The sequence below is a fragment of the Sebastes fasciatus genome, chromosome 7, assembly GCF_043250625.1.
Source record: "Sebastes fasciatus isolate fSebFas1 chromosome 7, fSebFas1.pri, whole genome shotgun sequence".
In the NCBI taxonomy this organism is placed as follows: Eukaryota; Metazoa; Chordata; class Actinopteri; order Perciformes; family Sebastidae; genus Sebastes; species Sebastes fasciatus.
Genome location: NC_133801.1, coordinates 29,463,788 through 29,601,279, shown reverse-complemented (window position 1 = coordinate 29,601,279; position 137,492 = coordinate 29,463,788). Strand labels below are relative to the sequence as shown.

Below are 137,492 nucleotides of genomic sequence, written 5' to 3'. Positions count from 1 at the left end.
ATATTTATTATTGGAAATCAATTAACAACACAAAACAATTATAAATATTGTCCAGAAACCCTCACAGGTACTGCATTTAGCATAAAAAATGTGCTCAAATCATAACATGGCAAACTGCAGCCCAACAGGCAACAACAGCTGTCAGTGTGTCAGAGTGCTGACTTGACTATGACTTGCGCCAAACTGCATGGGATGAGCATTAAGTCTGTAAAGGGGAGACTAGTGGGTACCCATAGAACCCATTTTCATTCACATATCTAGAGGTCAGAGGTCAAGGGACCCCTTTGAAAATGGCCATGCCAGTTTTTCCTCGCCAAAATTTTGCTTAAGTTTGGAGCGTTATTTAGCCTCCTTTGCGACAAGCTAGTATGACATGGTTGGTACCAATGGATTTAGGTTTTTTAGTTTCATATGATACCAGTATCTTCACTCTAGCCAGCTACAACCTTAAATATCTCAAGTTGCGTTAATGCGTTAAAGAAATTAGTGGCCTTATATCTAGTTTGCATTAATCACGTTATTATCGTGTTAACTTCGACAGCCCTAAAAGAAAAACATAACACCCAGAATCATGGACAAGGACGACATAATCATAATCTGATTCAGTTTGTAGTGTCAATAGAGATAATTCATGTCTCAATCTCCACATCAGCTTGTTTCACATCACCAATCCAAACACACTTAACCTTTTTCCTTCCTTCCCCCGATCCCTCCGTCTCTCTCTCTGGTCTCTATCTGTAGCTCTTTCACTCTGTATCATTATCTCTCCATCCCCTCGCTCTAATGGTATTTTGTTAAGATAAGGACTGGTCAAGAGGTGAAATCTGATTTTGTACACAAGCAATGCAGTGGTGAATAGCTCCTGTTAGTGACCATAATGTGGCAAACAGGTAGATACACTTTTAATACAGAAAACCATTATAATGCAATTTCCACATAGGCTGTATGTTCATATATATCAGTTTGATACTACTACTACTATTAGACCACAAATAGAGTGTAAAGGCTTCTAGAGGACGTTTCAGGTTTACCTTCCACTGTTTATCCTATAGATGTACTCTTTACATGTTTTCTATTATCTTCTATTCTATTCTATTGTAGTTGTGTGCTTGATGGCAGGACGAGACGGACACACAGACAGACGAGCTGGCTGCTGAGGACCACCACCCTCCCCCTTGTAACTGGACCCCAACAGAGCAAACATTCAACACTAGATAGCAATTGTGTGTGTGTCTGTGTGTGTGTGTGTGTGTGTGTGTGTGTGTGTGTGTGTGCAACAGACAGACTCATGCAAATACTTCGACATTCCACCCTCCTGCTTACTGTCAAGTGTGTGTGTGTGTGTGTGTGTGTTAAGGAGTGTGTGTGAGAGCGTTGGGAGATGAGGAGGGGGCTTGATGAGGTGATTTACCAGAAGATTGTCCCCCCACTGCTTGGTCTCGCTCTATCTCTCTCACACACACACACACACACACACACACACTTACACATACTCAACACCCCCTCAGGGTTTTTATGTGAGTCTGCTGGGGGCAGTACAAGACACAGGCGGCAACAAACCACTGTAGAGGTCAAAGGTCACGGGTATAAGTTTCATCAGCAGTCTGAGGTTTTTAAAAACAGACATTGCTGTTGTATCTTATTATGTCAACTTTAAGTTAAAGTTTCCTTTGTTGACGCTGTTTTCCATCCTTGAAAGTTGAGCTTTTTGAAAAGCTGTTTTCAACCTTTCACAGGCATGTTTCTGTGTAGCAGCAACATTTCAAAGCCAACTTGCTGTTGCCTCCAAAATTATTATTTTTTTATATCAATAGCGTCAATCACAGTCACACCTGCACAGATGCTACAATAGGGATCTTTTGATCCAGTGCAGCAGCAGTTGGCTTTGGTTGACAGGTAGAATTTATGACCTGTAATTAAATTTAATTTGAATATATTAGTGCAGTCATTTACCGGCAAAAACATCAAGACATGCCAATGAGAACACCTGTACTGGGTGATTCTCCATGTAGAAATATAGCCGTACCAGGAGAGTCATGTGTGAATCAACTCGGTCTCACAGGAAGGCGTATAAATACCATGACATTAGACACACATTCTGCGTGTCATGAGTACACATTTGAGTCTTTTTGCGTGTCATTTGTATGTAGTTAGGTTTAGGCAAGAAAACCACTTAGTTAGGGTTAGGAAAAACGTCATGGTTGGGTTTAAAATAAGTACGGAAACTAAGTAAAACACGTACGGAAACAACACAACACAACCAGACAACAAACAGCACTACCAACTCTAGTTTTAAGCTTGATTACAGTGAAATGAAAATAACCTTTATTTTGCTTAAGGCACCCTGAAAGTCCCCGTAGACCCCAGTTTTATGAAACACTGCTTTCCAGTAACAATGAGTCAGCAGGTAACGTGGTATGACCCGCATGAATCAGTGTGGTATGAAATGAAAAACCAGCTGTCATCACAACAATAGGTCTCTTACTCTTTCCCTGAACGGCCTCCCACAATCCTGGTTTTCATTGTTTTCATAATGACTGGATATGTTTTACTTCTGTGACGCTGGCTCCCTCTGTGCAGGGCTGACGTTGTAAACGTCCAATGTGATTATTGAGGAGGAGAGGTCACATACTTTGTCTTCTCATCTGGTCTTCAACCAGTAATACTATTTGTTGATATTGCACAGACATTTGCAAACACACTTCTTCCTCTGTGTTGGATGATTAAGTGTGGATTAGGTCACGTATAGTACAGGCTGGAAGACATCTAGGGTTCACACTTTTGGACAAAAATATATCGCAGTTGTCAAGAGCCAAATATCTGCAAAACGTAAAGAAAGCCATTGTTGTTTCCTCACTTGTGCCTTTATATAACATCCTAACAGATCTGGGGAAAACTCTAAGCAGACTGTGAGCAGAAAATCCCAATGTAAATCCCAAAACCAGCAGGGGAAATGTGAATACACAAGTAAAGAAAGGATGCTCTGCCATGCCTTAAAAAGTACTGTGCTCTAGTACTGGCTCAGTTTTATTGACTCTTGTCTTGCTTTCATGGGAAAGTAAAAATGATAAAACTCCCTAATCAGCTTTAAGTTTAAAGCTGCACTAATCAGTATATTATATATTAACAATGGAATAAATGTGTAACATGAAAGAGGCTGCTTGTAGCAACAAAGCCACAAAGAACTATCACCCAACTCTGCAAATGCCCTCAGCTTAAACAGAGCGTTTTACATCTTTCAGCTCTTTGTTTTGGTTTTACGGCCTTCAACTTTACCTTTTCAGTTCAGTTTCACCGCTCTCACAAACCTCGTTTCCAGCAGCAGTAGGCAGCTGTTTACAGTGAGAAAAAAAGTCTATGAACCCACCATAGAGTGGTGCAGGGATGACGTATTTTTATAGGCCAACCCGGAAGTTAGAATTTCCCTGGGTTCCCACAACAAAAAGCCAATGTGATTTTTCCATTGGGTTTTGGATTATTGTAGAAAATAAACTCTGTGGCAAACAAACGATTACAGTTTACAAGTTTTGTTCCGTGAATCAGAAATGTGGAACAGAGGCGGCAGATTATGACAACATTTCCCAAATAATGCAAAACATTCATCATCAAGGTTTTAGTCAATAAAGGCAGAATGAGAGGAATGAAGCTACACGCCTATAGAGTGCTGCAGGGATGACGTATTTTTATAGGTCAACCAGGAAGTTAGCATCGCCCTGGGTTCCCTCGACAAAAAGCCAATGGGATTTTTCCATTGGGTTTTGGATTATTGCAGAAAATAAGCTCTGTGGTGAACGCACTTATGCACTCAATATAGCATGCATCAACAACGGTCATTTTGAAAATATGAAGCGTGTTACTTTCCAAAACAAACTGGCATCCAGTAGCTACAGCACTTGTTATTGAAAGCTGTAACCTTTGTGATTTTTAGAAAGTTTAGTCATGATTCATGTGTTTGTTAGCATACAAAGAGTCAAGACACAAAATATTTAAAGACCAAAACCAGCCTTAGGACATTTGTAATTGTAGTATTTGAAAGTTTGTGCCACAGAATGTCTATAAGCCTCCAGTGTGCAGGCTTTCTGGACAGTGTTTGGAGGTGTGATCTAAAAATCATGCCACACTCGTCATGAGAGACATTTCATCTGCTTGTCATTACATCTGATTACAAGAGTGAAACAAAACTGAACTCAGATCTAATCAGTCCAAACACAGATCCCTGATGCATTCAGGTGCACGAAATGTTGCACAACAAGTCAAAACAAGAACGGACAAACACGGGTTGGATGGATGACACATTCTGATGTAATGAAGGTTCTCACACTGTTCTCTCTGTGGCTTTTACAGGAAACATGATGACAGCACGATGCAGTTCAGAAAATGTCAACATATGAAGACAAAACAAACCCAATGCACCTATTAGTATTCACAGGAAATGGTATTATAGAATATACGTAAGGGATAATGTACAGCAAGCCAGTCATTGACCCGCTAGCTGTACATTATCCCGCTTATTACACGGCTACTTACTGAAGAAATCAATATTTTGACACAAAAACGGTCCATCAGAGTCCAACATCAGAGCTGCCCATAGCAACGGTCTGCTATACATAGCAACGGTCTGCTATACATAGCAACGGTCTGTCATAGAGAAATTACAGACCGCAGTACGTTGTGATTAACCAATCAGAATCGAGTATTCAACACAGCCGTGTAATAAATCTATTTATGATTCAACATCAACACAAACTATCCTCTGATCAAGTTAAAGAACTATTGTCTTGTATTTAAAAAAACATCCATATTCTTGTGTCAACAGTAGTGTGTACATTTGGAACATTTCGAGTTGTCATTGAACTGAACTGGCTGCTTTGGGTGTCATATTAGATTTTAAAATTTACATCCTGTCAGGAAGCATGGAAATGCCAGATGTAAATCTTATTCAAATCAGTTTTTTTTAGCCAGAAGGAAGAACTATTCCCTCTGTCTCTTCTGGACTCTGTTTCTTCAGTGTCACCAATGGTTTTATTTCAACACATCTTTTGGCATCAGTTCACAGCTGGCAACATGAAAGCAGGGTTCAGCACTGTATTTAAGTGAATAGTGTTTGATAGAGGGTCAATGGGGGAATTAGTTGTTTATAATTAAGTTGTTAATTATAGGTATATCATAGGGAAACTGTACAGCTAAAGAAGCCAAACTCAACCACATTCTGCCTCCATCCTCTCTAATTTCCCCTACGTCATTATCCACATCCCCCTTATACAGAATCTCTTAAAGGGGGTTAGGGTACACACATTAAACACACACACATATTCAAACACTTATAATACCCTCTCTGCGTCAGCGATATCCTCATATCACCAAAATCCATCTAATTCACACAGCCACACACACGCACGCACGCACGCACGCACGCACGCGCGCACGCACGCACGCACGCACGCACGCACGCACACACACACACACACACACACACACACACACACACACACACACACACACACACACACACATTCTGACTGCCGGTTACAGACTGTAAACATTAACAAGAGGGCCATGAGTTCGCCCACAGAGAACAGTGTACGTCACCGCCACTTTAAACAGAACACAAACATGTCCACGCTCCCTCAAACTCCCATAAACACGCACACACACACACACACACACACACACACACACACACACACACACACACACACACACACACACACACACACACACGCAGATGCAAACATTGCCTGGAGAAAGCAGAACTGTTTGAGAGCAAACTGCCAAACTGATCCAAACATGAAAACGAGTCAGGCTTCATGTTAACCTGAAACAATACTGCTACTGATAATCAACACATATTAAAGCGGCAGTAGGCAGTATATTTTTGGCGTCATTGGGCAAAAATTCCATAATAACCTTTCAGCATATTGTAATTCAAGTGTTCTGCAAGAAAACTAGACTTCTACACCTCCTCAGGGCTCTGTTTTCATGCAGGCTTTAAAAAATCTAGCCTGTGACGAGAGACTTTGACCAATCACAGGTCATTTCAGAGAGAGAGAGAGCGTTCCTATTGGCTGTGCTCCAGTCATGTGAGCGGTACTTGGCGTTCCTTCAAGCCATCTCAACCTGATCTCAACATGTCGGGTCACAATTTTTCTCATTTTACAGCTAAACAGTACACTACAAGATGATTCTGAAAACCTTTGAGACGAGAAATAGGCATTACAGTAACAGAATATTGATTCATATTTGATCATCGCTGCCTAGTTTGACCGTTTGGTCGGAGTTCACGAGTGATTGACAGCTGGCTCTCATAGACAGCAGTTGGATAGCAGATCAGCTCTGACTGCTTGTTTTCCTCCGGTCTGTGAAATCTTGCAGATGCCGTCAGGAGCACCGGAGGACACAGAGGCACATGATTTTTTTCAGGTTACCTGTTTCATGCACTCCTATCAGGATATAGTTACCGTTTTATAAAAATAACTTTTTAAAATCATATTTGCTCCAATCTCGCCTATCTCAGCTTTAAGTAGTTTCATTCTTAGACATGGCCTGTCCATTCAGTTGATCAGACTAGTGAACTTGATCATGCTTTATACATTACAGATGATTTCAAAGTTTTGATGGAACTTCTGAATGCTCAATTACTCAAGGATTGTACTTAAATATGTTTTAGGTACTACTTGAGTATTTCAATTTTATTGTACTTTATAACTCTTCTCCACATTACATGGTTGTGTCGGTTGCAGCGTGGGAGAGATCACATAAAGTCGTAGGCTATTATCTATTTATTTTAGGGCTGTCAAAGTTAACACGATAATAACGCATTAATGCAAATTTGTTTTAATGCCACTAATTTCTTTAACGCATTAACGCAACTTCAAGGTTGTAGTGGGCTCAGTAAGCTAGAGCGAAGATACTGGCATCATATGAAACTAGAAAAACCTAAGGAATCCATTGGTACCAACCATGTCATACCAACTTGTCAAGAAGGAGGCTGAATAACGCTCCAAACTTAGGCTAAATTTTGGCGAGGAAAAGCTGGCATGGCCATTTTCAAAAGGGGTTCCTTGACCTCTGACCTCTAGATATATGAATGAAAATGGGTTCTATGGGTACCCACGAGTCTCGAGGAATCCAGCTCTTTACATCAGTCTTTAACTCACATTCACAATTCAGGACAGCTTGGCTCTGACATCTCTGCCTGGAAACCAACAGTGAGACACAATAACACACATCAGATCGTGCCAGGCAGCCCGTTCTATGAGTCTCCAGACTGACAGACAGGCTACCTGCTGGCTTTGATCCCAGTCTGACACACAGCGCTGTTCCTGCCAGTCTGTGTGTTAACAGACATCACATTTCACCCGAAAACAGGCCTAAAAAAAAATCATCCTCTGCAACTCGCCTCGCCTCGACCCCCCCGCATGACATCAGAGTTTCCATGGGAACCTGTCAGGCCTAAACATGGCCATGGGGATGGCAGCCAAGTCATGATGTCATTGACACTTCAAAGAATGACTTTAATGAACTGCACATGGAGCTGAGAGAGGGAGAGCGAAAGAGAAAGAAATCCATTGAGTGCAATTAGTACATATTTGCTATTATTGTGTCATGTTTACACTGAATCTTATCAAGTTCCACAAGTGTTTTGACAAAGTAGACTCAGTGTCAATAAGGCCACCCATAAAGAGGAAGATAATATCATTAATAAGTCTGAATAAAATTAGATTTTAAAGGGACGCTGCTGCGAGAGTGCTCATTCGCTAAACCCCGCTCTCGAACAGAAATTGTTCGAAACCGTAATTTTCTCCAAATTCACAAATCAGTGTGCACGGGGTTGTGGTGAGAGTGTCTCTTTTGGTATCTAAAGAGTCTGAAGAGAAGTATCTTCTTTTAATTGCCTTTCCGAAAACAAAAAAACACATCAGCACAAGTTTAAGTGTTTATCTGACGTAAGCTGCAAACGTTAGCACGCCTGGCTAACTATCTTACTGGCATTGTGTCCAAACGCAAAGGACCTGTCATTAGCTAACCATATTATTATGTGGGATTACAGGTTAGGTTAGACAAATAGCCAAAGTATTATATCAGACTTTAGAGGGCTCTTTTTTTGGTTTTCAAGTCATCTCTAGCCAAACTTGCATTAACATTTACCAAACTCATTGGTTACTCCTCCTCCTCAAATCCCTTGGAAAAGTGCATTAAAGCATAAATATAACTGTGTTGCTAGTTAAAGTACGTTTTTTTTAAAGTAAACTTTCAAACCATGCCAGGATTATGTTCAAACGAAACATTTTTAGTTAAAATACTGGGCTAAATCTTCAAAAAAAAACAATGCTGCTCCATATTTTCATGTCTACTAAATAAATCAAGTGGTAAGGATGCTGAATTTTAGCTTGGAACATGCAGCTTCAGCCTCACTTTTTTTCAGCATAACCATCATGTGTATCGTGTACATAGTTAGTTTTTTTTTTATTTGTGTGTCCACCACAACAAAGGATCCTATTAACTTTCAAATGGCATGGATTCCGTGGTGCCAGCACATCATGTTAACACATTACGTACCACCACCACCACGTAATACGCTTTTAACTTAAGAGGTCGTGGCCATTTCACATATGTTTGTGAGATCAGGCTAAGCAGCTACAGCTGCTAAAATGTCATAGCGACGGTTGTCATTGGAGCCAACAAAGTCCGTGGTTGTCTTCCTCATCCTCGCAATGAATCTGCCACCGTCATTGTAAACTGCATATGTGCAAGAATGAAAAACATAAGGGTGCAGGGCTTAGCGACAGGTCAACTGACTCTTCCCATGGATAAATAAAGGTTCCATTATTAAATGGCAGGTGAATAGGTAGATGGAGGAGGATAATGTGAAGAAAGGCGAGCGATGTACTGTGAGAGTCTCTGGTAAACTTCGGAAAAGGAGGAGGATGGTTGACGGAGCGCAGACGAAGGGAGGAGGTGGAGTGATGACACTTGAGATTTGAACTGATCCAGGCAGAGAGCAGGGGATGAGAAGGTGTGTCTAATATACATTTTTGGGAGGGTTAAAGACAGCAAGAGGAATATCAAACGGTCACGCGGGATCACTTTCTGTGTTTATTTTAACATCATCATCGTTCATCGTTGCCTTCAGAAGGACAAAGAAGTCTCTGCTCTCTGCTAATGTCTGCAAACATTAATCAGCCTGCTGTTCATTTATTATCTTAATACGAAATGTTTGTTGAAATTGCTGAACATGAGCTATGTAGTTTTTCCATCTCCACTGTGTGGATCATACTGTAAATGTATAACTGAAGCCAGCAATAACATGTTTTATGCTACAAATGCTTCCAAGGACCTTGGTTTTTTTTTCTTATCAGATTGCAAGTGGTCCCTGAGCCAGACTTTGAGTATTACTAGTGTACAAAATGTAATGGGGAAGACAAGGGGGGAGTGATGGTGTGAAGAGGTGAGGGGGGGAGAGATGGACAGAAAAGGGGTCCACATTCTGCAAACTCAGGAAAACCTCCTGAGATCACTAGCTTCACATAATTACAACCCACGCTGTCTGCTGCCCTCCAACACATCCAACACATACTGTACACACGAACACATACATTTTCCTGTTCTCCTTTTTATTATTTTTTTTATTGCGTTATAAAGTGATTACAAAACAATTGAAGACATATATAAAAAAGACAAAAATATATTATACAGAGAAAGACAAATAACAAAGTACAAAAACAAAACAAAACAAAAACAACACAAGGGTATAAAAGCAGGTTGAAGAATGTGTGTGTGTGTGTGTGTGTGGATAATGGGTGTGTGTTTGGCATTGAATGAGGCTTTATGGTCATATATGACATATATCTACTCTTAAACACATATACTGTACACATGCACACATTTCTACACACACACATACAGATATCCTTCCTTTTATGTGTAGAGCATAGGGGTAACAAAAACAAAACAAAAACAAAATAAATGAGTAAAATATATATATAATACAGTATATACATATACACATATATATTAATAATATAAATAATAATAAAGATGATTATGATGATGAGGTCATGATAATAAAATCAATAATAATACCAACACTTACAATAATAAGTGAGATAAATAAATAAATAATAATAATATAATAATTAATCATTTTCCTGTGCTCCTGATGAGCTTTATTTTCTATAACTAGATACATGAGTATTTGTACATAATTGCAAAAAAGAAAACCTATTTATCTCCATAGAGAGGCAAAGTCCCGCCCCTTCCGGCGGAACACCATGGGACAAAAAATATGTACGGTAGTCAACGGTGAGAGACATTTTAATCACACATATGATGTTTTGTCAATTTAAAACATCATTTTGCAAGTCAAGAATGACGCAGTTCAACTCCAAACTTTTTTTCTGAAGTAAAATGAACTATTTATAGTAAAGCTATTAATACCGCACAGTAAAAGTCCTGGATTCATATTTTTACTTCAAGTGAAGTGTGAAAGAGAGGTATTATCAGCACAATGTACTTAAATGTGCTGTTCAAGCTGGAGCTTTCAATTACAATATGATGCTGGATAGTTTAATGAAGAATAAGGCATCTTATTTTAATTTTCATATTTTGTGAGTGAAATCCAAATTTGCAACTAACCAGTAACATTTCTCTGTCAGGTAAATGTAGTACTACAATGTTTTCCTCTGAAGTAGAAGTACATAGTAAGTAGTATACAGTTAAGTTGCTTTGTGGGCCTTTGGTAAGTCATTTTGGGGTACAGTGAGTTAGAATAGTAACATAATTCTATATTTTTCATATCTAAACATCATAATAAATGTATAGCTGTTAGGGGCCCTTTTACTTGGGGCCCCAGTCAGTTACCTACTTTGCCTAATGGTGTTTTTCCCCGTGAACCAGAGTGTATTTCACATGTGTTTCTAATGTGAATTGCTGCGATTTGGGTGTGTGACGCAACTATGTCATGGCAGGTGTATTGCTCAAGACCAAAGGAAGCGCAGTGTTGAGTGTTGAAGTTGTTTGTATGAGCGGTTCTTGAGAAAGCTGCAAGCGGCAACACCACAGGCCAAGAATTCTGAAGACAGCTGCTATTTTCATAGCAACAGAAGAAAGATATACCAAGATTATCCTCTGTAGTTAATCATGTAAAGCACGAGCATATGGAGGAACCAGTGTGCAACGTTTAAAGTATGAATGGATAAAGTGCAGCTGACTTTCATTTAGTGGAATCGAGTCTAAATCATGAAAGCTAACCTTTCAACCCAGACTGCTCACACCGGCTGGCTGATGCACTCTGCAGAGAGGAGAGCGATATCAGTGAGACAGTGAGCAGACTGAGGGAGACACACAGTGAATGAATGTGGACTGGGTGTCCTCTGTGGGACGGCATCAGGATTAGATAGGTGTGGAAGTGGACAGGCCCCTAATGTCAACAGTACAGAGGATACTGGAGACCGCTGTGAGGATGTGACCTCAAGAACTGGATGGACTTCGGGAAGTAAAGTGCATGTGGATAAACAAGGAGAGACGCTAAAACACACACTTAGGTTGGATATTTTAGCAGTATTTCTTTGGATTGTCACTGCCAACATTTTTTGCTAGTATGTGACAGCCTTACATGGGAAAACCAAAAAAGTTTTTCTCACATAGCTGCTACCATAAACGTATATACTGTACATAGATACCGCATAGACCACTTCAGCGTCGCTGCCATATTGGGGAGGTCAGGACTGGCCTGTAAACACATACAAAGAACGGGGGAGCTGCCACTTTTCTGGATTAAAAGCACTATAACTTTTACATTTCTCAACCGCTTTCAATGAATAATTTTTATATTCAAGGATTTCTGATCTACGAGGAGTAGAAAATAAACTTTTGTCTCCAGTTACTTAAAATCTAACTAGGCTATAATCGCTGCTAGACGCTCAAAAGAGTGTCTATCAACGTTAACTAAGCTTAACGTTACATGAACTGAATTACATACGTGGTGGAAAATAATTCATTTTACTGAGAGTTAACATTACTGTTCCAAAACCCAAGACATGACATCAGCTTTATTGTAAATTTCAAGTTTTAAACACATTGTGTTAGACATAAAGATAAGCTAACATTTGCCTTGGTCGAAGATTAGCTAACAATAACAAACACTAGCTAGCTCTTATCTGATGACTTACAGAAGTAAACGTTTTGTAAAGATGTATCTTAAACTGTAATGTTGATGATGTGAAAAATTCCTAAAGGAAAAAAATGTGTAATGAGTACGACGTCTTTTAATACCATATCAGCAGACAGACTGACCGCTGATCTATGAACCAGAAACAGTAACGTAACGTTACTGGACCGTTTTCACTCCATGTAAATTATAAATACTTGAATATAAAAATGACTCACTGAAATCGGTTGATAAATGTAAACGTTACAGTGCTTTTTATCTGGTAAAACGGCAGCTCCCCCGTTCACTTGTGTGTGTTTACAGGCCAGTCTTGCCCTGTCCAATATGGCGTCGACGTTGACGTACATTCAAAAGGCCAATGCGGCATCTACGTATATATATATATATATAGCTGCTAACATATAGTTACTGACTAATGTAAGAATAATAGGAACACACACACAAACACACATTACACACAGTGTGAGAATGCCTTTAACGTTTTCCCAGGACCCGGTGAACAACTTTACTGATAAACGATGACTAATTCTTAAACAAGTGTGTGTGAATGTGTAAATGCAAGATGATGTCATTCACGCACACTGAGCCAAAATACATCTCAGTCATATCCATCAATTGTTCTTTCTCTGCTATCTGCACACTCACACACACACACACGTACACACACGTACGTTGCTCTGCTGTATCAAAACCCCCGTTACCAGATCAGCGAGGCCCTGATTCAGCATTACGTCACCCTTTCCTCGTCCAGACCCTGGAGCCGAACACAATCAACCACACACACTTGACGCATGAAAAAGAGCAATTAGAAGGGTTGTTAGAGAACATCCATCACGCCGAGCCATTTTTCCTCGAAGCTAAAGTTTGCAAAGACAACATCATTAGGTGCGGCCAGCAGCAGAGAAACATGTAATCTGTGCGCACTTCTGAAAACACAGGAGGAGATTTGTCAAAGCTGCTGATTTCAAATGACGTCAAACACTGCAGCGCCACTCATGCTGCAGTAAGAACCGAGGCCGATGTTTTGGAACAGAGCTGAGGACATTGGTCCTCATAATATGGGAATATGAAAAGAGAATAATGAATAGCTTCATGTAATGAAAACAGGTGAAACCAAAACATACACGTGATGTCAGAGTGCAGTTTGGGAAAAAAAGCTCTCATATGAAAAACAACACGTTTGTCTTTTATTGACTGAAAATTAGGGCTGTCAAAGTTAATGCGATAATAATGCGTCAACGCAAATTTGTTTTAACGCCACTAATCTCTTTAACGCATTAACTCAACTTTAACTGAAGCTCGGTGAAAGTTCAATCAAGACTTTTCATATGCTTACTATCTCTTATTTACAGAAGTCCGGGGGCCCCAGAAGCTCCAGGCTTGTTATGGAGGTACATTTATTTGAAAATGTTGTTTGGGATTATGCACCCATAAAACAATTAGTGAGCAATTAGTTTATTTTTATGTAATATCAGCTGTTTGTCATAACTCTTTTATTTGTGGACAAATATAATTATTGAAACATTATTTCAAAGTTTTCTGAATCTGCTTTTTCAGGGCAAACATTTCCAGAAGAATTAAATGTTGAGACGAAGGCTGTGACACGTGTAGATAATAAAATAATAATTATTATATTATTTATTTATTACTAGTCATAATAATGGTCCAAAATGATGTAAAATAGCATAGTTTTAAGATAAAAAGAACTTCAAATCTTCTAGGGGGAGGAGCCCAAACCCAATATCTCCTAGAATCTTTTATTCATTGTAGAAATTCAGAACGTGTCTCTTTATCCTGCTGCATAATATGTAGGAGCATCCTGACTGGGACCTGAATGATACCCTACAATAGGCTACAAATTACCTAGGAAACCCCTTTAACTATTAACACTAAACACACCACCTTAACCCTATAATGTTCTAGTTGGCATATTATTGGACTATTATAGGCCTACTATAGAACATGCATAGCCCAAGTATAATAATAGCAATAAAACCACAGCTTTATTACCTGATCCTGAGGCCGTGTCTTGAAGACCTCTCATTATCTTTGTTGATTATATGTATTATATATTACACATTCATTTGTATTTAATCAAATTATTCTCCGCCCATGTGTAGAGCCACTAAGGAACACAGATCACCTCATCTCTGAACAGTCTGATGTTTAGCTGCTGCTGCTCTTTATCTCTCTCTCTATCTGTACATTTTATTTACATCCTCACATAAACTCCTGAGTCTCAAGCTGTAAAACACAGTGTCTCTCAGAAACGCCCCTCCGCTGTCCACTACCTGCTTATTACCTTCATTTCACTCAAACAGAATATATCTTCCCCAGTTGAGAGGCTGAACATGTGAGGTACACACCTGCAAGTAACTGATGTGTAACACTTGTTTTCTGCAGTATATCTATTTTAATATATATTTCATGACAGTTGCCATGGTAGCATCTTAAACTAACATATACATACACATGTACAACCACGCCACAATTCCTCTGCAGCACACGGCATCACAAAATATATTTATTCAGACTCTTACAGTTCATCTCAATGTTGTGTCAGGCTTGAACGTAAAACTTTGTACGTGTTTTCATGAGCTTGTAAATCCAGCTGAATCCCACACTCGCTCAGACAAGACGATAAGTAGCGTTGCGTCACATCACTTTGTATATCTCTGTGAGGAGTCATGTAATCCAGTGACTCATGGTGGGATCTGCAAACACCGAAGGTTGGAATACTTCTGGATCAACCCTTCACTGACCCTTCGTCCTCTGCAGGCTGCTGCTGCTCTCTGATTTATATCTTAATGTAATGGGAAAGAGGAGAGGAAGTGTGGGGGGGGCGGGGAGTTATATAAGTGGAAACATATAAATGTGAAAAAGGTCAGAATCTATGTTATGTTGTAGAAATTATTTTGTGGGGCCATTTGGCACTGTCTGCTAGTGCTTTTTGGCCTCGCATCAATTCATTGTACAAAGTTGCTAAAAAACACTTCACATCCAAAATGGATCAGCCCAACTTTAGGAGTGGAAACTATTCAAATTCAGACCTGTAATTGCTTTGCTCCTCTTGGGCTGCTCAGTGTAATTTTGTTAAAAAAACACAATACAGTGATCAACCGCGTATATGGATCAAAAAGCTTGGGACAGAATCATTCCTATACAAACGCTGTTTAAATTATTCACCTATAGTAATCAAGTAGTCCGCTTACCGTGTTCATTTTGGGTCTTTTCATACATGCCAACATATGGAAAAACATTTTAAAACTACGTTAGACTAACGTTAGTTGAATATTTTTACCCCGGCAACAACGCAATCCAGGGTGCCTGAAATTGTTGACATTTTTCCGAAAGGGCAAAGCCTTTGGCCCTACTTTAGCAGGGGTCAAGCAGTGAGCGGGGGTATGTGAGCCATGCTCACTTTTGCCTTGTTGTTTTGTTTTTTTACTTTACTTCCTTGATGCTTTGCCTCGCAGACCATCTGCTCTCTGGCTGGATACCTGTGACTGGCGCTGCGTGCACATTGATATAATAACGGAAAAAAATAAAGTAATTTTCTCTGAATGAAAAACGACCGTTCTGCATGCACGCTCGTGCTGCAGAGCCGGCCAAAAACGGCAATGCCTCACCCTTGGTGAGGGAAAAGGCAGAATGATTGACGGCGAGCCAGTAAACAGCAAAGCGGTCCGTTTCATTACTTTGTATTGATGTAAGAAATATACAAATGTCAATTAGATGGTAATTTGCATGGGAGATGATGCACAACAACAAAAGTTCAGTTATAATAATCATCCGCTTATAGTGATCAATGTTTCCAGGTGCAAAAACAGTCCTGTTTTTTTTTTTTTTAAATGTAACTTGGTAGAGGCGTGTACCGTTAACGTAGCGGTAAGACAGGCCATTCTCATTCCAAGGGCGTCAAATACCGATGCTTTGTCACGGCTGTCGGCATGAAGTACCCTTTAGAGATGAGATGCACCAGGCTTGCCATTAACTACAATGTAAACCCATTGCAGGAACAGTAAACACTCGGGGAAAGAGCACTGGGAGTGTGGTGACGTATGAAAAGACACACTAAGTGCGGGCGGGAGGGGAGTTGAGTGGGTCCAACAAACACAAGGCTTGCGAGAGACATGCTTTTTTAGAATTGCTTTCTCTTCCACCAGAGAGTAAGAAGCTTATCTCCAAAATTGTGAATTATTTCTCTAAAGATTCTGAATCTGCTAACTGTATTAAGAAGGCTTGGGAAAGGGAAATCAATGCTGTGTTGCCTGACAAACTATGGAAGACTGCACTCTCCTGTATTCATAGTTGTTCAATAAATAGCAGACATAGGTTAATTCAGTTTAAAGTGATTCACCGTTTTCATTATTCTAAAGTCATGTTACATACATTTTACCCCTCTGTGTCTCCAATTTGTGATAAATGTAAATCAAATGATGGTACATTGCTGCATTTATTTTGGGACTGTCCATTAATTTATCAGTTTTGATCAAGATTTTTTTTCTTTTTTTCTGCAGTTTACCAAAGGACTCTCTCTCCTGACAGAGACTTGGCTCTTTTTGGATCCTCAAAGGACTCCTCAACTCTCCCTTTACATATTCAAACAGCTCTATTGATGGGCATGATATTAGCAAAAAAACTGATTCTCAAAGACTGGAAGACACCAACTCCACCATGCTTCAGAAACTGCTTGCATGAACTAGTCTCAGTTATCCACATGGAGAAATTGCGAGCCAATAATTTAAAATGTCAACATAAATGGGAAGAATCTTGGGGCCCCTTTTTGCAATATTTGGACTCAGTTTGACAATATTTTCTATTTGTATATTGATTGTTCTGTTTTTCCTTTTCTCTGTTCTGTTGTTGAATACTCCCATTATGGACGGCTTGCATTTAACTATCACGTGGATGATACTGTTTACTGTAACGATATGTATGTTTTGTTCTTAACATGCCGTTTAGATAATTCTCTCTTAGTTATTTGTATCACTCCTCCCCAGGTGTAAATGTGTGCGGGTGTGTGTATGAGTGTGCGAGTGCAGGTGCGTGAACTTTTGGGTTGGGTTACGGGTTTTCATTTTTGTTTGATATATGTGTTGTCATTAAAATGACAACACATTTACTTTCACGTTACAATCAGCTGTTCATTCGTGTCTCGTGTTCACAACGTTCAGTTTCATTTTCACTTTACAAACGTAGTAGTTTTAAGCCCAACCATGTAGTTTTTTCCTAAACCTAACTAAGCGGTTTTGTTGCCTAAAACTAAAGTAACGCAAAGGGGTGTGATAAAGCGGCAGTATTTGACGAGTTGGGATGACAACGTGTTGGGTGATGTGGGTGATGAAATAAGACAAGGAGGTCAAATTCCAGTAATAGCCAAACATTGCACAGCGGTTGGTCATTTGACTGGCAGCACCTTGCTGGGAGCAATAGAGGGAGCAGGGCTGCAAGGATGACATAATTTAGTAAGCCAACAAGGAAGTTAGCATCACCCCGGGTTCCCTCGACAAAAAGTCAATGGGGTTTTGGATTACTGCAGAAAATAAGATCTGTGGCAAACAAAGGTTTATGATACGTACGCGTTTTGTTCAGACATCAATCGTAAAAATAAAAAGCTAACGTTAGGCTATAGAATAATTACACCACAGTCTCTTAAACGCGAGTATACACAACAAGACTGTAAAGGCGGATAAATCAGGATGATGATGTTTTGTAGTCTCATTTAGCCACTACATGCAATGCCAATGTTTGAAAACAGGGTTATTGTTAAATATTCTTACAGAGGACATCAGGGTGGATGGAGGGGGGTACAAAGTGTGTAATCACAGTTTGCATGCTGTCCTGCTGCTGTACTGTGTACTTTAGGTATGAGGACATACTGTATTGTAAATTACATAGCTATTGCCACAATGGGCTGGTACAGTAGTAGCATTTTGAAAATGGCTGAACTTGATATTTTGTCACAAACAGATATTTGAGATAAACAAAGTAACATGGCTAAACCTGTTTTACCCAGCTGGGCTCTATTACCCTTCTCCTGGTTTAAGTGGGGATACAGACTGAAAACAGCCCTGAGTTAAAGCAAAACCAGGGGGCTGCGCTGGAGTTGGAGTAACAGATGTATGTGTTTAAAGGCTTAACAGATGCCACAGACAGGATTTTACAACTCTTTCGTCATGAGAATCGCAAGGTTAACAGTAGAAGTTTGGTGTTTGTGTTCCACGAACCATTAATGTGTACTTGCATGCATTTGATTGGCCAATGCAGCATCTTGCCAGATGATGAGAAATGAGCCTGGTTCATGTTTTTTTTGGTTTCTTTTAACCTTTCTGTAATCTCAACCAAACAGTTTTAGTTGCCTAAAATTAGCCAAACCTTAACCATAGCTGTGACAGATCAGACAATTATCATAAAGGGCTGTTGTGAAATGTACTTTGGGTATAAGGACTGACTGTAAATCATTAGTAGCTATTACCATCCCATGTCATTTGTGAAATTTAAGTGTGAAAACGATACCCATTTCAGCAGATAGCATGAAATACCAACTCTTTGTCACAGCTGTCGTGCCGTGTTCGATATCGTCGCACAAGGCACCCTTTAGCACCGGTTTGCGATGCACTGGGCTTTCCATTAACTACATTACAAACCCATCCACAGCAATAGTTAACGCAAAGGGAAAGTGTGCCGGCAGCGTGGTGACATAGTTTAAAGAGCGAAAGAAACACACAGGGCTGGTGGATGGGTCCAACAAACATGAGGCTTTCATCCAGGAGACCGCTGTTCACGTCCCATGCATTATGCTTCACTGTCAATTTACAATCAGCTGATCGTTCATGTCCCATGGTCACAACATCAAGTCACGTTTTCACAGTACAAATGGCTCGGAAGTCCATCCTGGCCGCACTGATTTCATATTGTAAATATTAATCTTGTTCAATATTTACGATGGGATATCCTGTTGTGTGTGGGGAACCCCGAGGACAGCCGATGACGCCGTCACGTGGGAAAGAACGATAGCCAATTGAGAACTAAGCTGAAGCGGAAGGACAATCACCACCATCATGGCGGCCGCGGCTAATGCATGAGCTAATGCAAAAAGTGTGAACGTGTCTCCATGACATCATCCATCCATCCTTCGTGAATTTTCAGTACAAAATAGTGCAAAACTCACCGCCAACTCTTCCTGCCCGTCGTTCGCCATGTTTGTTTACACTAAAGTCACGTTTGATCGCGAGAGATTTTGCGATATTTCCGTTTTTTTAGTTGGGACTCTTGTCGTTCATGAATGGAATCTGTTAGTGTGTGGTGTGCTGCTTTTGCCAAATCGTTGCTCTCCACACACTATAGGAACTAAACTGTTAAATTTAACATAACATGTCGTTATGTTTGGGCTCTCTAACATTTTCAAAATCTGTTAATATTTGAAAATATTCTAGTGTGGGCAAGCCTTTAGCCATTTTCGCTTCTGGGGATAGTGACCGCAAAGAACTTAAATTGATTGATTGGTACCTGGGGATTGCTACCGAAAACCAAAGCGCTATCCTCTTCCTGTTTTGGTTGCGCGATAGTTGACACACTTTCTTTGTGCTTTAAATGGAGCCTGACACAATTGCATAGTGAAAGCGAGGCTGATAAGTAACCAATCTAAATGCTGATGGTGTAATTATTCTATAGCCACTTCATAATGATAAGTTAAAGCAAAAAAACATGTCTATTGCCATTTTGACAAATGGAAACCACACTAACCAGAGAGGGGTGAACCGGAAAAAACAGAGGAGAGACAGACGTGAGTGGAAGAGGAGACAAACATATCAGTGGTAGAAAACATGTGTCATGACAATGAGTTGTGTCATTTCTAATTAACCAAAACACAAGTGTTGCAAGAGAAAACTCTCACACACACACACACACACACACACACACACACACACACACACACACACACACACACACACACACACCACACACAGTCGGTGTCTGTCCGTTCCATCTTCTAGCAGTACAAATGAGGTCATTCAGGATGAGTTTTATCAGGGCCCTGGAGAGCCAATAACTCAGGAGTGTGTTGTCTTTTCACCATGCATTCATGTGCGCGTGTGTGTGTGTGTGTGTGTGTGTGTGTGTGTGTGTGTGTGTGTGTGTGCGTGTGCGTGTGCGTGTGCGTGTGCGTGTGCGTGTGTGTGTGTGTGTGTGTGTGTGAGTGTGTGTGAGTGTGAAACAGAGACACACCAAGAGAGACGGACATAATGATTGTAGTTCCCTGAACGTCCTTTCTTGCTGTTTAACAGTCTGGGAATGTGTCTTGCTGACCTTTTCCCGTGTTACGTTGTTAGTTCACTGCTCTGACCGTGACATCCAACCACACACACACACATCTGGCCTCCTCATTACAAATTAGAACTGAGCCTAATCCCGGTGTCAGCAGGATTTACAGTGTGGTTGGTACATACACACTGTATCACCACAACATCTTTTTTTCTGCTCTGAACCTTCAGTTATTTAAATCACCCTATGGATCCATCCTGAATACCACCTACTCATAAAATCAGCAATGGACGTAAGTAGCATTTGGACGTCTGCTTTTAAATTATAGTGTACAACATGTGGAGAGATGCTACTTGGAAAAGAGAAGACCATGTTTCAACCTCATCTTTTTTTTTTTGGGCATCAGTCTTCCTGCTGACGAGGCTTCTTTGATAATTTAATCAGAGAAAAGTTGGATTAAGCGGGTTGGAGTTAGGGAGTCTTGGAAAATGTATACTGTGGATATCTTATGTCAGAGCTCAACTATTCTCATACAGATAGAGGACGTATCCTCGGATAAGCGATGAAGTCTTTTTGTCCATAATTAGAAGAAGCCTGAGATATAGTTGGACAGGAGACAGACCTCATTTGGTATTACTGAGCTGGAAGAGCTGGTACTTATGGAAACTGTTGAATAACTCAGGGAGACATCAACAACTATAGGGTTTGCATTCCTTCATCCAGACATATAGTTTATGTTAGGGCTGTCAAAGTTAATGCTATAATAACGCATTAACGCCAATGCCTTTTAAAACCATTAATTGATTGAAGATACTGAAACTAGAAAACCTAAGGAATCCATTGGTACCAACAATGTGTGGAGGCTAAATAACGTCCCAAACTTCCGCTAAATTATGGCGAGGAAAAATTAGCATGGCCATTTTCAAAGGGGTCCCTTGACCTCTGACCTTAAGATATGTGAATGAAAATGGGTTCTATGGGTACCCACGAGTCTACCCTTTACAGACGTGCCCACTTGGGAAAAATGGGCATTTGATTTTGGGATAACGGTCTGTTGGACAAATTGGCTTTCGGTCCAAAGGGACAGTTTTTTGGACTATTGGGGTTTTGGAATAATGGGCCGTCGGACCAATGGCATGGAACCGTTAGAAGGTGCGTTCAGACAGAACAATAATTGCATATAAAGTCAATGCAAATTTGCAAGCAGTCTTTGCTAGTTGACAATGCATTAACTTATCTCAAGGTTTTATGACTCCAATTCATTAACTTACAGAGACAAGAAGAAGAAGAAGAGAGATTGAAAGAAAATAACATAAAGAGCTACATCAAAAACAGAGCTAAAAGAGAGTGAATATTAAACTCATATTTGGAATTGGGGTATATTGGAACACAAACACATGTGCATGCAAATGTTATTCATTTCCACTTGACATCAAAAGATCTAATGTCCCCTCAGAGCGTAAGAGCTATGTTGAGAGCCAGCTGGCATGACAGGCAGCTCAGAATTCAAATGACCGCCATGAGGACCAACCTGCTACTGCGTTGCCATCAACAAACACAACACTTTACAAAGCAGAGCGCGGTAGCCATGGATCCGCTTCATGGACGCCAGCTTCTTCGCACTGTATACGACACATTGAAACCCTGAGAGTGTTTACACTGTGTGCCCTGCAAGTGTGTGTGTGTGAATGTCATTAACACCCACTCAAACCTCCAGCTGGAAGTAACCATTTCGAAGGTATGACACAGAATGAAGACATTCAAAACTCCACAGAGAAGCATATACAAGGGGCAGCTAGACATTGTTAACAGGCTAACACACTGTCACACCAACACAGTGTCACGGTAGTTTGTGAAATAGTCATGAAATTTAATCTATTTGATTCATGTACATAGACAGGAATTTCCCTTTTTTTTCATGATTCTCAGCACGACTTTCAACAATGTATTTTTCGTGCATTTTCCAACAAATGTCCAGCAACACGTGACACGTGTCAATTTCCACTCCAGTCTTTTCAAAATAAAACTACTTAGTTAGGTTTAGGAATAGATCGACTTGGTTAGGCTAAGGCAATAAACTACTTAGTTAGGTTTAGGAATAGATCGACTTGGTTAGGCTAAGGCAATAAACTACTTAGTTAGGTTTAGGAAAAGATCGACTTGGTTGGACTTAGGCCACAAAACTACTTAATTAGGTTTAGGAAAAGATCGACTTGGTTAGGCTTAGGCAACAAACTACTTAGGTTTAGGAAATATTGACTTGGTTAGGTTTAGGCAACAAAACTATTTAGGAAAAGATTGCGGTTTGGGTTAAAATAACACCGGAAGTGACGTTACTTGATTACGGAAGTTACATGACAAATAATTCAACTGACTTGTGTGTTTGATTTCGTGTTGACTATCATGAAAAAAATGGGAAATTCATGTCTATGTACACAAATCAATAGATTCAATTTTGTGACTATTTCACATGCTGTGCGACTGGGCTGGTCACACACACACACACTTCAGTCTCAGAGGGCCACTATCATTTACAGTCATCCCCCCTTCAGTTTCCATGTAAACACAAACAGAGGGAGAAATAAAAGTTAAAAATACTCTTAGAATCATTAGTGTCAATAGGAAGGAAAATAATTCCTCCTCATTCACATCCCACATCCCAGTGCTCATTTCTACAATGTCACCACATAAATGGAATTGCTTTGTGCTTGCGATAGCACATGCACAATCCTTTTTGGCAACAGTTTCCCACAGGCACGACCAAGAAATTCCCCTGTGAACAGATCCATCTATTTTCTTCGAACATTTTCACGGCGCTCGCTGCATAGCTATGCAATGACACATCATCGGTTTACGATCCGACTTAAATGTTGGTTTGCAACATGCCATATAAATCATCATTTCACTCTCTCTCTCTCGCTCTCTTATGCAACTATGGTGTTTCAAAGCCCAGAGCGCCCATAGCTGCTGGCTGATAGCAGCACGCCATCAGCCAGGCCAGAAACTGCATGCATGAGCTCATCGCCTACAAGCTGCTGCATGTTTTTCTTCTTTTTTTATTACTTGGTGAGACTTAATGCAACCTGACCTCACGATAGAAACTGGCAGTGCAGAGAGTCTGAACATATACTGCATGAGTCAAGGTCTGTCAGCGAGATCAGTGATGGCAATTAGCTGCTTTGCTTTTTCCAAACACCCTTTGTGTTGGAAATCAGTCTGGTGTTATTCCAGATCTGTCACAACAGCTCAGGAGAGGAGAGCCAGACGATCGGACCTTCATTAGTGCTGTTTATTATTCAAAGATCATAGGAGCGCTGCGCTGCGATCTACATGCTGAGGTCGAGAGGCAGAAACTGAGGAATGAACAGCGAGGAAGAAATAAAGCTGGGGTACTTGTGGTGAGGAGGAAAAGGGGAAAAGGAGATGGGGGAGAAAAGAGGAGAGCTGAAGCCACACACAGATTAAAGCTCAGAAAGACCGTCACACACGCTCTCTCAAAACACACTTTTCAACACAACTTTCCACTAGCTCTACATGGATCTTCATTATGCGTGCAGTAGTTAAGTGTGTGGCCAGCGGTTTGGTCACAGGGTCTTGTGAGGTACACACACACACACAGATGGGACCTTCCCGGCTCTTGACATGAAATTTCCACTGAGTTTAGGTTACCAGTTTGTTGCTGGGACACAGCGCGATCAGCGGGTCGGTCTGCAAACCTTAGACACACACTGTGTCATAGCCCCCCTCTCAATAAACTTAGGCAATGCCTTCCATATCAACTGACTGACACACAGACAAGTATGAATATACATGTGGTCACGACATGAGCATGCAAGAGAGAAGAAGAATCTTAACTGATTTTCTTCTCCAGGTTGTGTGCCACTTGCTATACTGTAGTTGGGGCTTATTTTATATATCTCATTTAATATCAGGTATAAATAATAAAAATCAAGGTCAAGTCTCAGAAATGAAATCGTCTACTGTGAGCAGGCATTTGGCCGACAGAATGGCAACATGCAGGAGATGGATGAGTTGTTTGATTCACACAGTACGATACTGTTACAATTGGAAAAAAAGAAAAGAAAAGAAAGAAAGCTGCAAGCAGTGATGAACGGGCCATCGCCCCTTGTGCATGTCGGGGATACTGGCGCCGGTTGACGCGGCTGTGTGTTTCCGTGACCGTCTGACACTGCGCTCACGAGTTTGATGGTATTTCATTTATTATTTATTTTTACTGAAATCAACCAACCTTGAGCACCGGCCCCGGCTTGCCTCCTGTCTTCCAAACAGGCTTATCGTCTCAAGATCTGTGACTGGATGAAGTTACTGTAGTTACACAGAACTGATTAAACATTTGTGTCCCAACTGTCATGTTCATCTGTTTCTCGGGAATAATCATGTGGTCTGTTGTGGTTGTGTCACTCTGACCTGAAACTACATCATATGTTCCATGTCTTTGTAATAGAGTGAAGTTTTCCCAGCAGAGCTTTAAACCTCTGTTCAAATGTCAGGACCAAACCAGCCCTACAGAGGCCTTCCGTGGTTGCTTTTTCAGGACTGATACCAGTATAGATGTTTTTTCCACTGAAGCCGCCACAGCCAAGATTTCTGCCTATTTTCATTATTTCTTTTTTTTTGTTTCCATGCCAAATATAGTATTCAGTATTCTCACAGTAATTTAGTATTGCCAGTGTGGGAAAACCTTTTAAAGTCACATGATCTGTGTAAGGCAATCAGTCTTCTGAAGTATTCTGATTAAACAGTGAACTATTTAAATGTGGTACTGCAGTCTTTAGCCAGGGCACGTTTGCCACATAGACATTTTGCACAGTTGCACAATACAACAGGTGCAGTGGGCAAAGAGGGTCTGACTGTTAAACCACCAAATCAAATTGTGTGGTGTTAATTTGAGACATTAGTACAGTTACTAGCCTACATAATCATGACACCAGTATCAAGGGGATTAGAAGCCTTTTTTGTCCTCTACTTACTTACTACAGTATCTTCAAATTAGGGTTAAGGGAAATTCTGCTGTACTGCTTTCTGGCACAATATATTGCTTTACAGCATAAAACAGAAAGTGGACTGTTTTGTAGTCCCTTGACTTCTCTTTAGCTGATCCATGGATGTATAAAGAGAACTGGATACAGCGTTGTAGGCTCCCGTTCATTCCTATGAGAGCTGCTCAGTGGCGCATGAAGCCAAAATGGCTCGACTGCCGAGTGATAAAGTACCCGGATCATCCGGCGATCTTCTGCATCCATTGGGCGCATATAGCAGGCGCAGTAGCGTTTCCTTTAACTCCGCTTCACAGTCCTCACCCCAGCCTCGGCCTGGGTCTCATTCACATGAACGGAGGAAGGGAAATAACTCTGGATTCAGCTATTAGTGCATTTTACTACTTTTAGGACCTAATGATTTAAATAAGGGCTATTAGAGTGTTCGTACTGGGAAGTTGATTCACTTAAAAAAAAAAAGAATTAAAAAATGATTTACAGACATCTCTTTCCTGATGTAAGTCTATGGAAAAAAAGTGTTTTTTAAATTTCAGTCATATCATATTAATAATCTAAGTGTATCAACTTTATAGTTTTGAATCAAGGCCTTCAGTATTTCGAACAAGTAGCTTGTGAAAAATGAGGTGTGCCAAGTTTAGAAGGCTGCAGCTGTTATTTCAGCGTGTCAGATATATATTTAATCAACATTTATTTATGTTACGAGTAGAATATTAAAGTTGAAGAGATGAAGAGAGCTGGATCAGGATCAGGGTAAACAAAACTTGATCGGGACATCCCTAGAGTATGTCTGTGAATTTTTAGGGCCGACTTCTTGTTCTCTGTTTTGTCATGGCATTACTTTAAAGAATATCAAAGGTCAAATCTGTTTTTTCTTTTCTCCTTCTTGCCCTCCGTGCCTCCCAGACAGATACAGCTGATCTACTCTGTCTTCTCTGAACATTTGTGATCAAACCTGGCCCACACACACACACACTCACCCCTTAGGGCACAGGGCGCTGTCAGCACACACAGACACACACACATCTGGTCTCAGTCTAAGTAAAGCTCTGTTTATCCCTGTAAATGGACTCAGACCTGACTGACCAGTTTAGGTGTCCTCTCTGTGGACTTCATCTTAAAGCTCCTCTTCATCAGTCCACTTCAAAGCTGACGGCTGACATATACGAGCAGTGAGGTTCAGTATGTTTTACAAGCATGGTTTTTGTGAGTGTGTGTTTCTAATGAGAGAGCACAGAGGTAGCATGTAATATACAAACGCCGAGGATTTTTCTGGAAGTTTTACAAGAAGCTTTGATTTTACTTGTGTGTGTGCAGAGTGTGGGTTTAAGAGAAAGCAACATTAGACCGTTATGGTCTGTGATTTATCAAAGTTCCAAGAATTGCACTTAAAGGGATATTTCTGGTGTTTTGAAGTGGGGTTGTATGAGGAACTTATGAGTCAGTGTATTACCTACAGTAGATGACGGTCGGCACGCCCCCAGTTTGGAGAAACAGACAAGTGTACCAGCACAGGAGCAAAGAGATGTACTGCGGTGGACGGGGGCAGCAGCAAAACGGATTTTAGCCACCTAAAAAAATCAATACCAGTTTAAGTGCACGCTATATTTAGAGTCTGCTGGCTTTGAAGAGAGTATAGATAAGTTTCACTTTCACTTACACATATATCGATTTTTTTTTTAGTCAAGCATTTCTTTTAGGCGTCTAAAATATGTTTTGCTGCTGTCCCCATCCACAGCAGTACATTGCTTTGCTCCCATTGCGGTAAATCCAATCTGCTTCTCCAAACTGAAGGCCGCCATCTACTGTACGTAATACACTGACTATGGATAAGTTCCTCACACAACCCCACTTCAAAACACCCGAACTATCCCTTTGAGAATGCTGTCAAGTCTGTCTTACTTACAGTGAAGTGTTTAAAGGAACATTTAAGATCACATGATTAATGACATGTTTAGTCACAGAGGAATAGCTGACACAAGGATTTTTCCCAAGGTATTTAATTATTCAAACTATTGAAATATGAATCTAAATCAATTAATGCAATACCTGGTAGGTGTATTATACTTACAGGGTTAAGGTTATTACTCTTATTATTTCATTGTTCAGCTATAAATCAGCTGGTTTTCTCACATTTTAGGCTCACTGCAGCTACAGCATATTTCATTAAAGGTGCTACATTCGAAATTCAGAGCGTATCTATTGCCTCCACACGGCTCTCAACATGGTGACGGCTGAGCCAGCAGCTAGCAGCTAACAGTGCCAACATCGGCAACAGTGCTGACAGAACAGTGTTAGCCTTCCGCTACGGCGTTGTCAGCTGTAACCGCCGTATGAGAGCAGTGCAGAGCATCGGCCACGAGCTGGCCAGTGAGGCACAGTCACATGCACTAAAAGGCACACACGGACGGCCAGCACAAAACAGAGAAGCTCAGATCTCGACACACACAGAGGGAGAGAGACTTCATTCTCTGCTCAGGTAGACAGAGACTCCTCTATATCTTTACATAGCAAATAGTTTTTTGCTGCTATATTAATGCTCTAGATATTGTATAGAGAACCGTTACAGATACCCTGTTGAGTCTGTTGTCATTGAGGTCTAAAGGTGTTCTGACCAAACACAAAGCGTATTTTCACCTTACAGCTGCTGGAGTGTTTTTTGGAGTATTTTGCAACTTGAGAATATTTGCCCCTATCAGCCAATTTCAGTACTCCTTCCAGAAAAGACAGCCCGTTCTCATTCCCAGGGTGTTAAATAACGAGGCTTTGTCACGGGCGTCAGCGTATGATACCGCCGCACAAGGCACCTTTAGCGGTGGTATGCGGTGTTAGAATCCCCGAGCGGTCATGGAGGAAATGAGGATCAGTCTGGATGGCATTTCAGCATAATAGCATTTATTTTCCTTTTCACACCCGTCACACATGTTGCCTCCACCGTAGTATTCCCCCAAATGGACCCAAACTCATGGTTTTTATACTCCCCTCAATTGGCCCACACCATTTCCAAAACACAACACCACACCAATATACAAAATATCCACATTTATGTACATAAAGACATTTCCCACATATAAATCCTCTTAATAAATACATACACACCTAACTATCTTAAATAAATATCCATAAACATTACCCTTTCACAAATACACACAAAACAGTCCCGCCGAACTCCCCTCCACCCACTTCCCACTGGTTTCGCCCTCCCGGAACTATTAATAGGGCGCGAGTCCCCGGGGATCTCTTTCACCCGCGCACCTTGGGAAACGGAAACCGGAAGTAGTAAGTTGGGCATGTTATTGACTGTTTTAATTAATTAATACCTCTGTGTGTTCATTAAGTGTATTCAATAATCCATACGTCTAGTAATTATAGTTAAACATACACACAAAATACTATATTACTCCCGTAACGGCGAGCCGTCGTTACATGCGGTATGAAAAGACACACACTTGTTGGGCGGAAGGGAAGGTGGATGGGTCCAACAAACACAAGGCTTTGATCCAGGAGACCGCTGTTCGTGTCCCGCGGGTCACGTTACAATCAGCTGTTCGTTCGTGTCCTGTGTTCAAACGTTCGGTTTCATTTTGACTTTACAAACGTCATAGTTTTAAGCCCAAACATGTAGTTTTTTCCTTAACCTAACTAAGTGATTTTGATGCCTAAACATAATGTGAAGGGGCGTGACACCAAGGGGCGTGGCATGTTGAGAACATGTTGGAAATGAAGAGGGGTTTACCTCTATAGATACCACATACCTTAGCAACGTTTATTATTATTAACGTTTATTTCACGTTTGGTCTGAAAACACCTTAACAAATGTGTTGAATGCATTTGCTTCCTCATAAAACATTAGCAAATCCAATTTAAAAAAATATTTATATATACCACCACCTGTAGATCATTGGAATAGTGTGAAACCCGCGGCATGGATGTGTGTGCCATGTCGCCTGTGCACTTGCATGTGTACATGTGCATCATCATCATCATCACGCACACACAACGATAGAAACAAAACAGTGAGCCACTCGTAAACGCATTGCTCCATTACACTAGTACTCTAAATTGTGATTGTTGCATTTTCACCAGTTGAATAATGTGTGGATTGCTGTTCGTCCAGAAGACCAATCATTTACTTACTTCCAGTTTTGTAGCATGAGCAAAGTCAAAGCAAAATCAATGCAACATGAACAACACATTCAGTTTCATAGAAACACAAATTCACCTCAAACAAACAAACAAATATCAAACGTCTGAGACATTCTAAAACAAAAATGAAGGAGTGAGGAGGGCAGTCCGTCTTCACTGGTGTTCTGAGCTGGTCTGCTCAGTCTTCCAAGGCTGCTCAGTATGGTTTGTTCTGCTCAGAACACACACACACACACAGACAAATTAAATATGTTGAAATGATGACAATGGTTAAAAATCAAAACTAGGGCTGTCAATCAATTAAAATATTTAATCGCGATTAATCGCATTATTGTCCATGGTTAATTGTGATTAATCGCAAATTAATCAAATTTTTTATCTGTTGTGTACCTTAAAGGGAGATTTGTCAAGTATTTAATACTCTTATCAACATGGGATTGGACAAATATTTTTGATTTATGCAAATGTATGTATATATTTATTACTAGAAATCAATTAACAACATAAAACAATGACACATATTTTCCAAACCCTCACAGGTACTGCATTTAGTATAAAAAATATGCTCAAATCATAACATGGCAAACTGCAGCCCAACAGGCAACAACAGCTGTCAGTGTGTCAGTGTGCTGACTTGACTATGACTTGCCCCAAACTGCATGTGATTATCATAATGTGGGCATGTCTGTAAAGGGGAGACTCGTGGGTACCTAGAGAACCCATTTTCATTCACATATCTCTAGGTCAGAGGTCAAGGGACCCCTTTGAAAATGGCAATGCCAGTTTTTCCTCGCCAAAATTTTGCTTAAGTTTGGAGCATTATTTTCCAACAAGCTAGTATGACATGGTTGGTACCAATGGATTTATTAGATTTTCTAGCTTCATATGATACCAGTATCTTCACTCTAGCTTTAAAACTGAGCCTAACCACCTAAAAATCACAAGTTATAATTAATGAGTCATCGCGTTAACTTTGACAGCCCTAATCAAAACAGTTTTGTTTTCATATCATCTTACCTTGTTACTTTGTTTTTTTGCTGTGGAGAAAATAAATGATAATTATTATATGAACACAGTGGTTAATGATGATACATTTCCTTTTGAATCTAGTGTGTTTACATCAATCTATTTCTCGTTATGACTGACGCTTGGACTCATTTCAAAGACTCCAGCATCATCATGTTCACATAATCCTATTATCTCGCTCTGCACACTCACCTGAGTACAGGTAACACAGGATGACCACCATGAAGCCAACAGTGAGGTAAATCGTCCAGCTGATTGGCTCTGAGCGGAGAACACAGATAACAAACATGACGTTCCTCTGCTGCTACGGTGTGGTAGCTCACAGTACTACAGTGCAATAAGTGTGACTCGGGGTGTCCTCCACTCACCCTCAACAGTCAGGATGAAGCTCTTCCTGATGGGCATTCTCAGGGACCGATGGGAGACGATGCATGTGAACTGTTTCCCTGAGTCCCTGAGTGAAGCCTTGAGGTGGAAGAAAGACGTCAGCGAGAAGGTCTTGTCCTGGTTGTGTTTGTGGCTGGACAGTTGAACGTTCTGGAGCACCTTGGGGAGAGGAGCGCCCACCGTCTGGCCTGACACCGCTGGGTCCTGCACGTACCAAACTATCTCCACGTCCAGAGGGTAGTAGCTCTCTGCCTCACAAGCAACCTTCTGCTCCCCGCCGTCCTGCAGTGAGAGAGTGGGTCCAACATTGAGGGAGACACGGGGAAGCTCTGGGGAGAAAATAACATTGAATGAATGATGATTTTAAGGAGAAGTGTGTAGGATCTGGCGGTATGTAGCGGTAAGGTTGCAGATTACAACTTCTCCCGTGTGCCAAGCGTGTAGGAGAGCTACGCTGGCTGACTCGAAAACGCCAATGGCCCTCTCTAAAGCCATTTGGAGCAGAGCCAGTGCGTAGAGTGTGTGTGTGTACGTGGGGAGTGAATGGTGAAGCAAGAGAGAGAGAGGGGCGGCGACAGAAGCGAGTATTGACTCCGGCCCAAGCATGAAAAGTTTAAAGTTTAAAGTTAAAGTTTAAGTTAACGAAGTTTTTTTGTAGATATGTAGATATAAACGCACACTTGCCAGCCCTCCTGATTTTACCGGGATTCTCCCGTTGGTTATGGCAATTATTCAAATTTTTTTTTCCTTTTTGTTATCTCTGGCACTGTACAGCATGTATAAGTTACACCAAATGTATTTTCCTGGCGGAGGAGAGCTGCTAGCGACACTGCGGCGGGGTTTGAGCTGCGCTCGCCACACATCACAGCATCACAGCAAAGCCGTCGTGGCGCGGCAAAAGCCAGTGGAAATAATGGGTTTCAGAGCGCAGTGGTGCCGTTGTTGCATTATGTCTGAAAGGACCTTCAGTGACTGAGAGAAGGAGAGGGAAATGGAGAGAAAGAAATACTTAAGCAGAGCGGAAAAGTAATGAATGAATGAAAACTGATGAATATTAGATTATACCAGAGATTCACACCAGAGGGGCAAATTATTCTGTATTCCTTCCTGAGAATTAAAAGTAAAATTAAAAGTAGGCCTATTTAACAAAAAAAAGCTGTTACAGTGTACTTATTATTTTGTTATTTTCATTCTTTAAAAGTCACCATCAGAATGCAGGAAACAACGTCTCTGGAACTAAATTTATTTTTGGGGGAGAACCTCCAGATCCCTGCTTCGATTTTGAAATCCTATATATGTGTATAAACGGCTCATTCTAAGGTAACGAAAACACAACAATTCTTATTTTCAGGTGATTATACACTAAAGAAAACATACTTATTAATATTATATTCCAATTCTGCCAATAGATTCCCCTGATAGTCACACACTGGTCCTTTAAATGATTTTCAAGGCAATTTTGGCAAGAGGTTTCTGTTATGAGTTTTTAAGAGGGAGAGTTACTTCTAATGACTGTTGCTCAGATTAAACAATTCGTAGACATTACTTTGGGTTCTAGGAAACTATGATGGGTGTTTTTCACTATTTTCTGACAGTTTATAGACTAATTGATCAATCAATCGAAAGAATATTGATTGCAGCCTTATACTGTATTTTCATGTCTAGAAGTGTGGCCTAAATGTTAAAATAAAGTTAATTATTAGACAAATGTGGTCAAATTAAAGCTATTTCAAAAGTATGGATCGTTGTTTGTGGGGTTTTATGAGGTACTTATCCATAGTCAGTGTATTAACTTCAGGAGATGACGGTCCGCACGCCCCCAGTTTGGAGGAACACACAGGAGTACCAGCACGGGAGCAAAGCAATATATTGCTGTGGACGGGGGCAGTACACAGCAGTACATTGCTTTGCATCCATGCATTAACTTCTGTCTGTTTCTCCAAACTGGAGGCGTGCCGACCGTCATCTACTGTAGGTAATACACTGACTCTGGATAAGAACCTCACACAACCCCACTTCAAAACACCCGAACTATCCCTTTGACATTTTGGGAAATACGCGTATTCACTTTCTTGTTTCTAGAGTTAGATGAGAAGATTCATACCACTCGTTCAATATAAACTGAAATGTTAGCTTAGGCTATATCCAAGGGTGGATTTTGTAGTTCTTAGTGTCTTTAAAATTGTCAATGGGATTTTGAACGAGGTTTTCTAATTTCTGGAAGTTCTGGTTTCACCTCGGCTCTCCATGGCCCTTCACATGAGGTCCACTTTGTCATGCAAACTCCATCTGCTGATGAAGGCCGTCAGGTGCAATTGAAAGCTATAAAAAAAAGCTAGTAAGTAGAATGGCCTGACTGATACTAGTATTCTCTCCTTGACTCTTCCTCACCTTCGATATGCAGCTCTATATCCAGACTGATGAACAGAGGAAGCACCGACACCGAACAAATGTACGTCCCTTCACTGCTCATCTTGGTGAAGGGGAGGCTGTAGGAAGCATCCCCGCCTGCTAGGCTCCTCAGCCCGACCCCGGTCCCCTGGCTCTCCCCTGTGCGGCTGGTGTGACTAAAGAGTCTGGTTCTCTCTCCATGATGCTGCCTGTGCCACTCCACAGTGACTTTTGGTCCTTTGTGGTCGACGGCAAACTGGCAGTGGAGCTTTTGTTCGGAGCCCAGGCCTGCTCTCACCGATGGAGACTGTGTTTTAATTACCATGGCAACTATGGACACAGATGTGACAAGACAGAAGCACATAGAGATATATTTAGTTCTTAGACATGAAAACGGGCTAGCACTAAACTGAGATATGGGACCGATGTTAAAGCAGCATTTGGTTGGGTTGGAGCAAATAGGAATAAAGAAAAGTTATTTTTATAAAACAGCCACTATATCCTGACAGTAGTACATGAGACAGGTAATCTGAAAGAAATCATGAGCCTCTGGTATCCTCTAGTGTCCTCTGTGTCCTCCGGTGCTCATAATAGCATCTGCAAGATTTCACAGACCGGAGGAAAACAACCAATCAGAGCCGAGCTGGAGCCTTGCCGTCTCTGAGCAGCTGTCAATCACTTGCTAACTCCGATCAAACGGTCAAACTAGGCAGCGCTGATCAAATATGAATTTCACGCATAAAGTGTTTTCAGAAACATCTTGTAGTTTAGCTGTAAAATGAGAAAGTTTGTGACCCGGCTGCCATGTTGAGATCAGTTGGGGAAATACCAAGCACCGCCCACCAGCCGGAGCAAACTTTTTTATTTTACAGCTAAACAGTACACTACAAGATGTTTCTGAAAACATTTCACGTTACAAATAGGCATTACAGTAACTAATATTAATTCATATTTGATCAGCGCTGCCTAGTTTGTCTGTTTGATCTGAGTTTGAGAGTGATTGACAGCTGCCTATGTTGAATGAACAGCCAATAGGTACGCTCTCTCTCTCTGAAATGACCTGTGATTGGTCAAAGTCTCCCCTCACGGGCTAGATCTTCTAAAGCCTGAAAACAGAGCCATGAGGAGGTGCAGAAGTCTAGTTTTCTCTCAGAACACTTGAATTACAATTTGCTGAAAGGTTATTATGGCATTTTTTCCCAATGATGCCAAAAATATTCTGCCTACTGCAGCTTTAACTTTGTAAAGTAAAAAGTGTTATTTTTATTTATCAGACCTGATCAGTATCAGTGTTTCAGTTCATTCTCAAGCCTCACAAGAAAATAGTTTGTAGCAAAACTTTGACAACTTAACTTAGATTTATTGCAAAATGATTCAAATGAGAGGCATTGTGTTGAGTGCTACCTGTTGTTGTGAGTATCTCTATGTCCCCGATGGCAGGCCAGCGGCGGTAGTCCTGCTGTCCAGGGGCGGGTTGGTCAGACGGGTGTCTGAGGAAGCCGGTGACTGTGAACAGGCCCTTGGTGTGTCTGAGGGTGCAGCTGAACCAGTGGTTGTAGTCACGGGCCCCCAGGACTGGCCAGCGGACATAGATGCCCTCTGTGCTGTACCTATGCAGCTCACACTCCAACTGCTCTGCTTCCGCTCCCTCTACGTACCGCCGAAGGTCCAACTTAGACGCTGGAACAGAATAGAAAGCATTAGAATACAATAGATTTCAGTCCGTTCCTCCTGTGAGATGCGTGTCTTACCGGTGATCAGGAAAGTGATGGCATGTGGATTAACAGGAGGGTCTCCTATTAGACCAAACTGCAGCATAGCCTCTCTGAGGATGTGCTGAGTCTCGATGTGACCCTCGTTATTCACAGACACATTTTCATCAGTGAACTGACAGGGCAGCCATGACACCTGGTGGACACACTGCACACCTGACAGAGACACACACAGTGAATCAGTATAGTCAGCTAACATAGAGTACAGTATACTGTAGAGTACATTACAACACAGTACAGTATAGCAGAGTATTAGTACAGTATAGTTTTGTGTGGTATAAATAGGCTACTATTGTAGAGTATATTAGTATAGTATAATACAGTACAGATGTATACTATATCATATAGTATATTACAGTACAGTGTAGTATAGTATAGTGTAGTACACTATACTATACTACAGTATAGAATAGCATAGTATAGAATAGTATACTGGGGGTATAAATAGGCTACTATAGTATAGTATATTATTATAGTATAATACAGTACAGACGAATGCTGTAGTATATAGTATATTACAGTACAGTGTAGTATAGTACAGTATAGTATAGAATAGTATAGTATACTGGTGATATAAATAGACTACTATAGTAGAGTATAATATGGTACAGAGTACAGACGTATGCTGTAGTATATTATTAATTAGTATATTGCAGTACAGTGTTGTATAGTATAGTGTAGTACAGTATAGTATAGAATAGCAAAGTATACTGGTGATATAAATAGACTACTTAAGTAAAGTAAATTATTATAGTATAATATAGTACAGACGTATACTGTAGTACATTATTGTACAGTACAGTGTAGTATAGTATAGAGTAGTATAGTATAGTAAAGTATACTGGTGGTATATGCTATTATAGTATAGTATAGTATAGTATAGTACATACATATACTGTAGTATATATTACATACAGTATAGTATAGTATACTGTAGTAGTCATTTCATTCGTGTCTTATGGGCTCCAAAAACGCCACAATCTGTAACAAAGCTGCAAACAGCAACTTACCTGCACACAGATACAAGTAACTAAGTATCTTTAAGATCAGCCTCATGATGTTTCATCTGTAGAGATCTCTCATTGTTGATCGAGCACCACATCGAGTTGTTCAAACAGTTGAAACGAGACTTTCACTTTCACTTGACAGGAAAAAAAACTTGCTTAGCCTGCCTCTCTCATCACGTGTTAGGCAGATAGAATATCACTGACTGTGTGTGATGCAGTACTGACTCCATCCTGTTTGTCATGCAGTACTTTTTTTTTTTTTTTTTCTTATTTCAAAATGACAGTATACATAGTAACAGCAGAAAACATTAAAAACATTTACATATAAAAGAAGCATAGCAAAAACATAAACAAAGAGCTGTGCCAAACATAAAAGGACAACAGAAATGAAACAGAATCAACATAAAATAATATAAAGGAACACAATAAAAAAAAAAAAAAAAAATAATAATATAAAAGACCACGCGAGAGTATGACAATAATTTCACTTAAAAACTTTAAAGATATTGCATATATTCATTGTTTTCATTGCTTTTTTGTTTTGTGAGGAAGAAATTGTTGACAGATATAATTCCATTTCTTTCATAAATACAAAGAAATTAGGATTGTTTTGGGGGGTAAATTTACACTTGTGAATGTGGAACTTCGCGAGAATTTTAATTAAAGTAATAAGAAAAAAATGCATTACTGTCTTTGTCAGAATCAGAATCAGAATCAAAATCGTGTTTATTGCAAGGTGTAAGAGGTATACATTAGGAATTTGCTTTGGTTTCGTTGGTGCAAGTTAAACAGTATAATAACAAAAGAATAGATAAAAACGTTAGAATAAAATAAGAATAAAATAATTTAAAAAAGAAATTAAAAAAATTAAAAAACTTGTCACGGTAATCATAGCAACCAAACATAATATTTCTATAGTACAGTCAAAATCTGAGAAAATGTTAACAAGTATAAAATTATTGACATCTTTCCACAATTCACATGTATGTTTACAGGAACAGAATATGTCATGCAGTACTGTCTCCATCCTGTATGTGATGCAGTACTGCCTCCATCCTGTATCTGATGCAGTACTGCCTCCATCCTGTATGTGATGCAGTACTGCCTCCATCCTGTACGTGAGAGATCCTTACAGATACCCTGTTGAGTTTTCTTGTAAACAAACAGATGTCTGTTGTCACTGAGGTCTAAAGGTGTGTTCTGACCAAACACAAAGCGTATTTTCACCTTACAGCTGCTGGAGTGTTTTTTGGAGTATTTTGCAACTTGCGAATATTTGCCCTTTTCAGCCAATTTGAGAAAAGACAGCCCTTTCTCATTCCCAGGGCGTTAAATAACGAGGCTTTGTCATGGCCGTCAGCGCGTGATACCGCCGCACATGGCACCTTTAGAGCTGGTATGCGGTATGTCCCGCGGGTCACGTTACAATCACCTGTTCGTTCGTGTCCTGTGTTCAAACGTTCAGTTTCATTTTGACTTTACAAACGTAGTAGATTTAAGCCCAACCATGTAGTTTTTTCCTTAACCTAACTAAGTGATTTTGATGCCTAAACATAATGTGAAGGGGCGTGACACCAAGGGGCGTGGCATGTTGAGAACATGTTGGAAATGAAGAGGGGTTTACCTCTATAGATACCACATACCTTAGCAACGTTTATTATTATTAACGTTTATTTCACGTTTGGTCTGAAAACACCTTAACAAATGTGTTGAATGCATTTGCTTCCTCATAAAACATTAGCAAATCCCATTTAAAAAAATATTTATATATACCACCACCTGTAGATCATTGGAATAGTGTGAAACCCGCGGCAGGGATGTGTGTGCCATGTCGCCTGTGCACTTGCATGTGTGCATGTGCATCATCATCATCATCACGCACACACAACGATAGAAACAAAACAGTGAGCCACTCGAAAACGCATTGCTCCATTACGCTAGTACTCTAAACAGTGATTGTTGCATTTTCACCAGTTTAATAATGTGTGGATTGCTGTTCGTCCAGAAGACCAATCATTTACTTACTTCCAGTTTTGTAGCATGAGCAAAGTCAAAGCAAAATCAATGCAACATGAACAACACATTCAGTTTCATAGAAACACAAATTCACCTCAAACAAACAAACAAAAATCAAATATCTGAGACATTCTAAAACAAAAATGAAGGAGGGAGGAGGGAAGTCCGTCTTCACTGGTGTTCTGAGCTGGTCTGCTCAGTCTTCCAAGGCTGCTCAGTATGGTTTGTTCTGCTCAGAACACACACACACACACAGACAAATTAAATATGTTGAAATGATGACAATGGTTAAAAATCAAAACTAGGGCTGTCAATCAATTAAAATAATGAATCGCGATTAACCGCATTATTGTCCATGGTTAATTGTGATTAATCGCAAATTAATCAAATTTTGTATCTGTTGAAAATGTACCTTAAAGGGAGATTTGTCAAGTATTTAATACTCTTATCAACATGGGATTGGACAAATATTCTTGATCTATGCAAATGTATGTATATATTTATTACTGGAAATTCATTAACAACATAAAACAATGACACATATTGTCCAGAAACCCTCACAGGTACTGCATTTAGCATACAAAATATGCTCAAATCATAACATGGCAAACTGCAGCCCAACAGGCAACAACAGCTGTCAGTGTGTCAGTGTGCTGACTTGACTATGACTTGCCCCAAACTGCATGTGATTATCATAAAGTGGGCATGTCTGTAAAGGGGAGACTCGTGGGTACCTAGAGAACCCATTTTCATTCACATATCTCTAGGTCAGAGGTCAAGGGACCCCTTTGAAAATGGCAATGCCAGTTTTTCCTCGCCAAAATTTAGCATAAGTTTGGAGCATTGTTTCCCGACAAGCTAGTATGACATGGTTGGTACCAATGGATTCATAAGGTTTTCTAACTTCATATGATACCAGTATCTTCACTCTAGCTTTAAAACGGAGCCTAACCACCTAAAAATCACAAGTTGCTTTAAAGCGTTAAAGAAATTAGTGGTGTTAAAACAAATTTGCATTAATGAGTTATCGCGTTAACTTTGACAGCCCTAATCAAAACAGTTTTGTTTTCATATCATCTTACCTTGTTACTTTGTTTTTTTGCTGTGGAGAAAATAAATGATAATTATTATATGAACACAGTGGTTAATGATGATACATTCTTTTTTTCCTTTTGAATCTAGTGTGTTTATATCAATCTATTTCTCGTTATGACTGAAGCTTGGACTCATTTCAAAGACTCCAGCATCATCATGTTCATATAATCCTATTATCTCTCTGTGCACACTCACCTGAGTGCAGGTAACACAGCATCACACACAGGATGACCACCAGTGCCACTACCATGAAGCCAACAGTGAGGTAAAACGTCCAGATGATTGGCTCTGAGCGGAGAACACAGATAACAAACATGACGTTCCTCTGCTGCCACGGTGTGGTAGCTCACAGTACTACAGTGAAATGAGTGTGACTCAGGGTGTCCTCCACTCACCCTCGACAGTCAGGATGAAGCTCTTCCTGATGGGCATTCTCAGGGACTGATGGGAGACGATGCATGTGAACTGTTTCCCTGAGTCCCTGAGTGAAGCCTCAAGGTAGAAGAAAGACGTCAGCGAGAAGGTCTTGTCCTGGTTGTGTTTGTGGCTGGACAGCAGAACGTTCTGGAGCACCTTGGGGAGAGGAGCGCCCACCCTCTGGCCTGACACCGCCGGGTCCTGCACCTTCCAAACTATCTCCACGTCCAGAGGGTAGTAGCTCTCTGCCTCACAAGCAACCTTCTGCTCCCCGCCGTCCTGCAGTGAGAGAGTGGGTCCAACGTTGAGGGAGACACGGGGAGGCTCTGGGGAGAAAATAACATTTAATGAATGATGATTTTAAGGAGAAGTGTGTAGGATCTGGCGGTATGTAGCGGTAAGGTTGCAGATTACAACTTCTCCTGTGTGCCAAGCGTGTAGGAGAGCTACGCTGGCTGACGCGAAAACGCCAATGGCCCTCTCTAAAGCCATTTGGAGCAGAGCCAGTGCGTAGTGTGTGTGTGTGTACGTGGGGAGTGAATGGCGAAGCAAGAGAGAGAGAGAGGCGGCGATGGGAGCTAGTAACGTTATTGACTCCAGCCCAAGCAGGGAAAGTTAAAAGTTTAAAGTTAAAGTTTAAGTGATCTCTGCCAGCGGTGATCTCAAGTGAGAGCCCCACCCCGAGATCCTTCGTCATCAGGACGCAGCGAGGAGCAGAGCTGCGGCAGTCAGAATCAGAACACCACTACCCGGTCAGACTGTGACCAGATCCGGACGGGTGTGCAAGCCAGTCGACAGGCTTGACCTGTTGGCAAATACTCATCATATGGCCTTTGGGGGATGGGAAACAAAAGAATAATGTAATAAAGTGAATTGTAATGAGTGCCTTGGTTGAGTAGGAAGAAGACCATTGTGATTTAAAGTGTATCAACTTGAGTTGTCTTAGTCTTGAGATGTGCCATGATATAAGACATAGTATGGGGGTAATTTCTGTTGAAATGGCATAAAAAAGGGGGGAGGTGTCATATACTATGTTATATACGGTAGTTGAATGCGCTTGCGTATGTACTGTGGGGGTTTACGGAAGTAACTGAAATTATCCACTTGTAACGCAACGGCTGTCTGACGGTGTTCATTAAAAGTCAGGAAAGTTAAATAAAGCTTCCATCGCAATTATTTACACTAACCAAACTTCCAAAGTCATTTTTTTAGTTTCTCCTGTTTAAGAATGTCTCGCTCCTCTCTGTCCTGCTGTTACTACAGACGTGTCTTAGCTAGCTGCGACTCACCATGGAATGGATTCGCCTCTTTTTGTTGACATTTAGCCCACGAACCGCTAGAGCTTATGGGAAATTGTTTGTTAAGGGACACTATGAATATTAAATAAACAAAAATATTACATTGTTGTTGTTTTTTAAATTACCGTCCTTATTTAAACATATGACGCAACCCATAAGACTGTTGAGAAAGGCTATATCCAAGGGTGGATTTTTAGTACTTAGTGTCGTTACAATTGTCAATGGGATTTTGAACGAGGTTTTTCTAATTTCTGGAAGTTCTGGTTTCACTTCGGCTCTCCATGGCCCTTCACATGAGGTCCACTTTGTCATGTAAACTCCATCTGCTGATGAAGGCCGTCAGGTGCAATTGAAAGCTATAAAAAAAACTAGTAAGTAGACTTTTATTTTTTTGTCAATGTAAGACTATTAATAGCCCAAAATATCAGTCTGGCCTGACTGATACTAGTATCCTCGCCTTGACTCTTCCTCACCTTCGATATGCAGCCCTATATCCAGACTGACGAACAGAGGAAGCACCGACACCGAACAAATGTACGTCCCTTCACTGCTCATCTTGGTGAAGGGGAGGCTGTAGGAAGCATCCCCGCCTTCTAGGCTCTTCAGCCTGACCCCGGTCCCCTGGCTCTGCCCTGTGCGGCTGGTGTGACTGAAGAGTCTGGTTCTCTCTCCACGATGCTGCATGTGCCACTCCACAGTGACGTTTGGTCCTTTGTGGTCGACGGCAAACTGGCAGTGGAGCTTTTGTTCGGAGCCCAGGCCTGCTCTCACCGATGGAGACTGTGTTTTAATTACCATGGCAACTATGGACACAGATGTGACAAGACAGAAGCACATAGAGATATATTTAGTTCTTAGACATGAAAACGGGCTAGCACTAAACTGAGATATGGGACTGATGTTAAAGCAGCAGTTGGTAGAAATGGAGCAAATAGGAATAAAAAAAGTTATTTTTATAAAACGGTCACTATATCCTGACAGTAGTGCATGAGACAGGTAATCTGAAAAAAATCATGTGCCTCTGTATCCTCCGGTGCTCCTAATGGCATCTGCAAGATTTCACAGACCGGAGGAAAACAACCAATCAGAGCCGAGCTGGAGCCTGGCCGTCTCTGAGCAGCTGTCAATCACTCGCAAACTCCGATCAAACGGTCAAACTAGTATAATATTAATAATATTATAATATTAATTCATATTTGATCAGCGCTGCCTAGTTTGTCCGTTTGATCTGAGTTTGAGAGTGATTGACAGCTGCCTACGTTGAATGAACAGCCAATAGGAACGCTCTCTCTCTCTCTGAAATGACCTGTGATTGGTCAAAGTCTCCCCTCACGGGCTAGATCTTCTAAAGCCTGAAAACAGAGCCATGAGGAGGTGCAGAAGTCTAATTTTCTCTCAGAACACTTGAATTACAATTTGCTGAAAGGTTATTATGGCATTTTTTCCCAATGATGCCAAAAATATTCTGCCTACTGCAGCTTTAACTTTGTAAAGTAAAAAGTGTTATTTTTATTTATCAGACCTGATCAGTATCAGTGTTTCAGTTCATTCTCAAGCCTCACAAGAAAATAGTTTGTAGCAAAACTTTGACAACTTAACTTAGATTTATTGCAAAATGATTCAAATGAAAAGCCTTGTGTTGAGTGCTACCTGTTGTTGTGAGTATCTCTCTGTCCCCGATTGGAGTCCAGCGGCGGTAGTCCTGCTGTCCAGGGGGGGGTTGGTCAGACGGGTGTCTGAGGAAGCCGGTGACTGTGAACAGGCCCTTGGTGTGTCTGAGGGTGCAGCTGAACCAGTTGTTGTAGTCCAGGGCCCCCTTGACTGGCCAGCGGACATAGATGCCATCTGTGCTGTACCTACGCAGCTCACACTCCAACTGCTCTGCTTCCGCTCCCTCTACGTACCGCCGCAGGTCCAACTTAGACGCTGGAACAGAATAGAAAGCATTAGAATACAATAGATTTCAGTCCGTTCCTCCTGTGAGATGCGTGTCTTACCGGTGATCAGGAAAGTGATGGCATGTGGATTAACAGGAGGGTCTCCTATTTGACCAAACTGCAGCATAGCCTCTCTGAGGATGTGCTGAGTCTCGGTGTGACCCTCGTTATTCACAGACACATGTTCATCAGTGAACTGACAGGGCAGCCATGACACCTGGTGGACACACTGCACACCTGACAGAGACACACACAGTGAATCAGTATAGTCAGCTAACATAGAGTACAGTATACTGTAGAGTACATTACAACACAGTACAGTATAGCAGAGTATTAGTACAGTATAGTTTTGTGTGGTATAAATAGGCTACTATTGTAGAGTATATTAGTATAATATAATACAGATGTATACTGTAGTATATTATTGTATAGTATATTACAGTACAGTGTAGTATAGTATAGTGTAGTACGGTATAGTATAGTATAGTATACTACAGTATAGAATAGCATAGTATAGAATAGTATACATGTGGTATAAATAGGCTACTACAGTAGAGTATATTAGTATAGTATAATACAGTACAGACATATACTGTAGTATATAGTATACTACAGTTCATTGTAGTATAGTATAGTGTAGTACAGTATAGCATAGTATAGTATAGAATTGCATAGTGTAGTATAGTATACTGGTGGTATAAATAGGCTACTATAATAGAGTATATGAGCTGAGTATAATATAGTACAGATGTATGCTGTAGTATATTAATAAGTAGTATATCACAGTACAGTGTAGTATAGTACAGTGTAGTACAGTATACTATAGAATAGCAAAGTATACCGGTGGTATAAATAGGCTATTATAGTAGAGTATATTATTGCAGTATAATATAGTACAGATGTATACTGTAGTACATTATTGTACAGTACAGTGTATATTATAGTATAGTATAGTACAGTATAGAGTAGCATAGTATAGGAAAGTATACTGGTGGTATATGCTACTATAGTATATTAGTATAGTATAATATAGTACAGACATATACTGTAGTATATATTGCATACAGTATAGTATAGTAAAGTATAGCATAGTGTAGTGTAGGCTAGTATACTGCAGTAGTCATTTCATTCTTATCTCCAAAAACGCCACAATCTGTAACAAAGCTGAAAGCAGCAACTTACCTGCACACAGATACAAGTAACTAAGTATCTTTAAGATCAGCCTCATGATGTTTCATCTGTAGAAATTTTCTCCTTGTTGATCGAGCAGCACATCGAGTTGTTCAAACAGTTGAAAGGAGACTTTCACTTTCACTTTACAGGAAAAAAAACTTGCTTAGCCTGCCTCTCTCATCACGTGTTAGGCAGATAGAATATCACTGACTGTGTGTCCTGCAGTACTGACTCCATCCTGTATGTCATGCAGTACTTTTATTTTTTATTTTTTATTATTTCAAAATGACAGTATACATAGTAACAGCAGAAAACATTAAAAACATTTACATATAAAAGAAGCATAGCGAAAACATAAACAAAGAGCTGTGCCATACATAAAAGGACAACAGAAATGAAACAAAACCAACATAAAATTAAAAAAAACAATAAAAAAATAAAATAATAAATACTAATAAAAAAAGACCACGCGAGAGTATGACAATAATTTCACTTAAAAACTTTAAAGATATTGCATATATTCATTGTTTTCATTGCTTTTTTGTTTTGTGAGGAAGAAATTGTTGACAGATATAATTCCAATTTCTTTCATAAATACAAAGAAATTAGGCTTTTTGGGGGGTAAATTTACACTTGTGAATGTGGAACTTCGCGAGAATTAAAATTAAAGTAATAAGAAAAAAATGCATTACTGTCTTTGTCAGAATCAGAATCAGAATCAAAATCGTGTTTATTGCAAGGTGTAAGAGGTATTCACGAGGAATTTGCTTTGGTTTCGTTGGTGCAAGTTAAACAGTATAATAACAAAAGAATAGATAAAAACGTTAGAATAAAATAAGAATACTTTTTTTTTTTTTATTTAAAAAAATAAAAAAACTTGTCACTGTAATCATAGCAACCAAACAAGATAAAATGTCTATAGTACAGTGCATTATTGACATCTTTCTTCAATTCACATGTATATTTACAGGAACAGAATATGTCATGCAGTACTTCTCCGTCATGTATCTGATGCAGTACTGCCTCCATCCTGAATGTGATGCAGCACTGCCTCCATCCTGTATGTTGTGCGGTACTACCTCCATCCTGAATGTGATGCAGTACTGCCTCTATCCTGTATGTCCTACAGTACTACCTCCATCCTGTATGTGATGCAGTACTGCCTCCATCCTGAATGTGATGCAGTACTGCCTCTATCCTGTATGTCCTACAGTACTACCTCCATCCTGTATGTGATGCAGTACTGCCTCCATCCTGAATGTGATGCAGTACTGCCTCCATCCTGAATGTGATGCAGTACTGCCTCTATCCTGTATGTCCTGCAGTACTGCCTCCATCCTGTGGGGGCGCTGTGAACTCTTCCTACCCGCTGAGAGGAGAGCAGCGGGTCTCTCTTGTCTGATGCGGAACAGCGGAAGCGCTCTATGCGAACTTGTTGACATGCTGCTGAAAACGTGTGAAAAGTGAGTTATGTTGACAGACTTCTAGCTGTCTGACAGGCTACAATGCGGTATATGGTGCAGCACTAGTGGTTTAGTGGACTAGACAGACTGTTGTACAGCTCCTGAGAACTGGACAGCAGACTATACCTGCAGTCAGCTCTGAAGCACTGAAGATGGACAAAGGTAATGTTCACTTTCTGTACAATATAGACATCAAACACGCCTCAATGTCTTATATAGAAGACTTGACGCTACATTTAATTCAACATCTTTCATTGTTAAGCTGCCCTCTTTATCTACATTACCGTATATCCCCAAAAATATAATACACATTTGTGTTTATAATCTAGAATCAGCTTTAACAAACAGCTCACACTGTTTATTATGTTTATTTAAGACTGTGAGAATAACAAGAGAAGCTTAATCAAACATGGACATTTTATGAATTAGTTCAATGCTGAATTGAAAAATAGCTTCCAACGATTCCCATAATCTGTACAGGTACACATTAGAATAACAATAAACCCATTATTGTCTGTTTTTAGGGGGGTACATACAGGGGGTCTTCAGGGGGAGATAGCAGGTCAGCAGTAGATGTCACATAGAAGTGGTGAACATCATCTGAAAGCTGGGAACCTGAAGATTATAATGAGATGTATTACTGTGTGTCAAGTTGTTCTAGCCATAAATCAGAAATAAACATGAATGAATGAATTAAATTACATTGTAAATAAGTGTTTAGAACATGGTGGTATATGATGGTCATCCCCATGCTCTGTTATGTCTCATAAGTTGTTGCAGCAATGCTCGGGTTGATACCATTTGTTACACAGATTTGGTGCTAGCTTTAACCATTCTTTACCACTCCAAAATTGATTGAAAATGATCAATAATCCCTCCAAAATCCCACATTAAGACACCAAGACCTTGAGGAACACCATAGAAAAAGCCATGCTGTGATTTGGTTTCAAAGACTTTTGACATTTTCACATTTTTCTGCAGAATTGAATTTTTGGGCGATTAGATGGTGAACACTTGTGTTGTGGAAACGGCTCAGAAACCCCCTTATTGTTAATCTAGCTAAGAAAGCCATCCATCCTCTGAATGCTCTAGGTCTCTAGTTTGTGGCTGTAAAGTTTCACGAGGCTGTGATTATCCTAGAGGTCACCACAGGTCATTTTATACAGTGAGGTCAAGTTTAAAAATAAATAGGTCTCACTATATGAAATGTCTACTATGGGGACTAACACCATCACACATGAATATGATTGAGCTCATTGAATCCATAAGAGTCTCACCTTTACTGTGATACCCAATTTACTTAATTCCAAGACTGTTCAGGGACCCCAGTGTGCAGAAATATTCAGATACACCATTTTAGAAAAGACGAAAATAACACCTTTATACTGCATTCAAAGAAAGTGCATGGTTTTTGCCCAAAACTGCATGTGATTATTATAAAGTGGGCACGTCTGTAGAGGGGAGACTTGTGGGTACCCATAGAACCCATTTTCATTCACATATGTTGAGGTCAGAGGTCAAGGAACTTGAAAATGGCCAATCTACAGCCTCTGAAAGACAGTAAAGTCAGTCGGGATCGCCCGTGATCCCACAGGTTTCAGAGGGTTAAGCCATATTTTACTGTATAGAAAGTCATCTTTAATTGAATCACTACTTGTATACGTGGCTGTCTTCTGACCTGTTTGAGCTAACAGAATTGGATGATTAGTTGTGCATGAATGAATTGGTCTTTTTTTAGTTTTGACGCCTGCTCTCTTGTCCTTTCAGAATCGGCTGTTCTTCAGGGTGCTTTCCTCCTGGCTGATAAACTGTGCCTCCCCTCATCCCTGTCCTCCCTTCAGAAGGCTGACTGGAGCAGGGTGGGACATCCGGTCCTGGAGGCAGTCAGAGAAATCTGTGGACAGGATGAACTCAGTGGTCATCCCCCCACAACGGCCGTCAGCTGGATAAAGAAACTAGTTAGCGCTGTGTGGCTGAAGGTGTTGTCCGGAGAGACTGGAAATGACGTAGAGACGGCCTGGAGGGAGAACCCTTTCTTCCCCCTCCAGAACGGCCTCCCTGAGGTCAACCGTGTTGTCCTGCTGGAAGTGGTGAGGTCGATGGCAGCTGCTCAGACATTTGCCCATTTCCTCTTGCATCTTCCTCAATCTCAGATTTGTAGTGAGCTCGAACGGCTCGTGCAACACGTGAGGAGCGGCCCCACTAGAGAGGATGATGTTCGACTTTTTCTGGATGTGTGGTGGGAACTGTGGAAAGGCAGAGATGAGCAGAAAGCGGGAGGAGAGGACAGCATAGAGACGATGTTCGCCAGACAGTCCGCCCGTCTCTCGTCTAAGTGTTCCAGTCTGTCCCCTCAGGCCGCCAAGAGGTTAAAGCTAGACGCGTCAGATCTACCTGCATCGCCGCCAACCGCTGATGTCCTGCACATTCTCCTTCACGCACTTAAAGACACAAAAGGTGACATATCTACAACCGACCTTTGCCTCCAGGCCTTCTCCATTTCTCTTGATGCTCTTTACACAGCCTTCATGATAGACCAAGAAGTCGCACTTCCCACCGAAGAGAAGATGCACGTCCTGTCCAAAGCCGTCAGCATCAGAGAAAAGAATGATGAGAAACTGAGTCCTGAACTCATTCAGGAGGCTCAGAGAGACCTACGTGCGTCTCACACACCGTCTCAGTTTAAACCCAGCAGGATGAAGCTTGGTGAAGCTTTGAAGATTATAACAGAACTCGCTCAGTTTTGGCAGAACAGCGGGCTCCTGAAAGTATGTAATCCTAGCTACTCCGCATTTAAACTAGAACAAAGTGTCCAGAGAGTCCTGGCAGCTCTACAGAAAGCGGAAGTGCCCGAAACTGTAACTGAAATGGATGATCAAGAGACCGAGAAGAATATACTCAGATGTTTGTTGGAGTCGCTGGCTTTCCCTGCCACAGAGAGCACCCCCGAGGTGAACGCGAGGGTCACCGCCATCATCATCAATCACCGTCTGGCGGACCATCAGAGCTTTGCGGCGTTATTTGCCAGTGAGCAGAGCTGGGCTGCCTCTGGTGAGCTCTGGATGGACTGCCTGGAAAAGAACCAGGCGTCCTTCCAGCAGCACGACACGCTGATCAAACTAACCTCCACCCTCATGAGTAAACTCCACAGCGAGAGCACGAACGTGAGCCAGTGCAGGAAGCTGATGAAAGTCACCGCAGACATTTTCTCTGCACTTTCCTTGGAAGACAAGAACAAAGCGTTGGCTGCCATGTTGAGACTGTCCAGCAGGGGGTTCTTTGGGTGCTCCGTCCCCTCCGCTGTGACCGAAGGGTTCGAACAGGAGCTCAACATGGCCTTCAACTGCATCATCCAAGGAGGCGGCGGAGCGTCGGCAGCGGCGGCGACGCAGGGCAAGCTGAACACAGCGGCGTCTTTAGTAGCCAGGGTTGCGTTTCAGAACCCAGAAGCGGCTTTGAGGTCTTGTTGTCACTCAGCTATTTTCAATAAAGGTGCTTTCTCTCTCATGGCTAAGATCCTGCAGCAGCTGCCTGGACTCAGAGGACACAGGGAAAGAAAAGATGAAGCTGGAAGTGATGAAGATGAAAGCAGAGAGGCGGGGGAAAGTACAGATGAAGGAAAGGAGGCTCTGAGCGGTAGCACGCTACTCTGTAGGTGTCTACAGGAGATGATCAAGACCAAATCACTCTCAGCCAATGAGAAGGAGCAGTTCCTCAAGTACCTGGGTCTGCTGATGACGCCTGTCGTGACCGCCGAGGGAGAAGAAGAAAGGAGGCAAAGCTTTCTGACTCCTCAGGAGGTCGTGAACATCTTCGTCCTGCCTAACCTCTCCGCTACAGGTGAGTGTCCTGTGATGTTCATGCTTTAAAACTAATGTGTCTCTTTCAATGTTACTTTAGGAATCTTTAAGGGAAGTGTCTCCGTTTGTTAGTGCACTTATGAAACTATAATGACATGTTAATGAGACAGCTAGACCAGTGTGATGCTGATGTTGTCCTTTTTAATGGATGGATTAGATATCAGTGATATTAAAGACCAATTTCAAAACATTTTCATGACGGTCGGTACAAAATCAGTTCGTATGTAATCCACATAATTGTGAACCCGGAAGTATAAAGAGCGGCGAATGCAGCTCAGGGATGAAGGTCAGGGTGGATGGATGGGTAAAAAAACACAGGACTTTGGCCCAGGAGACCGGTGTTGGTGTCCCGTGTGAAACCACAAGTCTAATGAGAGCGATGAGACTGAACCGAAACTATGTGGAGCTATGGGATGTAAAACCCAAACAATAAGCTGAAAGACGCTGAAATGCTCCGTAGAGCTGCGGAGCAGGGTGATAGTTTACTGTGGGTATGTCACTACAAGCTACACCTTTCATCATATCAGTGGTACCCCTACTTTGTCTGTCAATACCCATAACGTGGCCCAACAAAATGGGACACGTTTAACATGTGTATTGAAATAATACAAATAAAAGAAGGAACATCAACTCTATCAAACCGCTTTTTGTGACATTTGTCACCAGATTGCTCCTTCAGTCGGTGTTCTTTTTAAAAAAAAAAAATGACATTTGCAATCACTTCACTACAAAACAAAGCTTTGTTCCTACTGATGGTGTTCATCGAGTTTTCTCTGAAAGAACTCGAGTGGCTCATTGACGGGATTGGGATGTAATGTTTCTAAGTGTATTCTTAATATGTTGTGTCTCATACTGTCACCTGCCAGAGCTTTCAGATATTAAATAGACACTGGTCTCTTCGCATTCACTGCAAACCCAACAGCAGGACAGGCTTTGTCAAATTTTTTCTTCTCGACTTGTTTCTTTGGTTGATTACTGTCAGCTGAGCATGTTCTGTTGTTCGTCTCGCAAGCATCGCCTGTTTTTGTTTTCGTCCCCTGTCAAATATCTGTCCATTTTCTGTCTGAATGAAGCACGGTGGAGGACGGTTTGTTTACTGTACCGCCGTGAAAAAGATTCCAACGTCAAAACATTAGTTCCACATTAACGTCACTTGCTGTCTCCTGCGCGCCAAACACAACCGCTGCATTATATGTGGTCACATGATCCATTGTAAAACTTATTGATTAGTGCAGCTTTAAGGGTTCCTTGTCTTGTCTCGTTTGTTTACATGATGTGTTTATGTAAAGACCATCATTTCGTGTCTTTGTATTTTCTTCCAGGTCAAAGTTCCTTTGATATAGAACTGAGTCTGCAGCTCCTCCACGCTGCTTTGTCTGTGGACGTCCAGGAAGCAGCCTCATCTCCTCACTGGGTGTTGGACTGCTCTCCCTTTCCCCTCCTCTATGTCCTGGCCCAGCTGCAAAACCAGACTCTCAGGTTTGTAAGATGCGTGTTCTCATGGCCTCTAATCCAGATCCACAAACCTTCTATTATTTGATTTCAACACATATAGGGGTGTAAGAAAATATAGAAAATATTGAATATCGTGATATCATGTTTTGTGATACTGTATTGATTTTTAATTAATTGTTTACATGCAAAGATGAACTCAGTCAATACTTTATTCCTCTCAAAGTCGTGCTATGTAGAGATGCAACGATTAATCCATTAGCTGTCAAATATTAAATTAATCACCAACTATTTTGATAATCGATTAAACTTTTGAGTAATTTTTTAAGAAAAAAAAAGTCAAAGTTTTCTGATTCCAGCTTCTTAAATGTGAATATTTTGTGTTTTCTTTACTCCTCTATGACAGTAAAGTGAATGTCTTTGAGTTGTGGACAAAACAAGACATTTAAGAACGTCATCTTAGGCTTTGGGAAACACTGATTTTCCAACATTGTCTGACATTTTATAGACCAAACAACTAATCAATGAATCAATAAAATAATCAACAGATTAATTAAATAATTGTTAGTTGCAGCCCTATTTGGATGTTACAGGGACTGTGATAAATGCAAATGTCAATCCACTGTTCTGATTGCATAAAAAAGTAAACTTTTTATACTGTGGTTTATATTGAGGCATATGGTGGTGTGTTCTTTATACTGTGACAGTTTGCCTAAAATTAGATTGAAATGAAACGCAATATATTGAATCGTAACCTCTGTATCATGATACGTATGGTATCGCCAGACTCTTGCCTAACATCATGGGAATCTCTGCCAGGTGTTGGGAGCAGCCACCAGAGGGCACCGTCCACCACTGGTCCATGGACACCAAGGAGCTGCTGGTGTCGGTGCTGTCCACAGTGGGGCAGGTTGTGGGTGCGGAGGTGCTGGCGGCCCACAGCAGCTGGTCCAGAGCTCTGTTCTGGCTCTACAACAAAATGGAGGACCTGGACTGGACCGTTCGGTTCCACCTGAAGCCCGTTTGGGGGGAACACTTTAAAAACGAGGTTCCCTCGTCTCTGCTGGCTGTGTGCGATCTACCCGAGCAGGTAAGAACTCATCTGGGTTTGTCTCAATCTCGAGTTTCTTACAAGGGCAATAAGATGTGCAGAGACATCACGACGGTATCACCGTGCGTTAGATCCCCACCAACCAAGACTTCCTGCCTCAATGCAACAAGACTTGTCTGTTAAATTGAACTATAATATATTTCCACTGGCTTGTACGGTGCAACAACAGCTTTTCGCTGCACCGAGCAAAGCGTGAGCGCCACCACTTTACATTTTACACATTGTATGATGTCTTCTGTGTTCCTGGAGAGCTTTGTCAAGTCTGATAAAATAACCCTGATGATGTCACAGTGATGTCATCAGGGTTATCTCAGTTTAGGTTTGGAGACCTCACATTTTTAACATGAAGTCTGTGTTAAAAAAAATGGGGTGTTTACCAGGTAGGGAGGCTCTAACGAAAGATGTTGCATTATGGGAAATGTAGGATGCAGTGTTTTTGGACTTAAGTCAGGATACCACGGCCTCTAGTGCTTTGATCTTGACCATTCTTTTTTTTTTTTTTGTCCATCTTTAGTGTCGTTTTCATGTTTCAAATAGGTTTCAAGATTAGTAATGCTGTTCACGCTAAACTCCTACTAGGGCTGCACGGTTATGGCCAGAATGAGAATCACGATTATTTAGATCATGATTATTTATCGTGATTATTCATTTATTTTTATTATTTTTATTGCACTTTTATATTTAAACAGAGCACTGCTTTCACTTCCATGTCGTGCTATACTGTATATTCCTGCTAGTGTACAAATATTTGCAACAAAATAAGACTGCTCCTCGTTCACCGTGCATCTCCTACAAGCAAAATGAAATAATGCATCGAAATAAGACTTAAAATTCAGTGCAGTTTTGTTTGACTATTTGTCGACTAATATACAGTATATTACTCTTCTACTGGACCGCAGCTGCAATATTCAGGAAAGCCCAAATTCCTACCCAACCTATGTAACTTAAAAATAGTAACATCAGGCAATTTTGCCCTTTTTTTGGTGGCAGGAGTGAAAATGAGTCATCCTCAACATCTGTTGTGTTATGGTTTTAAAATGATGAAGACAGTTGGGGAACAATTAGATATAAAATACGATGCAGGCTCCACAGGATGTTTTTTTCCTTGGCAACTATCAGGTTTTTCCCAAATGATGTACCGATTCTTAGGCATTCTATTATTAAATGTCTTGAAAAATAGTGCATATAGCTGCCGTAAATGGGAAAAAACAACGGGAGGATACACCCGGACCCCGTAGATTTGGGCTGAGCCCTGAATATTTACAACATCTAGCTCCGCCCCTGCAACAAGTACTAAACTATTCCTGCTGATATATCTGTGTTCTCTGTAGGAGTGGTCTGGTTTGGACCTGCCTGAGTATGGCCAGGGTACAGGTCTATTGGCCTGGATGGAGTGCTGCTCTGCATCAGACTCCCTGCAGACCACCATGTTGTCCAGTCTCTCTCTGGATCAGAGCCGGCCCGACCACGTCGGCATGTTCAGCAAAGGCCTGCTGGTGGCCCTGACCCAGACCCTGCCCTGGTGCTCCGTCTCCCAGTGGACCAGACTGCTGAGAGTCCTGAGGGAGCTGATCACCTCCGGTCGCCTCCACGTTCCCTTCTCGCTCGAGTACGTGGACTATCTGCCCCTCCTGGATCTGAGGAGTTTTTCATGTGAGCTCCGCCTGTCTGTCCTCCTGCTTCGAGTCCTTCAGCTGCTCTGCGGGTCCAGCTGCTCCCACTGGCTCGCAGCGGACGGCTGGGGACACGTCAGCAGGTTATACGCCCACGCCGTGAGGGAGATGATCAACTCCCTAAGAGCCAAGCTGCCTCTTCCTTCATCTGGAGCGTTGACCGTCTCTGCTTCAGCGTCTCCTAAAACACCAGCGTCTAGAGACTCCGACTCTTCACTCAGAGCTCCTACAATGTCCAAAGACCTTCAACAAGCAGAATGCTCTCCTCTGAAATCTAAAGAGTCCCAGATGGAGGAGGAGATGGAGACAGTTCCCAGCCAAGAAGTCCTTTTTGTACTCAGCCAGCTCTTCTGCCATGTTCAGCACATCCAGGTAAGAGTTATTAATACCATTGCCACGGAGAAGTCTGCATTCTGATTGGCTAGAAGGTCGAGCTAAAGATCATGGAGCTAGGGTTATTTGTGTAACCACCTCCACAGACAACAAAAAAAAAGAACCATGCAAATCTAAATGTAAAACTAATAGGGCAGTCGATTAACATATTAAATCACGATTAATTGCAAATTTTGTATCTGTTCTAAATGTACCTTAAAGGGAGATTTGTCAAGTATTTAATAGTCTTATCAACATGGGAGTGGGAAAATATGCTGCTTTATAGAAATGTATGTATATATTTGTTATGGAAAATCAATGAACAACATAAAACAATGACAAATATTGTCCAGAAACCCTCACAGGTACTGCATTTAGCATAAAAATATGCTCAAATCATAAAATGGCAAACTGCAGCCCAACAGGCAACAACAGCTGTCAGTGTGTCAGTGTGCTGACTTGACTATGACTTGCCCCAAACTGCATGTGATTATCATAAAGTGGGCATGTCTGTAAAGGGGAGACTCGTGGGTACCCATGGAACCCATTTACATTCACTGATCTTGAGGTCAGAGGTCAAGGGACCCCTTTGAAAATGGCCATGACAGTTTTTTCTCACCAAAATGTAGCGTAACTTTTGAGCGTTATTTAACCTCCTTCGTGCTATGACATAGTTGGTACCAATGGATTCCTAGTTTCATATGATGTCAGTATCTAGCTTAAAAACTGAGCCCGGTACAACCTAAAAATCGCAAGATGTGTTAATGTGTTAAAGAAATTAGTGGCGTTGAAACGAATTTGCGCACATTGTTATCGCATTAACTTTGACGGCCCTAAAAACGGAGTTATTGAATGTCAATATATCAATGTTTTATTTTATTTTGATGGCAAAACGTTCAGAATAGACTCCTCTAAAGTATTAATTTTCCTCAATGTGGATGAAGGTCTCAGTGGTTAAATGTTCTCCTCCCAGGTGATGATGCCAGGAGGCCAGAGTGAACCGTTGTTCCTGTCCAGTCTGGAGATCCTCAGCCACTATGAGGCCATCATGGCCGCTTTCCCACACAGCAGCAGCCCGCTGGAGAGCGACAACACCCGCCACTTCTTCTCCACCATCACAGACAACCTGGAGAACCAGGAGATGAAGGCCGTCCTGCAGCAGAAGATCGCTCAGCTCGTGTCGTCGGCAGCTTAAGAAGCAACGATTTTTTTTCATCCGTATTCCACCGTAGAATTTGGGTTCTCATACGCTCCGATTCTCTCTGTAGATTTTGAGCATGTCTTCTGATAAAATAAGGTTATCATTTCTGTTAAGGTCATACACTGCACTTAGCTAATTTAGGAAGTCATTACAAAGTGATGGGTATGGAATCTGAGTGAATAAAAAGCCAATATTTCACAGCAAATGTCTTTTTGTGCTGCCTCAGTAATATTCATATTTCTACTCTGAAACTGAACTGTGAGAGGTTCTTGAGCAGGATGTGGTGGCTCAGATAGTATGTTTTAACTTAATTACAAATGTATGTACTGTTAACCTGGGCCACCTCGTGTTTTTAGGATGCATGTGTGTATGCATACGTTACCACTGCGTACACAGAATTACTATCAATACGTAATTTAATTTGTTTTATTGGTACAAAAAATATTCTCTGCAAATAGTAAAGCTTTAACAGTGCATGGTAACACAACATTTAAAATAGTTACCCTAGTAGTTACACATAGTAGCAACTGACAATCAAAGTTCAGTTAAGGGGGCTGGATGTAAGAATCAGAAATTGCTTGTTGAAAAGGCACACACGGGCGCACATGACGTCACATCCATTGGATTTTCCCGGGACGTTTACAGGCTGATAAAGGAAACCAAGAAAGTAACGGACGGTCTCATTTTTTAGGTTAGGTTACAACCTGTTCACACACTGGCAATAAAAAATTATTAAAACGCGTTTGTACATGTAAAAACTTACATACAGCCCCTTTAAAAAGCTACATAATGATAGGTAGTGCAGGACAAACACCAAACTTCTCTGTATCGTGATATATTAGGGCCACAGTCAAGGAAAAAAAAATCTGAGAATAAGGTGGAAAAAATTAATACTTTGAGGAAAAAGTCTTAACATTCTGAAAATTAAGTTTAAAAAAAAGTTTCTCAGTAAAAAGTACATTTTGAGGAAAAAATAGGATTCACAGAAATTAACTTTGAGGGAAAGAAGTTTTGAGAATAAAGGTCAAATTTACAAGAAAAACTGAATATTTCAAGAAAAAGATTAGAATTTTTCTGACAACCCCAAATAGCAGCATCCAACACATAACGAGACAACGACATAGAATCACAGCGGCAACAATAGGTATGCTAAAATACATCATACGTTCCATTAATAAGGCAGCATTTTGGTCATGTGTTTGTTAGTTAATTGAAGCAACTGCAGCTAGGAGTGACCACTTCCTTTATTCTAAGTTTAAAATCATTTAAAGACATGAGGGTCTCGTGTTTGAGCTTGGCCTGCAGGACCGTAGTGGAACAGGTTTGTTTTGCCAGCTTCTGTACTGATAGAAGGCACTCTAAGGCACTAAGATTATAACTATTTAGCAGAAGATTATTAGAAAATGTTACTTACTCTCAAAAAAGAAATTCCCCAACAGTGGCCCTAATACTACCAGGTGTTTTAATAACCAGCTGGAACCCCTCAGTCTGTCTTGGGCCTGTCTTTGTTTGCGTCTCCCTTCCCTCTCTCCCGTCGCAGGTAGAGTCTGCTGGCTTTCCTCAGCAGCAGGATGAACCAGTAGATCTGTGGAGCCAGGACCACCAGGTTACCCACGTTGCAGTGCAGAGGCAGATGGAGGGCCACTCTGTGCAGGGGAATGCCAAACTGCCGGCCGTACATCCAGTACATGAAGGGGAAGACCAAGATCCGACACGTGAAGAAACTCAGGAGGACAATGATGCCATTGATTCTGTACATCCTGGTGTCATCGAGGCCCAGCTGGATATCAGGGGACGGAAGAGGAGGAAAGAATATGAACAAGTTGGAGGAAGAATACAACAAGCAATCTGCCCATTGGGAGCAATTTGGGGTTCAGGGTCTGGCCCACTTCGACATGTGGACAGGAGAACTATGGAGGACGGAACTAACTACCAAAATAAAAAAATAAATGAATAAATAGATAAATTACTCAATAAATAAAAATGTTATTAAATATAGCAAAAAAATAGTATTAAAAATAAATGTAGCCATTAATTAATTGATAAAATGTGACAGATTTCTGTTTTAATTTGATTATTAATCTTTGTATTAATGCCCTTATTTATTTACTCTTTGATTTAATTTTCCCTTTATTTATGTATGTATTTATTTTTATTACATTTTTACTTTATTTATTTTTGCATAATGAGGCAAAAATGTAAAAAGACATGTATGAAGAAATGTATAAAGAAAAGACTACAGAAATAAATAAGTTTGGGGGAATAAATAAATATACATTTAAAAATTAATATAAAATAAATTAAAATAACTACAAAAATAAATAAATACATCTAAAAATTTATAAAAATAAAAAGGTAAATAAAGGAATTAATATAAATAAATAAAGAAGCAAATTAAAACAGAAATATCAATTTATATCACATTTTATCAATCAATTAATGGCTGCATTTATTTTTAATCATTTTTGCTACATTTAATGACATTTATTTATTTATCGAGTCATTTATTTATTCATTTATTTTTTATTTTGGCAGGTTCCGTCCTCCATAGAGAACCGATGGATCAGTGGACAACCCACTCTTCCTCCTCCTTTTCTACCTCCCACAACTGCCAGTTTTCCAAAATGCAACTAGTGTTGATGAGTCACTGATGGGAGATGTGCCCACAGGAGATGACACATCAGAATGTAAGTGTGAAATACCGTCACTGAGACAGAGTGGGCATGAAGCAGAAGAAGCTGAAATAAGCTAGGTATTTTCTTCAGACTTTCAAATATGCAAAACTTCACGTGCCGCTAGGGGACGTGTAACAGCTTAATGGTTGTAAATCTCAATTTTTATGATGTTGTCTATATAGTTTACCTGGATGAGAATCTTTCCTATGGAGACGAAAGGTGTGCTGAACTCTGTGATGAAAAAGCAGCCGATGAAGAAATCACCCAGGCCCCTTCTGAAGAACTGCAAATCAGACAGACGGCGCAGTCAGCCCCGATACTGTAAGTGTGTTCATACCAAGCTGACCAATCCCTTCTATAAACACACTGTGACAGTGATCCCTCCGCATACTTACCAGAGTGATGGGCATGAAAATGAGCAGCAGCACCAGGTGATGGAGGACCAACATCCAGTCCCTAAAGAGGAAAGCCTTCACTGTCTGAAGAGAGTGGCCGCCGGACGAACTGGGATGACCTCTGACCCTCTGAGTGTGGTAGTGGCTCAGATACATGGCATAGATGTCGAAGGCCATGAAGTTAGCTCCGAACAAAGCAAACGCATTGACCAGCCAGTGACTGTATGGTGAGACAGCGAGCATTCACACTGAATTAACATTGTTTATATGCAAACAATAAATCTGATGTGAAAAGACAGTAAACTTACTTGATTTGTTGTATGTTTTGCCACAAAAGCTTTAGTGACACAGAATGAATGAACTGATTCATTGGGATTTTAATTAGTTCAGAGAGTAAATGGTCTTCAAACTCAGATATTTCAATTATATATATATATATATAAATAATGGGTATTTCTACAACTATGGTCACTTTTGACTCTCCCAAATAAAAATAAAAAAATCAACCTCAATGAATTTTAATTTTAACCATCAGAGTATGTATAAACAGGTACACACAAATAGACACAAATTCAGGTTTTTCCATCACTGGTTCTCACTAGAGGTCCTTACGGCAACATTACAATGTTCACTTTATACATTTTGCTTTTTTAATTTCTATAATATTTTTTAAAACATTTAAATTCATTTTCATCATGCTTTGGGCATCATTGTAAATATTGATATAAAAAAAAAATTTAAATAGGGGATTTCCCGATTTTCTCTACACCCTGAAACATTCAGACAGTAACCACAGATGTCAGTCTTCTTACACAAAAAAATAAGTTGTTTTTTATGACAGATATTACAATTCTAACGTCTAATGTCCTTAAAGACATGTTGTGGAATTGACATTTTTGCTAATATTGCAGATAAATGGCAGCTAGCAAGGTCTGCTACATCAGCATCTAATATAGATGAATTCAACAGTAATATTAAGTTATTTTTTAAATGTAGTTCAAAATACACAATCACTAAGCTGTATGGTGAGGACACACAATAAAGACTTCAGGAGAAAAGGTGATCTAGAGGGTCTCCTATGTGGGCGGCACAACCTGTCATCCATGTGCTCACCTGTCAAGGGACTGTTTGTAACTTCTTACACGTATAAATCACCAGTAGTCTCTGCTCCTCTGCTCCTCTGCTCCGCTGCGCGCTCGTTCTCGCTCAGCTCGCTCCACCTCTACACGTGCATGCGTGCACACTCCACACTGCAGAAGAGTAAGTGTAGCTCTGAGAATATCTAGTGAATGTAGAGTGGACGTTTGTGCAGAAATAAATGCTGCAGCTCCTCCAGACCAACAGATGTTTTCCCGTGTCTTGTGAAGTGACGGGGCTCTGCAGCGAGTTACTTTATTGTCTCCGACCAGGTGCCGCGGTCGGGAGGCTGAAGCAGGAATAGCCAACTCTAGGATCAGCATTGATTCATGGAGATACCTTCAGCTAACATTACTGCCAAGCAGCTGAAATATAGAGTGATATTGTGGTTTTGGCTGACGTGTGTCGCCTCACTGTTTTTACGGATGCTCGCTCACATTCAGTTAGCGCGTGCACACGGGCGAGCGCGAGCAACAGGACGCTGACTTTCATTGACTTAACGGCCACATGTGTCGCTGTTACAACCAATTTCTGATTCTTACAAACAGTCCCTTTAACTGTTTCAATAGAAACTAGATTAGTTCCGCTTTGAATACAATTTTGACTTTGGCATTTGATCAGTGTCGCTGTAAGGACTCAGAGGTGTGGGACAGGCTCATTTAGATGAAAAAAATCATATAAATGATTTGTAAACAAAAAGATAATTTGAATTTGGTGTAAATAATATGTATATGAAGCAATTTCATTTGAAATAATGTCATATCATGATTGAATTAGCTCTTTTTATATATGGGAAATACCCATTTGTATAGTGTGAATTGGAGCGTGCCTCTCCTACCTGTCAGTCATCACATCCCTGCAGGACGCCACCACTGTGACTCCAGCTGCAGTAGCCAGAGATGCATGGACGGAGGACACCAGCCTGAAGAAACACAGTCAGCAATGAGGAAAGACAGTAAAGACCACAAAGACAATTACACGACACTTTGAAATACATGCAGATTTATTTGGTATATTGCTTATCGGCACCAATGCACACATCATAAATTATTACTTAAATTAACTGGGGAAAAAAAGAAAAATTTGCTAAAATGCTCTGCCAAATGTAAAGTTTCTTGGGCGCTCCCCACATAATCAGCTGTGCTGCTCATCCCACAAATGCATGATCCTTACAAGTTGGACATCATTGTGAAGGTAAATAAACAGGCTTTCCAACGATGTAAAATACAATGACCATTAGCATTGTAACAACAGAGAAATAATCCACCAAACACAAGTTTCCAAACTTCTTTTTCCCAGTTTACTGACTCCTCTCAGAGGTCTAATGTGGTTTCTTCGGTCGACATATTACACACATGACATATGAATAATTGAGTAAACTTTTCATACAGCTCATAACACCGCCCCTACAGGAGGGCCGAATTTACCAGCTATTTATATAAACTAATATAGAATAGTAAGTAAACTTCCATCATGCATCTAAACAGGTATAAAAGTAGGAGCATATATAAAGTGCTGCATATGTTAAAGGAGTCTGGTGTGTGAGCTGCTGGTGTTGGTGCTGCTGACCTTTCACTGACAGACATCACGTCAGCATCGCTCCACTGGGTCAGAGAGTATCTCAGGACTCTGCTGAAGCTGTAGAAGAGACCCGGAAACACCACAGCTCCACACAGCAAGGCAGTAGACATCATCTAGTAGACCTCTTCCTGTAACGTGTAACTCTAGCAGCTACAACACCATGCTGACTCCAGAGACTAAACACTGTGACAGTCAACAACAGGCTGGTCCTGACTGGACTTCCCCGTCATATGCACAACACTTATTTAGATAATTATTCTTCTTCTGTTGGTTTTCTCGGCAGCTTGCGTCCTTCGTGTTGCCCTACTGCCTCCTTCTGGAGTTATCTACCTCCTGCAGGGTCCAGCAGCCTGTTTCAGAGATACTCTCCAGTCCTCTGGGTAGTGTGTCTGGAAAGGAACCCGCAAGCTGGGGAAACTCTCGCGAGATAGTTAAGATCAGGCATCGATCTCGAATGGTTAATCTTAGGATAGGGCGTCGAGCAGAGAGTCTCGCGAGAGTTTCTGCAAGTTTTTACAGATCTCAAATCAGATTTTGCAATTTGCGGGTTACCTTCTGCGACACGACCCTAGTCCTGTTCTCATTAGGAAGTATATACTGTAGTTGTATATAGTTGTATATAAATATATATATATATTAATAAATATAAATATAAATATATATATATATATATATTTATTAATATATATATATATATTTATATTTATTAATATATATATTTATGTTCATTAATATATATATATATATATATATATATATATATATATATATATATATATATACACACTAGACCTGCTCTTTATGAAAAGCTTCTTGAGGTAACGATTTGATATGATTTGACGCTATATAAAAATAAATTGAATTGAATTTAAAATACACTCCCCCAAAAAAACAACTAACTCTCTATATATTGATTGACAGAGAGGCATTTTGAACCTTTTATTGTTTTCATATTTAATGCATGAAGATAATATTGAGTTTGGATCCATAACTTTATTCAGATATACAGAAATGATGTACAGTAATAGCTATATACATATAAATATATATATATATATATATATATACATTATTTTGAATATTGATTTTCAAGTATTTTCTAGTTTTTTTACCTCAGCATGTATCTTACGAGTTAATATAATTTCATATATATAATTTATATACTTCCATAATGATGATTATATCATATCATAATGATTACGATCCATCAAAAGAAACTGGTGTGTGTCTCTGTGGTGTTAATCTGATAAGAGAGCCGGTTGAGATGAATTATATCAATAAAGTGTGATTCTACCATGTGCAGTACCAAATTTGACAGCCAAATGATACTTTCTGATACCTGTATGATATTCTACAGGCTAAAAACACTTGGCTCACACTGTTAGAGAGCTATACAGTATTATTATTCACATTAATATGCATGTTAAAAGTGATTTTTAGTCATATTTCTATCATTCCTATAGTTTCTCCACCATCTCCAGCAGCTGTTTCACTTGACTCTTGTCTCCTGTATTTGTATCCAACACTTGATGCCGGTGGCCACATCTGTCCAGCACCCACCGTAGAGGCTCTCCTTTCTGCTCGACGTGTTTCTCCACTGTCCTCCCTCTCAGCTCCCCTCCATAGGTGAACAACACCACAGTGCTCCTCCATACATCATTCCCCAAAACGCTGAGGAACATCTCCACGGCTCTCCTGTCTTTCTCTCTGAACGAGCCCACCGGTACAGCCAGCACAAACGACACTTTGCTCCTCTCGGGGCAGAGGCAAGAACTCCGACTGATCTCCATCCTGACCTGCTTGGGATTGGCCAAACCAAAGAGACTCCACCCGGGGGTGTCCACCACCGTGACAGGCCACCCTGATACTTCCCCGTGGCCTACAGAGCACCTGATGGTCTTTACGTTCACCTGAAACTCTTCACTGTCCAGGATCATGTTCCCTGCTGAGCTCTTTCCCGACTTCCTCCTTCCCAGCAGGACGAGGCCAAGAGCAGGCTTAACACCAACCGGCTCTGCTGGGAATACTGCAGTGACACAGCGAAGTGATTTTCACATTTTACACAACTTATTCCAGTTGTTGACGTGCGGATTGTGGACAAAATTAGAAAGTACTGCTGTCAAATTTTAACACCACTAATATCTTTAACCCATTAACGCAACTTGCAATTTTTAAGTTGTAGTGGGCTTAGTTTTAAATCTAGACTGGCATCATATGAAACTAGAAAACCTAATAAATCACTTAGTACCAAGAATTTTGGCGAGGAAAAACTGTCATGGCCATTTTCAAAGGGGTCCCTTGACCTCTGACCTCAAGATATGTGAATGTGAAAAATGGGTTCTATGGGTACCCACGAGTCTCCCCTTTACAGACATGCCCACTTTATGATAATCACATGCAGTTTGGGGCAAGTCATAGTCAAGTCAGCACACTGACACACTGACAGCTGTTGTTGCCTGTTGGGCTGCAGTTTGCCATGTTATGATTTGAGCATATTTTTTTTTCTAAATGCAGTACCTGTGAGGGTTTCTGGACAATATTTGTCATTGTTTTGTGTCTTTAATTGATTTTCAATAATAAATATATACATACATTTGCATAAAGCAGCATATTTGTCCACTCCCATGTTGATAAATTATTAAATACTTGACAAATCTCCCTTTAAGGTACATTTTGAACAGATGAGAACTGCGCAATTAAATATTTTAATCGATTGACAGCCCTATTAGAAATACATAGTTCATACCTACCTCTGGGCATATATGGCCATCCTGAGGCCATCTGCTTCCTCTGTCCTGGCCTTCCATCATGCACATCATGCATCACTTTCATTTCTATCTCCTCTTGTCTTCCCTGCGCTCTCCTCGCCTCCTTTATGCTCACGTCTCGTCTCAGCTGGGTGTTCATCCTGTCCCGCGTCTCCCTGGGACGCATGTTATTCTCCATCATCTTCTGGATCTTCTCAAAGAGCTCTGTAAGCTCAGCCTCCGAGGCCCTGGACTGGTTGGTCATAACCTGGTACCTGTTCCCACATCGCTCCAGCAGCCAATGAAGAGTCCAATCCTGTCGCCTTATGTGTTCCTGGATAGACAGGCCTCCTGCAGCAGAAATAACCTCATTGGTTGAGTTAAACATCATTGGACGGAGCCAAAGACCCATCATTTTAGTAATAAATGAACAAAGAGTCCACAGCTAAATGCTAACGTCAGCATGATCACAATGACAATGCTAACATGCTGATGTTTCTTAGTCTTAGTTTAGCGAGTTAGCATCAAGGGCGTTGATTTCATTTCAACATTGTGGGGACACATATGAAATGGGGGCGTCTGGGGGTCCTCCTCAGGAAATTTTGAGAGTCAAAAACTTAGTTTCCTGCATTCTGGTGAATTTTTATGCATCAATTTGTGGTCCGAAATGTCTTTAATTTTGCAAAGGAAAAAAAAATTAAAGGCAGGGTTGACGATGTTATCCAGTATACACTATTTGTTATATTGGTTGAAATGGTCTTTACACCCCGACAGTGATCCATTACTGATGAGCTCTGAAAAAGGACCGGAAAAGAGCCGTCATCTGTAGCTGCTGTAATCCTGTAAAAATTTCTACCAATCACTGCCTCGCGGTCCGCTTGGAAAGAACCAATCAGATGCCTCCCTGCCTCCCTGCTCTTGAGGCGATGCTACTTTCAAATTATACTAGGTTTCCAGCATCGTCCACCCTATCTTTAAGGCGTCAGATGACGATTCAAAATATAAAAATATAATGGAATATCCCTGCTGAGTCAACACGTGTAGGCATGATTTTAGGGCTGTCCTCGACCAAAGAAATTCTTAGTCGACTAACGATTTTGTTGACTAATCAATTAGTTGTCAACAGATTTGTGAAACGGAGTTTCTCCACAAAGAATCACACAAAAGCACCATTTTAAATCTTGAGTTTACCAGAGACGTGCTCAAAAGTCTCTTGGAAAAAAGTCAAAGCTGTCAATCACTCGCGAACTCCGATCGAACGGTCAAACTAGGCAGTGCTGATCAAATATGAATCAATATTCTGTTACTGTAATGCCTATTTCTCTCCTCAAATGTTTTCAGAAACATCTTGTAGTGTTCTGTTTAGCTGTAAAATGAGAAAGTTTATGACCCGGCAGCCATGTTGAGATCAGTTGAAGAAATACCAAGCACCGCCCACCAGCCGCAGCACAGGACGTTCATTCATTCCTTTGGGAACCTCTGTGACCTCCGATGCGTTTGAAAAACTCCTCCTTCCGTTTTTTTTCCGGTCCGTAATTTGCCTCGAGTGCTAGTTGAAAAATGTAACTTTTGCGTGAGATTGCAGAAAGAATTAGCAAATTAATATCTGATTGATGAATGTAATACATCTCTATTTATAAATTTTTTTCTAAGTGAAAAGTTTGATGGCATATTTAGCACTCTATGTTACACAGCTAGCATGCTACCAATGTTAGCTAAATACACTGTCAAACCTTTCACTTAGAACAAATTTATAAATGTGACTCGTCTGGTATAGACTGGACGGCGAAAAACAGACAGTAAACTCATAGATATAAAAACACTGTTTTATATCCATGTAGTAGCTTCTCTCCCATATCAGATGTCAAGAGATGCATTGCCTTGCGTGAACACTGGGTGCCGGAATCCGTATACTATACAGATCTAAGGACACAAAACGAAAGTGTGTGGAAACAAGGCGTTACTGTGAATATGAATTGTGAGCAGTTCAATCAAAATGTGATTTTTCTTTCTTGGATTGTTTCATTTGAAACCCCTAAAGAGGTAAAAAAAATATTCAGTAGCCTCCTTCACAAGATTATTTATCCTTTTTATAATCTTGTGAAACCAATTAGAACAATCCAACAAATGGATTTATAAATGAAACACAAATAATATATCAGGTAGCACTGCCCTCTGGCCAATTAGCAGTGAGACACAGAGACAGTGAGCAGAGAGAAAACATATCAGACTCCAGTAAATGATTAGTAGTTTACCTAACTTGTCTCCATGGGTGAAGAGGACCATAGCTCGCTGCCAGATGAGGGTTTGGAGCAGTCTGAGCTGGGCATCCATGGCATTCAACTCCTCTGGGCCGAAGGTGGAGGTGATGGGCAGCACCAGCAGGATGACATGGGGTCCCGGGTGGCAGAGGGTCAGACCTCTGCACAGCTCCTGGGATACTCTGTCTGGAGTGGTGGAGTAAGACAGCCACCCCGGGGTGTCCACTACTGTCACCTGGTTGATCAAATTTAGGCAATATTTAGAGTTAAAGCTGAAGTAGGCGAGATTGGAGCAAATATGATTTAAGTTATTTTTATAAAACGGTCGCTATATCCTGACAGTAGTGCATGAAACAGGTAACCTGAAAAAAAATCATGTGCCTCTGTGTCCTCCGGTGCTCCTAACGGCATCTGCAAGATTTCACAGACCGGAGGAAAAACAAGCAGTAAGAGCAGATCAGAGGTCCGCTGTCCAGCTGCTGTCTATGAGAGCTGGCTGTCAATCACTCGTGAACTCCGACCACATGGTCAAACCATGTCGCACTGATCAAATATGAATCAATATTCTGTTACTGTAATGCCTATTTCTCGCCTCAAATGTTTTCAGAATCATCTTGTAGTGTACAGTTTAGCTGTAAAATGAGAAAGTTTGTGACGCCGCCGCGTGAATTGTGAAATCTGGTGAAGGAACGCCAAGTTCTGGTCACGTGACCGGAGCACAGCCAATAGGAACGCTCTCTCTCTGAAATGACCTGTGATTGGTCAAAGTCTCCCGTCATGCTAGATTTTCTAAAGCCTGAAAACAGAGCCATGAGGAGGTTTTCTCTCAGAACACTTGAATTACAATATGCTGAAAGGTTAATATGGATTTTTTGCCCAATGATGCCAAAAATATACTGCCTACTGCAGGTTTAAAGTGAGTAAATCCAAACTGTAAACTTGTTTATTCACCTGTATTCCGAAGGCGGTGCCGTTCTCTTTGGAGCTGCGAGAGGTTTTTTGGTGGAAGGCTGGATTTCCCAGGATGCTGTTTCCCGCTGAGCTCTTCCCACTTTGTCTCTCACCCAGTAACAGCACAACCACTTGGGACAGGCTTGGCTCTGGACCTGCAAACATTTGTGATCTCCCATTCATACACACTCAAACAGAGCTGCAATCTTTTTAAATTGCCTAGAGTAACTCACCATAAGAGGTTGCCATGTCACGGTTCCTGTGTTGTATAATCCACGGTCAGAGTATGGGTCAAAGCTTCAGTCTGAAATCTCTCTCCTCAGCTTCTTCTTTTTTATGTGACTCCAGCTCTGTATCTACTTCCTGTTGTTGATTCGGTGTTGTTCTGTGGAATTGCACTTTTATCAAAGTTGTGCAAGGCTACGTGGTTATTACTTTCAAAGTTCACAACAGGGAAGTTCCTGAGAAGTGGCTTAAGTTAATAAAATGACTCACACACGCTGAGGCCATAAAACATGAAGAATACACACACAGCAGTAACTCTATAGCTCTATAGCACCACCTGGTTTGGTGATAGGAGCGGTCTTTCTCTATCTGAGCCTCAGCATCGATGTCAAATTCATATCACTTTTTAAAGTGTGTCTGTGTAACTTTTGAAAGAACATATGGCCCATTTCATTCTCTTCGAAATTAAAAGTTGAATTCATATGTGTAGTAACTAGGGCTGTAAATTAAATTAAATATTTAATCACGTTTAGATGTAAATTAATCGCACTTTTTTTTTTATCTGTTCAAAATGTACCTTGAAGGGAGATTTGTCCAGTATTTAATACTCTTATCAACATGGGAGTGGACAAATATGCTGCTTTATGCAAATGTATGTATATATTTATTACTGGAAATCAATTAACAACACAAAACAATGACAAATATTGTCCAGAAACCCTCACAGGTACTGCATTTAGCATAAACAATATGCTCAAATCATGTTCAACCCAACAGGCAACAACAGCTGTCAGTGTGTCAGTGTGCTGACTTGACTATGACTTGCCCCAAACTGCATGTGATGATCATAAAGTGGGCATGTCTGTAAAGGGGAGACTCGTGGGTACCCATAGAACCCATTTTCATTCACATATCTTGAGGTCAGAGGTCAAGGGACTCCTTTGAAAATGGCCATGCCAGTCCTCGCCAACATTTTGTGTAACTTTGGAGCATTTTTAGCTTCCTAAAATCACACGTTGCATTAATGCGTTAAAGAAATTAGCGGCGTTAAAACAAATTTGCGTGAAGTTTGTCAGCCCTAGTAGTAACTAACATGCGCCGTAATTCAATACTCTCAGGGGTTTTGTTACTACAGATTTCGGTATGACCATCAGCTTATGGCACTAACATTAGCTTAGCAAACTTAAAGGTAGGGTCGGTGATCTTGAGGAACCAGTAAGAGTGCGCTAGATTTTTAAAAATGATCCAACCTAAAAACCCAGCTCAGTGTTGCCAACTCCTTTCCAATGAAAGTAGCTAGCAGCACCAGCTCCAAAAGTCCCTAAATCTAGAGAGAAAGTCACCAAGTCGGCAACACTGACAGCCTGTCCCTTCAGGCCTCCCTCCAAAGACACTCCCCCAAAATGATCATTATGAACATAAACAATGAACATGGCTACTGTTAGCACTAACAGCTGTCAAGCTAGCAGCTTGTGGAAGACTCCGGTGACGCTCAATGAGTGCACGGGCAGAGTGCATGCAGGTAGACAGGTAGCCCGTCTAATCATTTCATTCTGGCCGAATGTATTGATTGGACGGGCTTATTAGAGTCCTGCGACAGCCACAGACACCAGATTTCTTTCATTTTTTCTGTCAGAGCATTTGATTTATTGATGTCAGGATGTAATGAGAATTTCAATTAATATCAAAAAATGTTTCTAAAAAATCATCTGTGTCACTCATGAACTCCCACCCAGCTGAGTTCTGACTTCCTGTGATATCTGCACCTGCATGCTGGCTTCAGTGGAATCTGTCCCGAGTGTCCAAATAGAGATACAGAGTGTAAAATGGTAACTAAGAGCTACAAATTCCCAAAGCATTGTTCTGCTAAATTAAGCACCGTTACTTCCAATTTTGCAGATTGTGTGCCACTAAGTGAAGCGACACCAATACATCAGTCCGATGATATGATGGATGTTCCTCCTTGAACATCAATGTCGAGTTAATGTTTCGCTACAAGTGGATTAGGTTCCACATGTATTTAAAAAAAAAAAAAATTCAGATGTCTGATGGAATGAGTCCTTCCAGTGATGTGGGAGCCTCCAGGGTGTCAGCCTATAGAACTATTCCTGGCCGAAGGACCTTTTCATGGCGTCAGATCACACTATGCGGCCGCAGAGCTCGGACCACAGAAAATAGGCCACGTACGGATAATGGAGCAGCAGGAAGTAGGCCAGGCCGCGACACTTTCATAATGATTACTGAGCGATCCATCAAAAGAAAATGGTGTGTGTCTCTGCGGTGTTAAGCTGATAAGAGAGCTGGTTGAGCTGTCTCTACCCAAGATGAATTATATCACTAAAGGGTCATTCTACTATGTGTGATACTAAATATTGGGCAGCCAAATGAGATAGAATTGGGCCTGTATGAATTTCTACTGGCTAAAACACTTGGATGATACTGTTAGAGAGCTATAAGTATTATTATTCACATTCATATGCATGTGAATAGCGTTATTTCCCATTGCAGTAGCATTGCAAATAGCAGTGAGTATTGATTTAAGACACAGCGGCGGCGACGGGAGCGAGTAACATTACGGCCCTAGCAAGAAAAGTTAACAGAGACGGATTGTCAGTTCTGGGCTACTGTAGAAACATGGTGGAGCAACGTGGCGAGGACCCGCTCCCTATGTAGATATAAACAGCTCATTCTAAGCTAACGAAAACACAACAATTCTTATTATCAGGTGATTAAACACTAAAGAAAACATACTTATTAATATCATATTCCATTTCTGCCACACTGGTCCTTTAAAGAGGTATGTTGATTTGGACAATCTAAAATAAATTCATACATATATATATGAAGGCTGCCTCTCTCTCTCATATTGTGGTAGGTAGGTCAGAGTTGCTTCTTTTGGGCTTGTTTCTATAGACCTGGTTGCTTGTTTCTCTCGTGAGATCTGGCAACACTGAAAACTGGGTCAGCAGCATTTTCAAACGTCTCCGATTTAGGGGCAGGAAAACGCGGGTGCAGTGTGGACGCTGGGCATAACTGTAGCAAAAGTTGTGCATTTTAAAACAAAAACGTAATATTGTGGATGAAGCCTTAAGAGTCCTGAAGAAGTAAAACTCCTGTCAATTGTCATGACCACTCAGATTTTGCTGAGGTATCAGTGTGGGGGGTCCAGAACCCCAGGGTGGGAACCAATGGTCTTTTGAGTCCTCCTGTACAAGTACTCATCTGTTAGTCACCATTTCCAAGCAAAACTTGCGCTAAAAAGAGACAAACACTTGAAGTAAAACCACTGTTTTGTTAACTTTTATTCATATATATATATATGTATATACTCATGTGTTTGACTGCCACTGTTAAAAAGTGTGACTCATCACATTATCACCTGTAAGCATAAATAATAACTTTTTTTTCTCTCTTGAAACCTGGGAAACAAACCAACTGAAAACAGTAATGGGTCATTTTCAGCACCATTGAATAGTACATTCTCCATATTGCATTGGGATATAAAAATATACAGATATAGTGTTTTTTTTTCTTCTTTAAAACATTCTTTCCGTGTTGTTCAATGGCATGAAACAAGAGAGGAAGAAAAGACCTCATTCTGACGATGAAGGTTGTTACCGTTATTGTCGTCTACATTATTAATCCTCAGCGGATCCGTACCGGACTGTCCATTCATCCATTCACAGCACTTTTAAAACATCAGTAGCAGCCACACGTGGGAGAAAACAAATTAAATAAAACACAAGTTAAGAGGGTCGTCCTCTAAAACATGTAACACTCACAGTGCCACCGGCCTCCCAACCACCGTAGGAGAAGAAGAAGAGTGATGAAGATGCTAACAGAGACATGGGAGTGTTGTAGTGCAGTGGAAGGGAACGCCATGAACACCAAGCGGGCCGGTGGGCTGTAAGCTTCTTGTAACCACGACCAGTCCTGTTACAGTCACGCTCTAAGCACAATTCATCCACAGTCCAAAGTGGTGGTGCTGATGATGATGATGCTCATGGTGCAGGGGTAATAACCCCCTGCACCCCACAAAAAAACATAAAAACAATATAAATTCAAAGCAAAAAAAAAAAAAATGTCAAAATTGCAACAAGTGAGTTTTAATGGTTCGAGGCAAACAAGAAGATCAAGAAGCGAAGGCGCGGTCAGGATGAGAGTTCGGTTTGCAGTGCATAGAGAGGGACAGATTCACCGGTTGGTCGGTCGGATGGGATTATTGCCCTGTGTCAGCCTCGCACACACACACAAGCACACACACACACACACACACACACACACACACACACACACACACACACACAAACACACGCACACACACACAGTAAACACACACCTCCACCCAGAATGAGCAAGACACGAGAATAAGGACAGAGAGAGGGAGAGAGATTGATCAGGTTCCTGTGGTTTTCAGAGTGTTCCCTTCTCCAGCTCTCTCTGTGGAGAGAAGCAGCCTCCAGGCTGGTGGGGGTGTGTGCCTTTGTGTGTGCGTGTGTGATATATGTCCAAATACAAGTCCAAAATAGGCCCTGGCTCCACCAACACTCTTATTTTCCATCCATCTGTCCGTCAAGTCAGTCAGAGTGGTGCTGTGGCCCGCCGTCCTCCAGGAGGCTTCACATCCGCGAGGAGGAAGCCAGCTCGTAGAACAAGACGTAGGCGTCGCTGCTGCGCACTTGGCTGGAGGACATTGGCGTTACTCTGGAAAGAAAGAGAGGGGAGAAAGGTTTGCGCGGTGAGAAACGAGAGTTACGGTGAAGACAAAAAAACTCATCATTAAAAGCGGCAGTGGGCAGAATGTTTTTGGCATCGTTGGGCAAAAATGCCATAATGACCTTTCAGCATATTGTAATTCAAGTGTTCTGAGAGATAACTACACTTCTGCTCCTCCTCATGGCTGTTTTCAGGCTTTAAAAAATCTAGCCTGTGACGGGAGACTTTGGCCAATCACAGGTCATATCAGCGAGAGAGCGTTCCTATTGGCTGTTCATTCAACAGAGGCAGCTGTCAATCACTCGCGAACTCTGATCAAACGGTCAAACTAGGCAGCGCTGATCAAATATTAATCAATATTCTGTTACTGTAATGCCTATTTCTCACGTAAAATGTTTTCAGAAACATCTTGTAGTGTACTGTTAAGCTGTAAAATGAGAAAATTTGCTCAGGCTGGTGGGCGGTGCTTTGGTATTTCCTCAACTGATCTCAACATGGCGGCCGGGTCACAAACTTTCTCATCTTACAACTAAACAATGGATTCCTTAGGTTTTTTTTAGTTTCATATGATAGCAGTATCTTCACTCTAGCTTATATATTCAGTATATCTTTTTTTATCATGAGATAAACTTCATTAATAAAGTGATGATGACGGGTGTTCGAACATACCTGGAGTCATTAAATGTGTACCATTCTCCCGAGTTGGGATTGCGACAGTAGGCTGTGTAGTGACCGCCCATGGTGGTGCCTGAGTGGTTGGACACTGCATACAGGTTGTACACTGCGTTCGCTAAAACAAGTACAGAAGCAAAGACAAACTTAAAGCCTGCATTACCGTCCAGATTTTTTCCTTCATCATCCAAAGCTTTGTAAAACAGACCCCAGTCTCAGAATCGGCACTTACTGCTGTTTTCGGAGGAAAACTCCCGCAGGTCCAGATCCTTCATGGGGAAGTTAACAAAGGTGGACAGTTTGCTGGTTCTGCGTGCCTCAGAGAAGCGTTTCAGGTCTGGACAGGAGGGGGGAGTCAAGGAACAACTCCTCTGTATGCACCTCTCAATACATTCAGCCAACACTTCCTACAACTGTTTGTTACCGGATGGAGTCCTCAAATAGCTTTTCTCATAGCACTTCTTCAATCAACGTTTAGTCGTTGGTGGATATGAGTGCTCACTACAGCCAATTATACTCCTCTTCAAATACATGACATAGTTTCCTGACAGTATATCAGAGCTGTCTTTCAGTGACTGGAGTGCTTTTACGTTGTCAAAGCAGCAGGTCAAAGGAGCCACCATACAAGCACTTACTCAATCATTTATATTCTACATGGATGTATAATGTGATGTGAAAATTGCCACAAATTGTTATTCATAGCTCTGAAAAAAAATTTAATGGTGATTACACATTCTTATAATCAAATAGAAATTAATGCAAAATAGTAATTACTTTTTTTCATAGCTCTGGTAAATCCATAGTCTTCATATAAGAAAAGTCAACGTAGCCCATCGGTTTGTGGACTACGGTTTTGAAGCCTCAAGTTTGACGTTTTGGCCGTCACCATCTTGTTTTATTTTTAAACCAGAAAAGACACGAGAGGGCGGAGCTAAGTACAACTGGATGCTGAATAAGACATTTCATTAACTGAAAACACACTGTGAAAGGGTTAAAGTTTCTAAAAACGAAAGCGTGGACAATTCACAGACCGGACAACGCCGTGATAGCGACCTGTCAATCACAAGGTAGCCACGCCCTAAAGCATCCCCTGCTTTATGGTCTGTTTGACTCTAAATGGGACCATAAGTTACTAAATGAACATCATGCTGTATTGAAGAAGACTTGAAACTAGCGTTTGAGACCATAAATTAATGTTGACAACGTTTACTGAGGTAATAAATCAAGTGAGAAGTAGTCTCAATTTCTTATAGACTTCTATACAATCAGACTTCTTTTAGCCGGAGTTTGACTCCTGGGTTAATCTCATGCAATTCTTGAAATGCAATCAACTACTGTTCACTACAGCGTTGCCATAATCCATTCACACTATCCCATGACACATTCATGCTCCCTCAGCTATAGGCTCACTACATATGTCTAATATAACACATCCGTATCAGACACTAATGTCCAGAGGAAAGGATACGCAGCACTAAGATCTTGGGGAACTTCTGTATCGTGAACTTCTTCGTGCATCTCCTCCTTGCTTTACACCTGTAGCACGTCTGTGGACAAAAAACACGGTTTGTTCACTCACTGTCTACAAACAGACGGTAAAATATGAAGCACACATCACATCTACTGACATCACTTAGATAGAATCACAACTCTACAATCCCATGGATAAAGCTACTAGTTTTAAATCGTCAGAATTGAGACTTTAACACATCTGGAGCAAAGTGGAATTGAGTTTTAGACCAAAATGAATGCCAGCATGTCTCTGTTTAAACATACATGTGGCCAATGCAAAGCAAAAAATTACACATATAAATTGTCAAATGTTTTCGCAAGGTGGAAGAAATACTCAGATCTATTTACTTAAAGGGCCAGTGTGTAGCATTTAGGTAGAAATATATATATATATATATATTCATAACTATGTTTTCATTAGTGTATAATCACCTGAAACTAAGAATTATTGCAATGAGCCGTTTATAACCTCACCGCTAGATGCCCCTAAATCCTACACACTGGTCCTTTAAGTACAAATAGCAATACTGTAGTGTAGAAATACTCTGCTAGAAGTCAAAGTCCTCCATTCAAAATTTTCCTTCAGTAAAAGTACAAAAGTATTAGCATCAAAATATACTTAATGTTCCAAAGGTTAAAGTACTCATTATGCAGAATGGCCCACTTTTGAATAACATGTATTATATTATTGTATTATAATTAGGGCTGTAAATCGATTAAAATATTTAATCACGATTTATCGCATGCTTGTCCATAGTGAATTGTGATAAATCGCAAATTAATCACACATTTTTTTGATCTATTCAAAATGTACCTTAAAGGGAGATTTGTCAAGTATTTAACAATTTCATCAACATGGGAGTGGACAAATATGCTTACTTTATGCAAATGAATTAGTACCAATGGATTCTTTGGGTTTTCTAGCTTCATATGATGCCCGTTACAACCTAAAAATCGCAAGTTGCGTTAAAGAAATTAGTGGCGTTAAAACAAATTTGCATTAACGTGTTATTATCGTGTTAACTTTGAAAGCCATAATTAATTGTGTTATAATTTTTGATGCATTGATATGAACATTACTTTAATGTTACAGCTGCTAAAGGCGGGGCAAGGTGGGGCTGATTTCTTTTAACTACTTTACTACTAAAACTGTACTTGCGTACTGTACTTGAGTAAATGTACTGAGTTACGTTCCACCACTGAGGAAGGATCACCCTTCCGTTGGTTCCTGGATACTCACCGGCTTCTCGTCCCCGTCGAGCACGTCTTCTTTGGTGAAGAGCCGCATGCAGTCCATTAGACTCACCTCACCGTAGCCCTTCTGAGCACAAACATAGATGCATTCACATTAGCAGCACACAAACACACACACACACACACACACACACACACACACACACACACACAAAGCAAAGCACAAACAGAGACAGGGAGGAAACCAAAAAGCTCATGTTAAGAGCTGCAGGTAGATATTTCTTAATGCTTCAAATCATCATGAGAAAATACAGAGCAAGTCTACAAAAACACACAGAGAGAAAGTCCCCTCTGCACCACTGATTGTGCTGACATGTGTGTCTGTTGACCTTCTGGGACTTGTTATGTAAGGCTGACCAACATCCACCTGTCTGTTAGGTCTGTGTGTGTGTGTGTTTCCTAACCTTGGCGATAGGTAGAGAGAGATCCCAGAAGGGGTCGAAGACAGTGGAGCAGAAACCACAGTGGCTGCAGGTTAGCGAGCTCTTCAGCTGCCCTACAAACACGTCTGGAGGAGGAGCGGGAAAGATTACATGAAGACGTGACGCTGATCACCGGATCAACACATCTGGCATGAAATATATTTAAAAAAAAATGTATAGTTTATTTTTCTTTATGCTGATTGTCATCTTTGTTTAGCCTGACCTGTCATTACCAATGCCATGTCCAGACAAGACACACGTTTTATAAGTAAAACAAATATCACACAGATTAGTTTATAAACCTATAAACAATTTAAGTCAAATTTCAGTACAAGATTCAATGTTTCAATTTCTAATAAACTTATTAAAATCTCCATGCATTTCTACTTACCGACTATCTTACTGTCTTCTCTCTCTAGATATTTATTCCACATCTTCTTCCCCTTCTCTTCATCCCTGAACATGGAGCACAAATTTGACTGTTAGATCCAGTGCAGAGTGACTGAGAAGATAGCCCAGACAGGCGGAGACATACTGATGATGATAACACTTTTTGTGATTCAGTAAAAGGGTTGATAATGCAATGGGTCATAGCAGAAAACAGCCACTTATTTAAGGACCCGGCCTACTTTATTATAGGTGGCAGAATATGGGAGTAAGGGATGAAAAAAGACACTTTTCAAAAACACTTTCTACCCTCACACACATTTTCGAGCTGGAAATAAATATTTATCTGCATTGTTTTGAATATATTACGTTTTGAGGGTAATGCTGAAAGTTCCAGAGATTAACTCTGACCCTTAAACTAGCCGTGGTTAGATAACTGATAATTATATCCAAGAAGAATTGGAGCATTAAGCTGATCTGGGCCCCAGAGAGGCAACAACTCAACACAGGAGGTGAAACTGTCGCACGCAGTGTTAAATTAAAGCTTAATGATAAAGCCTTAATGATTCATGTTGCCTCGGTCTAGGCCCTGTTTACATACAGTATGCCACACATAACGTGTACAAGGCTTCTACCGTGGCCCGGATGTTTTTTCCTTTATTAAGTTGTCTAACTCGTGCAGATTTGTTTTAACGACACTAATTTATTTATTCATATGAAACTAGAAAAACAAAAGGAATCCATTGGTACCAACCATGTCATACTAGCTTGTCGTGAAAGGAGGCTAAAAAACGCTCCAAACTTACGCTGAATTATGGAAAAACTGGCATGGCCATTTTCGAAAGGGTTCCTTGACCTCTGACCTCAAGATATGTGAATGAAAATGGGTTCTATCATAGACATATATACATAGACGCTGCATTGACTCCTGGATCATATGTCAACGTGGGCGCCATATTGGACCTGGCAAGACTGGCCTGTAACCCTATACAAGTGAACGGGGGAGTTGCTGTTTTTCTGGATAAAAAGCACGATAACGTCTACATTTCTGGTCTTGCCAGGTCCAATATGACGCCCACGTTGACGTATCGCTGCTAGGGGCTGAAGCGTCCAATGCAGCATCTATGTATATATGTCTATGGGTTCTATGGGTACCCACGAGTCTCCCCTTTACAGACATGCCCACTTTATGATAATCACATGCAGTTTGGGGGCAAGTCATAGTCAAGTCAGCACACTGACACACTGACAGCTGTTTGCCATGTTATGATTGTTTCAGTATAGTTTTGTGTTGTTAATTGATTTCTAATAATACATATATATATATACATTTGCATAAAGCAGCATATTTGTCCACTTCCATGTTAATAAGATAATTAAATACTTGACAAATCTGCCTTTAAGGTACATTTTGAACGGATAAAAAATGGGCGATTAATCACGGGTAACTATGGACAATCATGTGATTAATTGCGATTAAATATTTGAATCGATGGACAGCCCTATTTCCAATACAATACATACTGTAATTAATTTGTTCCCCAGCATTCCTAGTATCACCCAAACAATTTCCCCAGTTCCCGGTGCAAGAAGGTGTCAATGCAGGTACACACATTGTCTGTGAGGCAGATTACTTACGGCAGGTGGTCGAAGTCCTCCACAGTGCCTCTCGGCCTGACGGTGACCCTGTTGACCTCGTTGTGCAGGCCGTCCAGGAGGAAACGCAGGAACTCCTGAGCATCCTGTTGGCTGCGACACACAGAAAGAACATAGCTGATGTTACTGTAGTCAGACATATCTCCATGCTTCTACTCATATTATTATCGGACAGAGGCAACGCTGAGAGCTCCTGAAAGATGTACGACAGCTTATAAAAGTTAGAGTGAAGAGTGTAACAAAGCTTACTTGTATCCCACGAATCTGGGAGCATATCTCTGGATCTGAGTTTTGAATTCAGACGGGCTGACCGCCTCACTGCTGGACGACGTCCACATGGTCTGTAACAGCTTGGCAAATTCTACCAGAACAGAAACACTCAAGTTACTCGCATGCTGGGACATGAAATGCACTTCTACATAACAGTGTGTTCATTGGATGGTGAACTGAAGGTACAGCTCATCTCCTTTGTCAGATTTTGCACATTTTCATGCAATCCCCAACACTTAAAAGACCAGGAAACACACTGCCAGTGCCTCCCCGGGCCTACAAAACAAGAACCAGTTTGCCTCTCACAAGTGTTCTGAATGATGCAAATCTAATCCGGAGGTAAAGAGGGAAGGAGTGGTACAGTATTTGTGAGCAGCTGTTTGAGAAGTGTTTGTGTTGGACTCTAGGGGGCCTGTGTGACGCGTCTCTCACCTTCCATGAGGGCTGTGTTGGTGCGGCTGTTGTTGTTAAGGTCTCTGCGGTGCGAGTTGTGCAGGCAGTAGTCTCGCAGGCTGTGTGTGTTGCTGAGACACTGCAGGATACTGTTCATGAAACACTGCAAGGTAAAAACAAAACAAAAACACAAACAGTTTGATTCCCTTACATTAAGGACTCTTATTTGCTGGAAAGAAATGAAAAACTGCCGTTACACTTTACAATTAACAATTGTCTTGTAAATATCAGTTTTTTTTTTACATACATCGTTTAAAGATGGAAAAATACACAAGTATCCTCACACTATAGTTCAAACTATAACATACTTGTCACTATTTGACCTACTTGTTTACTTTGCTGATTTGCATGCTCTCCATAGATGAATCTAGCAAATTAAAGTAAAACAATTGGACATTTTCTTACTGAGATTTAGATGAAAAGGTTGATGGCACTCTCATGTCTGTATGTTAAATATGAAGCTACGGCCAACCAGTGGTTAGCTTAGCTTAACCTACTGGAAACAGTGTTTATGTGCAGGACTATTTCCAGTCTTTCACAAGTCCAAGAAATAGCCCTGCACATAACCCCCCAAATAATAAAAAAACAAAACAATCATCATGCTCCAACATCATGTTAACCATACAGACAGAGTGATATTGACCTCCTCATCTAACTTACAGTAAGAAAGAGAATAAGTGTTCATCCCAAAATGGCCTTTCATCTTATTTCTGTTCCTGTACTTGTGAGCTGGAGACTCATTGCTTATGCACTTTGTTGTCGGTGTTTCAATGAATGTCTCTGACCACCTGTTTTTTAAAAAATCTATATTTAAAGAGTATTTTTCAACCTGAAATTGGTTGAGTATTGAGGGAGAGCGCTGCAGACAGCAGCCGCGAAATGAGCTGTAATGTAATCACTTGGGGCAATTCCTTACCTTCAATATAACGTTCACTCAAAGTGCTTGTTTTTGTCATGACAGGCTCAGATTGTTATTATAAGTGTCTGACAACATTATGGAAAGGACCCTAAAGAGAAATAAAATATTTTTCTTTCCCTTTCACTTGATCCGGTCTGTTTGTTATTGTCTCTAACCAAGTCTTGCTCAAGGAGAAGTGACTTGATGACTTGTTGCCGGAAGACAACATTGGAAACGTGAGTGAGAGTTAGAGAGAGGAGTAACAGCCGGTCAGAGTTTGCTGTGTTGGAGTACAGAAAGCGTAGCTTAGTGTTATCTAAAAGATTTTCAATGTCACAGATAAATATTTAGATGATTTCCACAATGTGGATGAGGCCTAACCCTCTCGCGACATTTCACGACGGGACTTCTGCTTGTGCGAGACTGTTAGGCACAATAAGAAACATATGGAGGACGGAACCTGCCAAAATAAAAAATAAATGAACAAATAAAAAAAAATGACTAGAAAATAAATAAATATGTCATTAAATATAGCAAAAATAATATAAAAAAATAAATGTAGCCATTAATTAATTGCTCAAATGTGACATAAATTGATATTTCTGTTTTAATTTGCTTCTTTTCTTATTAATAAAAAAATACATGCAAAAATAAATAATAAAATAAAAAAATTTATAAAAATAAATACATGAATAATAAAAGGGAAAATTAAGCAGAAGAGTAAATAAATAAGGGGATTAATGCAAAGATAAATAAATAAGAAGCAAATTAAAACAGAAATATCAATTTATGTCACATTTTATCAATTAATTAATGACTTCATTTATTTTTAATAATATTCTTGGCTACATTTAATGACATATTTATTCAATTATCGAGTCATTTATTTATTTTTCTATTTTGGCAGGTTCTGTCCTCCATACAAACAGACCGGATCAAGCAAAAGGAAAAGAAAAATGTTTAATTTCTCTGAATGGTTCTTTGCATAATGTTGTCAGACATTTATAGCAGTCCTGTGACTATATGCTAACAGACAACACCCTTCAGGCCGCATAGTATACACTTCTGCTATACCTCTAAAACTGAAGATTACTCCTGACAGTGACAGACTACAGCCAGCCTATAAATATGTAGTCATACAAAAGGCTTCTAAGACAAAGTGAAAGAATCCTAGTATAATCAGACACATATGCAGACATGTTGTCAAAAACAGCACTGCTTCCATCACGTGTTCACATGAGACACGTGCAGATTGGTAAGATCAAACCAGTCAGAGAGAGAGAGAGAGAGAGAGAGAGAGAGAGAGAGAGAGAGAGAGAGAGAGAGAGAGAGAGAGAGAGAGAGAGAGAGAGAGAGAGAGAGAGAGAGATAGAGAGAGAGAGAGAGAGAGAGAGAGAGAGAGAGAGAACGAGTCCTCCCTGGTCCATAGTTCAGAGCTTTGTGATTAGGTTACTGTGTACACACACTCACACACACTGACAGCAACACACATACACTGACAGCACACATTGTTTATTTTAGGAGCCGTCCTTCTGCCTGTTGCCTGGTAGATAGATAGTCTGCTGGACCGCCACTCTTATGTGGACTCTGCCAGATATCAACAAACACCAACTGGATGATGGGAATTTAGTGTGTGAAGAATAAGATGTCGCTATTGCAAGACTTTTGGCTCTAGACAGATGTAATTAGACTTCTCTGTGGCTGCTGTACTTACAGTGTTTCCTAGGTTCTTTAGTCCCACCAGGCCTTGGGCACTCTTTGAATTCTGAAACACAAAAAGACACAATATTTAGATGCAATTCTGAAGGCAAATCCATTTTATTATCTCCTTACAGTACATGACAACTCGATGTATGTATTCAAATTCACACAAGGATACAGGAAGGGATGTCTCGCCAAAACATATTCTTCCTACCATAATTAACAGTGAAAATGTTTAAATGTCCAGAGAGCCTGTTTTTTATTTCAGGAGACATGAACAGTAAAAAGGAGCCTATATCTATACATTTTTTAACAGAATGTTGCATTATGATGTTTTAACTTGTTTCTCCTTTTGACTTATTCCATGCTTATGTATTCGCCTTTGTTTTTTGAAATATTTGTAGCGTTCTTTCTAGGGTTGTACATTGGCAAGAATCTGGCCATCTGACGATACGTATCATGATACGGGGGTTACGCTTCAATATATTGCGATACAGTAAGGAAGGTGATATATTGTGATTTAAAAAAAAAAAAGAATTTAAGAAAACAATATAAAGAACACACCACCATATGCAAAAAATCTGAGAACAGTGGGATCTGCATTTGCATTTATCACAGTCCCTGTAAAATCCAACATCATAGCACTACTTTATGATAATCACATGCAGTTTGGGGCAAGTCATAGTCAAGTCAGCACACTGACACACTGACAGCTGTTGTTGCCTGTTGGGCTGCAGTTTGCCATGTTATGATTTTAGCATATTTTTTATGCAAAATGCAGTACCTGTGAGGGTTTCTGGACAAAATTTTTCATTGTTTTGTGTTATTAATTGATTTTCAATACCAAATATACATACATTTGCATAAAGCAGCATATTAGCCCACTCCCATGTTGATAAGAGTATTGAATACTTGACAAATCTCACTTTAAGGTACATTTTGAACAGATAAAAAATCTGCGACTAATTTGCGATTAAACACAATTAACTACGAACAATCATGCGATTAATCGCAATCAAATATTTTAATCGATTGACAGCCCTACATCGACATCAGCTGTTTTCTAACACTGCTGATGTGTTTAGGCTGGATTCATACTTTAATGATAACTCTGGGAAGCCGGAGAATCGGCAAAACCCCGACATGTGACAAAGATGTGATCTGCACTTGAATGTGCGTGTCGTGTCCGTCTAGGAGTGACAAACAGGAGGCTTTCCTTGGTGAGCATTATCTTGAGAGAGGAACTTGTTTTTGTTATCTCACAGTCAGTTTTTCCTTGGTAATCACTCCCAGATGGCAGAGATCTGATCAACAACAGTAGATAACATGGAATCAGTGTACCTTAAGGATTTTCTACACTGAAGCTTTTACTGTTAGAAATTCTCAGGGCGCCAACCCATGAAATAGACATTTTAGCTCGGTGAAACACAACAGATGGCAAAGCATATTATCGTGATTTCAACATCTTAAAATAGTGTAAAATGCTTTGCCGAACTTATGTCATCGCTTGCTGCAGTTAAATTTCATTACATAAGTTGAGTGGTTATATAATTGAGTAGCTAGAGGAAGAACTAACAAAGAACACGGGGGTGGATAAGGAATACACTTGTGCCCTCGACTAAGAAAGCAGAGGCAGCAGACAATTATGCTTTAGAAAACACCAGCTATGCCAAACCTAATTCATTTTTTGCATCATTCTATCCACCTGCATCACTGAACCAACGTCATGCCTCGTCAAAGGAAATGTCATATTGATCACGTTTTTTTTTTGTAATTGTAATATTTCATAAGAATTTCAAGAGTTGGACTCTAAATGAAAAATAATAGTGTCATAATATAGTATGTATAGAGCAACAAAAAGACGATATGACCGCCATCAATTTTATGTATGAAAACAAGCTGACTAGTGGCCAAACAGTGTGGTAACTTGAGCTTGTATTTCTAGGCAGAGAGCAACTCTGCATGGCTGACAGCCTAACACCAGTCACCTGATCTCACTCGCAGTTGAAATCTATCTAACCCACATGTCCCCTGTTAGCTTCACCTGTGGTGAAGCTAGAGCACCAAGAGTACTATGTATCAGGACCACCATGAAAACTGTCCAAATCCAAGGCGAGACCACACGAAAGCGGTAATTTAATGCGGCAGTAGGCCGAATATTTTTGGCATCATTGGGCAAAAATTCCATAATAACCTTTCAGCATATTGTAATTCAAGTGTTCTGAGAGAAAACTAGACTTCGGTGCCTCCTCATGGCTCTGATTTCAGGCTTTAAAAAATCTGGACGTGACGGGAGAAAGCCAGAGCAAATTTGAGAAAGTTTGCTCCGGCTGGTGGGCGGTGCTTGGTATTTCCTCAACTGATCTCAACGTGGCTGCCGGGTCACAAACCTTTCTCATTTTACAGCTAAACAGTACACTACAAGATGTGTCTGACAACATTTTATTCGAGAAATAGGCATTACAGTAACAGCATATTGATTCATATATGATCAGCGCTGCCTAGTTTGACCGTTTGATTGGAGTTTACGAGTGATTGACAGCTGCTCAGAGACGGCAAGGCTCCAGCTCGGCTCTGACTTGTTGTTTTCCTCCGATCTGTGAAATCTTGCAGATGCTATTAGGAGCACCGGAGGACACAGAGGCATTTGACTTTTTCAGATTACCCGTCTCATGCACTACTGTAAAGATATAGTGACCATTTTATTAAAATAACTTTTTTTTTAATCATATTTGCTCAAACCTGCCTACTCCAGCTTTAACTGTTCATTCATGAAATCAAACCGAGTGTGCAAAGATGAAGGGGATGTGTTTTCAAAGTTTCAAAGCTCTAATTAGAGAAAAGGGGCATGAAACATATATAAAATATGGTGGTGATAGCTTGTTACCTTAGTAGGAGACCAATCAAACAAAGGAATCAGTAACGTACAATTAACTGGGTCAGATGATGTAAATAGCATCTACAATACATGCTGGAGACAGCTCATAGATGCGAGTCTTGTGGTCAGCAGCCTCAACACACCCTGGATGTGACCTGAAAACCACACAGATTAATTTTGCACACATGAATGGCCACAGTCTGTTCACTGGATGACCCTGCTGACCCAAAGGAGTAGTCCTCTGTGATCACACATTCAAAACGGTATCAGTAGTCTAATAGTCTCAGAGGGTGTTATGTGAGTGTGCTGGGAAATTCTCTGAATTGTTACAGTATCCTTAAAGCTGCAGTGGGTAGAAATGGAGCAATTGATGATTAAAAAAAAAGTTGTTTTTATAAAACGGTCACTATATCCTGACAGTAGAGCACGAGACAGGTAATCTGAAAAAAATCATGTGCCTCGTGTCTCCTCCGGTGCTCCAAATTGCATCTGCAAGATTTCACAGACCGGAGGAAAACAAGCAGTCAGAGCTGATCTGGAGTCTGCCGTCCAGCTGCCGTCTATGAGCCGGCTGTCAATCACTCGCGTACTCCGACCAAACGGTCAAACTAGGCAGCGCTGATCAAATATGAATCAATGTTCTGTTACTGTAATGCCTATTTCTCTCCTCAAATGTTTTCAGAAACATCTTGTAGTGTACTGTTTAGCTGTAAAATGAGAAAGTTTGTGAACCAGCAGCCGTGTTGAGATCTCTTGAGGGAAATATCAAGCTCCGCCCACCAGCTAGAGCACAGCCAATAGGAGCGCTCTCTCTGAAATGACCTGTGATTGGCCAAAGTCTCCCATCTAGATTTGTTAAAGCCTGTAAACAGAGCCATGAGGAGGTGCAGAAGTCTAGTTTTCTCTCAGAACACTCGAATTACAATATGCTTAAAGGTCATTATGGAATTTTTTGCCCGATGATGCCAAAAACATTCTACCTACTGCAGGTCTAACTTTTCTGAGCAGGTAGCATACAGTGGGGTTTATCAGAGCTTTTGGCTGAAAATAGCTGCTGCTGCTGCTAGTAACAAGGTTGACGGAGTCCTGAGTCCTGACAGTGCCGCTTTAAAGCATTAACTGATTATCAAAATACAGAAGTTGTGGAGTAATTTTCATTCAGTCATTTCAGCTCCACAGGGAGGGAGGAGCTTTGCAGGTTTAGAGAAAGGACACTGGATGTGAAAACGGAAATCAAAGTGAGTTGTCCTGTCCAGAGCTCAGCCCTTAACATTCTGGAGATTCACATGATTGGGAGCATGTTCGTCTGTTCATCAGTGATGTGAGCCTGCAGCTTATCTAGTTACGAGCACTGTTACAGGAAGGGCTTTTTACTATTATATAAATAACCTCTGCCATCTGTCTCTTATTCAGGAGAAAGAGAGTCAGTACAGCATGCAGAGGGGAAAAATCTACAGTTTAATTAACTATGGCTTATCTAAATCCTCCTTTCTGTAAATTCCACCGTAGTGAATGGAGCACTAGCTACGGCCATATAACATAAACACACACACATACACACACACACACACACACACGCACACACACACACACACACACACACACTTCCTGTTGTGTGTCCAGCTTTAAGACCTCTGCGATGACTCCAGGACGCAGGACCGATCCTCTCTGGTCACCTCAAATGATTTCACAACAGACACACATCACCTCTTCCTCCCCACCGTTGGAATGTGTAAGTCTGACTTTGCTGCACTCTGCTGCTGAGTAATGCCACGGCCGGTCCCAAAAATAGCAGCTTTGCTTTTAATAACGCCTGCTAGTCCGCTCGCAATTGGCTGATCCTACGGCCAGCCCGGCAGACGTCACGACGACGAGACAACGTCCCGGCTCTGTCTCCGTAGCAACGCTATTCTTGTTTTTTTTTTGCGGGATGGAAAGCTAGAGGACATGGTGACATCACAGTGACAAGGCTGAGCGTGGATGGAGTGTGTGTGTGTGACTCAATGTGTGAGGAACTGGCAGTGAATGACTTGGAGCAGATGTGACTTTTAAACTAGGATCGTTTTCAGACTGAAGCCTTCTACCAACCCACATTAACAAACAGGTTGATTCAGTTTTTAACTCGAGATTTTACTCTTGTTTATAGGCAGCGTTTAGGGATGCTATGGGACACTAAAGCTCTCCACTAAAAGCCACACTAATGACATTATTTTTGGCGCGTTAGCAGCTCCTTAGGGCAGGGTGAAGCAGCTTTTATTGCAGCTTTTTCAAACTGTTGAGGAAAATCTCCCTCACCACACTGGAGGGATTTGATTATGGGAATAATGAATATTCGAACTCGCAATGGTCAGGGATGAGCATTGTTTATATTGGATATCACGATTAATCGCATGATTGTCCATAGTTAATCGCGATTAATCGCCATTTAATCTAAAATGTTTTATCAATTCAAAAGGTACTTTAAAGGAAGATTTGTCAAGTATTTAATACTCTTATTAACATGGGAGTGAGCAAATATGCTTGCTTTAAGCAAATGTATGTATATATTTATTATTGGAAATCAATTGACAACACAAAACGATGACAAATATTGTCCAGAAACCCTCACAGGTACTGCATTTATCATAAAATATATGTTAAAATCATAACATGGCAAACTGCAGCCCAACAGGCAACAACAGCTGTCAGTGTGTCAGTGTGCTGACTTGACTATGACTTGCTCCAAACTGCATGTAATTATCATAAAGTGGGCATGTCTGTAAAGGGGACTCGTGGGTACCCATAGAACCCATTCACATATCTTGAAGTCAGAGGTCAAGGGACCCCTTTGAAAATGGCCATGACAGTTTTTTCCTCGCCAAAATTTAGTGTAAGTTTGGAGCGTTATTTAACCGACCAGCTAGTATGACATGGTTGGTACCAATAGATTTCTTAGGTTTTCTAGTTTCATATGATGCCAGCATCTTTACTCTGGCTTTAAACTCAAACATAAACCCAAAAATCTCAAGTTGCGTTAATGCGTTAAAGAAATTAGTGGCGTTAAAACGAATTTGCGTTAATGGGTCATCATCGCGTTAACTTTGACAGCCCTAATTGGAAGTAAATGATAGCAAATGCAAGAAATAACATTATTATATGTTGTGTAAAAATGTAATAATTTCTCTCTTATCTAATCCCACTACCTCTTATTCATTTGACAGACGCGGTGTAAAATGCAATCATAAGTCATTAGTCCTCATTTCTAAAGCGGCGTGTCGAACAGGATTCTTTAATGTACTTGTTTGACGATCCATGAGTCACCGGCTCAAGCTATGATCCAGCCTGTAGCGTGGCTATAATGACAGCTAATTCCGTTATGCAAATTCTGCTGTGATTCTTCTACATAAGCAGTTTAAACCAGCACAGAGTACGTATGTGGGATTAAAGTCATGCACCAACAGAAAAGCTGGACCAGTGTAACGTTTTCAGCACAAAAAACAGTGAAAATGAAGTGACACAGTGTACAGAGGTGCATCATAGCAAAAAAAAAAAAATCAAGCGATAAGTTTGAAATCAAAACAAAGCTGCTAGATGTTCTGGTAAGTGTTCTTTGTAATTAAAAGGCCCTGGAAATCTATTTTCTAAATCAATTTCTCAGTATTAGTGACGGGCTCATACATGAACACAATATTTTCTACCAAAGTTAATAAATCTTAATAAATAATATATATGGATGGTTTTTTTCTGTATCTTAAATTTGATTGTTGCATATATAGTCATAAATATTCAGTGTTATAGAGAAATATCAAAAATCTGAAGCCAAGTTTTCAGGAAGTCAACATTACATATCCTAAAGGCTCTTTCATACACTGAAGGCATGGTCACATGTGCGCAAATGCAAGCGGGTGGCCATCGCCTGCCGAGGCGATACTCAAACTGAGAGCTCACCAAAGTTAAACTCTACATGAATGCGAGGATGCGAATTTGCTTCGCCACCGGATGCAAATGTTTTTTCGCCCCCATTCGCTTGCAAAAAATGGAAGTGTGTTATATGTAATATGTTAGTTTCGTGCATGTGTGACTGTTCCTTTTATAACACAAACAAATATCTTGAGCCTTTGACAGCAAAAAAAACCATCCTGTGACATTCAAATCACCCTAGCGCTAAGTACCTACAGTACGTAGTATTTAACTAAATATGACCATTCACCATCCACCATCATCAATACTCTTATGGTTTTTTTTTCAACAGTTAGTGCTTAGATGCTGTGACATTCTCATGGGATACAGTACATATACAGTATATATACAGTACAGTATTTATATATATATATGTATATATATATATAATTCTGTTCAAAATGTACCTGAAAGGGAGATTTGTCAAGTATTTAATACTCTTATCAACATGGGAGTGGACAAATATGCTGCTTTATGCAAATGTATGTATATATTTATTATTGGAAATCAATTAACAACACTAAACAATGTCAAATATTGTCCAGGAACCCTCACAGGTACTGCATTTAGTATTAAAAAAAATGCTTAAATCATAACATGTCAAACTGCAGTCCAACAGACAACAACAGCTGTCAGTGTGTCAGTGTGCTGACTTGACTATGACTTGCCCCAAACTGCATGTGATTATCATAAAGTGGGCATGTCTGTAAAGGGGAGACTCGTGGGTGCCCATAGAACCCATTTACATTTACAGATCTTGAGGTCAGAGGTCAAGGGACCCCTTTGAAAATGGCCATGCCAGTTTTTCCTCGCCAAAATTGAGTGTAATTTAGCCTCCTTCACGACAAGCTAGTACGACATGGTTGGTACCATTTGCGAGATTTTGATTATTAAAAATCAACTCAACATAAACCACGATATAACCCAACATAACCCACCACAGTAAATGCAGAGCAGACGAGGGAGCTACTGATTGATTAATCATCATGGATCACTTATCAGCCAACGGTCATTCAAATTCTGTGCGTCCCTCTGGGGTATTTTACAACATAAGATGGTCTAATAATTAACTACCTCACTATCTTACATAACACACTCACAAATCAGTTAATCTGTCTCATTTCCATTTGCAGTTGGCAGTAAATTAAACTAAAGCAGAGAGGTTTCATCAAAGAAGCCTTTGCATGCTAGAAGAGGAGAAATAAAGAGAGGTGACACATAAAACCAGCAGTCACAAGAGGGAACATACATCCACTGTTCATATTCCCAGTCGTTCAATGTGAGCGGACTGATGCATAGTTTACACAAAAGAGGCAGCCCAGGGGGATAACTTTGCATAAACGCTCTATTCATAAATGTCAGAAGCGGCTCAGGCAACAAGCAAGCTACTTTTGAAACCCTACTCCTTGGAGGCTAAGAAGCATGGTGAACAGAGAGGCCACGTTAAAAAGCATTCCGCTGGCTAGGTTGAACCGCTTCCTCAAACTGGAAATACGAGACAGCGGAAATGTCCCTTTGGCGTGTACCCAGCAGGGTGGAAGTAAAATCTGTCCATCCACTGTGCTCAATTAATTCAAAGATGTGGGCCTGCTGGCCTGAGGGATGGAGGATGGTGTTGGAGCAGAGGAAATGGGTCAAGCAAGGTGAGGAGGCTGGGAGAAATGAATAATCCCTGATTAGGGCTTTACTTTCCAGGGTGACTTAATAGAAAAATAGAAGAAGACAACAACGAACTACATTAAAGTGGGACTAGGCAGGATATTTTTGGCATCATTGGGCAAAAATTCCATAATAACCTTTCAGCATATTGTAATTCGAGTGTTCTGAGAGAAAAAAAGACTTCTGCACCTCCTCATGGCTCTGTTTTCAGTCTTTAAAAAATCTAGATGGGAGACTTTGGCCAATCACAGGTAATTTCAGAGAGAGCGCTCCTATTGGCTGTGCTCTAGCTGGTGGGCGGAGCTTGATATTTCCTCAAGATATCTCAACAAGTTTCTGAAAAAGTTTGAGGAGAGAAATAGGCATTACAGTAACAGAATATTGATTCATATTTGATCAGCACTGCCTAGTGATTGACAGCCGACTCTCATAGACGGAAGCTGGACGTTAGACTCCAGATCAGCTCTTACTGCTTGTTTTCCTCTGGTCTGTGAAATCTTGCAGATTCCGTTAGGAGCACTGGAGGACACAGAGGCACATGATTTTTTTTCAGGTTACCTGTTTCATGTACTACTGTCAGGACATAGCAACCGTTTTATAAAAATAACTTTTTTTAATCATATTCGCTCCATTTCTACCCACTGCTACTTTAAGAAAGAGAAAAGGGGAGATTCTGTATTCTTACAACTTGATGAACTTCGGGTCACAGCAGCGAGACTAAACTGTCGGCATGCATTCTGTGTTTCCATCAAGCGTGATCTACGGAATCCAAGTGTAACAAACGCCTGACATGCTTTGCTTTAGCGTCAGTCATCAGCTGATATTCATCAAAACGTGACAACACAAAGGACAGGTTCAACTGACTGAACGCTTTTTAAGGTTACATGCTTGTCACAAGGGAGTGGGAATAATGAATTCAATGTGTATTTACACTTGGGTGTTTGTTGAAGGCATCACTGTGACTAAAGCTATTTTCTACTTGAATGATAGCGTTCATGAGACTTATTTGCTCGTGACTTTTTACACATTTATCGTCTTAAAAGTGACATCTGAGTTCAGGACAATGGCTTGAGAAGCTCCACTGCACACAAGAAAAAAAATGAAAAAAAATAAAAAATAGCTGTTGTGCAGTTTGCGGGTTGGGGAGGAGGAATAAGAAGTAGGAAGAAGAAGGAGGAAGACAAATGAGAAGTACAGGACGGTCCACCGCCATTAAACCTTTAGGGCAGTAGCATGTTTGTTCTGCCTCAATCAAGTCTCAAACTCACAACCTCAGACACCAAGGGCAAGTCACTATCTCGGTGAGCTTACCACCACTTCACACTATGACGTCACACTGTAACTGGTGTCAAAAATTCAGTTTTTGAGACAAAATTCTGAGAATTTGCATACTTCATCTAGACAAAATAAAGATGCCTGTGATTTATTTTTATAAAGATTGATTGCTCCATAAGTGACAAACTGATGTTTAAAAATGCTTGATTTCCATTGACTGCAATGGTTCACATGAGGACAGAATACAAAATACTTTCAAAAATACAGTTTTGAGATAAAATTCGGAAATTTACTATCCTACATCTACCATGGCCTCAGAATTTTGTCATTTATTTTCATGAACATTGGAGCTTTATTTAGCGAGAATTTGCGGTAGCTGTTTAAAGTATTGTTTACTCTAAAACGTTTTGATGCACTGTGGGCTCATTTTTTGATAATTCAAAAATCTGGCAGGATCATTAGTAGAGGACAGTCTGAAGATGCAGCGTAGCAAATTTGGTGTCAGTCGAGCAAAACATGTGGGAGGTTTAATACGATTTACAGTTTTTGAGAAAAACTACTGAGTGATGGACTTCATTATTCCTGTCAGGTTGAAGCATGTGAACATTTCTGCCCAGTTGGGCTACATTTTGGTGGAATTTGCAAAGTTGTAAGGACTATTGGCTCACAAAGCCAGTTGACGAAGAAGAAGAAGAAGAAGAAGAAGAAGAAGAAGAAGAAGAAGAAGAAGAAGAAGAAGAAGAAGAAGAAGAATTCGCTGATCGAATGTTGGCAACGGTAACGTGCAAAGAAACGTAGCAATGCGACGACAAAGGAAGGGAAGAAGAAGACTGCAACCTAGCAAACATGGGTGTAAATAATGCACAATCAAAATAGTCATATAATCTGCTTTGCAAAAAAATGATGAGGGGAAATGCATTCAACACGTTTGTCAGACGTCAAGGATACACACAATGTGTTTGAATGGAAAAACCTTTCATTGTTTACAAGAAAACTCCACAGGTGCTACTTTACCAGCAATGTTTCAGCAGGTGTGTCTGAATGATTTGGAAGCCCAAATCCTATCCTAAAAAACTACATTGTCTTTTATAATTAAATGTATTTGAATGAATACGTGAATTTTGTGGTGTATTCGTTACAAGGGCCAGTGGACAATATCTTCCTTTTTGAACTGAAGTTAACATTAGAGCTAACCTTTTAAAGTTATTTTTTTTTTTTTTTTTGGGGGCATTTTCCATTTTTATGACAGGACAGTGGATAGAGTCTTGAAAGGGGGGAGAGAGAGAGTGGATGCGGAAAGGGCCATAGGCCGGATTCGAACCCGGGCCGCCGCGGTCAGGACCAAGCCTTAATACATGGACGCCCGCTCTACCAACTGAGCTAACCCAGGCGCAGAGCTAACCTTTTAAGGAAAGACTACCTTTACACAACCCACTGCACGCACCTGTTGCTGCAGCAGCTAGTAATCTTAACCGTGTGGAGACTGGAGATGGTGTGGGAAAATAATAAGCTCCGAGCACAAGTGATGAAGCTTAATGAAATCCCAGAAGGGAGCTTTTTCCAAACTAATAAATGAGTGCTCAGGAGCATTCTTATGATCTCTGTACCATCTGCTATCAAGTTTAACTACTACAATATTTTTTATATCGGTGTATTTGCTGTTAATTAATAGGGTTTGAGTAATATGTGAAGAGCAATACGGATATATTTTGGATATATTTTTTCCATTACTAACACCTTTAGATGCCATTAGAAGTGGGGAATATGGATAGAATCCTCTATCATGGTGTATATAATCTTATGCTACAATATTTATACTAGGGGTGTAAGAAAATATCGAGTATCGCAATATTTTGTTTTGTGATATTGTATCGATACTGTATTCTCAAAAACACTGTATCGATTTTTAATTAATAGTTTACATGCAAGAATGTACTCAGTCAATACTTTATTTAATTTGCAAAGCCAAATGCCCTCTCAGTGTATGAGCCTTCTCAAAGTAGTGCTATGATGTTGAATGTTACAGGGACTGCGATAAATGTAAATTGCATAAAAAGTAACCTTTTTTGCTCAGATTTTATGCATATGGTGGCGTATTCTTTATACTGACATTTTTCATAAAATTGGGTTTAAAAAATCTCAATATATCATTTTGTTTACAGTATTGCAATATATCGTGATATATTGAATCATAACCCCCGTATCACGAAACGTATCATATCGCCAGATTCTTGCCAATACACAGCCCCAATCTATACAGTAGTGTGATATGCTACATTTTTGGAAAAACAATTAAGAAACTGTTGATAAAATGACAAGCAAGCGATGTGAACATAGGCCTACTTGACCATTAAGTAGCCTGCCTTATTTCATGTATAAAATCTGTGTTATGACTTCATATAATATAGAAAAATCAATCAATCTATTTATATATTTTGGACTTCAAACACATAGGAAATGGTTATGTTTTTCTTCTCCCTAATGTGCAAAACAAACCAAACCGAAACCAAGTAAATACTACCATATCATCCAACCCTAAATGATACATTCTTTTCCCAGAATAACAACAATTTAGCCCTTAAAGGAACAATGAGTAGGATTTGTCGGTAGTGGTTTGTAAACACAACATTCAAAGTTGGCCCCTCCGCCCCGGCTCACCGAGGTTTACGGTGCTCGCCCAAGGGTGAAAGCCAACCCCAGATTCACCCCTTTGTCAGCTTGGCGTTTCGCCTCACTATAATTGCGTTTCTTCGGCGCTGTGTCCGCCGTAGCTTCGTCTCGGATGCGTGCTTATCTGGGGTTGACGCCCAGAAACATCCCGAACACAGCAAAATAAGAAAATACTGTACAGGCTGGCAGGGTCTCTGCAGATACAGACACTGCCACACACTTCTAGTTGGTCATACGTGATGACTGAGAGAGATTATTGTTTTAGGAGTCAATATATTATTTTAGAGGAAAGTCCTACTCATTGTGCTTTAAGGAAGTAAAACAAAATCGTCAGCTTTTAGACCATCAATGTACACTTAAACTCTTCAGTGAAACAAAAATAGTGATATCAAAATTAGGGCTGTCAAAGTTAATGCAATAATAACGCGTTAACACAAATTTGTTTTAACGCCACTAATTCATTTAACGCATTAACGCAACTTGGGATGTTTAGGTTGTAGTGGACTCAGTTTTAAAGCTAGAGTGAAGATACTGGCATCATGTGAAATAAGAAAACCAAAGGGAATTGATACCATATCCACTGGTACCAACCATGTCATACTAACTTGTCACAAAGGAGGTTAAATAACGCTCCAAACTTACACTCAATTTTGGCGAGGAAAAACTGGCATGGACATTTTCAAAGGGGTCCCTTGATCTCTGACCTCAAGATATGTGAATGAAAATGGGTTCTATGGGTACCCACGAGTCTCCCCTTTACAGACATGCCCACTTTATGATAATCACATGCAGTTTAGGGCAAGTCATAGTCAAGTAAGCACACTGACACACTGACAGCTCTTGTTGCCTGTTGAGCTGCAGTTTGCCATGTTATGATTTGAGCATATTTTTTATGCTAACTGCAGTACCTGTGAGGGTTTCTGGACAATATTTGTCATTGTTTTGTGTTATTAATTGATTTCCAATAATACATATACATACATTTGCATAAAGCAAGCACATTTGCCCACTCCCATGTTGATAAGAGTATTAAATACTTGACAAATCTCCCTTTATGGTTAATTTTGAACTGATCAAAAATGTGCCATTAATTTGCGTTTAATCTCGATAGAACATTTTAATCGATTGACAGCCCTAGTATAAATCTATGCATGCGCACCAATGAGAACTGAAAAGGCTCATTCAAAGTCAGTGTGGATGACTAATATCTCATTGCAGTATTGGCAATGCTCTAATAATAAGCCTCCAACACCATAGCAATAACAAGTGCCACTTCTCTCCGCTCTGCTTGTGTCTCTGGGGCTGTAAACTAAACTTCACACTACCAGCAGCAGGATGCCTGGGTCCACCTGGCAGTGCAGAATGCCAACTGCTGATTGGCTGCCATACCAGCATGAGAGAGAGAGAGAGAGAGAGAGCAGCAGAACAGTCTGTTCTGACCTGTCTCTTTATTTGGCAGACCATCATAAACAATCTCTCTCTCTCGCTCTCTATGAGTTACCTCTCATGCTACTGTCAACTGTCTCCCATGTGAGCAGGCATGGCACTTTTGCTCACACACATACACACATGCACCCGGTGTTGGCACTTGATAGGGAAAGAGAGACAATCTATTTATTTCTCCCTTCTAAAAAGCACACAGAGGGACAGAATCAGTCACCGGAGCTTGTTGGGCCAGTGTCCGGTGGCGGTGACATGGAGCCACAGCTCATTTCTCTCACACACGCTCATGCACACTTTTACATGCAAACAAGTAAACAGTTAGATCCTCTTTCTGGGAAGAATGTTCTTTCTGAGAAAAGCAAATAAGACGCTCTTCACACAGCGTCTTCACCCACCGGGGGCATCACACGAAAACCCAACATTGTTTAGATAACAGCTGGAGAGCATGTGACCATAAAGCAATACATTGGCTTCTTATATAACAGCTCTGCTCATCTTCACACATCTCCACCGGTATGCATTCCTCTACCAGGAGAATAATTCACCCTCAATGGTAGCAAAGTTAACTACTAGCTAACAGGCTGGTGTTTACATTACACTGAAGCCTGGTGGGGCCTCTAGGCCTGTGTCTCATCACAGCACACACTAAACTGAAAGATCACACCGTAGGCCTTGACAAGGAGACTGGAAATAACCAAATACTAACGTATAACAAAGTGCCAACACCTCAGAACTGTACACTGTATAAATACCACAAATGATATCCTCTTATGAAAGATTTACTGCCAAGTTACTCCCACTGAAGTTAATGCCAGTGTGGTGCACTTAGGCTCTTGCTGGTAATATTTGTCTTTAGTATGAAAATAGAGCAATAAGCATATAGCACTACATCTCTGACATTTGAATGGCTCGGTTATAATGACAAATTACAAACAAGAATGATCACATAAGTGGATGAGAACATTTTAAATTAAGTCTGAACATTAGGGCTGTCGCAGTGAAGGAATTTCCCCTGCGGTGATAACGATTGGCTCAACAGTATGTAGTAGTAGTATGCGGTTATATTGCGATGTTTTTTTTTTTTTTTTAAATGACTTAATTTATCCTGGTTTTAGTGCTATACAAATAAGCTCTATCGTTAGGCTTTTATTAGATATATCACTGCTTTTTAAATAACAAAGATACTAATTAATACTTGTTTATTGTTAAATGCAGAACACAGAAGGGCAATGAGGCGCAGACACTTTGGTTGCGTCTGGTTGCTATGATACAGAATATCCACAGAAGTAAAAATGTTGGCACAAGGTAGACTTGCTCTGTATGAAGGGTAGGGTCGTGTCTAGAAAATAGCCTGCAAACTGCGAAATCTGATCTGAGATCTGCAGAAAATTTGCAAGAACTCTCGCGAGACTTTTATTTATCTGCCATTGGTAGGATAGACAATAGGTCTTATTATAAATTAATTTGTTGGTCATTTCTTTGTGATTAGAGGACTTTTATATGTGAAGACTATTTTGTTGAATGTAATGCATGACCATGTAACACAGTTCATTGCAATGAATGTTCATTTCATGCAATTGTTTTGTGTAATTTAGCATACATCCGCCATATAGGTTGAAATTGTAAAGATATTAATATTGTGATATTGCTTATATTTCACAATCCTTCAGTCAACAGTGTGTGTGAGACTGACTTAATGCATTATAAACGACTTAAATATACAATCAATGGTGGTAAAACAGATTCTCTGTCGATCGTCTACTTGGTTCATCATTTCAACATTAGAACATTAAGAGGTGCAGTATGAAAGCTGCTGCAGAAAGCAACCGTTCACCTTACAGCTGTCTGCGCTGGCGTGCTGTGAGCCTGCTGTGCACAAACATGTGCATGATCACAGATAACCACACACACACACACACACACCCTAATGTAAGATCGCACGTTTCTCTCTTGAACAAATTCACATATGCACACACTAGGAGAAAGACTGATCACTTTCCATTACCATGCATGAGGTGGTCTGCAAGAAGGGAGATGTATAGAGGACAGATGATGAGCGAGAGAGGGAGGAGATTTAAGGAGAGGACAGGACAGGAGGAGCATGTGGACGGTGACAACACAACAGAAAGCGTGCCAAGCTGCCAGGCCTGGCCAGCACTAAAGTGTATTCTAATGTGATTTCTCATTACATAACAGAAGCTGGCACACAGCAGCTCTACTCCACGCTGTACTGTAGCTCGGAACATACACACGTATAGGAACGAACACACACACACACACACACACACACACACACACACACACACACACACACACACACACACACACACACACACAGTTGCAGCAGCAAGGCTCTGGTGATCACAAACTAAAAGTTGTTCCTCTTCTTCTCATATTAGGACAAACACAGCTGACAAGTTGGCTTTTAAATCTCACTTTACCCAGCAATGCATGTGTAATTTTAACATCCATATATCTATACAAGGTGTGGACAGTAATGACAGCTTTAAGGCAAAGAATACACATCAGAATTGATTTCCAAACCTGTCAGTTCACAGCTTAGGCCAATATATTCACATTTACAGTATTAGATATTGGCAAATCACTCTCGAAAATGTCTGATATCATTTATGTAGTGGTTATATTTATTTTTGACTATTAATAACAGGTAGCATTCCAGTGTGGGAGGATGTAACTAAGCTTAAATCTACAGTAAAATCTGCCTCACCTTGCTTTTTGGCTCTCATAGTAGTCCACCTGGTTTATCAGGGGAGTTTTGCATTAATCCAAATTATATTAAAAAGGCTTTTCTACCATGACAACAATTAAACGCAGGGAAAATCATTATGAGAATTACAAGACGTATACACCAATTTCAATCAGCACAAACATCAATAGCAACTTTCAAATTAAAAGTACTGCCATAATTAATTTGTCTTAAGGCTGAACTGGCTTACACAACAATGGTTTTCAGTCCACTGTCCACTACTCAGACCTACATGTGTCTGTACTATATGTGGCTGTGTCCATATGGAAACAGCCAGAGGCAACAGATATCCCAGTGCATAAAGAAAGCCCCCTGTCAAAATGGGGTTATTACTGTATTTATTTCCATTCTAGGCCTACAGTGAGACCGGCTACATAAGAGCAGTGTAGTAAGAGCAGCTGTAGTGTATGAGGGGGATTAAACGGTGGTTGCATAACCAGTGACCTATCAGTGCAGGCCTACTGATCCTGGCACAGCGGAGTACAGCGGCTTAAAAGAGCGGCTTACCTCTGCAAATGACTCACTTCAACGTTCAACTGACATCAGCTCTCACAGGATACATAACATTATCAGTGAAATGATAACATCTGGGTTCTCTTTATAAATGACAAAAAGCCCACATTTCTGCCTTTAAGTGACTATAACTCTCCTACAGTATATGTGAACCCTTTCTTGCTCACATTCACATGAAATATAACCTTTCAAACTGTATTAAATTATTATTATTTTTAATAGCTTTAGCATAATTTGATCTGTAAAGCAGCACATTATTATTATTATTATTATTAATATTATTATTATTATTATTATTATGATGATCTTTTTGTTACCACCCACTATTCAGGTGACAGGATAGTGGGGATACCACACACGCACCAATTTGTGTGTTACTGAATAACAATTTAGTGTATTATATATGCCTCATTTCATAATAATTAAATAAACGAGTTTTACAGCTCTGCCAATAAAAACCTTAAATTGCCTGTTTTTTTAATGGAGTTTGGTGTGACGTTCTTGTCGAAGCAGAGATATAACGGAGCGTATATAACGGGGCACTATATCTCTATCTCTTACCTTGGCTTGGTTTATGAGGAGCCCTACGAAAGTTGACACCAGCATTGAGCCGGACATGCTGCCTTTTCTCCGCATCTCCTGCTTCAGGAACGGGAAAGCAGTTGCCGGCGGCTCCTCCGGCACCGTCACCGTGTACGACTGTCGCATGCTCGGCATGCTGGAGGCGGAGAGACGAAGCCGACGAGCCGGTGCGAGTTATTCAGACGACGGGCGGCGGAGGGTTTTCTGAGCAGCTCCTTGCTCTCTGCTTGGTCGTGTTGAACCCGTGCTCTATTGCAGGAAGGCAAATTAGACGTTTCACTCCGGTTCTGATAGGCTCCCCTGCTTGTTGTCATTCATTCATTCATATAATAACGGCACCACCGACCTCACAAATCACGCCGAATAGTCGACCTGTGGCTTTCCCTTTAAATGATCCTACTTACAGTATAATTACGAGTAAAAAAAGGCTTAATAAAGACAAGGAGCTACTGACTGCTGTATCAGTCAACGCAGGTGTACGCGGCTCGCTTGTTGCACTCACCAGAGTAGTGGTCGCTCTGTAAATGGCAATAAATGCATATTGTGTTCCCATTCCGTTTTTACAGGACTGGAGGTCCGCCTCTTTTGGCTCGGGTAAAATTCAGCCTACAACAAACGTCAGCGACCGCCTCCAGCCGTGCTGAACTACGTCACACTCCATCCTTTCTCCACATTGCTGTAACAACCTGAAGGACTAATGCTGTGTGCTCCAAGGAGACTACTCATCTCTACGAGGATCACGACACAAAACTAACCTCCACCGTGACTCCATGGCCATGGCGTATTATATGACACAATATGTTCTATCAATGTAACAGCATGATATCATGAATGGCACACTGCTGTATAAATGTGATAGGCTCTGTGTTACTACGATCTGATCCAGTGGTTCTAATATTAGATTGTGCGGTCCTAAAAAAGGGGTGTTGAATTAGGTTCCGGTGATTCACCAGCAACACAAAGAATAGGGGGTTTAGTAAGTCACTCTCACTGTCACAATATAAGAGGATGAAGAGAAGGATGGCTGCTGCAAATTCCAGATTTATTTATTCCAGCTGTGGATGGGTGGGTCAAAAAAACTCAGGACCGGTGTTTGTGTCCTGTGTGAAACCACAAGTCAAAGTCGATTTATTTGTCACGTAACTTCCGTAATTAAGTTACAGCACTTCCGGAGATATTTGAACCCAAACCACAAGCTTTTCCTGAAGTTAACTAAGTAGTTTTTGTCACATAACTTCAGTGCTTAAGTTACAGCACTTCTGGTGTTATTTAAACCCAAACCGCAATCTTTTCCTAAACCTAAGTAGTTTTGTTGCATAGCCTAACCAAGTCGATCTTTTCCTAAACCTAACTAAGAAGTTTTATTTTGAAAAGACTGGAGCAGAAATTGACACAAGCGTGTGTCAATTCTGCAATCCTGGACTTTCGCACAAAAAATACGTTGCTGAAAGTCGTGCTGAGCTTCATGAAAAAAAAGAGAAATTTATGTCTATGTACACAAATCAAATAGATTAAATTTCGTGACTATTTCACGAACTGCCGTGAGACTGTGTCAAAAAATCATTTTAAAAGTGAATTCAATCATAAATGTCAATCGTAAACATGCATTCATTTATTTTTTTGGCCCCCTGGGCACAGCAGAAACAGAATGAATACAAAACGGACATAAATATCACCTTTCAGTGAATAAGGCAAAGTTGTTAGCATAAAGTAGCATATTTACACATCCAGCAGTTAAAGAGCAACATTAACATCGTTTTGGAATTGTGTTTTTGGCCACCTGATGAATCTCTCTACTATATTCACCACCTATAGTCGCTAACCAACCTGACTGCCGTTCGGTGCTGGACAGGTAGAGTACAGCGGGGTTTTAGTAGCTGAAAACAGCTGATGAGAGCCTAGAAAATTAACTAAAATATTAAAGCTGCAGGCCGGAAAACCAAAACAATGTGCTCAATGACACTGAAATGTTCCGTAAAGCTGAGGGGAACTTCAGAATTGGGTGAAAATTGTTCGTCACTTGATCCATTGTTAATATAAAAATACTGTATAGAGCATTTTTAAAGGAGCAATATGTAGCACTGACAGCTAGCGTTTACCAGCAGTCCAAATTCGAAACATTGGAGCCGTGACCCGCCCGCTCCTCCGGTGTGACTGATAGCAGTTAGCGCAAATGTTTTGCAATTTTAGGGTTACCTTCTAGATACAACCGCCTTAGCCCCTGGCCAGTGGTAGTCGGGATCACTTCACCAGCTGTGTGTCTCAAATACTTGCTGCTTTGATAACCAGCTGCACACGGACCACAGAGAGATGTGCCGAGGCTTTTCAGGTCGTTAGCTTGCTTCCATGGCTGTAGAAGGCTGTGTTTGCGTGCCAATTTGTTTCATATGTGGCAACTGGGTATTGAAGTGGGCAGAGGACGGGATCACACCATCCAAAACAAAAACAGACTGATTTCAGAAGGAGAACATACTGGCTGTGGCGTTGTTGTCGGAGAAGCCAGTATTTCAATTGAGCATGTTTCCTTAACCTCTGATGACATATCATGATCATTTTATAATTCATTACAGTAAACATATTACATATTGGTCCTTTAAGACTTTAAGCATCCAAGTATTTTTCGGTGGTTTACTCAGAAATGAGTAACAAGGAATAATAAGGGTTGATGATAGACTAATAGCTGAAGAGACCTGAAATAATGCTAGCATTAATCAAAATAATAGACACTGCTAAAAGAAGGGTTTTCCTCTCAAAGCTAGCAAAAACTCATCTTTCTCTAAATACATCTTGTTGATTGTTCGAGCACTCTGATGGCAACATTTGGAAAACATGCAGGTGTTTTGCATTCATGTTTTTGAATTCCCTGACCATGGTCAGGTGACACACAAAAGTGTGATTGAATCCGACTGAGCCAGAAGCACTTGGCAATGTGCTGTTACATCTGAGGGTTATATTTCGACATTTCGGACAGTCCAAAATAGAACTGTTGAGGAAATATTAGTTGTAGCATGTTAGTGCTGCTGGTTACACAAGGCTGACTGCAAGCAGATGAAGGTTTTGATGACAAATGGTGTAAAACTGGGCATTTAGTCATTTTTGAAGACAATAACTGACAGAACTAATTAAAAATCAAGACAACAGAATGTGCTGTTCCTCACCTCCCACTCACAGGCAGTTTAGTTCAGTCACCAAAATACCAAACAGGCAAAATCATGACAAAACAGCATGCCGGTCCTGCTATTTCAGTACTGGTCTTCAGAGAAAGGATTGGAAATGCACAGCGGCTCTACAGTGTGGTTGATTCTATCTGAACGGCTGTGGAGAGTGAAAGAGGTGCAACATGTCCCCAGCAGCAATCTCGTGACCCCAGGCTCAAGCGTGTGTACACAACAAACAGCCAAGGAGCACATTCCATCACCAGGCTAAATGTGTGTGTGTGTCTGAATGTCTAAAACCTTGAGGTGGAAAACTACAACGTGAGAGACGGGGGCAAAGAGTCAATGTTTGTATTGTGATGTCTGGTGCAAAGAGCTAAGCAGTCTGGTATAAAAATGGGACAAAAGCAGTCTCTGAGCAATGTTATCTAGGAGAAGTCAGAGTACAATTATCCAGGGATAGCTGCTCTATTCCCTAAGCTAAATTAGGCACATTAAACTGGCAATCTCTTCACTCAAGTGTTTAAATTTAACCGAGGTACAACAAATTCCTTTTGGAGGGCAATTAAAACAACTAATTGTTGTCTATGGCAGACCTGAGCCCATATTCTACATCCCTACGAGGTGCATGCATAGCCTTCTTTATCACGGATGCGGAAAAATGCTGACGTTGTTTTCATTCGTAGTATGTAGGAGAGTTCAGGAGGGTTCAGGAGAGATGTGGGGGAGTTCCAGGACAGAACGAAGCCTTCTGTGTCGCTGTTCCAGGACAGAATGAAGTCTCCTGAACAGTAACTTTAGAACAGGATATCCCATGAAGTCTGAAGTTGGCTACAAAATGATTAAGCTGGCAAAATGCACAAACTGTCTTTTTTAGTCAATTAGACTAGGTACGGATCTGCTCATAATTAAGATAAGATAAGATAAGATAATATATTCTTTTATTAGTCCCACAGAGGGGAAATTTGCAGTGTACAGCAGCAAAGGGGATAGCGCAAAAAACAAGGAGCATCAGTAAAAACCAAGTGGAAGTGCGGGTCTAAATCAGGGATCAAAGTCCGAACCTGTCTTACCCAAAGGATAAAATTGAGACAACCGTTTCACCCCCTAACTAACTTCCTACTGTTTGTTTTACCTTTCACCTCACAGTATCTTTGCCTCAAGTCTCTTGGGCTTCACCTGCAGTAATGCAACCATGGTATCAGACTATGGTGGTGAAGGGAAAGCTGACCCGCAAAGCAAAGCTCTTCAAAGTTATGAGCTTTGGGTAGTGACCCAAAGTGGATGCAGTGGGAGTCCTAAGCTTTTGGCTAGACTCATTGTGCACAAGTGAGTGAAGGTGTCTGCAAATTTGAGAGAAACTCTGTTTCTAGCCACTGCATCAGAGAAATGACATAACGTGGTTTGGACGCCTGATTATGAGCAATCGTGCCCATAAGACCAGATATTAAATGTTGTATTTCTAGCTGGCATAGAAGTGTTTAGGGACCTCCAGAAGAATGGAGGGGAGTCAAACACAGTCTCACAACAGTTCGTGAAATAGTTTCGAAATTTAATGTATTTGATTCGTGTACATAGACACAAATTTCCCCTTTTTTGATGACGCTCAGCACGACTTTCATCAACGTATTTTTCATGCGTTTTCCTACGAATGTCCAGCAACACGTGACACATTTGTCAATTTCCGCTCCAGTCTTTTCAAAATACAACTATTGAGTTAGGTTTAGGAATAGATCAACTTGGTTAGGCTTAGGCAACAAACTACTTAGTTAGCTTTAGGAAAAGATCGCGGTTTGGGTTAAAATAACTCCGGAAGTGCTGTAACTGAAGTACGAAAGTTAAGTGACAAATAAATCAACTTTGACTTGTGGTTTCACACGGGACACAAACACCGGCCTCCTGGGCCAAAGTCCTGTGTTTTTTGACCTACCCATCCACCCTGTCCTCCTCTCTACGCGGCGTTCGTCCATCTCTATACTTCTCCCTTCATAACTACGTGGATTACATACAAATTGATTTAGTGCTAAGCGTCACAAAAAAAAAGGTAAAATTCATGTCTATTTACACGATTCAATACATTCAATTTTGTGACTATTTCACGAACTGCTGTGCGACTGGGCTGCTGCACACCCTGCTGCCACCATGACCCTGACCCGGAGAAGCAGCTAGAAAATGGATGTATGGATATAATTGACTTCAAAGCACTATTGCTATGTCTGTAAAACATAATATTGTAATACTCTAGAGAATATTAAAATGCGTTGTTTGGATCCCAATAATGACAATGGTACATCCATGGAATAGGTACAGTATTCATATCTACTGACAACAGCTTTGGTGTAATGTTAAAATAGCTGCCCTGATAGACATGCCACACACTGACCTACAAACCTTATCAAGCAAACTCATAATAGCAGCTTACAAAACTGAACTACTGGCCCTTATTTGCCAAAGAACAAGCTCCATGTACCAGACTGTGTTTTTTTTTTATCAAACCATAAGCTGTCTGACCAAGGTGGTGAACCGACAGTCTAAAAATATTGTTGACTCAACAGGGAGTCTAGACACAAAGCCTGAGCAGAACTTGGGGCAAAATTCAGCTTTCACTCAAGCAGGATATGCTGGCCTTACGATGGCTGTTTGTTAGTAGGAGCCAAAAGTGTGAGTGAAAGGTTGTCATTGTCTTTAAAAAGAGCTGGCTTTAAATTCAAGGTGAGGTAACACCATACCTTGTCTCAGGTTTATAAGTGACACGTAGCCCCTGAACAAAACCAAAAGTTTGGACAGTAATAATCAGGGTTTGACTGAGTTTGAAGCCAATACTGTCAGACAATCGGACAGGTTGTAAACAGTTTATTAAAGATTATCTAAACCAGTGGTGCCCAACCTATTTTCCTTGAAGCCCCCCCTCCTTGTATCTAAACCGGTATGACCATCTGACTGCTCGTGTTTCTTGCACTGACGGACCTATTTGTAGCGATTCCGAGATCTCGGCAAGTACTTTGTTGAGTACAATGTTGTCACAACTGATAGAAACAATGGTCAGAGCTAGGAAAATAAAACCCAAGTTGTAATAAACTTTAGTTATCTTCTAAGCTTGGTTGGTAAAGCAAAGCTTTGCATTGTAGGCGACCCAGTTTAGGACAATACAAATAACTTATAAGTGTTAGCTAGCCAACTCACAAGCTAACTTTATGTGAAAGGCTTGTGCTTTGTTATCTGCCTTTATAAAGTGTCTTGTCAGATCACCTGTGAGCTAACTTGCTAATACAAGACAACAGCTACCAGCAGTTAGTAAACAAGCTGTACCTAAATTTAAAAAAAAGGTCTGACTAATTCTAAGAAATGCATGAGATGCTTGAAAGTGGCACAAGAGGAACAGGTGATGAATAAGACTGCATACAAGGTCACAAGGTTACAACAGCATGCCAAACACTGTAAATCAAAATAGAAAGATGTTTTTTCTCCTGTACGTGTCCAGGTCTGATATGAATGTCATGCATGAGAAACAGGGAAAACAACAACAACAGTCATGTTGTCAACCAGCTTGTCTTAATCATAAACATGGCACAAGATGAACAAGACCACGAGGCACCACCAGCTGCTATTTTTGTGTTGTAAGCTTCTGAGAAATCAACAGAACTGGGTTTACCTTGTTTTGCCAACGCTATTTCAGGAGAGTGAGTATAAACATTCAAATACAACAACAAGAGGGGAATTAGTGTTGATTTGAGTTGTTCTTTTGTCATTCTGTAGGACTGGCATCATTGCATTCACTGGATGCTAGGAAACTTAAAACAAAACTACAACGACAACAAAAATCTAAATGAGGTCAGATTTTACGTGCAGAGATTGGACAAAGTGAGAAGAACACAGTACATGGAGGGAAAACGGGAGAGCGCTTACCTAACATACTTGGCAACTCAATCAGAAAATCAAATTAAAGTGCTGAATAAAATTTTGGAAGGAGAATGAGGAGCTGACTATGTTCATAGGAAAACAGGGAGCAGCTGATAGGTAATGATCAAACTGCGGTAGAGGGATATGTAGTTGTTTATACACCAAACAAGACCAAGGACTAGAGAGCTGGAGTTTGGGTTGACCAATACAATTTGTTCAACGGTGTTGCTAATATGACATGGTACCAATGGTTTAAAAATGAGCCCGCTACAACCTAAAAATCGCAAGTTGCGTTAATGCGCTAGTGGCGTTAAAACGAATTTGTGTTAATATGTTGTTATCGCGTTAACTTTGACAGCTCTAGCTACATTTATACTAAATGTACCATTATCCCATAACTGTCACTTGTGTCACAGTTATGGCAAGAATCTGGTGATACGATACGTATCATGATACTTGGGTAACGATTCAATATATCGCGATATATTGCAATACTGTAAGCAAGGCAATATATTTTTTTTATATTTAACTTTAGGAAAACTGCAATATTATAAAAAACACACCAGAAATACACCATTTTAGAATAGGCAAAAAACAACAAATGTATACTGCATGCAAAAAACAACATGGTTTTTGCCCCAAACTGCATGTGATTATTATAAAGTGGGCATGTCTGTAAAGGGGAGACTCGTGGGCACCCGTAGAATCCATTTTCATTCACATATCTGGAGGTCAGAGGTCCAGGGACCCCTTTGAAAATTGCCATGCCAGTTTTTGCTTGCCAAAGTTTAACTAGTATGACACGGTTGGTACCAATGGATTCATTAGGTTGTCTGGTTTCATATGATGTCAGTAATTTCACTCTAGCTTTAAAACTGCTACAACCTCCAAAAGATGGAAAAGCGGTCATGATTTTTAAGCGGTTTATAAAAAATCGAGGGAGAATCGATACAGTATCGCAAAACATAATGTCACGATACTCATGTGTATCGATATTTTCTAACACCCCTACTCACAGTGGTTGCTGTTTAGCAAAAGTCGCATAGTCTTGTTTCAACTGTCCGATTGTTTCAGTACTACACATTTACCATTATGTAAACATAACACAATTTCAAACTGAGGACCCTCACCAAGCATGGTTTCTGCAGACTGTGCAGATGCCCTGCCCCGGGGGAGGAGGGTGATTAAATGTGCCTGGGGTAACAGAGGCCTGTGGTTAATTAACAGTACGAATAGCCCAGCTGGTGACATCCAGTTAAAGCCCTGTACTTCTCAGTCTGTGCATGATGGATAGGTGTTGATTACTTGATGGGTTAAATGAGAATAAAAGACAATTTCAAGCTCGCCAAATCCACTTCAGGAAGTGCGGGTTCAAAGGAGAATTTGAAGCTACGTTTTGTCTCACCTCTAATTTGCTGAGTAATTGTTTTGTGTTTTAGGTTTTTATCACCTAAACTGATATTGCCACATGAACATTGGTTCATGGTCCATGGTGAAGAGACATATCAAACAACTTCTTTGTGTTTCACAGTTATGAACTGCAGGCTCATAGGACACTGTAAAATTAGCATTTTTGCAGGCAAAAAAATAATTATTTTATCAAGTGTTTACATTTTTGTTTTAGTACAACCCTCTCTCAGTAGTCTCATGGTGATAAAGTGATCTTCATCTTTGACTGGGAGAGCCTAGGACTTTGTAATGGGCAGGGTGTGTCAGGTCCCGTTAGGCTATTTCTGAATGGAGACCATAAGATAAAAAGGAGCACCTCACTGATTAGGAAATGTACAGCTGGGATTATTTGTTCAAGTACACCTCATGGCAGCAGGCAGCCCCACAACAAGACCACTTAGTTAATATTGTTAAACCTTCCTTATTCCATATTCTAGAGTCATTCAAGTGCATACAGCAAGTCCTGTATGTCATGAGAGTAACACTGTATGAGACCTACAACATCAAACATAAATACTTTTAGTGTACTAATGATGTAACATTTTCAAATAGGTTAAAGACCTTGCACATCCATGGTAAACCCACACAGGTAATTCAAATTAATTTGGCTGATCAAACCTCTTCTCAAGACTGAGTGAGTGTGTACGCACTACAGAACACAGACATTTCTATGATACGGACATTCTGATTAGTGCACGATGTCCCAGTATAGTGCCTCACACTTCCAACCTGAGCAGACGTCTAGTCAGCCAAAATAAGAATAAGATGAGAATGTTTTCGGCTTTTGTTGAAATTATGTAAGAATAAAGGTGCTGAATTGACTCTATGGTACATTTTGAGTGGTTAGTCTTTGATGTGGTTGTTTAGGGCTGCAACAAGGGCTGTCAAATTTAACGCAATTAATTTACTAATTAATACCACTAATTTCTTTAACGCATTATCGCAACTTGTGATTTTTAAGTTGTAGCGGGTTTAACGGTTTTAAAAAGCTAGAGTGAAGATACTGGCATCATATGAAACTAGAAAACCTGAGGAATTCATTGGTAGCCATGTCATACTAGCTTGTCGTGAAGGAGGTTAAATAACGCTCCAAACTTACGCTAAATTTTGGCGAGGAAAAACTAGCATGGCGCTTTTCAAAGGAGTCCCTTGACCTCTGACCTCAAGATATGTGAATGAAAATGGGTTCTATGGGTACCCACGAGTCTCCTCTTAACAGACATGCCCACTTTATAATAATCACATGCAGTTTGGGGCAAAAACCATGTTGTTTTTTGCATGCAGTATACATTTGTTGTTTTTTGCCTACAGACTTTATGCTCATCCCATGCAGTTTGGGGCAAGTCATAGTCAAGTCAGCACACTGACACACTGACAGCTGATGCTGCCTGTTGTTATGATTTGAGCATATTTTTATGCTAAATGCAGTACCTGTGAGGATTTCTGGACAATATTTGTCATTGTTTTGTGTTGTTAATTGATTTCCAATAGTAAATATACTGGAAAAACAAAGTTCGGAAACTTGTGTTTGGTGGATTATTTCTCTGTTGTTACAATGCTAATTGGCATTGTATTTTACATCGTTGGAAGGCTGTTTATTTACCTTCGCAATGATGTCCAACTTGTAAGGATCATGCATTTGTGGGATGAGCAGCAGAACTGATTATGTGGTTATGTGGGTAGCACCCAAGAAAAATTTGCCAAAATGCTCTGCCAATGGTAAAAGGTAAATTCTCATAAGGCTACCAGGAAGCCTGCAATGACTGCCCTTCACCGTCAGGCCCGTTTTCGCTGGTGTCGACAACACAGACAATGGAACCTGAACATGTGGGGGAATGTCATGTTCAGTGATGAGTCCAGGTTCTGTCTGCCAAAGCTGGATGGAAGGGTCAAAGTATGGAGATGACGCGGAGAACACTATGCTGATTGTTGCAGCTTTTGGTGGTCGGCATCTCCGTCACTGACAACACAAGGCTTGTCACCATTGAAGGCCATCTCAATGCAGTGGGATATCGGGATGAGATTCTGCAGCCAGTGGCGATCCCATATCTCCACAATCTGGGACCTAACTTCATTCTCCAAGATGACAACGCTCGCCCCCACAGAGCCAGGGTTATCACAGACTATCTCCACAATGTGGGAGTAGAGAGAATGGAACGGCCTGCCAAGAGTCCAGACCTCAACCCAATTCAACACTTGTGGGATCAGCTTGGACGTGCTGTACGTGTTAGAGTGACCAACACAACCACACTGGCTGACCTGCAACGAATCCTGGTTGAGGAATGGAACGCCATCCCACAGCAACGTGTGACCAGGTTGGTGACCAGCATGAGGAGGAGGTGCCAGGCTGTTGTGGCTGCGTATGGATCTTCCACCGCTACTGAGGCTCCTGACGGTGGATTAAGCCAATATGTCTTGTTTGTTCCTTGTCACTGATAGAGAATTCAATCATCCAATCCACCAAAACAACTCAAAACAAGAGTCAATACCAACAGGAGAATACACTGTTTACCATTGGCAGAGCATTTTGGCAAATTTTTCTTGGGCGCAACCCACATAATCAGCTGTGCTGCTCATCCCACAAATATGCATGGTCCTTACAAGTGGGACATCATTGTGAAGGTAAGTAAACAGACTTTCCAACCATGTAAAATACAATGACCATTAGCATTGTAACAACAGAGAAATAATCCACCAAACACAAGTTTACGAACTTTGTTTTTCCAGTTTATATATATAGCAAATATATTTGAGTATTAAATACTTGACAAAATCTCCCTTTAAGGTTCACTTTGAACAGATAAAAATGGTCAGATTTGTCAATTAATGTGTTGATTAATTTGCAATAATCACACTTAACTATGGACTATTATGCGATTAACTGCGATTAAATATTTTAATCGATTGACAGCCCTAATGTATAGTTATCGTTCTTTGTGTGGACGGCCCTTTACACCGCAAGTCCACATGTACATGACTTATGGTAGTTACAACAATAAGAGTGTGAAATAATGAACAGGATGTGCAACAGAACTCGCTCTGAATTTTTTATGCCACATTGAGCATAATAGTATAGTGAATGTATGTTTGAGCCTATGTTTGAAAATCATATTCCGAGAGATGTTTATTCATGGTTATAACTACCTGAAATGCACTGAAAAGCACTTTCAAGTAAAGACTTAACACAAATTCTCCCTAATTCTCTTTTCCACTCTTCATCCTTCCTACCATCCACTCTCCCCACCCTCCTCCTCTCTCGTAAGCGGTTATCGGGATTAATCCCGAGGGGAAGTGGGTCAGTTGTGCTTTCCGACCTGCATAGAGGAAGCTTAGGTCATTCATACTGAGCTTAGAGATGAGGCTAGTGGCCTGCAGCTCATCAGAGCCAAGCAGCTCCTTCTGAGAGGTGTAAGCTAGCTAATTGCTGGGTAAGCAGGGGTCAGGTATCCATGCTCATTTGTCACATAACCATGGAACTACTTACGTACACTGGAATAATCACCTCCGATTAGCTTATGATAGGTTTCTTATTATGACAGAAAACAAATAAGACATCTTGTACCCGTCATTTTACTGAATAGCTCAAAGAGTCGACTAAGGAATGTGTTAAAGGCATGAGAGTGTAACATGTCTGGTATATTATTGTAAACCAAGACTTCAAGTGCATTCAAATTAATTTGAACAATAGTGCCCCCATTTGGTAAAAGCCAGTATTCTCAGAAGCCACAAAGCATTGTTGGGCTTTACCATGTGTGTGAAACTAAAGAAATGAAACCAGTGTGCCTCCGCTGTCATGACAGCAGCTATGGATCCATTCAGCCTTACTCAGCCACTGGATATTGATCCACTCTGGAGCAGTGTACCCCCAATAAAAGCAGCAAGCCTCAAGCCAGTATGTGCGAGAACAGAGGACATTCTCTTACCGTGGAGTCCCTGGTGGGGGAGTTGGACAGCCCGTTACTGCTCGGCTCCCATGTCGAAGAGCTGAATGCTCTGCTGCTGCTGCTGCTGCTGCTGCTGCTGAAGGCCTCCTGGGTGGAGCTCCGCGAGAGGGCCTCCTGAGTAGAGCTCCGCGACAGGCCTGAGTAGCTCGGGCGGGAGCTAGTGCCATACGAGTTGGCCACATCGTTGGCCCGACTGCGGTAGCTCCGCAGGGCACTGGTGGAAGAAGACGCGGTGGAGGAAGAGGAGGAGGCATCATTGAGGCCCAGAGAGGCCAGGTCCCTGCTCAAGTCACTCTGGGATACAGATCTCCGTCGGTTGAGAGAGATGCTGGAGGCCACCGGTGAAGAGGAGAGGTAGCTGGAGTGGGCCGAGGACGAAGAGTAGGAACTGTAGCCGGTGTAGGCCGATCCCCCACTCAGCCCCGACCCTCCGTAGCTCTTGACAGGGGTTCTGCTGAGGCTCTCGCTCCGGCGGCTGCTGATGCTGCTTCCGAGGATGTCAGTGCGTGGGACGGTTCGACCCCGGTCGCGGTCGGGGTCTGAGGAGGTGCTGTAGTTGCGGCTGCGGGCGGCGGAGCTGCTCAGATAGCTGGAGGAGGAGTAACCTGAGGAAGAGGTGGAGGAGGAGGTGGGGGACTTGTAGGAGGACAGCCTGTCCCGCTCGCCGTAGGAGCTAAGGCCCGGGGTCAGGGAGGAGCTGTAGGAGCTGTAGTGGCTGGTGTAGGAGGGGCCAGCGTAGCGCTTGGCGGTGGAGGAGACGCGGGACATGCTGCTGCTGCTGCTGCTGCTGCTGGTTTCTCAGCCACAGGAAGGGAGAGCCTCTGGAAGACTGCATCGACTGCAGCCACAGCAAAGAGACACGAGTATTAGTTCATCAGCAACAATCAAATCAATACTTACACTACAGCAACAGCAGTTACCCTTGCTTCACTAAGCATTAATCTGCTTTTAAAGACACAGAATGATTCAAGAAGGTGCATCACCGAATAACACTTCCACCTTTTGGCATAATATGAAAACTGAAAATCTAATGTGATATATGCTATGCTAACTGTGTAACACATTACCGAATACCAAACACTGATACTCATTGTCCTGCTATTTAAAGGATTATATCAGCATTTTTTTTTTATGCTTGAACCCATTCAATACAAATCACATTCCCTTTACATTACCCCAACTCATTTTAAAAGTATGCTATAGATTTTTTTCAATGTGTTTTTCCTAGGGCTGTCAAAGATAACGCGATAATAACACATTAACACACATTTGTTTAAATGACACTAATTTCTTTAACGCATTAACGCAACTTGCGATTTTTAGGTTGTAGCGTGCTCAGTTTTAAAGCTAGAGTGAAGATACTGGTTTCATATGAAACTAGAAAACCTAATGAATTTTGGTTCTGGATTTACTCTCCGTCACCACTTTTGTGGTCATCGGTGCTGTGATAGTTTGAATCACCCGTCATGCAAGCCCCAAAACATTATTTTCTTTAAGACTAGAGGTGATCAGTATGAATGAACAAATCTTTAACATTGAATCCTGAATCAGTAGCTTTTTGCATTGTAGCTCCCCTCACTGGTGAATGAGGGCGTCGGCAATCAACCATGAACTCAGCTGTGACAGACAGGACTTTACTTACGGTTACAAACATGCTAAAAAAACGCAGAATCAGCCCGGTTCACTAACTCTACTGTTGCAGATAGAATGGTTGATAAGCTATTTACCTTTTTAATGGCCTAGTTATGTACTGAACTTAACCAGTCTGAGCCAGCATCGGACCCAAATGTTGTATAACGATGATATCTTTTCAAGAGAAGAATTTGGTGTTTCAGAGCCAGTGGTGTTTTAAATCACCAGTACATGGTATCAGAAATGTTTGCTTATGTTATGTGAATATCGGGGCTGTCAAAGTAACGCAAATTAGTTTTAACGCCACTAATTTCTTGAACGCATTAACGCAATCAATCTTTCGGAGGTTGTAGTGGCTCAGTTTTAAAACTAGAGTGAAGATACTGGCACCATATCCATCGGTACCAACCATGTCACACTAGTTTGTCGCTGAGGCTAAATAACACTCCAAACGTAAGCTAAATTTTGGTGAGGAAAAACTAGCATGGCCCTTTTCAAAGGGGTCCCTTGACCTCTGACCTCAAGATATGTGAATGAAAATGGGTTCTATGGGTACCCACTAGTCTCCCCTTTACAGACTTAATGCTCATCCCATGCAGTTTGGGGCAAGTCATAGTCAAGTCAGCACTCTGACACACTGACAGCTGTTGTTGCCTGTTGGGCTGCAGTTTGCCATGTTATGATTTGAGCATATTTTTTATGCTAAATGCAGTACCTGTGAGGGTTTCTGGACAATATTTGTCATTGTTTTGTGTTGTTAATTGATTTCCAATAATATATATATATACATACATCTGCATAAAGCAGCATATTTGTCCAATCCCATGTTGATAAGAGTATTAAATACTTGACATATCTTACTTTAAGGTACATTTTGAACAGATACAAATTCTCAGATTTGTCAATTAATGTGTCAATTAATTAGCGATTAATCACACTTAACTATGGACTATTATTGGATTAATTGCAATTAAATTCTTTAATCAATTGACAACCCTATTAGTCTGGTCACACATGGGTACTATACCATGAGCCCACATCACGCAACTCTGAGGAGCATGCTATACAATCCAGAAGGGACAGATCTGTAGTGACACTAGCTAACATGCTTGCTGATACACTATTTAGGAGTGATCTAATGCTCAAGGAAGGCACAGCATCGTCTACTGACCTTTAAATCCACTCACTTGGAAAACCCGCCAGGACCCCGTTCTCCTACCGACTTCAACCCCATTCAAACATTCAGGAGATAAATATAAATGGGCGTTTCTGCAACTATTGTCACTTTTGACTTTCCTAAATAAAAAAAACCCAACCTCAATGAATTTTAACCATCAGAGTATGTAATACGTATAAACAGGTACACAAAATTACATATAGTGGTTAAGATTTTAATCTGCATGTTTATTTTTATGCTTTTCATCACTTGTTCTTACTAAATGTCCTTACTGCAATATTACAATAACTTTCATTTTATACATTTTCCTTTTTTAATTCATATAATATTTTTAAGACATTTAAAATAAATTGTCATCAAGCTTTGTGCATCATTGTAAATATTGATATACTTTTTTTTTTTGAAAATAGGAAATTTCATGATTTTCTCTACACCTGAACAATTTAGACAGTAACCATAGATGTCAGTCGTCATACACAAAAATATAAAATATGTTGTTTTTTTATGACAGATATTGCAATTCTAATGTTTTTTCCGCATGTAGGTTGCAGAAATTAATTTTTTTCTAATTTTAAAGATAAATGGCATTTAGCAAGATCTGCTACGTCAGCATTGACTCTTAGCATCTAATATACACAAATTCAACAGTGATATTAAGGTGTTTTTTTTTTGTTTTTTTTTATAAATGTAGTCCAAAATACACAATTACTAAGCTGTATGGTAAGGACAAACAATAAATACTTCAGGAGAAAAGGAAATCTTAACCTTGTTTTCCTTGATCTAGAGGGTCACCTATGTGGGCGGCCCAACCTGTCATACATGAGCTCACCTGTTAACTGTTTCCATAGAAACCAGATTTGTTTGGCTTTGAATAAAACTTTTATTATCTCATCAGATGTATGGGACACATAAATGATTTGTAAACAAAAAAATTATTTGAATGTGGTGTAAAATAATATGTATACAAAGCAATTCCATTTGACATAATGTCATATCATAATTGAATTAGCTCTTTTTACATATCTCAACATTGAGACCACAGTTGTGGGACATGAAGAAAAGTGGTGTTTGGATCCATAAAATGCTTCACACATTTTATTAAATCACAATATTTAGTAATTATTTTTTTTCATGACAAGATGGGTAATAACAATGTGTATATATTTATCAAGCATTGCACTGCAAATTTGAACGTAAATCCAAAATTTCACTGCTGGGACTTAAAAAGGCTCGTAGTTGCAGAAACGGCCAAATATGGAACAGAATCTCTCCTGACTGTTTTGACATCTCAAATTGCAAATCCCCTCTCTTGCGGATCACCGACCCAGCCCTCCTCCGTCTCTCATTAAAGTGCGTGTGTCTCCCACGGCTATAATGGGAGAGTCCAGCAGTGGGGTATTGGAGGTAAAGCCGGGCGGCGAGCACAGTGTGTTCCTGTGGCGGCCGAGGCAGAGAGAGGCTCTTGTTCACATGCACAGCAGCCAGCGACTGAATAAATAAAAGTATCTGGTGTTGCTGATCCGTGTTGAGTTCAGTGGGGGAGGCTCCTATTTCTTTAATCTGTCTCTCCTCCCTCTTCTCTCTCTCTCTCTCTCTCTTGCTGCTCCCTATCCTCTCTCGCTCTCCCTCTTCCTCCTCGGCACCCTGCCTTCTCTTCCGAGTGCACCTACTTCTTCTCCTCAGTGCAATTTCCCCTCCTTCTGGGTCTCTATGGCTTTCTCCCCTCCTCTGCATCTCTCTCTCTCTCTCTCTCTCTCTCTCTCTCTCTCTCTCTGTGACCACAGCTTTATCAATAATTCAGCATATGGATCTGGAGTAGGCAGACAGGCAGCGTGCTGGAGACAGGCCAACACACACTGCTGGCCAAAACACACAGAGCCGGGCCAGGCGGCTGTGGCCATTCCGTTGAGTACTGCTAAGCCAGCCGGGCTAACAGCACTGAGAAGCTGGCCTTGCTGTAAGTCAGCTAGCTAAAGGCAGGCTTGGTAGATGCATGAGGTTTGCTTCTAGAATTTGGCAGCAGTGGTGTTTGGAGGGTTATTTTGGTTCTGTAATGCAGATGGCAACAGTAAAACATGGACACACGGTGTCTCTGACATCATCCACAGTTTTTGGATCTTGATTTTATTCTTCATCACCGCTTTTGTCAGTTACCGGTGCCAGAAAGTTGGAACAAACAACCAAAAGTGTGATAGTTTGAGTCACCTGTCATGCAAGCCCCACTTCTCTTTAAGACTAGAGGTGATCAGTATGAATGAATAAATCTTTAACATTGAATCCTGAATCAGTAGCTTTCTGCATTGTAGCTCCCCTCACCGGTGAATGAGGGCGCCGACAATCAGCCATGAACTCAGCTGCGACAGACAGGACTTTACTTACGGGTTACAAACATACTAAAAGACCGCAGAATCAACCCGGTGCACTAACTCTACTGTTGCAGATAGAATGGTTGCTAAGCTATTAACCTTTTTTAACGGCCTAGTTTTAAAGTGAACTGAGCTGGTCTGAGCCAGCATCGGACCCAAATGTTGTATGACAATGATATATTTCAAGAGAAGAATTTGGTGTTTTAGAGCCAGTGGTGTTTTAAATCAGAAGTATCAGAAATGTTTGTTTATGTTATGTGAATATCGGTGTTTGAAGTGGAAAAAAACAAGTGCTCGTACTCCACTTATTCACATGTTGGCGTGTGTATCGTACGGTATCAGCAATATCTTGCGACTTATTCCTATTTATTCATTATTTCTTTAAGCATGTTATACTGTGTCAGTTATAATCAGCTGTGATTTTTGGATCGTTACTCGGTATCGGCCGATACCGAGTAACCCAAAGCATAGGTATCGGTATAGGGACCGAAAAAGTTGGATCGGTGCATCCTTATTCATCACTGCAAATTCCATCGACTTACAAGGCTGCAGCTGGTATAAGACCAGCACATCCTTATCATCACACTAGCTCAAACCTTCATTATGTGTCTCCTCACACTGTGTAGACACACGGATGAAAAAATGTGTGAGTGACATTACAGTGAGAATCCCGGATGATCCGTAGAACCATAAATTGTGTTTTCTGACAAAACTGTCGGTAAGACTCACTGTATAAACACGGCTCTCCACTAAAGCAATGGTTCTGAAATTAACAGTTAGACAATACCCAATCATGAACAACAAAGACAAGGTCTTATCAAATAGAGGTCTGTGGTTTTCTTGTGTTTATTTGGGGCTCTATGATATTTTGGAACTCGACAACCCTCAATGTACAACCCTGTATGTCCTTTGAACCCTTGACTGCACCATTTTGGCCTTGGTTGAACCTTACCCCATCTGCCTCATGCATGCACCTCTCTGTATTCCCACAGCTGTGTCACAGCCACAGACCCAGGGCAGCGGACTGAAACAAGCTCGGGCGAGCCTGGTGGGCGAGCTGCTAAGAGTGAAGTGCAAACAGCAAATCACACCCGTGGGAGTAACACCACCACACAACATGGACACACATGGTTGATAAGATGATGGCAAACTATGGATTTCACTTCTGAGAGGAGATGTCTCCACGGAAACAACAACACACGCACAGGCATGAGCATGCGCGCCACACACACACACACACACGCACACACATACACAAGTGCACTCTGGCTACTCTGCATTTTCAGCCTCCCCTGAGGTTGTGTTAACCAGTAGTTACCATAGCTACCGTGGCAACGAGCTGCATTTGTTTACTTGCTACCGACGCATAAAGGACTTAAAAGTAGCAGCAGGCCAATTTACACTTACTATCAGAGCTACAGAGTAGTGGCTGAACCTAATGCTCTGTATTCCTTTCCTTCCTTTATTAGAAGACCACCCAGGACAAGAAAAAAACTATAACTACAATTATAGAACAGGATTAAGATAGAATCAAATGTGAGAGGTGAGAGGAAATAATGAAGAATAGCAATTAGGGCTGTCAATTGATTAAAACATTTAATCACGATTAATCGCATGATTGCCCATAGTGAATCGCGATTAATCGCAAATTAATCACAAATTAATCACATTCATTCACATATCTTGAAATCAAAGGTCAAGGGAGCCTTTTAACAATGGCCATGCCAGTTTTTCCTCACGAGTGTTATTAAGCCTCCTTTGCGACAAGCTATTATGACATGGTTGGTACCAATGGATTCCTTAGGTTTTCATATGATGCCAGTATCTTCACTCTAGCTTTAAACCTGAGACCGCTACAACCTAAAAATCCCAAGTTGCGTTAATGCATTAAAGAAATTAGTGGCATTAAAGGGGCAGTAGGCAGTATATTTTTGGCATCATTGGGCAAAAATTCCATAATAACCTTTCAGCATATTGTAATTCAAGTGTTGTGAGAGATAACTAAATTCCTGCACCTCCTCATGGCTCCGTTTTCAGGCTTTAAAAAATCTAGCCCATGACGGAAGACTTTGGCCAATCACAGGTCATTTCAGAGAGAGAGCGTTCCTATTGGCTGTGCTACGGCTGGTGGGCGGTGCTTGGTATTCCTTCAGCAGATCTCAACAAGGCTGCCGGGTCACAAACGTTCTCATTTGGCGAGAAATAAGCATTGCAGTAACAGAATATTAATTCATATTTGATCAGTAATGCCTAGTTTGACTGTTTGGTCGGAGTTTGCGAGTGATTGACAGCTGGCTCTCATAGACGGAAGCTGTACAGCAGATGCCGTTAGGAGCACCGGAGGATACAGAGGCACATCATTTTTTTCAGATTACCTGTCTCATGCACTACTGTCAGGATATAGTGACTGTTTTATAAAAATGAAAATTTGCGTTAACGCGTTATTATTGCGTTAACTTCGGCAGCCCAAGTGAAAATACTACTACAAAAAAGCTGATTGGTCTGCCCAGCTTCTATTAAGAAAGCAGTCAACAGAAGTGACTGCATGAGCACAGTGGAAGAGAAGATTTTAGCAGCTGACTGCTGGCAATCTTTGGCAAAGAGCTTGAGAGATGGGGTTTCACTTACTGGGCAGGTTTCAGAAAACCGAGCTAAAAACTTTTTAGGAACCACGAGTGCACTACCTGGAAGTGGATTCAAGAGTAAGTTCAAGACATTCATAAAGTGTCACTCACCAGCAGTACCAAAGCTCACCTGGGTGTCACTTATGATGTCACTTACTTTTGTTTTTAAAGCTGCACTATTCATTATTTGTATTAGAAGAATGGAATAAAGGAATTTGTGTAATGTGAAAGGGGTTGCCTGTAGTGCAGCTGCCCTCAGCTCAACGAAACATTTTAGCACCTTTTAGCCCATTGTTTTGGTTTTAGAGTCTGCAACGCTCTCACAAACCTGTTGAATACTGGACTTACATTCACCAGGTGGCCAGCATGCTGCAAAAACATATGACCTTTCATTTGAGGGATCTGAAACTACAGATAAGTACTGTCAAAAAGAAGACAAATAAGTGGTTTGGAGACTTTGGTTGCGGTCGAATAGTCAAAAAAATTATGCCCCAATCTTTTCCTAACCAATTTTCCTTAATCTAGATGGAAAATGTCATGACGTCAAGGAAAGATGTGAAGGAGAATTCATAAGGACTTAGGAAAGACAACCGCAGTGCTAAGAGAATCCGACTACACTAACACTAGGCTACGGATGCTTGCTTTTTTTTTTATAAAGCTACTCTATTTATAACACATAGAAACTGATTACAGTGACAAGCTCAATGCTGTACAATTCAATTAAGGATTCCTTTCCAAAACACAATCACACCTCCTAAGAAGGATGTTTTCAATTTATCCATAGTGTACAATTAAACTGTTACGACGGATGGTGCATCGCATTAAACGTTGCTGCCACAAGGAATTGTGGGACGGTATTATCTTCTTTCCTTTGTTAAAGGATGGTTCAGTATATCCTATGCTAAAGGATTTGAGGAAGGAAGCATCGAAGCATCATTCTTTAACATTTAGAGAATTTGTCCAGCTCTGATCATGGCTGCTACTTAGAGACTTACAGGTCATTTCACTCAGTTAGGAACCTCACTCAGCAAAAAAGGGCTAATCTATGGAGGACGGAACCTGCCAAAATACAAAATAAATGAATGAATAAATAAATAAATATGTCATTAAATGTAGCAAAGATATTAAAAATAACTGTAAAATTAATTAATTGATAGAATGTGACATAAACTGATTTTTCTGTTTCAATTTGCGTCTTTATTTATTTATCTTTGTCTATATTTATTTACTCTTCTGTTTAATTTTCACTTTCAATTATTTATGTATTTATTATACATTTTTAAACTTATTTATTTTTGCATTTATTTTTTATTTGCATGGCATGTGTTGAGTGACAGCTCCCATTTGCATAATGAGGCAGAAATGCTTGAAGAAATGTAAAAAGAAATGCGTAAAGAAATGTATAAAGAAAAGAATACAGACATATACAGTATAAATTTAGGGAAATAAATAAGGAGTGAAATGCAGAGGGGAAAATTGTGCATAAATAAATGCATAAAAACATAAATAACTACATACATTTAAAGATGAATACAAAGTAAGTGCAAAATTAATAAATAAATAATAAATGCAAAAATAAATTAATACATTTTAAAATAATAAAAAATGAATACATAAATAAATAAAAGGGAAAATTATATCAGAAGAGTAAATAAATAAGGGAATTATTAAAAAGATAAATAAATGAAGAAACAAATTAAAACAGAAATAACAATTTATGTCATATTTTATCAATTAATTAATGGCTTCATGTATTTGTAATATTATTTTTGCTACATCTACTTACATATTTATTCATCAAGTCATTTATTTATTTATTTTTTATTTTGGCAGGTTCCATCATCCATCGATGTCTTCCTGTGAATATTCTAAAATGTAGAAGTCATAATATGAACCCTAAATACAACTGCATCTCAACTATCTTCAATGAAAAAACTGAAGATAAACCTGAGTGATTAATATGTAGAAAAGTATTTGTAAGAAGCCTGAATTCTTAACATATACATTTCTATGGACTTTTCAAAGAGCCACACATTCATTGCTAATTCTCTTGTTGATTCTGACTGGGTTTATTATCTCGCTGAAATGTGCTTCTGTTGAAAATCCATCATTCTAATGAGTCAGTGAGTCAGATCTCTTACAGTATATATTGTCCTCCCAGGTCTCCTCCTGGCATATTAAAGAGCAGAGCCAATCTCAAGTGCCGTAGGAGAGTGTGTGTGATGACGCACTACGCCATAGCCGCCGTGCCCCGAGGTGACATTGTGTGAATGTAACATCAGCATGGATGCTCTCTGGTGATTTGGCAGTGAGAGTATGTGCGTCTGTGTGTGTGAGTGTGTGGAGAAATGCTGTACTATAGTAAATGGCTAGCTCAATCCCGGCTGAGTCAGAACAATATAGAGATGACTGCTGTGATTCTATGTAAAAATCGAGTTCAATGCTGGGTCAGCTACACACCTATTTCCATGATGATAGAAGCGGACACGTGTAGTCAAATGAAGGTGCAACAAATAGCTTAATATTTCACTACCATGCAGCACAAACTGGCCATCATACAGTATATCTGTGGTGAGTCCATAAGGATTGTTGGTCAATACAAATGTTTAACTGATTACTTGGCTGACATTGTACAAAACATTCGGCTAGCAGCTTCTCATTCTTAGCCGTTACTGACCGTCGCTGACCTTTGATTGATGGCTTTTTGGCTTTCTCTCTAACACTTATAAATCCATAAGACATTCTATAGTTACCATTGCCACAATATAAACAAAAACAGCTGTAGCAGTATAAACAAACACTTATGTTAGTATGGAATTTCGGACAAAACCTATTATTTAGTACACTAAAACAGTATGTGAGATATTTTAGTACGTCCGAAACCTTAGTATGAAACCAATAGTACGCAAATTGCATACTATTTCCGGTGAAATATTACAGTATGCAACGCTGGACACTACGGCGGCATAAATATCCCACAATGCAATGCTGTAGTAATGACAACAGACATAACAGACGTTGACAGACAGCTCTGTAGCGTCAATAACGCTTCAATACAAGTGTAAGTATAAGATTTCACTTTGCTAGGTGTTATGTATATTTTAAATTAATTCAGACTTTGATTCTAACCGACCGTCGTTTTGGTCACATGAGGTTGGTACGGGTTACCATGGTTACACGTCTCTAACCGGCAAGGAGATTCTCAGGAAGTGACGACATAAATTACTGCTCAGTGCGTCCGAAAAGATACATACTACTGTTTATTCACACAATAGTATGTTGAACAATAGTACACCTATTGAGTATGTAGTGCATAGTATGTGATTTCGAATGAAGCAACGTAGACATAGTGTTCTCATAACGAATAATGATTGAAATCAACATGGGGGTCTCTGAGCAGTGCTGGCTTTGGCTTGGTCTTACAGGCAGCTATATATATACACTGAAATGTGAGCAGATAAGAGACTGCTGATGTCTGTGAGGGCCACACTGACGCCTCTGCCCTCCCTCTCTGCCCGTTACAACTAAGTGCCAAGCTGTTTCATATACTACTTGGCTATTCTAACAAGCCATAGTTGAACCTTCTCCAGCCTTCCCATAGCTACTGTTTAGACCGCCCTACTACACTTTAAAGCTGCGGTAGGCAGGTTGGAACAAATATGATAGAAAAATATATATATTTTTATAGAACGGTCACTATATCCTGACAGTAGTGCATGAGACAGGTAATCTGAAAAAAATCATGTGCCTCTGTTTCCTCCGGTGTCCTCCGGTGCTCCTAATGGCATCTGCAAGATTTCACAGACCGGAGGAAAACAACCAATCAGAGCCGAGCTGGAGCCTTGTCAATCACTCGTAAACTCCGATCAAATGGTCAAACTAGGCAGCGCTGATCAAATATGAATTCATATTCTGTTACTGCAATGCCTATTTCATAAAATGTTTTCAGAAACATATTTTAGTGTACTGTTTAGCTTTAAAATGAGAAAGTTTGTGGCCATGTTGAGATCAGTTGAGGCATTACCAAGCACCGCCCACCAGCCGGAGCAAACTTTCTCATTTTACAGCTGAACAGTACACTACAAGATGTTTCTGAAAACATTTTACGCGAGAAATAGACATTACAGTAACAGAATATTGATTCATATTTGATCAGCGCTGCCTAGTTCGACCGTTTGATCTGAGTTTGCGAGTGATTGACAGCTGCCTCCGTTGAATGAACAGCCAATAGGAACACTCTCTCTCTCTCTGAAATGACCTGTGATTGGCCATAGTCTCCCGTCACGGGCTAGCTTTTTTAAAGCCTGAAAACAGAGCCATGAGGAGGAGCAGAAGTCTAGTTGTCTCTCAGAACACTTGAATTACAATATGCTGAAAGGTTATTATGGAATTTTTGCCCAATGACGCCAAAAATATTCTGCCTACTGACACTTTAATTTCCCCCTCAGCCAGTGTGTGCCAGTACAGTGCTGTATATCATGCAGTATTTACAGCTAGAAAAAAGGGAAATGAGCTAGAGAAATGCACAATGAGGGCATATGAACACTTACAAGTGCCAAATAAAACCACAAAATTAAAGTGGCAATAAAAACATCTGGTTCATAAAAATTCTGTGAAAGAAGAGATTAAATATCAGTGTGTTTCCTTGTCCTAGCCCCTCCAGCAGTGCCTTCCAAAGCTCTGGGGTTCTGACTATAGCAGCTCTGTCACCTTTCATTTCCCATCCTACTTTATTAAACTCTCAAAAACAAAACACTGCATTCAAAGTTTGCAACTAAGGAGAAAAGCTTGTTGTTTTTTTGTTTCATGATCAACTGCATTTTCTGCTACAAAGAAATTCTTACCTCTCATTACAATTTTGAACTGCACAACCAAGTTTCTACAATATGAAAACCTGGAGAGAAGCAGCCAATTAGCATTTATCATTACCACCATCTGTTGGTGACTCACATGAGAGGCCATAAAAGCAGCAGTGACCTCAGAGAGGCTGCAGTGATTGATGCTCTAGCCTCTGCAGCCGACTCCCATAATTCTTTATTCATTGAGCTAATCATTTGGTCAATTAGATACCATTATTATTTGAAACACCTATCAATCTCTGCCATTCCACTGAGTGATGCCAAGAGAGGCATTAGATACTCAGAAGTGGCTAAAAGCAACTAGTGGTTAAAGCATTAGTTCACACTGGTGGTGGAACAATTGCACTTTTCAACACTTGCTTCCTGTCTATTGACAGAGCGTCAATCACCAGCAGCACTAACAGTTCACCTAGGTGTCAATGATGAAGTTACTCAAATTTGACTTGGCCTATAAAATTATACTGTTAAAGACAAGTACTAACTCCTGTAAAAATTTTAGCTATTCTGGAAAATAACACTATAAATTCCAATCTGGTTTCCACCGACAGGACTTAACAGAGACGGCCATTCTTTGTGTCACAAACGACGTTCTGACTAAGCGCACTCTGGTAAGTGCTGCGTTTGACACTGTTAAGTTTAGAAGGTGGGCTGGGATACCTTGAACAATACATTTAAATTTTATATGTCAGACCAAAATATTCCATGTCTTAATAAATGATCATGTTTTAATATGCGGTGTGTGTACCTGCTGCCCTCCTTTGGCTACAAAATGAGTTGCATTGAAATATCTTATCATTGTTTTTTTATTATCTCTCTATTATCGCAATAACTCTATGAAGCTAGAGAGACAAATCAAAACAGACTGAGACGTGTCTCAAACACTTCCCCAACTTATCTGGGATAAAACAGAAAATTATTTTTGCTGGCACAGATACTATAGCCCAACTGATACTGGATTTTTTTAGGCCGGTACTGGTATTGATATTTGGGAGTTTAAAAATATTAATATTTTTTTTAATTATTATGTAAATGTTATAGAAACAAACAATCTTGATATCGGTCCCTTAAAAATACTTTTTTTTAAGCCTTATGACCAAGATACATTAGGGGTGTAAGAAACTATTGATACACATGAGTATCGCGATATTTTGTTTTGTGATACTGTATCGTTTCTACAAAAAGCTGTCATACTTGCATGTCGCGGAGGAGGTTAAATAACGTTCCAAAGTTACGCAAAATTTTAGCGAGAAAAAACTGGCATGGCCATTTTCAAAGGGGTCCCTTGACCTCTGACCTCAAGATGTGTGAATGAAAATGTGTTCAATATGGATACTAACCACAAGTCTCGCCTTTACAGACATGCCCACGAAAAATGATGGGTTTGAATATTTCTGAATACCGGGGTCCCTAAACAGTCTTAAAATTGCTTAAATTGGGTATGACTGGGAAAGCTATGACTCTTGTGGATCCAATGAGTCCAATTGTATTCATGTGTGTAATGATGTTAGTCACCATAATAGCCATCTCACATAAGTTCTTTTTTAAGTCAGATTGTATATATGGTGTGTCTTTATACAACAACTAACTGACAGTTCGCCTTACTTACAGTATCGCAATATATCACAATATATTGAATCGTTACCCCTGTATCATGATAGGTCTTGTATCACCAGATTCTTAAATGGGACAGTGTTTCTAAATTACCTCAAACCACATTTGGCATTTCTGCACTGCAATTTGTTGTTAATTATCTGCTGACAATATACACCGATACTGATGGATCTGCAAAAAGCTATTATCAGCTGATATATCAGCCTGGCCGATTTATCAGTCCAGCTTAGTGATAATCAACTTACTGGCCAGATGCTGGATGGCCCTGCCTACCAATTTCTAATGCACAATGAAAATAAATGGATTTTTTTTTGTACTTTTACTGTAAATATGGTGCCAGAGTGCATAAAAAGCATCAAAATAGACTAATAGAGCTTATTTATAAAAAAAAACACAAAAAAACCCGAATGTCCATCAAATTAATTTGAAAGTAAAGAATTTCATAGAAAGATGAGTTATGGGCCTTTTCATGTTTATTAATTTTATCTGATAAATATTATGAATGTTTGTTTATTTATTAATTGGCCCCTGGCCCCGTCATTTTGCAAAAGTGGCTATAGTACTATGAGTGGTTACCAGATACTGTTAAGCACAGTTATACTTTGCGTCAGTGCTTGAAGGGGAAAAAAATAAGTGCCAGTATTCCCCTTATTCACATGATGGCGGGTGCATCGACCGGTATCAGCAATCTCTTGTTCCTATTTATTTATTATTTATTATACTTGGGCTGTGCATCTTCTATAGTCGGCCTATAATACTCCTATAATATTCACACTGAAACATTATAGCGTTAAGGTGGTGTATTTGTATATAGTGTTAATACCTGTGTTATTTGTAGTATCTCTCTATAATACTGTATATTATAGGATGTCTATAGCCTGGAATCAACAGCAGCCAGCCAGACTGGCAGGTATACATGCTGAGCTGAGGTGTATGTGAGCTATTCATTCAGTCAGGATGCTATTGGGTTTGGTATCAATATTACAGCAGCGTCGTTCTCAACCCCCCTCCACCGTGCCGTGCGTTGGCTCATCTAGAATCTATCCACATTTGCTTTTATATCCATATGGCTTATTAGGGGCGGCGCAAAAACGCTGGCGCTGCGATGTTATGAATCTCCATTATGAATCTCCCAGAGTACCTGATATTGAAAGAGCAGAGAAGAGTACCAGCAGCTTGTGAGAAGTTCCGGTACGCAAGAGAAAGTCACGGTACTCCTAAGAGTGAAATGTAGAAGCGTCGGTACTGTGTACAGTACTTCAAGCACTGCTTCGCCTATTGTAATGCTTTGTTCACCTGCTGCTGAAAACAACTCCAGCTGGTCCAGAACACTGCAGTGAGGCTTTTAACAAAAGCAGATGGTCAGGCACCTCTGTATTTAAAGGAAGAGTTATGTCCTCTGACCTTGAGGAGGAGCTTCAGATCATCAGAGAGGGGACCTCTGGAAAGGTCAAGGATGAAAACTACAGGGGATTGTGCTTTTGCTGTTGTTGCTCCACGGCTCTCAGAGAAGCCAAATCAGTGCACATCTTTATAAAGCTCCAAAAAAAAACATTAGTTTTCTCTGGCTTTCTCCACTATATCTCCATTAGAGATCTGAATATATTACCATCACTGCATTATATAATAGATACGTTGGATGGCAGTTTTGGTGACTAACGCAGCGGATATTTGTTGATAATGCGTTTGTGCAAACAAAACTGTTTGATAATGTTTTCAGACTGATATTGGCATCGTCAAAACCTTTTAGCAGTGTAAGCTGCAATTTCAATGCTACATTAGTGTGAAAGTCTAAATGTCTACATGGCAGTAATACGGTAAACTGAGAAGGAACCGACGTGAAGCATCACCTTTCTAGTTTAGTCATTTCGTGAGTCATTGGTAAGCTGATAAAACATAACTTATTTTTCTAACTTTTTCTGACTCTTTCATAAAGGGGCCAGTCAATTTTGCTGTGATACATCTGAATCATGCGGCCAGTGATGTAAAACTGTGGAATGCACTATGAACTACATGTACTTGAGGATATTTCACATTTCACATTGTCAACTGGGACAGCTTCTGTGTGTGTGAAGTACCTGCCGTATTTGTAGCGGTGTATGTCAGTCCCCGCAGGCTGTGATGGCTCTTGGGCAGCTCATCCTACTGTTGCTACCCCACAGTGTACACACACTCCTGCGGAAACACACAGACATGTTACATGACATACCTGTCACCACAGAGGACAGACCGCTGAACCAGAAACATTAAAAATGTTTTATCTTTTTCTGTCGACTGGGGAATTTCTTTTACAAATACATACAGCATCACTCGATCATATGCTGTCAAACACTGCTATCAAACTGTCTAATAGGACAGGAAATCCCTGCCCGAGTATAGCAAACGCTGCATGTGACAAATATCCTATTACCTATAGCGCTATAAATTGACAAAGATAGCAGAAATCGACATCTCCTTGATCTGTTTAGGGCTGTCTCTCTCAGAAAACTGTTCACGTTCAGCATGAAGTGAACGTACAGGCCACCGGTCAACACATTCTCCGGATTTCATGTCCAACCATGAAAGATTGATGATGCATCCTTCAGCTCGTATTATCAAATCCGGAGAAGTTGCTCAATTATAAAGCTCACGTATAGAGAAAGTCGATAGGTTGGCTCCATCTTGTGCGGCTTCATTATGTGGCACTTTCAGCACTTGTTTCAAAGCGCATATTTCACCATCACAACCTTATACATTTTCATTATTCAATGCAACCTTGCCACATATCAACTGGTGACATGCCCTGCCCTGAAGAGCTGTTCACAGTTCTTCAACTCGTGCTAGAAAAATCCAGAACTTTCCTAAACGTTAATCCTCGTCCTCTAATCATCGTCTCCTCGGGAAGACGTGCCCTACAGCTGAGCCCACACAGTACGCATTAAACTGTCAAGCAGGTACCTAAAAGAAGAAAAGGGAGGAAGAGTGGCAGTTAAGTTGGTTTGTAAGAGGCTCACCCTTGTTGTTCTGAGCGGCCAGGCCAATAGACAGAAAGCAATGGGGTGCTACTTGGGAGGCTGTGGCCCCAGAGTGTGAGAGGATAGTATGAGCACAGCGATCCAGAATGCCACAGATCAAGTTACAGTGCCGGTAAATATAGCAGACGCCTATGACCTCTGCAGGTCACTCAACACTCAGTGGCATTCCAATTTGCTCTTAAAGGACTAGCATTAAGGCTTTTTATAAGCCAAGCTGGGTAAGCATTGAGTCCACACCGCTGCTGCTGCTGCTTTAGCCAGCAGATTGGCTGCTTTCACAGAAATTAAACTCTGATGTGAGCTCCACTGGATCATGATTCATCCACTGCGTTCCTCCAGTAACATTGCTGCATTGCTGCTGTGTATACACCCCCAAACTGCCACACTAAGTCATTTGTTTGCTGTCAGATTTCACATAGCAACGTGCAAATTTGTCATCAATTACAACACTGATGGTTCTGACTGTATTTCAGCTTTATATGACTTTATCTTCTACAGTGTAATTTCTTCAAAATAAAAGTCTACCTCGTCTCCCTTATTCTGGCCACATGTGTATATAATGTAGTTGCAAAACAGATGTATTTACCAGTAAATTCGATTATTTTCTAGCACAGGAAAACCAGTTTGACGTATGTGTGTAAGACAATGGAAAAAAGACAGACGTAGTACTGTGGTGGACGGTCTCCGTGGAGGGGTATAGCATTACATTACATGACACTACTAGGACGAGATGGGACGACACCACAACAGAAGCCATACTCGATGCACCGCAGTGTGGCCGGTTAGTCTATGAACACACTGATTTGAGGCAATGTATTTGAAATATTCCGCATTAAAGTGTGGAGATAACGTTCTTCCACACGTGATTAGATAACCACTCAGACACACAGAGCTGGTTGCTGGGTGATGGATGCAGCGGGGCAGGTTGACAGAGTACTGATGAAGGGGGGCGGAGAGGAGGTTGTATCAGCCACAACTCACCGTCCCTCAAGTCCACTGGACTAGGAGGTAATTAAAGCGAACCACAAAGTGAACACAACGCTTATTGACTAACTAACTAGCCTGCGTGACTTATTTCGTCCGTGTAACCGCGGTGAACGTCCCGCACCGGTTAGTTAACTCGCTAACTAGCTAACTCCAGTAAACAGTAGCTCATCTGCGGTGCACTAGTGATGGGAATTCCGGCTCTTTTTAGTGAGCCAGATCATTTGGCTCAGCTCTCCAAAGAAGAGCCGGCTCTTTCGGCTCCCAAACAGCTCTTCGTTTTTACCACTTCTGCCTTTTATAATTCAGACAAATTTAGCTTTAGCTGTTTTGACCTATGATTATTATGTGTGCACATATATCACTTAAATGATTCAATATAATTATACTGTAGCCGTGCGCCTTAGGTTCGTCTAACTGATATAATATAAAAATAACAAACGACGTGGTGAATGAAAAGTGAGCAGCAACTGCCGCCAGCTTTATTTATTTCTCCTTCCACACCACAACAGACCCGTGGTGGAAGCTCCCCCAACTCGTCTTCCTGCCCTGCGGCAATAGAAAAGGACCAAACATCTTCTTCGCCAAAATACCGTTTTAACCCATGAACAAATGTAGGAGAGTCTGTTACAATACTAAACCCTATAATTTCCAGAATATCATAATTTTACATGCTGCTTAGTTTCCGACTGTCACTCATCTTGTCTGCTATTCGAGCACCGCACTCCTCTCTCTTTCTCTCCTCCTCTCCCTCCTGCTCTGTACCTGTAGACCAACAGCGCAGCGTGCACCCCCGCCACTCCCTGCTTGATGGTATGATCCTTGTCTGTCATCACCTGATTGGTCGCACGGACATCATTAACACAACATTCAGTCACAGTCAGTGCATGGAGTGCCAGTGGCGCGGAGAAGATCATCCTATCATTCTGTCTTGAATAAAAAAAAAGAAAAAGAAAAAAACGTCTCTCGGAAGGGAGCCGTCTCTCATCGTTCACTTAAAAGAGCCGGCTCTTTGAACCGGCTCGTTCGTGACCGACCCATCACTACGGTGCAGTGTGTTCACAGACCACCGCATCAACCCGGAGTGTGTGAGCGAAATGTGGGCACTGCTACACACATTTCACGGTATATAATACACCTTCAAACTGTGAACGTTTAGAGTTAGTTTAGCTGCTATTATAACCCCCAAACAGACCGTAGGGTAGTTTATATAGAAAGTAGTTAATGTACCTGTCTTAACAACTTGACATTATGCTAAAATAAAGAGCTGTTCTGCGGTCATATTTCAGTGGCTCATTGTGACTTCTATAGTGTGTGATAAGGTACGTTATATATATATATATAACATTGCCGTAGAGAGGAGTTTGACTTGCACCTCTCATCAGGGTTATTGTGGTGCTGTGAGGCAGCTAACAGCTACTGAACTGCATTCACTCACCTCCCAGTTGGAGCTCATCTCGATCCAAACAGGCAGCGAAACGCCCCCAAAAGTGTCTTTACGGCTGTTTTTGTTGCTTTTTACCGGTTGACCGAGTATGTTGGATAGAGCACTACACCGTCCTGGGCTTTAAATCAACACTACACTGGTATATGTATATATATATATATATATATATATATATATACAGCCATTATCTTCTGTCCTCTTGCAGTTGTAGAGTTTCTCAGCAACCAAGTAACGGTTATGCTCGCTTTAACGGTGACGTCAGTCCGGTTAACGGAGCTCGTTTCTGATTGGTTCATACCTCTCCGTGAGCGTCAGCAGCCCAGCTCAGCGACCCGCCTCCTTACACCGTCGCCATGGCGATGAACGTAAACATAAGATTTGCTTTCATTGAAAAAAAGGCTGCTTTTGAAGGCAATGGTGAACGACGCTCACTTCATTTCCAATAATGATTAATTTTCACCTCAGCTTTGACCCATGGGAAAGTATCGCTATTTTAGAAGTAGTATAGGGACAATATTAATACTAATGGTTGTAAGTAAGTAAATGAAAATAAATAGTTAATACGGTTAAAGTAGTTCTAATAATAATACTTAGGGTGAATTAACCTAATGTGGAACATTATTTGCATTTAAGACTTCTGGAATATTGTGATATGAAGACAATACATTAAAGGGTGATGACATCACTGTAATGCATAAAATAATATGTATGAACATTCTAAATGACTTAGAGACAACTCAATTTAAAATTGTTTTTAAAATTCTTCATCCATTAGTAAAGATTTTTATTAAACTTAGAAATCTGGAGATCAGTCCAGTTTCATTAAAATTGTATGATAGTATTTTTTTTTAAGTTAAAAACATATACAGATTAAAACCAACCATATTCTTTAAATGGAGCACTGTTTTAAAAAGTAAGTATGTTGCAAATGTAACACTGAGTAGAGATTGTCAACTGTGAGTGTATTGTAGCAGCACGCTTCAGGTGTCTACCTAAAATAGCCTAATGTTCCAGAATGTGACATCATTAAAGGATGATGACATCACTGTAATGCATAAAAGAATATGTATGAACATTCTAAATGACTTATGGAAAACTATATTTAACATTGTTTTTAAAATTCTTCATCCAGTAGTAAAGATTTTTTATCATAGTTGGAAATCTGTAGCTCAGTCCAGTTTCATTAAAATTTCATGAGAGTAATTTATTTTCTTTTTTTTAAGTTAAAGGTCACATATTATGCTCATTTCCAGGTTCATAGATGTATTTTAATGTTGCACTAGAACATGTTTACATGCTGCAATGTTCAAAAAAACCTTTATTCTTCTCATACTGCAGCCTGAGTCTGCCTGCCTCAGAGCCTAATTCAGCCTCTGTCTGAAAACCACTGATTCACAGCCTGTCTCCTCCCACTCTGCTCTGATTGGTCAGCGTTTTCTGTCAATCAAACTTCCTCAACAACAACAGCGTCACCCTCCCCCTCCCTCCCGGAGAAGCTCTCGAGAGAGAGAGACGAGTGGAGAGAGAGGAGTGGAGGGAGAGGCAGCTAGAATAGAGCTTATAAACCACTTTAAAGTTTATAAACCAGAAACTTCACCCAGCGCACGTTACCGGAGGAATCTGATCAGAAATCGGCGACACATGATGAACATCTGCGGTCCAGATTCCAGGTTTTCCTGACGGTTTCTCTCAGGTAAATAATACTATTTATAGCTCTGTTAGTTAACTCAGTGTTTACCTCATGCATCAACTCTGTAAACCGTAAACATACACTCTGTTTTACGTCTGTCTTTACAGATCCATCTGTGAGAAATGACCGACAGAATCATCCCAGAGGAGAGCAGATAGCTGAAAGCAGATGGGAGATACAGAGCTAACCCCATTAGCTACATGCTACCGCTATGACACGGTGTGTAAACACAGCGACCATCAGGGTGGAAAATAGAAGATGTGAAACAGTAGTCAGTTCATTATTTCTGCTAAAAGATAAATGTATGGAAGATCAGAGTAATGGTATATTATTTACAGTAGTAGCTGTCTCTGTGTTACCATGACTACAGACCACCGGAGCTTAGCTTACCATAGTTTACCAGAGCTGAAGACTTTCTCCTGTACCATGTTAACATAACTAACTAACAGGTGGGATGATTACAAATGCTGTGAATAATTAATATTGTCATCTGTCAACTCAAATAAAGTTTGACTGTGAAACAGAAATGTGTTGTGTTGCTTACAAGTCACTATTTACTACCTGTACTCTGCTACATGCATGACATCAAATATATATAATATATAAATATCATCTGTTTAAACAGTGTAATTACATAAAGCCTTTGTGAAAGAACATGTTATATTTAGATGATGGGAGTACATGAAGCCTGTTCTGCTGGTTCTTGCAGACTTTGCTCAAGTTAGGTTGAGGAGGAGAGACAGTGACGCGCTGTGGGGCGGGGTCAGCTACTGAAGGTTCTCTCTGGTTCGACCAGGAAACCCTTACATGGCTTGCATTTCTCTAATGACGTCAGAAGAGAAGGAAAAAAAGCGATTTTTTTTTCTGCACCCATTTCCGGACAAACGGAGGAGGAGAAAAAGAGAGAGGATGGTCTTTTATGATACTATGGTGGCCTGTAGACACACTGGGGACAGATATTGATGTTTAAAAGACATGGAAAAGTGCATTTTGCATAATAGGTGACCTTTAAAATAATACTGTATACAGTTTAATACCAACCATTTTCTTTAAATGAAGCATTATTCTGATGAAAAAAACAATAAGTGTGCTGCAAATATCCAACTAAGTAGAGATTGTCAACTGTGAGTTTATTTTAGCAGCACACTTCAGGTGTTTACCTAAACTAGCCTAATGTTCCAGAATGTGACATCATTAAAGGATGATGACATCACTGTAATGCATAAGAGAGTATGTATGAACATTCTAAATGGCATATAGACAGCTACATTTAAAATTGTTTTTAAAATTATTCATCCACTAGTAAAGATTTTTTATCATAGTTAGAAATCTGTAACTCAGTCCAGTTTCATTTAAATTTTATGACAATATTTTTTTTCAAGTTAAAAACATATACAGATTAAAACCAACCATATTCTTTAAATGAAGCACTGTTTTAAAAAGTAAGTATGTTGCAAATATCACACTGAGTAGAGATTGTCAACTGTGAGTGTATTGTAGCAGCACGCTTCAGGTGTCTACCTAAACTAGCCTAATGTTCCAAAATGTGACATCATTAAAGGATGACGACATCACTGTTATATATCAAATAATATGTATGAACATTCTAAATGACCTATGGAAAACTACCGTTAAAATTGTTTTTAAAAGTCTTCATACATTACTATACATTTTTATTACAGTTGGAAATTTGGAACTCAGTCCAGTTTCATTAAAATTTCATGAGAGTAATTTATTTTCTTTTTTTTAAGTTAAAATAATACTGTATACAGATTAATACCAACCATTTTCTTTAAATGAAGCATTATTCTGAAGAAAAAAAATAAGTAAGTTTCAAATATCCAACTGAGTAGAGATTATCAGCTGTGAGTGTATTGTAGCAGCACGCTTCAGGTGTCTACCTAAATTAGCCTAATGTTCCAGAATGTGACATCATTAAAGGATGATGACATCACTGTAATACATAAAAGAATATGTATGAACATTCTAAATGGCATATGGACAACTACATTTAATTTTTTTTTTTAATTCTTCATCCATTAGTAAAGATATTTTATCATAGTTGGAAATCTGTAGCTCAGTCCAGTTTCATTAAAATTTCATGAGAGTAATTTCTTTTTTTTTAAGTTAAAATAATACTGTATACAGATTAATACCAACCATTTTCTTTAAATGAAGCATTATTCTGAAGAAAAAAAATAAGTAAGTTTCAAATATCCAACTGAGTAGAGATTATCAGCTGTGAGTGTATTGTAGCAGCACGCTTCAGGTGTCTACCTAAACTAGCCTAATGTTCCAGAATGTGACATCATTAAAGGATGATGACATCACTGTAATGCACAAAAGAACATGTATGAACATTCTAAATGGCATATGGACAACTACATTTAAAATTGTTTTTAAAATTCTTCATCCATAAGTAAAGATGTTTATTTAGAAATCTGTAACTCAGTCCAGTTTTATTCACATTTTATGACAATATATATTTTTTTAAGTTAAAGACATATACAGATTAATACCAGCCATATTCTTTAAATGAAGCAATATTCTGAAAAAAAAAATAAGTATGTTGCAAATATCCAACTGAGCAGAGATTGTCAGCTGTGAGTGTATTGTAGCAGCACACTTCAGGTGTCTACCTAAACTAGCCTAATGTTCCAGAATGTGACATCATTAAAGTATGATGATGACATAACTGTAATACATAAGAGAGTATGTATGAACATTCTAAATGACATATAGACAGCTACATTTAAAATTGTTTTTAAAATTATTCATCCACTAGTAAAGATTTTTTATTATAGTTAGAAATCTGTAACTCAGTCCAGTTTCATTTAAATTTTATGACAATATTTTTTTTCAAGTTAAAAACATATACAGATTAATACCAACCATATTCTTTAAATGAAGCACTGTTTTAAAATTTAAGTATGTTGCAAATATCCAACTGAGTAGAGATTGTCAACTGTGAGTGTATTGTAGCAGCACGCTTCAGGTGTCTACCTAAATTAGCCTAATGTTCCAGAATGTGACATCATTAAAGGATGATGACATCACTGTAATACATAAAAGAATATGTATGAACATTCTAAATGGCATATGGACAACTACATTTAATTTTTTTTTTAAATTCTTCATCCATTAGTAAAGATATTTTATCATAGTTGGAAATCTGTAGCTCAGTCCAGTTTCATTAAAATTTCATGAGAGTAATTTCTTTTTTTTTAAGTTAAAATAATACTGTATACAGATTAATACCAACCATTTTCTTTAAATGAAGCATTATTCTGATGAAAAAAACAATAAGTATGCTGCAAATATCCAACTAAGTAGAGATTGTCAACTGAGTGTCTTTTAGCAGCACACTTCAGTTGTCTACCTAAACTAGCCTAATGTTCCAGAATGTGACATCATTAAAGGATGATGACATCACTGTAATGCACAAAAGAGTATGTATGAACATTCCAAATGGCAAATAGGCAACTACATTTAAAATTGTTTTTAAAATTCTTCATCCATTAGTAAAGATTTTTATTACAGTTGAAATCTGTAACTCAGTCAGTTTCATTAAAATTTCATGAGAGTAATTTATTTTCTTTTTTTTAAGTTAAAATAATACTGTATACAGATTAATACCAACCATTTTCTTTAAATGAAGCATTATTCTGAAGAAAAAAAATAAGTAAGTTTCAAATATCCAACTGAGTAGAGATTGTCAGCTGTGAGTGTATTGTAGCAGCACGCTTCAGGTTGTTACCTAAACTAGCCTAATGTTCCAGAATGTGACATCATTAAAGGATGATGACATCACTGTAATACATAAAAGAATATGTATGAACATTCTAAATGGCATATGGACAACTACATTTAAAATTGTTTTTAAAATTCTTCATCCATAAGTAAAGATGTTTATTTAGAAATCTGTAACTCAGTCCAGTTTTATTCATATTTTATGACAATATATATTTTTTTAAGTTAAAGACATATACAGATTAATACCAGCCATTTTCTTTAAATGAAGCAATATTCTGAAAAAAAAAATAAGTATGTTGCAAATATCCAACTGAGCAGAGATTGTCAGCTGTGAGTGTATTGTAGCAGCACACTTCAGGTGTCTACCTAAACTAGCCTAATGTTCCAGAATGTGACATCATTAAAGGATGATGACATCACTGTAATGCATAAGAGAGTATGTATGAACATTCTAAATGACATAGACAGCTACATTTAAAATTGTTTTTAAAATTATTCATCCACTAGTAAAGATTTTTTATCATAGTTAGAAATCTGTAACTCAGTCCAGTTTCATTTAAATTTTATGACAATATTTTTTTTCAAGTTAAAAACATATACAGATTAAAACCAACCATATTCTTTAAATGAAGCACTGTTTTAAAAAGTAAGTATGTTGCAAATATCACACTGAGTAGAGATTGTCAACTGTGAGTGTATTGTAGCAGCACGCTTCAGGTGTCTACCTAAACTAGCCTAATGTTCCAAAATGTGACATCATTAAAGGATGACGACATCACTGTTATATATCAAATAATATGTATGAACATTCTAAATGACCTATGGAAAACTACCGTTAAAATTGTTTTTAAAAGTCTTCATACATTACTATACATTTTTATTACAGTTGGAAATTTGGAACTCAGTCCAGTTTCATTAAAATTTCATGAGAGTAATTTATTTTCTTTTTTTTAAGTTAAAATAATACTGTATACAGATTAATACCAACCATTTTCTTTA

At 40.2% G+C, this 137,492-nt stretch overlaps 6 protein-coding genes across 14 annotated transcripts; 1 reads left to right on the top strand and 5 right to left on the bottom strand.

Moving 5' to 3' along the window:
• Positions 1–29,213: 29,213 nt before the first annotated feature.
• On the bottom strand, positions 29,214–37,711 carry LOC141770545 (tapasin-like). The gene is made up of 8 exons (XM_074640178.1): positions 36,185–37,711; positions 35,154–35,330; positions 34,807–35,082; positions 33,403–33,732; positions 30,993–31,340; positions 30,817–30,885; positions 30,616–30,635; positions 29,214–29,809 (listed from the first exon to the last, which is right to left on the bottom strand). Exons 1-8 carry the CDS (start codon positions 36,228–36,230, stop codon positions 29,795–29,797), a joined length of 1,281 nt encoding a protein of 426 aa, XP_074496279.1. The 5' UTR covers positions 36,231–37,711; the 3' UTR covers positions 29,214–29,794.
• Positions 37,712–37,837: 126 nt separating this feature from the next.
• LOC141770544 (tapasin-related protein-like) lies at positions 37,838–44,286 on the bottom strand. 2 transcript variants are annotated; one of them, XM_074640177.1, is made up of 8 exons: positions 44,127–44,286; positions 43,005–43,181; positions 42,658–42,933; positions 41,481–41,810; positions 39,688–40,035; positions 39,488–39,580; positions 39,280–39,299; positions 37,838–38,426 (listed from the first exon to the last, which is right to left on the bottom strand). In XM_074640177.1, the coding sequence occupies exons 1-8, from the start codon at positions 44,170–44,172 to the stop codon at positions 38,412–38,414; spliced, it is 1,305 nt and encodes a 434-aa protein (XP_074496278.1). In that variant the 5' UTR covers positions 44,173–44,286; the 3' UTR covers positions 37,838–38,411. The 2 variants fall into 2 exon arrangements, with proteins under 2 accessions (XP_074496278.1, XP_074496277.1); XM_074640176.1 differs by lacking the exon at positions 39,280–39,299 and having other exon boundaries at positions 37,838–38,429; positions 39,484–39,580.
• Positions 44,287–45,517: 1,231 nt separating this feature from the next.
• gemin4 (gem (nuclear organelle) associated protein 4) lies at positions 45,518–55,454 on the top strand. The gene is made up of 6 exons (XM_074640174.1): positions 45,518–45,742; positions 47,348–49,420; positions 50,763–50,919; positions 51,712–51,982; positions 53,335–54,048; positions 55,022–55,454. Exons 1-6 carry the CDS (start codon positions 45,733–45,735, stop codon positions 55,241–55,243), a joined length of 3,447 nt encoding a protein of 1,148 aa, XP_074496275.1. The 5' UTR covers positions 45,518–45,732; the 3' UTR covers positions 55,244–55,454.
• A 207-nt stretch (positions 55,455–55,661) lies between these two features.
• Positions 55,662–61,252, bottom strand: LOC141770543 (TLC domain-containing protein 3A-like). The gene is made up of 5 exons (XM_074640175.1): positions 61,026–61,252; positions 60,295–60,378; positions 58,320–58,539; positions 58,112–58,207; positions 55,662–57,029 (listed from the first exon to the last, which is right to left on the bottom strand). Exons 1-5 carry the CDS (start codon positions 61,148–61,150, stop codon positions 56,733–56,735), a joined length of 822 nt encoding a protein of 273 aa, XP_074496276.1. The 5' UTR covers positions 61,151–61,252; the 3' UTR covers positions 55,662–56,732.
• A 763-nt stretch (positions 61,253–62,015) lies between these two features.
• LOC141770572 (GTPase IMAP family member 8-like) lies at positions 62,016–70,165 on the bottom strand. Of its 2 annotated transcripts, XM_074640244.1 has the most exons (5): positions 67,230–70,165; positions 66,997–67,151; positions 66,040–66,280; positions 63,788–64,135; positions 62,016–63,063 (listed from the first exon to the last, which is right to left on the bottom strand). In XM_074640244.1, the coding sequence occupies exons 1-5, from the start codon at positions 67,243–67,245 to the stop codon at positions 62,495–62,497; spliced, it is 1,329 nt and encodes a 442-aa protein (XP_074496345.1). In that variant the 5' UTR covers positions 67,246–70,165; the 3' UTR covers positions 62,016–62,494. The 2 variants fall into 2 exon arrangements, with proteins under 2 accessions (XP_074496345.1, XP_074496344.1); XM_074640243.1 differs by having other exon boundaries at positions 66,997–70,165.
• Positions 70,166–70,505: 340 nt separating this feature from the next.
• usp2a (ubiquitin specific peptidase 2a) lies at positions 70,506–131,293 on the bottom strand. 7 transcript variants are annotated; one of them, XM_074640166.1, is made up of 14 exons: positions 131,042–131,293; positions 127,684–127,780; positions 111,316–112,174; positions 81,176–81,226; positions 78,543–78,666; positions 78,090–78,201; positions 77,823–77,933; positions 76,189–76,253; positions 75,780–75,883; positions 75,362–75,442; positions 74,078–74,156; positions 72,842–72,946; positions 72,607–72,727; positions 70,506–71,925 (listed from the first exon to the last, which is right to left on the bottom strand). In XM_074640166.1, exons 3-14 carry the CDS (start codon positions 112,102–112,104, stop codon positions 71,841–71,843), a joined length of 1,827 nt encoding a protein of 608 aa, XP_074496267.1. In that variant the 5' UTR covers positions 112,105–112,174; positions 127,684–127,780; positions 131,042–131,293; the 3' UTR covers positions 70,506–71,840. The 7 variants fall into 7 exon arrangements, with proteins under 7 accessions (XP_074496267.1, XP_074496270.1, XP_074496268.1 ...); XM_074640169.1 differs by having other exon boundaries at positions 75,362–75,439; XM_074640167.1 differs by lacking the exon at positions 131,042–131,293 and adding an exon at positions 128,599–128,729.
• Between the last annotated feature and the right edge of the window lie 6,199 nt (positions 131,294–137,492).

What these genes read in the sequence shown, in the direction of transcription:
- LOC141770543 (XM_074640175.1), bottom strand. Translation starts at nt 61,150, where the DNA reads ATGATGTCTACTGCCTTGCTGTGTGGAGCTGTGGTGTTTCCGGGTCTC. An exon ending in GTGATGTCTGTCAGTGAAAG is followed by an intron (nt 60,379 to 61,025) that starts GTCAGCAGCACC and finishes GTGTTTCTTCAG; the next exon opens with GCTGGTGTCCTCCGTCCATG. An exon ending in AGGGATGTGATGACTGACAG is followed by an intron (nt 58,540 to 60,294) that starts GTAGGAGAGGCA and finishes CTCACCATACAG; the next exon opens with TCACTGGCTGGTCAATGCGT.
- LOC141770545 (XM_074640178.1), bottom strand. Translation starts at nt 36,230, where the DNA reads ATGAGGCTGATCTTAAAGATACTTAGTTACTTGTATCTGTGTGCAG. An exon ending in CATCACTTTCCTGATCACCG is followed by an intron (nt 35,083 to 35,153) that starts GTAAGACACGCA and finishes ATTCTGTTCCAG; the next exon opens with CGTCTAAGTTGGACCTTCGG. An exon ending in CCTGTGTTACCTGTACTCAG is followed by an intron (nt 30,636 to 30,816) that starts GTGAGTGTGCAG and finishes TTTTCTCCACAG; the next exon opens with CAAAAAAACAAAGTAACAAG.
- LOC141770544 (XM_074640176.1), bottom strand. Translation starts at nt 44,172, where the DNA reads ATGAGGCTGATCTTAAAGATACTTAGTTACTTGTATCTGTGTGCAG. An exon ending in CATCACTTTCCTGATCACCG is followed by an intron (nt 42,934 to 43,004) that starts GTAAGACACGCA and finishes ATTCTGTTCCAG; the next exon opens with CGTCTAAGTTGGACCTGCGG. An exon ending in AGAGATACTCACAACAACAG is followed by an intron (nt 41,811 to 42,657) that starts GTAGCACTCAAC and finishes CTGTGTCCATAG; the next exon opens with TTGCCATGGTAATTAAAACA.
- LOC141770572 (XM_074640243.1), bottom strand. Translation starts at nt 67,179, where the DNA reads ATGAATGGGAGATCACAAATGTTTGCAGGTCCAGAGCCAAGCCTGTCC. An exon ending in CACCCATGGAGACAAGTTAG is followed by an intron (nt 64,136 to 66,039) that starts GTAAACTACTAA and finishes TTTCTGCTGCAG; the next exon opens with GAGGCCTGTCTATCCAGGAA. An exon ending in ATGGCCATATATGCCCAGAG is followed by an intron (nt 63,064 to 63,787) that starts GTAGGTATGAAC and finishes GTGTCACTGCAG; the next exon opens with TATTCCCAGCAGAGCCGGTT.
- gemin4 (XM_074640174.1), top strand. An exon ending in CTGCAAAACCAGACTCTCAG is followed by an intron (nt 50,920 to 51,711) that starts GTTTGTAAGATG and finishes AATCTCTGCCAG; the next exon opens with GTGTTGGGAGCAGCCACCAG. An exon ending in GCCATGTTCAGCACATCCAG is followed by an intron (nt 54,049 to 55,021) that starts GTAAGAGTTATT and finishes TTCTCCTCCCAG; the next exon opens with GTGATGATGCCAGGAGGCCA.
- usp2a (XM_074640166.1), bottom strand. Translation starts at nt 112,104, where the DNA reads ATGTCCCGCGTCTCCTCCACCGCCAAGCGCTACGCTGGCCCCTCCTAC. An exon ending in TAAAGAACCTAGGAAACACT is followed by an intron (nt 78,667 to 81,175) that starts GTAAGTACAGCA and finishes TTTACCTTGCAG; the next exon opens with TGTTTCATGAACAGTATCCT. An exon ending in CCCAGATTCGTGGGATACAA is followed by an intron (nt 77,934 to 78,089) that starts GTAAGCTTTGTT and finishes TGTGTGTCGCAG; the next exon opens with CCAACAGGATGCTCAGGAGT.